The sequence below is a fragment of the Castor canadensis genome, chromosome 2 (genome assembly GCF_047511655.1).
Source record: "Castor canadensis chromosome 2, mCasCan1.hap1v2, whole genome shotgun sequence".
In the NCBI taxonomy this organism is placed as follows: domain Eukaryota; kingdom Metazoa; phylum Chordata; class Mammalia; order Rodentia; family Castoridae; genus Castor; species Castor canadensis.
The window spans coordinates 36,612,152-36,756,330 of record NC_133387.1 but is presented as its reverse complement, the minus strand read 5'-3'; the positions used below and the strand labels follow the sequence as shown (position 1 = coordinate 36,756,330).

Genomic DNA, 144,179 nt, shown 5'->3' with positions numbered 1-144,179 from the left:
ATAAAATGCGTTCCACAAACATGGAAGGTCTATTATAGGCATTACTTTCCCTCTCTCCATATTCCAATCTTGGTTATCAAATAATTTGGGGAGATGCAAAGCTTCCTTATAGCTTTTCTTTCTACAAATCATCTTGCTAATTTTCATGTTAATTGCCTATGAATCTCCAAGAATGGAATATATCACATAGCATTTCTTAACATGTTTGACTATAAAACCCCTTGTTCACAGAACATCTTGGAAGATTCAAGTTCCACAGAAATCATTTGGGGACTTTTGAATCAGAAACAAGAAATTCTTGCCATAAATATATTTGTTGGCTTCTTTGCAAAGATGCCTCCAAATTCTTTGGGCTCTCTTCTCTCATAGATTTCCACTTGGTGCTCAGCAACATAAAAATAGAGACAGTGTCTTCATATTTGGGTCCTCAGCCCAAGCACTGCTTGATACATATTAAGGACTAAATAAATGTTTTCTGAACTTTTCTATTTGAGATTTTGCTGTTAAGTTTCTGTCTTTTCTTCTTTTTCCTTTTTTCCTTCTGTTTAGCTCCTTCATGCTACATCTACTAATTGATTATTTAAGTCTAGACCTTTCTAGTTCCTGATTCAATGTCCTCAACCAAAATCTGATTAGTGGCCCACAAACAACTGCTTGCTATTCAAAATGTGCTTGATAGACAACCAGACCTGTGTGTCAGGAGCCAGAATGAGTTACATATGAGGACATCATTTATACCCTCTCAGTCCCCTTCCATACTGGCCCAGTCCAGATATCTGGTCTTCTTCCTTGAATTTTCTTTCTTTCTTTTACATAAAGTGTTGTAAATATTTTTGAAAATTTAAGAGAAAGACTTTTAAATGTACTCAATTCATTCAAAAATGTTAACATTGTGCCATATTGCACAAAACACTGCAAATATACCTGAAGCTCTATTTGTATCCCACAAGTGTCCATACATATTCCTTCATTCTAAAAAGTAATTACTATCCTAATGAAGTCAGTATAAATCCACATTTTAATGTCTTAACTTCATAATATGGAGTTAAGTGTTATCCTGGTGGTGACACTGTCCTACCCCAAAAACCTACACCGCAGGTCACTTAGGATCAGACCTGAATGAAGAGAACAGCAACCATGTGATTGGTTGCTTCTCATGGATCCGTCCAAACCTAGATTTCTTTGCCAAAGACCCCATCCTCACCCAGAATTTCTCCATCCTGATCTGCTTTCCTCTGCAGAATCCTTACAAGGTTCTCCTGAAAAGCACGTCCTCAATAAATGGTATACACCATAATCCCTGCGTCAGACTCTGCTCCTGAGGAACTTTACCTAAGAAAGTGTCATTACTGCATGACTTTTATCATATGGTGATTTGCCAGAGGGTTGCTTGAGTATGTACAAAAGTTGCTGCCTAGTAAGAGAGGATTATCCTCAACTCAGCTAGATGCTACTGAAGTGCTGGAGAAAGTAGCGTGAATTTGCACAGCTCTTCCCCTGTAAGAGAGTTACCATTTCCCAACAATCCCTCCATCACTTGTCAGACATTTTCAGTTTTACTGAGAGATTGAGAACAAAATGATTAATCTACCCCACCCTTTATCCTGGATTATCTCCTTTTTATTTTGTCAACTAAATATATTGGAATGAAATTTTAAAGTAATACACATAAATATATTATAATTCAATAGAAATACAAAAATGAAATAAAGTAAATATAACATTATTAAAATAGATTCATCATTTTTAATATAGGTCTAATTTTGTGCCTTTAAAAGTGATCTAAAAACTTTACTAATTTTAATTGATTTAATCCTCATAAGAAGCATATTAGGCAGCTACTATTAAGGTATACCCATTTTATAGGTAAGGAAACTGGGTCACAGAGACATAAATAACTTGATCAATGTCACACGAAAAGAAAACAGCAGAGCTTGTATTTTAACCAAGGCCAGCAAGATGAAAAAAATCTATGTACTTATTCACTCTACTAATGTATATTAACTACATCCTTGGGTAGTCTTTTCAGCATTGATCTGCTCCTCTTAAGACTCTTATACTTTGATTTTCTTGTTTAAAAAATCATTTTCTTAAATAAATAAATAAAACCCTATACAACAACTGTAGTCAGCTAAATAATGCCTGCTTCCCAACACTGTCTACATTCTAATCCCCAGAACCTTGAATGCTTAATTTATAGACAAAAGGAACTTTGCAGGTACGATGGAGCTAATGGTCTTGGGGTGGAGAGATTATCCTGAACCATTCAGGTAGGTCTTAAATGTATTCACAAGTGTCCTTATAAGAGGCAGGTAGAAAGGATCGACTACAGAAGTAAGAGCTGTGACAATAGCAGCAAAAAACTACAGTGATAAGAGGAAGGGTTCCAGAGTCAAGGCATGTGGACAAGCCCTGAACTAGAATAATCAAGGAAACAAATTCTCCCCTAGAGCCTCCAGAAAAAAAAAAAACAGCCCTGCCAACACCTTATTTTAGCTCTGTATTATTGATTTCTAACTTTTGATCTCCAAAATGGTGAGAATATATTTGTGTTGTTTTAAACTCCAAGTTATTATATTAGTAATAGGAAACAAAACAGCAATCCACCCCAAAACTCGGTGTTTAGTCTGACGAACCTGTGGGTCTCCACATTCAGCTCAGGGTGACCCTATTCATGTCTCTCACCAGTCTCTTGAGACCAGTAAGGCCCAGGCATGTTCTTCCCACAGTGGTGGCATCAATGCAAATTCTCTGCTATTCAATATGTTTTTTGAGTTTTCATTTCTCTTACTATATGTGCTTTATGATCATGCCTTGTCTTTTTCCATACTACCCTGTTTGTTTTTATTATTTTTTTCTTTTTATCTCCTTAAGCTTTTTAATGTGCGTATTATATTTCAGATTATCCTCTGATCTCCAGGTCTTGGGGTACAAATTCTCCTGGTTGCTGCAGCTGCTTTTTCTCCCTGGTGGAGTTTTGTTTTCTATCTTGTTGTTAAATTCCATTGTGCTCCGTCTTGTGGTGTAATCTTTTCAGAGCTGTTCCACTCTTATTTCTTCCAGAACCCTGGGAGGTTCATGAATTCTAGTATAGTACTGGTGTTAATTTCTCAGTGTGGGATTCCTGCACCCCAGGAGTGGAGCAAATTCAGGACTCACACCTGCTTTGTGACAACTTAGGTTTCCAATTCCTTGCAGATTTCTTTAACCGACCTACCCCAGGCCTGCCTCAGAGGGTAGAGTTTCTGTAGTCCCATTCACAAAAGATCCTGTTTATGTGGCAGACTTTGTCCCAGTGTCTGCCTCACATTGGCTTCCTCTTCTGTCTCTGATTGGAAGTCTTGTACTGTACTGGCCCTAAAAGTTCAGTTTTACTGGGAAACCCTTCTGAGTCCCTATAGCTTCCCCTGCTTCTTGCAGATCTGACCTCATATTCCCTCCTCAATTTTGGTGCAAGAGGTTTTTGTTTCCTCTTTCAGGCTTGGCTACCTGTTTTTAAAAAAGGACATATTTGCTAATATTTCTATATTGGAACAAATGATAGAATGCTTCTCCTATATCTCTTTTCATCATGTTAACATAAGTCTGTGCCTTGATTCTACTGTGTAGTTAGTATCTTACTCAGGGATCTCATTTAGGTTATCCCTCCCTCTTTAGGGCTGGAACCATACTCTAAATCCAGTCTATGAGCCCTAATGTTTTTCTAGTCTTCCTCTGCTAGGTTGAATCCTACAATCACAAGCAACCCTGAACAAAATTCTTCTAAAACCAACCAATCTCTCTTCACCTGGCTAGATTCTAACAGCCCCCACCATATTTGAATTCCTACTTCCAAAGTCAAGCCAGGCTCTGATGGTGTTTGGATGCTAAATAGACTAGCCTCACTCAAGAGCATCTCTATGTCCAAGTTACCTCCTTCTATTCCTTCCCCAACCATGAGCTACACTCTGGGAAGCTAATCACTGCCAGCGAATGGACCAGGCCTAGGCAGTCCATCTCCTACTCTCACTAAAAACCCATCAAGATCTTATTTTAACAAATCTAGCCAATGAGAGTCCCTGAATAAACATTTCCAATCCCAAGCAAATGCTAGAACTCTATTTTGAGAGCAAGGAAAAAGAAGCACACCAAAGGAAGCTTCTATCAAGGATTTATTCCGATAATGAATTTCCTAGTTATGTGCTAAAGTCATACACATTCATCCCAATCTCTGACTGCACAGTGAATATTGACATTCAGAAAGATCAATCGCTCAGACACTGGAAATATTCATTGGCCAAGGAAAGATTAATGTACTTTTTGTATTTGCTGTGACAGTAAAGACTCTGAATACATTCTTTAAAGATTTTCAGTAAGGATTGAAAATGAAATGTCTTATTTTAAGTTTAAAAGGAGAAAAAAATTAAACCAAAATATAGCACATTGCTCAAATATTTACATCAATTGAGGCATCTCTGGATAATAGCTCTATTAACGTGCAGTACCATTTAATAAATTTTTTCAGTTTCCTGAAATTGCTTCCCCTAGATGAATGCTTTGAAGGTAGATTTATAAATCTAATTCACCTTGTGAAAACTCATAGTAAATATTGTCTTTTGACATGGTAAAAAAGATCAATAATGCAATTTTTAAGTTGACTTTTTAAGAATATTGTGGCCTATATCAAGATATGTACTACTGATAAAGATTTTATTTTGAGATATAAGAAAAAAAGAAATGTTAATTATAATATTCTTCTTATTTGCTCACTAAAAAAATTACATACACAATTAATACACGTGAAGAACCACCCTCTAGCTCTTTTCCCTAAACTTTTGCTTACTTACATGTTTTACTAATCATTTCAGTCGTCTCCCTTCTGGGAATTTTTTAAAAGAAAATCCCCTAAAAAACTTGCTAACAAAGAAGTCCTTTATAGAAGTTATGTCATGTTTATATTTTTATAACTTTTTAAGTTACTCCATAAAAATTCTAACAATATTTTCTGGGAAATTTTTCCATGATTAGAACCAAAAGAGTTCCAATATTAAATATAAATTCCTCTGTATTTCTTGTAGCTGATTTGTGTAATATTAAGTATTTATATGCATAATTTAAGGTGGTTGGAGGGCTTGATACATGACACACTAACCCATGAAACAAGTTTATGCAAAATATAGTGGCTTATCTTTCTCCTAAAGATATAGAACAGAGAATGTTCTCTGAATATGAGTAATTAATGAGGCACCTGTTATAATATGCCTAACTTCATCAAAATTCAGCTACGTATCCTTTGTTCTTCTGGTATGATATACTACTATAATATATTTGCAAATCATTGACATAAATGGACCAGAAAGAATGCTGCAAAAGTATCTACACAGGCTTCACTCTTGGCTGGGGCATTTCTAATACTCAAATAAGATTAGATTTGTTTAGGAAGCTCAGGAGGCTGATTGGTCTTCCCTTTGAGGGCAGTTTATTATGAGAGCTTCCGTTAATTATAGTGCTTACTTGTGATTAAATTTCCAAGAGTTTAAGTTGCTTGCAGCAATAGTACAGTCTCTCAGACTTTTCAGGCCAGTGATTATCAAAAATTCATCATTCTTTCCTTAAAATGGACATAAATCTCCCTTGTTCTTTTTCCTATTCTAAAGAATGTTCCCACTAGATAAAGACATTTCTTTAGCTAGACTACATTTCAAAATCTGACTTCTGTTAAAACCAAATATCTTTCAAAGAGATATTTGTTTTCAAAGAGATGGTACTAAATGATTTTCAAATATCTCACTGATATTGCCAGTTTAATTTCTCAGTGTTTTCTGGACAACCAAGTCAAGTGTACTATAAAAGTGTAATTTTATAATGAGAAAGGTGGGTTTCTTAAAAAAGATAACTCCAGGGAGGCTCTCTTGTCACTTGTGAGTGGACAGTCTATAAAACTAATCAAGGAGTTTGATAAAGCGATACAGCACAGACTTTGAAGCCAGAAAGATCTGGCTTCAAATCCATACTTACTATCTCTGTGGGTTGCTTAATTTTCTAAGACTTATTTTCCTCATCTATCAAATAGGGACAGTAATTATGAGCTCTTACAATTAAGGGAGACAAGATCAAGTCACGATGGTCATTAGTTCTTTATTAAGATCTGAGAATGGCCATACTTTTTACTTCTGACAAGAAAAATACTTGAACCACTATATATGATCAGTCTGTCTTCTAAAACAGTAGCATACTTCCCAGTTAGTCTGGCTAGTTACTTCCTAGCAACAGGAGTTGTTAGGAGCAGATGGAAACGGTTTGTAACATAAACCAAGAAAAAAGCAGATCTTCATCAGCCTTACCTTAAATAAGTTCATTTCAGTTCATAAATACTGAGCAAGCATCCTAACCTAAGCCTTTACTGCTACCCCAAACCCAATGCATTTATATACTTCTGACTTTTAATCCCTGCCTGCCTTCCACGAGTTTCCTGACCCCTGACTGCTGGTCTTACCTCAGGGAATCTGTTATATTATCACCCAAAGTTTCTATGATTTCTTAATTCTGATCATTCCCTTAAACTCCATTCTTATTCTTGCTTTAGTAAACCCAATCCAGAATTCCATCCTTGCTATTCCAACCTACTGTCATTATGGGCTCCAATGTGAGGCCTCTAAGAAAAAAGTAATAAAAATGCTGCCCCAGAACAGCCTGCCTTCTAGGGATCTCAGAGAATTTTAGAAATTCCGAGAGTACTTTTTCCATGGAATTTATTATTATTATTATTATTATTGTATCAGGAGTACTTTTCAAACACCCATTAACAACCAAAGTTGTTAGAAAACTGTTATGGGCTAGAAGTGTAGGTGAGTGATAGAATGCTTGCCTGGTAAATGCAAGACTCTGGGTTCAATTCCCAGCACCAGAAAAAAGAAAAACTAACTTAAATAAATTATCAAAAGAATCAAGCTTTAGAACTTTCAAAGCTCTGTAAGACAATCCTCACTGATATAATCCTGTGGGTCAATGATTCTAAGAAAATGGTGGTGACCACTGGTAGGCAAGCAACAATTCTCGTCATGGATCAAGAAACAAAAAAAATCTTTCCTTAGTCTCTTACAAGGACATATGTGAGCATTCATAGATTTTCACTCGTATATGTAACTAAGTACTACTATCTTCACCATTCTGCAGTAAACAGAGGCAAAAGATGATGTTTTACAATACAGAGCAAGAGACTAACAGCAAGAAAATTAGTGAAATTAACCAAGGTCATATTAGATATTCATCATGTCATCTTCCTATGCCTACTATACATTCTAGATTCTTTCATGCTTGGATAACACTTTGACTGATCTGGTTTTCTTGCCTAGTGAGTGACCCAGACCTCTATCTCTGAGGACCAAGAAATATCCTAGCAAATCTAGTTTCCAAATATATTCCTTCCTCCTCCTACTGAATAATAGCAGTACCTTGAGATCCTCATGATAATCAAGGATGACTATCTTTGTCAACACATTTCTTTCATTTCTTTGCCTAAGGTGATGGTTTGGTTGCATCTTCCAATTACGTATTATCTGAGGCAAGAACTTCCCCTTAGGAACCTGGACTTCTAACCAACAAGAGCCTAAGCTATGGAGTCAGAGGTGAAAATTCCAGGGTATTGCTGGAAATGATAGTAAGAGAAGTTAACCCTATTCCTTGGTCCCTGCCTCTGTATACTGTGGCTATTGAGGGCATGCATGATGCATCAGTCATTGGTTTGGCACATATGCCACAACTTAATGGACTCAACTTAAAGGACGGTGTTATAACCCATAGAATGCTATTGAGGATCAGCCCCTTAGCTGAGCTTCTAACTATTTCTGGGCAATGAGGGCTCTTGTAATACTAGTGGGTTCCATTACTATGTGGCCATCATTGTAACTCCTTTGCTATAAAATTAAAACTTTCGTGTTAGATAACGTTGTAATGGGATTTGTATTAGTTGCCTAGGGTTGTCCTAACAAAGTACCACAAACCAGGTGGCTTTAAAGGACATAAATGTATTGTTTCACAATACTGGAGGCCAGAAGTGTGAAATAGAGGTATTGGTAGGGCCATGGTACCCCTGAAACTAGTAGGTGAGTCTTTCCTTGCCTCTTACTCACTTCTTGTGTTTGCCACAATCCTTTGCATTCCTTGGCTTGGAGATGCATCACTCTATCAGTTAAATGTCTGCCTTTGTCATTACATGACATTCCCCTTTTTGTGTTTATATTTTTGTCCCTTCTCTCTTTATAAGGATTAGAGGGCTACCCTACTACTGTATGATCTTGACTAACTTTACCTGTAATGAACTTCTTTCCAAATAAAATAACATTCTGAGGTACCAGGGGTTAGGAATTTAACTTGTTTTTGCAGGGAGACAATTCCACCAAAACAGATATCATGCCAAGAGATTAGATACTCAAAATCAGATCCTCTTCTTTATTTTTGATATAGTCTACATTGTAATTACAGAAAATGACAATACTTAAAAGCTGCTGGCCTTCATATCACATCTTAAGTTGGCTAGGATGAGCCTATAAGTGTTTTTAATAAGCTTTCAATGCTTTTAGTAAAAGCTAACCTACTGCACAATCCTTAGCATTATTATTGCTTCACCACTGAAACCACATCCTTTTCACAACCCAATACCTCACCTGCAACCTGTACTGCATCCCAATTAGCCATAGGTGAATGTCACAGCAATTGTGCTGTCCTGAATGTCAAGTATTATCACCATCCACTCCCTACCAGAAATGGGGTCCCCATTGCTTTCAAACAGGAATTATCAGCTCCAAAATCCTATCTTGTGTTCTATTTTCTAGGCCACCCATGTCACTAGCCTAGGTTCTCAAGCAGAACCTGAGATAAAAGCTTGTTTGCTTCTCCTTCATAAGAAAATAAATCCTAGGAGAATAAAAGAAATAATAAAAGAGGCCATGAAAATAGGAAAGTCAAAATAAGGGCATGTGACTAAGCTGGCCACCACTGGCCATCAGGTACAACTGATTACTCTATCTTATAAAACCATCTTCCAAGAGTCCACATAAATTATTGTATCTCAGGACAGGAACGCAGACCTTCAGGGTAAGGATGGGGAGAGATATTTTATCTGCTGCCTTCCATCTCTCCTTAGTCAAAGTAGCTCCTCCTTCATTCTACATCACAAATGGATAGATGCCAAGTGAATCCCATGATATCTCCCATCCTCATCATCAAGAAGTCACAGGGTGACAGTGGGTAGTGAATGGGGCAACATAAGGAGATATGATGTCATGTCAAGTCCAGCTCTCTTGAAATCAGATGAAGCCCTCACCAGTTTGGTCACTATAGTGGCAGATGGAGTGAAACAAGTGACCAAAGACTCTTGGATTCAAGTGAAGAAATCCAAATGGTATCAAAATCCATCTGGTAAGAGCTAATTTTTTTTAAATTTCCATTCTTAATCTAAAAGTAGCAGTGTTCAGAGCTGGAAGCTTAGCTTAGAAGTAGAGGCTCTTACCAAGCATGCACAAGGCCCTTGATTCAATCCCCAGTACTGTAACAAAATAAAATTTAAAAAAAATTAGAATATTTTCTGAGTTGTTTTTGCCTTGGAATATGAGAATCAGCAGAGTAAATGGTCCACTGGGTCTTATGCCTTATCTAAATAGCTGTCAGAGAGAGTCAAAAATACTGCATACTGTATGCAGTTTCGGTGATCTCTAACCTGCTCATTTTATTTACTTAATAATTTCCTTTTGCCTTTTTTTTTTTTTTTTTTTTTGAGATAGAGTCTCACTATGTTGCCCAGGCTGGCTTTGAACTCCTGGGCTCAAGTGGTCCTTCTGCCCTAGCCTCTCAAGTATCTGGGACTATAAGTATGCACAGCTGTACCCAGATACCTTGACTCTTTTAAAAAAGAATTTGGAAGAGCAACATGATAGACATATAAAATGGGGAAAATACTAGCATGCTAATGGTATGTTTAACATAATCGCAGTGACAGAACTGCAAATGTGACTCTGAGTTACACAGTTCAGAAAGCATGAGAAATTATACAGCTCTTGTTATCAGAAGGGAGGAAGCTTTAGGAGAAGCAAAGTTTTTTCTGGCACTGAAATCTAAAAGAACTTTCTGATCTGGAGCTTTATAGAGAGGAAATTGAGTGATGTAATGGACAATGTCCTCAACAACAGTTTTACAACAAATGCAGGAGTTGATTTCATTTTATAATGAGGTGGGGACATTTATTATTTCAACAGCTGGCACTGAAATTCCTATTAGGGAGTAAACAACTTTTTCTGAGAATAACACTTGGGGTAGAAGCAGAATCTTGTAAGGATCTGGTGGGATTGCAAAAGCTTGAGAGGAATAGGAAAACAGGTCTGCCCAGTGGAGAAAAAAGGAGTCTGGAGGTTCACAGGGCATCTTGGATATGAGTGGATAAAGAGCTGAGATGGGAAGGGAGACAAGGGAGAGTTGAAGCCACTGAGAAAGATCCCTTGTCACCTACTACCACTCTCAGTCTTTAGTAAAGTTTGCTAGTTCATGATTGCTTTGGGAATTTCAATATCTATATTGAAAGCTATGAACTGTCAGTCAAGATGGCAATGAGATGAAATAATGACAGACCATGAGAACTAGAAGCCTAGAAAAACACAAAGTCAGGAGACTGGAAGCCAGCTGGTATAAAGGAGAGCTGCAGAGCAAAAGCCATTGCCAATTGAGGGCAGGTTCACAAACTTGCAGTGCTAGAGGAATGAATGCTCATTTTGACATCCCCTTCTAAGAGCCAAGGAAACTAACATTGCTAACATGCCAGACAGTTTCTCCTCTGAAGCTAAGTGAGATTCTCATTGTGGGAAAATGCAGCCAATTGTTACCCACTATCCATTTCCCCTTCTTTTTTAGTGGTAGAAATTCTCTATCTTCAGCAGGTGACATAGGGTCCCAACTAGAGCCATTTCCTAACCAACAATTCAACTGGTTGTGGCTTGTTACCAAATGGTTGATGAGATGTAAGCCAAAAGTATATGGACAATTTCTGGACCACATTCTTACAGGACCCTATTGCCCTCTGACTATTTCCACACTTGTGAAGTCTAAGATGGGGACATGGTGCTAGTGACCCATCTTTAACCATGTAGATGAGGACAACACCCTAGTCTAAGAAATAAACTAACAATTATATAGAAGGAACCTGGATTTCCTAGTAAACTACAGCTTCCTATTTGCCTATCCACCTACCCATCATACCCCAACCTCAAGCCAACCAAATACTCTTTACCAAGTTAAAGCCACTATTATGTTGTCTCTGATAAAGCATCCAAATCCACAGCCTTTATTAGAATATATGCCCATTTTTTTATTTGACTTTTCTGTTTGGGTACAGCCCTTAAGATTATGTGGCTCATGCCTGCAATCCTAGCTACTAAGGAGGCAGAGATCAGGAGGATCACAGTTCGAAGCCAGCCATGGGCAAATAGTTCATGAGACCCTATCTTGAAAATACTCAACACAAAACAGGGCTGACAGAATGGATCACGTGGTAGAGCACCTGCCTAGCAAGCTCTAGGCTTTGATTTCAAGAACTCAGTATCACACACAAAAAAAGAAAATGTAGTATAACGTACCTTCAAAATAGTCAAAATTATACCTCATGGAAGATAACAATGGTCCATCACTGATTTACTGCAAGCACTTCATTGATAAACTGCACAATTTTTATTCATTTTTCCAATAACAAATAGCTAAATGCCCATTACAGAGCAGGGCTCAATATACTGCATGTAAGAGGTAAGAAGCATGCTGTAATTTCATGCCGGCATCAAAAGCTTACACTTATTGAACATGTCAAAGTTTTGCCTCATGAATGTCAGAAAGAGGGCATTCAGAGAAATACCAGCTCTGTTCTTACAGAAACAGTGAACAGAGAAAAGTCTGCTGCTGTTTTTACAAATACTATGATATATTGTTATCTCTAGCAATGACTTTTTAGGGTACTAATTCAGTTAGGAATTGGATTTGACGTTATGTGACAGAAACATAACTATTGTGGTTTAACCACATGAGGAATTATTATATCATATTTTAAGAAATTCAGAGTAGACAGTACACTGCTATGGTGATTCCACAAGGTCATCAACAACCCTGCCTTCCATCTTTCCTCTTATTGGTCCTTGACATGTTACATTTTTCCTTGTGATCACCCTTTGATCAAAGGCTGTTACACCATAGTCTTTATAATCACAATCCAGGCTGGAAGAGGGGGGAATAAAGAATTTTTTTAAAATCAAGAATTTAAAAAAGAGCTGTCTTCTTAAAGCATCTTCCTGGGATTGCAATGAATTAGCCAGAAGGCTGCTATTAAACTGGATATCATGAGACTCAAAAGATTAGAACCACAGGAGTACAAGATTCCATATATTTGTAAAGCATTAATCAGTCAATTTGATTAATTCTTTGGAGAGTTTTTCTATCACTTTTTCATAGGAAAAGCAACTGCTGCTGATTTTCTTAACTACTTTTTTTCCATTATTGTGTATATTTGTTGGAAAGTGTTTAATACTGAAGTAGATTTTAAAACACTACAATTTTTTTTTACATTTCTCCAATCAAGAGGGAATTTTATGCCCACTTTCTTGTGTCTTGATGGACTCTGAGTGTTTGACCAATGAAACATGGCAGAAATAATGCTCTGCCAGTTTGCAAAACCAAACCTTAAGAGACTGGCAGCTTATTTTTCCTTACTTTTCACATACAGGTGCTTAGAAACTACCACCATGTTGGGAGGAAGTTCAAGCAGCATGGTGGAAAAGGCAACAAGGAAAAGAACCAATGTCGCAGCTACAGCCTTGGGTGACCTGGCATCTCAGAGCTGCCACAAAATTGCAAACCACTGTAGTGATCCATTTTAGAAGTAGGTCCTTCAGCCCAGTTGAGCTGTCCTAACCAATGCCTTATGGAACAGAAATGAGCTCCCCTTTCCAAACATTAACCAAATTTCAGATTTGTGAGCAAAATAAATTATTGTTATGGTTTAAATCCATTATGCGTTGAGGTGAATGGTTTCACAGCAATAGATCTCCAGCACAACTACTTTCAGTGGACGAAGTTAATAATGTCGTAATTAAATGTAACTCTAGATAAACTTCAAAATTGTAAAAATGTAAATATCATCATGAATATGCCACTTATCCTTAGTTAATGCAAAAATCCAGAAATGTATTTATTATACATATTCAATTTTTTTATCTAGCTATATGCTCAGCACCGTTGACAAAAATATTTGATCAAAACTTGCAGTGTGCATTCCACAAAAAATATTTAAGAAGCAAGTACGAGCTATATCTAAAAAGTACCTATTACAGTAGTATGTCCTTTATGAGCTGTGAATAATTTGTGAATGCTTAAGTAATTTAGAATAATGAACACCTTTAACAACAAAACAAAAGGGAGAAAAGGGGAGAGGGCTGGGGAGGGGGGCAGGGGGAGAAATGACCCAAACAATGTACACACATGTGAATAAATCAATAATAAAAATTTTTTTCAAAAAATCTATAATTAGCATAGAGACATGAGTTACTACCACTAAACCTCTCAGCTGATAAGCACAAGAATGAGTTAGAGGAGGGAATGAAACAATGGCTAGACAGTAATCTGTCTAATATATTAGAATTTTATAATTTTAATTAAAATATTGTCTTTGCATGTTAAAACTTTTATAAAGATTGAGGACTGTCAGAAGATAAAGTTATTTCAAAGAACTCTCTAACCTGTTTAAAGGTGCAACTAAAGAAATTTTTCCTTATCCATTTTAGGAAGAGGAATCACACTTCCAAACTTAAAAGGTTTCGATGTACCCAGCATAAAATTAAAACTTACAGCAGATTTTCAATGAGACTTAGTCCAGGAGTAGGTAATTTGTTGTAAGATCTGAAAATTGAATTACCCCCCTCCCTTGCTTTCTGAAGAGACAGGCATAAGTTAAAACATAGTCGATTGTTTATAACCAAGACTCAAAATATCGTGTCCTAAACACATTCACAGTCAGGCAAGGGTAGTTCCGTTCTGTGAGTTGTTGGAGGCATAAACTCCTTTTGTCTTGTTGTTCCTCCATCTTTAGGTTGTTTTCTTGACCCACATGGCTCATCACATCTGTATCACGAGCAGAAAGATGAAAGAAGGGAGAAAAGGGGCACACCCTCCCTATAAGGATGGCACCTGGAAGTTTCACAAATAGATTCTGTTGGCCAGAACTTTGTAACCACAGGTCACACCCAGCTGTAAGAAAGGTGGACAATGTAGAATTTGGCCATGTGCCCAGCAAAAAAAAAACATATATACATGCCATAAGAAAACATATATATTGCTGTAAGGCAGAAACGGAGATTAATATTGGGGAACTAGAGAGTCTGCCACAAGGCATATTCACTAAGGAGCAAGAATTAATCTTCCAACTAATTTTATATTTTTTTATAAGATCCTTGATTTGAATGTTCTGCCTGAATGAACATCAGACAAATGCTTTATGTAAACCCCTCTGACCACAATCTCATAAAGACTTCTGCACTATGAAAAGATAAGATGCGCCTTTAAGTCATCTTTATGCAATATCCATAAAATACCATAATAAATTAAAGGAACCAGAAGTCGGTGATTCAGACACAGCTAATAGATAGTCAGAGCATTTTTATCTTTTCTAAGCAACAATTTCTAGAGTACTCTACATACTTGCTTTTTATATAATTTTTACTCATGCAATATCTTTCAGCAATCTCAAGAAGCTTTTATAAACATTAATTAACTAAACTTCACAGCACTCTTGAGAAGTGTGTATTAATACATCCATTTACATGGCAGGAAGCCAGATGAACATTACAATCAAGCAAGATGGAGCTTACTTGGTTTCAAATATGTAAGGACATCAAACAGTTCTGGAAACTCAGTGTTAGCCTGAAAAATCAGGTATAAAGCCTGTCTTAAACTGGTAAATTATTATTATCCTATGTCCACTATGAGCATACTCAAGTTACTAAAACAAAAAAAAAGCCTTTATTTTGAAATGCCATTTCAACTTAAAAATGACTGCTGTGGAATCTATGTATAAATCCAACGTCAATAATAAAATTGGAAACATTTTCATCTGATAGACTTTTTAGCACCAGGCTTGATGCAATTTGTTCCTAGATTAAATTTGTAAAAGCCACTGCTAAATAAGAGTTATTCAATTCATGCGGCAGGAAAGGATAGCACATATCAGATTTTTGAATAAAATAATAAACTCTGTATGAATGTATGTTATGTGTATTTTCTGAACCTAACAGTGTTTTTGTGATGAATAAATAAAAAAAGATTATCTGTGAATACAATGTCCTTGTATGACATGAAACATATCATTGTTTTGTATTTTTATTAGCATATACTAGTTGTACAAGGAGATTCTACTGTGACATTTACATATATGATTTTAATATAACTTGATGATATCTACCCCTCCATTATTCCTCCTCCCCCCTTTCCCCACTTCTTACAACAATTTCAACAGATTTCATTGTTCTATTTTCATACACATGTATTGTACTTACCCTCCTTCACCTTCTCCATTTACTCTCCTCCCTCCCACTGGTATCTACCCCCCAGACAGGTCCTGTTTTACCTTGCTGTCCTTCAGTTTTTTTAATTGTAACATTGATTGTTCAAGGGGTTCACCCTGACATTTCAGACATGTATGTATTGTACTTTAATCAGTTTAACCCCCTTTGTTACTTACCCTTTCTCTATGGTCTTGCCCCTCTATTATTTAACAGCTTTCAGTGCATGTCATTGTACTATCTTTATACACACTTGCAATGTATTTTGCTTTTACTCACTCTATTACTTTCTTTTCCTCTCCTGCCTCCCTGTGCCATAGCCCCTCAACAAACCCATTATTACAATCTTGTTCGCTCTTTCTCTCCATAGATACATAAATAGATGTAGATAGATAGATACAGCATAATATATAAATCCATATGTGTGGGTATATATATCTATATATGTGTATTATTTAAGATGTATTTAAGATTATATATATTTATGTATACATTTATCTTTTAGGTCTAGTTTCCACATGTGAGGAAAAATTTGTGACTTTTGTCCTTCTGAACCTGGCTTACTTCATTTAACATGATGCTCTTCAATTCCATCTACTTACCTGCAAGCAACATAATTTTATTCCCTCTATGGCCAAATAATATTCCATTATGTTTACGTGCCACATTTTCTTAACCCATTCATCAGTTGTGGGGCACTGGGCTCTTTCCAAAGCTTGGCTGTTGTGAATAGTGTTACAATAGACACGGGTATGCGAGTATCTCTGTTGTATCCTGGCTGACATTTCTTTGGGCATATGCCCAGGAGTGGTATGGCTGGATAGTATGCTAGGTCTATTTTTTATTTTTTGAAAAATCTCCACACTGCTTTCCATAGTGGTGGTACTAATTTATATTCTTACCAACAGTAGACAAAGGTTGACATGAAACATATCTTGATAGTATTTAAAATCAGGCTGGGGAGATAGTTAGTACAGTGGTAGAGTTTTTGCCTAGCATGAGCAAGGCCCTAGGTTTGATCCCCAGTACTGAAAAAAAACGATGTAAAATCCTAAGTCTTTTGTGTTGTTATTATTCCTTGGAGAAACTCATTGTATACATTTCATGCGTTCAAAGGAATTTTTCAAATACACAAAAGATATAACCATGACTCCTTATACAGTCAGATAAACCTATTTCAGTTGCTAAGGGAGAATTTAAACATTACACTTATTTCTGTTAAGCTGATCTGTCTAAAAGACTGAGGTCTAAGCTTCAGTTTAATGGAAGCTTAAAAATGTAAATAAAAGCAAGAGTGTTATTTTCATAGGAATGGGCAAATGTCTAATGCAAGATTTACTGGTGACAAGCAGCATGAGGACCAATGAAATATGAACCACTGATTTTCAGCTCAGATTTCCCTCAGAAGTAGTTCCCAAAAGTTCCTCAAATAAACTTTCAAAAAAAAAACTTTAAGTAAGGACATTCTAAAATTTAGACATAGGGCAATAGCCTAAAAGCACTTTCAAAGCTGCTGGTTTTTCAAGTATCAAGAAACAATCAATTTTTGGAACATTTCTTCTAGGACATTTTTTCTGGCTAGGCACCTAGAAAGGGGAAACAATGCTTCCCAAACACCTGGCTCACCCTTTCTTGTGGACTGACCCCCTCAAAACATTAGAGAGCATTTTAAGCCAGATAACTGATCAAGGGCATTTCAAAGCTAATAGTCTAACCTTATGGGTTATTTTGTTTGGTTGCAGGAACTCTAAGGGGTACTTTTCCAAAAGGATATCAAATTTAACTTTAATGACTTCATGACTTACTCCCCCATCCCATTTCTGCTCATCAAAACTGATAAACATGGAAAGTCTCTTTGCTAAATAACAAAGGTGGAATAGAAAAAAAATGATAGTACCTTCTGGTAGCACAGAAAAAGGCTCATTCCAGGGCTGTGACTCTTTTCAAGAAAGACACATATACATGCTTTCCTAGATACATTAGGTAGGTTTCGTTTTTTAATAAGACTGGACTTTTGCCTCCAGATTTATTACATAAACTTCATTTTAACATTGAAAGTCAGGGGAAGGGTGCGGGGCGGGGCAGGGTGGAGAAATGACCCAAACAATGTATGCACATGTGAATAAATGAACAACAAAAAAATTGAAAGTCTACTGGATATAGTAGGAAGTTTGCAGATGGACAAGTCATGGTTCCTGCCCTCAAGACATTTGCAATGTAAAAGGAAGAGAGGACATTCCAAAGACAATAAAACAGACATTATTAGAAAGATACAAGTAATGTGTTGTGAGTTTTTTGTTTTGTTTTCATTTGGTCTTCTGTTTTTGCTCTGTGTGATGCTGGGGATTGAACCTAGGTCCTCATGCATGTTAGGCAAGCATTCCAACCCCAAGCCAAGTCTCCAGCCTGGGTTGTGAATTTTTTTGTTGTTGTTCAGTTGGTTGGACTTTTTAAATTAGTTTGACATAGGATCTTTCTCAGACAGGATGTAGCCTAAGCTGGCCTTGAACTCCTGCCTTAGCCCTCCAAGTGCTAAATTAGGTGAACATCATCATGCCCAGTTGCTGTTATGAATTTTGAGTTCCTTGGGAGGAGCAAGAAAGTCCACTTTGAACAAATAATATTTGATTTGGACCTTAATGGATAGGTAAGATTTTGGTGATTGGGGTCCAGTAACACAGGAGGGAGGGGTGTAACAGAAATATGAGACAGTGCAGAGTAAGTAGTACAATGGGAAAGCAGAGTACCAAGTAATAAGAGATAAGGTTGGACAAACAGATCAGACTAAATATTATTCTGGTGTTTCAGTTTGCAATCTATGCATTAAAAGTGTTGAGTACAAACTCCTGGGAGTGGATTTAAATTTAAGAACTTGTTAAAGCCAGTCACTAGTGGCTCACACCTGTAATCCTAGCTACTTGGGAGGCTAAGATTCAGAGAATCATTGTCCCAGGTCAGTCTGGAACCGTAAAAGTTCACAAAGTTCATGAGACCTCACCTCAGTGGAAAAACACTGGGTGTGGTGGTATATGCCTGACATTCCAGCTACTGCAGGAAGCATAGAACAGGAGTCAAGGTTGGCCTGGGCAAAAAGTGAAACCCTATCTCCAAAATAACCAGAGTGAAAAGGCTGGAGGCATGGCTCAAGTGGTATGTCTGCCTAGACGCTCATAGTCCTGAGTTCAAACCCCCATACTGCCAGAAAACAACAACAAACAAACTAGTTCCAAACATTCTTTGTTACTAAGAGTGTTCATTCAATGCTCAGAACTGTGAGCTATATCATGCAATTGTACATTGTTTTATTGTGTATTTGAAACGATCACAGTTATATTAAAACCTCACTTACACTCATCAGATGATAACCACATCGGCTGGCTCGGCTCTGTGATCTCTGAATATAATAAACATAGGAGAATTTTAGAATGTATAAATGAGTCTAAGCAATACCCAATGAGCATTGGTGTTAACTGATTTAAGTTTCACTTTCTCTCTGTGTTCCAGGCCTTCTTCAACAGCACACAAATTGGTATTAAGATGACTCAATGAAAGACCAATTTTTAGAGTCAAATGTGATAGGAAATATTACATGCTCCCAATTTTTGGTTTAAGCCCAGGAAATAAAAGTTTGTAGCTTAAATAATTTGCTCAAAGTTACTCAGTAAACTATTCAGCAAATTGTCAGAGAGAAAGATAAAATAGAGTATATTCAGGGCAAGAGAGAAAAATTATCGAATTTACAAAACTGGATTTTCTTTCTACTTTTACTGTCAAAGGTATTTGAGATAGTTAATCTTGATTGTCAAATGATTGGATTGAGAAGCACCTAGGCAGTTAGTACAGCACATCTTTTGGCATTTCTGGGAGATATTTCCAGAAAGGATTAACTAAAGGGGGAGATATATCCTGAATGTGGGCAGCACCATTCAATAGGCTGGGGGCCAGGGTGGACTTAAAGGGGGAAAAGGAGAAAGACCAAGAGCACAGGCATTCTCTCTCTCTCTCTCTCTCTCTCTCTCTCCCCCCTTCCTCTCCTTCTCCCTTCCTTTCACCCTTTTCCTCTCCCTCTTTCTGTCTGTTTCCTGGCTGCCATGAGGTGAGCTGTGGCTCTACTCCACCTTGCCCTCCCTGTCATGATGGACTGAACCGCTGACATTATGAGCCAAAATAAAACCTTTATCCTTTAAATTGGTTCTATCAGGTATTTGGTTACAGCAAAGAAAAAGCTAACCTACACAATAATTTGCTAAATTAAGATGTCCTGATTTGTTTAGAACAATTAGGACAGATGTATTTGAGAGTGGTTCTCTAATTTTTCTTTGATCATTCTTTTAACTGTCAAAGATGTCAGGCATTGTCCTATCTCAAAGCCTTTGTACTTACTGTCCCATTGCCTGCAGTGCTCTTCCCTCAGGTATTTTTATAAATCTTTCATTTCTACCATTAAGTCCTTGATCAAAAAATCACCTTCTGAATAAAGCTTCCCTGAGCACCTATGTCTAATTACATTCCCCAAAACCTGCATCAATTCTTATGCCATTCTCCATGGCATGTGTCATTATTCAGCAAATGCATATTTTATTTGTTTGTTTATTTTCTGTCACCTTCAAGTAGACTGTAAGTTTCATGAAGACAGAGATTTTGTTGTTGTTGTTTACTTCAGGGTCCCCAAGACCTGGAAATGTTAAATGATGAATGATGTGAAAGTAAGACTTGTGATATTTAAATGAGCTCATAATGTCAAAATTGGTTGTTGTCAAAAGCCAAGGAAGTACCTCTTATTCAGGTCAAGAGAACTTGAAGTACAAGTGCAAAGAGAATAGTATTTCATGTATTTGTTTTGTCAGTCAGTGAACTGGTATGAAACAAATGACACATTCAAAGGAAAGTTGAGAAAGCTCAATTAAGGGACTGTATTCATTTTCAATTGTTGTAAAACAAATTATAGCCAACTTAGCAATTTAAAGCAACATTCATTAGTTCACAGTTCTGTAGGATTTAGACGTCTGGCACGGCGTGACAGAGTTCTCTGTTTAAGGTATCACAGGCTGAAATCCAGGTATTGTTCAAACTGAATTCTCACTTGTAGCTCTCTCAGGTTATGATACAGTCAGTTCCCTGCAATTCTAAGACTGAGGTCCTTAAAAGCCTTATATACATTAAGCTTTCAAATAGCATCAATCTTTTCTGGAACAAGAGTGAGGAGAGAAGATAATGGATCTTTGTCTTTCAATCTAGAATTCTACATCCACCTAAACACTTAACTGAATAAAAATGGTAAAATAAAAACATTTTCACATTTATAATGTCTCAAAAAGTTCCTGTCATGCTGGCAGAGCAGCTCAAGTGGTAGAGAGTCTGCTTAGCAAGTATGAGGCCAAGTTCAACCCCCGGTACAACCAAAATAAATAAATAAACAAATATTCCTATCACATATACTCTTAAAAAACAAAAAGCTACAGGAGTTGTTCCATCAACAAAAACCAAAAAAGAGTAACCAAGAAATAAATCAGGGACCTGTACAGATATGGAAATGCCATCCATCCTGCTTCTGGCCTCTTGGTTCACACTTTGGATACAGCCTGTATCATCTCCAAACCCTTGCACAAAGTTTTACTCCTTGATTCTGACCTTTGTCTCCCCTTTTCAACCTTAATTCAGATATTCTGGCTATGTTTCTGTGGCTATTGTGGCTAAATAAATAAATTTTCCTTGACCTTTAGTCCTTCGCTGAACCCACAATTCGCCCTGTGAGTGAATCTCTGTTAGAATTACTGTGGTCTAGATAAGGCCTATGAAATTTTAAGATATTGCTAGAATTGGAGATCTTTACTAGTTCTGTTTACTGTGGTGGGAAAGGAATCACAAAACCCTGAGAGACAAACACAGGCTGATGTCAAGTTTTGTCTCCCTGAGCCGTCCAGGAGCCATAATGGGTATGGCCAACTTGGTCTTAAGATAGTAAGATTCTTCCCATCCTCCAACAGAGCAGCAAGTGCTCCAAGGGGAGAGGTGTTCTTGAGTGCTGGGTGACATCAGGCACAACAGTCTACCCTCAGACCATGAGATGGTTTTACTGGAACTCTCCAATCACACACTTGACCTCATTTGTGACAGATTTAATGGACTTCTTGCCTCATTTGAGGCACTAAGAAGTGACTACTTTTCAATGATCTAATAGACAATAGCTAGCAATTGTGTTATCTGTACAAAGAGAAATTTGTCACGAGAATTTTGCACACATTGCATGACTCTCCCTTTGTGTAATACGTGTAATATATCCTTTGGAAAGCAGACACCAATTTCAGCGTGACTTCCTTAAGAATAATAGACACTGTCACAGTTTGTTAATCCCATTTGTCTCCCAAGAGAAAGGGAAGATTATTAATTACCCAGAGCAGGTCAGAGGGTCATCAGGCCCATAAAGGGGTTTACCCAAGACTACTTCAAGACATGAACCAGTTGGAAGCTGGGCAGAACTATGGATCCTGAACATGCAGACTCCCGAGGTGCAGACTCCAACTCCTGACATGCCTGCAGAGCATCTGTAGAGAGTACACCCAATTTCCAGACTTGTTAGTGAGTATAAAGACTTTGTATATACATAGATAAGAATTTTAGGTAAACTGATTGAAAGGGTGTTATTTCTGGTGCCTTGCTAACCAAGCAAATATAGGGCTGGGTCAGACTGTTATCTTCAGCAAGCCAGCTTCTCAAAATACACAACACACAAAAGAAATGTAAGACCATCTATTTCAACCCTTACCCTAGTGACAGATTTTCTCATTTTCTGTGCCTTAACACTTTCTGAGCCACAAAGCAGAAGTCATTAAAAATATGTACAAACTAATATATCACTGGTTTATGCTGTCACAAAAATGGCTAATTGTAATACAGTGTGAGATATGCTAAATTAAGAGTATGAAATGCCACTGGAAGAGATGAAGCCAGCTGTCAGCCTACCCAAGGAGAGGAGAAGACATGGATGCCTTCCAACCTTGAGTAATGACCTTGAAGGATGAGTCATAAATATAAGAAGGAAGGCCATTCTCATGGAAGGAAATAAGACCAATGCCACTACAGCAAGTCTGGTATACTACCTCTGTTCTGGTATAGGAGACAATCATGCTGTCTTTTGCTGGCTTTGGAAGAGTGGCAAAAAACAAAAACAAACAAACAATAAAATATTCTAAGCCAAACTTCACTTTCCAACACTAACTACAGGGTTGATACCTTTTCTGTTTAGCCTTAGACTAAAACTTCATGCTCCCCAGAACAAGAGCAGAATGAGTGTGTTAGTCAGCTTTCTGTTGCTATAACAAATACCTGAGGGAAATCAACTTAAACTTACAAAGAAAAAAGGTTTGCTTTGGCTGACAGTTTTAGAGATTTCAGTCTAGGATTGATTGGTCCCATTGCTTTTGGGCCTGTGGCAAGGCAGCACATCAGGGCAGAGAGTATGTGGCAGACTAAAACTGCTTGCCTCATGGCTTGGAGGCAAAGTAAGAGAAGAGAAAGGATTAGGTCCTACTGTTCCTTCAAGGGCACATCCCCAATGACTTCAGATCTTAGATCTCCTGTGATATCCCACCTGCTAAAATCCCCATCACTCCCAATAGCACCAAGGCAGGGGACCAAGCTTTTACTACACGGACCTTTAGGGGATGCTTATTAAAACACAGCAGTGAACAATCACTCACTTATTCTAGAATTTGTACAGTACCTCCTGCTGGCTTCTGTGCTCGACCTGCTCATGAGGGATCCTCCCCAAGTCAGCGGCATCAGGACATTTGCTCCACAGTTGTTCTTTCAGCAAAACTCCAAATCCCATGCTCTCCAACCGAAGAATGGCTCTATCTGTCCCCAGAGGGAAAAATCTCTTTTCTCAAATCTGCCCATGTCTTCTCCCTCATCTCCAAGGCACCTGAGATTTTTCATGACTGGCTCCCTATGGCTCAAAAGGTTTGAGGTACTAGATCACATTAAAATGCTCACATAGACGCACACTATTAAATGTTTGTTTTGTTTTTTTTTCAACAGCACAAGAATCTAATGCTGAGCTGGGAGCTGGGAGCTGGGAGCTCACACCTGTAATCCTAGCTACTCAGAAGGCAGAGATCAGGATTGCAGTTCAAAGCCAGCCCAGGCAAATGGTTCCGTGAGACCCTATCTTGAAAAACCTTTCACATAAATAGGGCTGGTGGAGTGGCTCAAAGTGAAAGCCCTGAGTTCAAGCCCCGGAACTGCAAAAAAAAAAAAGAAAGAAAGAAACTAATGCTGAATTTTCTTGAAATTCCTAACCGTCCTTACAATGTCTTCTATTTGAACATATTGAGATCACCATTCTACTGGAAAGTCAGGGAAAATCAGACTCACAAAATGCAATTTCAAATGACAAAAGTTATGAGTTTAAAATGTCATGTTTTTGAGGGTGTTTGTTTGAAAAGTCAATTGAGTTGTGTCCATCAAACCACTCAGGCTAGTTTGTACTAGTAGAGTTTTGTTTCTATTTTTATTTTTATTAATTTTATTTTTTTTAATACAGATTTTCAGTGAGGGGCTTTTTCAACCCCATTGGTTCTATTTTCTTGTATTTTTCCATTTTAATTTGCTTCATAACTTAAACCAAGTCTCTTCTAGTCTTAGGTATTATTTCTCAGTTTTGTGCTGATAGGCATGTTTATAAGAACTGGAGAGGTAATTTATTGGAATGAACTAATCAATTCCCCTCAACCCCCTTTCCTTTTTTGACATGAATTTTACGACTTCACAAATGAAGAATGACGTTGCGAGGTTATCAAGGCGAAGTTGACAAATGCCAGTAAAATGATTATGATTTAGAAGTAACTTTCTCTTGCTGCTCTAATCTAATAAATGGTTGCTATCTGATGTTTCCTGACATGGTTTTGGGTTTTGGGTATCTGTTACTTTGGCACTATTCTTGTTTGCCTCTTACTATTTTTGCCAGTGTACTATACCTCAGCCTTATTTGAAATACAGAAATCTGATTGAAGAAAAGTCATAGAAACAATAAGAAAAATTATTTGTTTTATGATTTATCCTCCATGTCCAGTTTGGTTAGCTTGTTATGCAATATAAGTGAAGTATCAGGTTTTTACTCTTGTGCCCTTTTATCATTAAAATTAACACAAAATATGAAAAAAAAATAAAAAATGAAAAAAATAAAAAGATTCAGTCACAGGAGCAAAACCACAATGAGTGATAAAGAAGAAAGAATTACAGGAATTGGAACTTACACAATTGTGGGAAGAGCCCAAAGGCTAGGATCTGAAAGATGGAGCTGAAGGAACAAAAAAAGTCACAGACAATTGAGAACTCACAGCACTGAAAACCAGCCTTTACTGCCATCAGTGGAACCTCAAAACCCATGGAAGGTGTTGACTTGTTGCATTGACAACCTCTGAGTTCTCAGCATGACATTTGGTGGAGATCAGGGAGGCTTTTTTTGAGGACAAAGCCTGAATCAGAAAGGAGGGAAGGATAAGGACAAATTGGAACATGCTAACATCTCTGGGTATATCTTTTACCACCAACAGGTGACAATAACCTTCAGAATCTACGACATCAGCTTCTCTCCTACCTCTCAGAAGTTTCGTCTTCTCTTTTGGTCAACTCCAATCTGGAATTATATGGAAATGGAAAGAGGAAAAAACAAGATCCTAACATAAGCAAGTAGACCAAAGAACAGTGTGGTATATTAGTATTTTGACTAAACCCCAAGATTTCCAATAATTCATTGCACCAGTACACGTAGATACTTTACCTCAAACAGCAATTCCAAAATGAATGCATCATTGTGTCCTAGGCTTCTTTTAAAGACAAAACAACAAGTAAAACAGTGAGCATTATCCCCCACTAACTGACACATGAAAATCTATGTATTTATGGCATACGATACGATGTTTTGACACACGTATATAGAGAGAGACTTATCTGGGTACTGCTTAGTGTGTTATATCCAAGTAGCCCTGAGTATTCCATACTCGTAAGTGTCTATGCACCTTTATCTTTCTTCTCAGTCCTGCATCCTGGCAGTCACTACCTCACAGACGCCCTTGTCTCTGCTCCACTGCATTCAAGAAATCCCCTTCTCTCTTGCTACTTGCCACAACTGCACCATTGAAATGTAAATTTTTTTTTTTTTTTTGGCAACTCTGGGGTTTGAACTCAGGGCCTCATGCTTGCTAAGCAGGTGCTCTTACCTCTTGAGCCACTCCGCCAACCCTTGAAGTGTAAAACTAATCACAAGTCCCTGGATATCCACCACCACGGATTAGGTTCCCTGACCTGCCTTCCCATACCAAAATCCACGAGACTCCAATCCCTTACATAGAGTAAAATCGGATTTTTGTGTAACTGAGTCACATTGTCCTCTACACTTTAAATCAGTTCTAGAGTACTTAACTATTCTTGGCCTACAGTATTGCTTAGAGAATAATGACAAGGAGAAAAATCTGTACATATACAGTTCAAATGCAATTTCTTTAATGTTTTCAATCTGTGCTTTGTTGAATCTGAGGACATAGAAGCAGCAGATGTAGAGTGTCAGTGGATGTCACTTATATTATTTTACTGATGCCCTGTCACCTACCCTATAGATGTTCTTCTTTATTGGCTGGGTATACAGGATCTCTCATGTATGGTCTGACCCACACCTATTTTTTAACCCTCCTTTCCTGCTCTAATTGCAAACACACTAAGTCTCAACAGCGTCTCATGCTTTAGCCCAGGGCTGGCCTCAGACCATGATCCTCTTACCTCTGCTTCCTGCACAACTGGATTACTGGAGTGTAATGCCATGATTGGCTTGTTCTTTTAAGATAGGGCCTCACTAACTTTTTTCCCAGGCTGGTCTCCAACTTTGATCTTCTTATCTCCTACCTCCCAATTAACTGAGATGATATGTGTGGGCCACTTCACCCAGCCCATCTTAATAGTGATGAACTCTTGTCACATAGTATCACGTATGCTAATTTATATGTGGCTCCTCTATCCTAGACTGTAAGGTTCTCGTTGTTATAGACCACAGTTTATTCATCTTTGTAGCTCCAGACACTAACATACAGCCCCTACACATGGAAGGGACTCAATGTACATTTAGTTAAAGATTTATTAATGAATTATAAGATCTGATATGTTTAAGTATTTTATTCCACATTTATAGCTACTTCTATACCAATTATGATTCCCATAAAATATTGTTTTATAGTACCAAATATTGATCAGTTGGGGGGTATTCTGGTAAGTGTAGATGGTCAATTATTGAAATTCAGTCAGTTATTGAAATGACTCTAAATCATGTGACCTCATTGATCAGATTATTTCTACATCTCAATTTCACTGGTGCTATTTACACATGCTTTTGTTCTGTTGTCAAAATTGGAAACAATGAAGGAAATATGGTTTTTCTTAACTTTGGGGCTGACAGATTCATTTGTTAACAGTAGCAATGGAAGAAGCAACAGTACTCCGTAATAGCTCTAGGGTGGGGAGCTCAGACCACAACAGATGGACCCAACACTTCCCAGAAAGCTTTCAAAAGATGTCTTTTCTAATTCAGATTACATACACTCCTTGAAAGGTCCTTCAACATAAGCAGGAAGGTTTGCAGCTGATTTTATTGGATCTGACAGTTTTGTCTTGAGTTTAAGTTTGCCATTGCCTCTTGGGGGTAGTTTGGTTAGATTTTGCTGGATTTTGTACATAAAGGCATGAATGTTTACAATAGGCCAGTGAACAAGAAGTCCTAAGCAGTTTGCATCACTGCCAAATGTCTGTGCCTGACCCTTGACTGGTCAGTTTGTGCTCTTTTTTTTTAATTCATCTTTGGCAAGCCATGTTAATCCAGAGTTACTGCCATTTTTCCTATGTGTTTGAACATATATTAATAGTAATTATGTTTTGAATCTAAGGTTGTTTTGAGCAAAGGCCAAACTCTGGCCAATGCAAAAGTGTTGGAATGCGCTTTAATTATAGCCATGTTTATTGTATTTCAGAATATGTTAATCATGTGTAATAGTTACAGTGATCCTAATCAAACCCTTCAAACAGTCTATCATTTTTCAATGACATTAAGAACTATTTATTTCCTCTGAAATGGTTACATTTTGTAACCATTTTTAAATTGCCTAATTTACTTTTGGACTTAGCAAATACACTATTTCTAAACTGATTATTAAATTATTCGCATTGGAATAGAGAAAAGGATTTTATCATATTTGGACCCAGGCAGTAGTTAATAAGAACCACACATTGAAGTACTTTCCTTTTAATGTAACGTTCCCTTGCATCCAATAGAATTAGTAAATTATTTGGTGTATGTGCTCCAAGTAGGCAGATTTCTAAAATTTTGCTTGGTACTTAATATTTTAAGTATCATTTTCAGCAGACTTTAGGGCTGCTTTTATAGCTGAAGAAACTGACCTCAAAGATGAAGTGCCAAAGCATTCACCAAGTTAGCGATAAAACCTGGAATTGTAGTAATTACACAAATCACACAAATGCACGTATCATGGGCGAGGTTTCAAAGGCTATCCATAAAGAAGTGCTGATCGGCAAAGGAAGCACATTTCTTTCTGTTTGTGCATTATTTCCTAAGCTCAGCTAATCCACTTGTATGAGTGCCAGGGTTTAAATCAACGGATGGAATGGAGAAGTTAATTAGGAGATAATGCTGTATAAAGAGGAAAATTGTCTTTCTCCAATTACTTTTACCAATTTGCCACATGGTAAAAATCAGAAAAAGAAATGAATATGGCTTTGGGGAAGAAGGTGTTGATAGGAGAAAGACTTATTGAGAGCAGCCTTCGGGGCCATTGGCAAGTCTTGGTCTGCATTTCTCATCTCCTTAAGGGACAGAGACTTCCTGAACACCCTCTCTTTGGACTCCAGACCTGTCAACTAGAGCTGCTTCTTCTCTCCCACATTTCCAGGGTCTCTGCTGTTCCTCAGCATGTGGTGTTCTACTGGTGGAACCTTTAAGAAGTGGGATCCAGTGTAAGGTAATTCGGTCATTGGGGTGCTACCCTCAGAAGAAATTAATGCTGGTCTCACGGAGTGAGTTGTCTCATGAGAGTGGATTGTTACAAAGCAAGGACACACCATACACTTAGCCCCTTCTGCTTGATGGTTGCTCTCTTTAATTTCTCTGCCATATTGTAACACAGCTGGGGGCCCTTGCCAGGGGCTAGACAGAGGACACCCAATCTTTTTTTTTTTTTTTTTTTTTGGTAGTATTGGAGTTTGAACTCAGGACCTGGAGCTTGTTAGGCCCCACGTCTTGAGCCACACCCCCTGCCCCTTCCCAGTGTTTTGCTGTAGTTATTTTTCAGATAGGGCTGCCCTCTGATTGGGATCCTCCTTCCTGTGCCTTCATGGGAACATGAAAGTAGGATTACAAATCCGCACCACAACCTATTTATTGGTTGAGAAGAAGGTCTCACTAACTGTTTTCCTGGGCTGGCCTTGAACCACAATCTCTCTGATCTCTATCTCCCATGTAATTGGTATTACAGGCACATACAGCCATGCCCTGCCCCAATCCTGGAACTCCAAAATTATGAACGAAATAACCCTCTCTTCTTATAAAGTACCCAGTCACAGATATTTGGATGCAGAACAAAAATTGTACGGATACAGTTCTCAAAAGAGAACTCAGACGGTGTGAAAACAAAGTGAGGGAGGGAAACAAATTCCTGTTTTGTCTGTTCTCTACACCTACACCCCACAACCTAGTCCTCTCTGACTGCCCAGGACCCTTGTTCCAACCTGTGTTTTACAGATAGACAGAATAGGGTGCACAGCACCTTTATTCTTCACTGCAACATCCATCCTCTAATATCAGCCAAGAAGGAGTGTGGCTGTGCTTTAAGTTGGGGCCGACTTTGTGAACAGAGAAGAAAGGAAAATAACAGGCAACTGTATATTGTACTGCTTCCAGTTAACTGAGTGCATTATTTGCCATAGACTCAAACACAGTTTACAGCATTGTGTTGGAAGACAAGTTGTTTTTGGAAAGAGACAGCCTGAGGCCACTTGCGTAACCCCGGACAAGCTACGTGATCTCTCTGAGGCTAATTTCCCTCAATGTAAAACAAGACCTAGTCTGGAGTTTTGTTATGAGGACATAAGGACTTCAAAACATATGACAGATACGTTGTAGACATTTGACAAATGACAGTGAAGTGCATTCTACCTTTGCAGGTTCTCGGACAGAGGCTATATGCTGTCTGTGAAAATAAGTAAGCTTGATCATGAACAAATGGCAGCATCCTGTTGGAGACAGTAATTTATTTTTAACTTTTCTACCTACAGCTTGCTAGGTCTTCTGATTAAAATTGTGATACTTCGAGCTTGTGGCCAAGCTGTCTTATGCTTGTCCTCAGGATTGGATATGCTCAGTCATATTTTTAGATAACTTAGCATTGCATATTTATTTTTAGAGAGCCCAGCCACCAGTAAATGACCGATACAAACAGACATAAAAGCAGTTCATATTGAAAGTGCCCAGTTCTTTTTTTCCCCCTTTGACAGTACTGGAGTTCAAACTCAGGGCCTCATGCTTGCTCGACAGGCATCCCACCATTTGAGTCATGCCCCCAGTCCTTTTTGCTTTTGTTACTTTTAGAATAGGGTCTCACACTTATGCCCAGACTGGCCTGGATCTTGATCCTCATTTCCTGTGTAGCAGGGATGACAGGCACCTGCCAGCATGCTCAGCTTTTTGCTGGTTGAGATGGGGTCTCACTAAGATTTTTTTCTGGTTGACCTCAAGCCATGATCCGCCCAATCTTTGCTTCCTGAGTAGCTAGGAGTCTAGGTGTAAGCCACCTTGCCCAGCTGAAAGTGTCCAGTTCTAATCCTCTGTACCAGGCATTGCCATTCTTTAAAGTAAGTTTTCCCAAAATGTGTTATCTATAAAACTAATTTTACAGAAAATTAGCACTGAAGATCTTAAGGAAGGGAGTATTCTATGGTGAATTAAGTTTGGGAGATGGTAGAGTAAGTGATATCAGAAAGGGTTTTCACCAGGCATGGTGGTGCATACCTGTAATCCCAGCATTCTGGAGTCCAAGGCAGGAAAAGCACAAGTTCCAGGCCAGTCTGAACTTCATGGCAAGACCCTGTCTCAAAAATCCAAAGGAAAAAGTAAAGAAGGGTGTTGTTCTACTTTATTTTTCTACATGAATTTTCAGAACCTTCAGTCTTCTAAAGTACATGATGTCATGCCAAAAAAGACAATAGGAGTCCTACATTTCCAAGTTTTATTTGCTCACAGAAATAAAAAGAGGAACCATAATATGAGTGTTCTCTTGTTTTTGGGTGAAAACATTTTCCTAGACACAACAATAGAGGTGATAGGGTAGGGGAGGTAGTCAGCAGAGAGAGGGAAAGAATCAAAAACAAACCTACTAAGGCAGGAATCACAAATCCTAATGCCTTAGGAGACAGCAACATCAAGAGCAGGTGGCTGAGGCTAGGGCATGGCTCCCAGAGTGCTTGCCTAGCAAACCCAAAGCCCTGAATTCAATCCCAGTACTGCCAAAAACAAAACAAAACAAAAAGCAGGTGGCTGGATGCAGTGCAAGGGACGATGGTAGGTCACTGGTAAGCTGCAGAACTCTTATTTTGCCTACCATGATACAAACTTGTCAAAACGTTCTGTGAGCCTATGGATGTCTGAAGGCACTCTTCACCAGAAATTGCAAGCATGAAGCCCTTATTGTAAGGAATAGCTGTCATTTCTATTTCAAAAAAAAAAAAAGAGCACCATGTAAATGAGTGTAACACAGATCTTCAGAAATCCAAATTTTAATGTGTGAAAAGAGACCAGATAGAATGTGGTATATTATAACAGGAGGTGACTGTTCTGTGTCTCTTGACCAGCTCTACCTTTAGGCCATCTCATGGTTAACTGATGAGATTCAATAGTCTGTCACTGTATGTTAGCCTCGAGTATGTGCACAAGCACAGCTCATGCCTTTCAAAGACTAACCATTCTTTAGTGGTGCTGGAGTTTGTAGGTAACCACTCTACCACGTGAGCCCCACCTCTAGCTCAGTTCATGCCTTTCAACCACTTACATTGTACCAGACACTATTCCATGTGCTTTACTCACAGCTCCACATTTAATCCTTCTAACAGCTCCATTCTTATCCTCATTTTGCAGATGAGGCACAGAGAGTTTAATCCACTGGCCCATGATCCACTCGTAAGAAGCAGAGAGTAGCTTAATTCCAGGTTGTCTGGCTCTAAAACTCAAATTCTTAGTAACTAGGCAAACTCAGTCTTGGAGAGGTCTTGTTCCCCTTTGGAGGGGCATATCCACTTGCAATGTTTTTCTGGGTGACAGAGACCCTAGATAACAAAAATACTTATGTATTTTTCCACAAAGCATGAAATATGGAAGCAGGTATCTACTGGCATTGATGCACTGCAACTCAGCATTATTAATGTCAACTTTTCCCTTCACAATGGCAAAATGACTAGCTCTCTACTGGACATCATATATGAGGTGGAGAAGCAAGGAGAAAGGTGTGGCATCAGTTTCTTAAGTCCCTTTAATAAGGAACCTACACCCTTTCTAAAATGTTCCCTCAGATTTCACCTTCCACCTTGTTGCCAGAATGACATCATATGGCCATGTCTGGCTACAAAGGAGTCTGGGAAAGAAAATACTATTTTTTCCACCTCGTAGAAGGAAGGGAAAATGTGGTTGGGAACAGGTGCTGGCTTAGCTAGCCAAGAGTATCAGTCACAAGTGGTTTGGTTTGGTTAGGAAAATACCAACAGAACTTCATCATGGTGTGTCGTGTCGCCCATGCCATGGGTCCTAGGAAAAATTAAACAGCAACAGTTAAAATTCGCTGCACAACCAGAAATAAGTTGTAGAGCTATAATTACTTAAAAGTGTCTGCTACCACCCATTTTCAAAACCATGAAATTATCACCAGTGCTTTTCCTGATCAAACAAACGGATTTAGTAGTATTTAAAAATTAACCATTGACGTTCACACACTCAGATTCTTTCAGCTATACCCATTCTCGGTTATTTTTATAACTGTTATCTCTTTATTTACAGTTAATAAGTCAAAATGACAATTTTCAATCCAGTTTTAAAACTGTATCAAAATTTGTTAGCAACTAGAAATTAAGAAAGTTCAGTGCTAAAAATATATCATAAATAGTCAGCATTTATAATCTACTTTATTTTCCAGTTTGCACTGGCTTTTCTGGATCTTTCTACAACTTTAGTTGTATTTTTTCCTTTTATATTTTTATCATGGCACTCAAACTCAGAAAACCTGTTAAGGCAACTACATAATGCAATGTAAAAATTCAGTTAACATATTGCTATGGAAACCAGGAAATAGAAACAGCACTCTAATCATTCACTTAGACAACTATGGCTAAGAGTGTGTGTACGTGTACATGTGTACGTGTATTGTGTGTGAATAAACTCATTTATTCACCTATTATTGAAACTTGTTACAGAACTCAAAACCAACTGATCTGTCTATAGATAGATCTAGTACCATCTAACCAGTAAATTAGTGTCTTAGTGTAAACTGAATTTCTTAAATTGTGACACTTGGTATCAGGAAATCTTCAGTAGGGCTGTGTTGTTTAGGCCTGCCTAGGTGAGGTGGCTTGGCATATTGTGAGGACACCTCACTGACACTGACAGCTTCCCTCTCTCAGTATACACTGTGTGATTCTCCTAGGAACTCTTAGGGTCTGCTCCTTCATCTGCAAAATGGTCAGTGCAGGACTCCAAAAATGTGACGGGGACCTTCCTTGTCCATAAAATTGGGGAATGGTGAGGTAATTTCAGAATTGAAATTATTCTGTAAGGTAAGGGGTGTGGCTCAAGTGGTAGAGTGCCTGCCCCTAGCAAGTGTGAGGCCCTGGAGTTTGAACCCAGTTGTCATAAAAAGACAGCAGGGGAAAGAAAGAGGGAGAGAGGAAGAAAGGGAGAGAGAGACAGGGGGAGAGAAAGAGAGAGAGAGAGAGAGAAAAGAAAGAAATCCTCTGTATAGTTTCTGGTGATGTGCCTAGCATATTGTAAGTTCTTACAGTATTTTCCTTTTCCCTCTAGTAAACAGTACGTGAACCTGCCTGTTAGCTGGGGTGATAATAATCAATCCTCATACCCCCATTCTTTGGCTTTATTAAATATGCCCTTATAAGAGTTGGAAAAACTCAAGTTCTAACAGGCAATGTTCTTCCTTAGATCTTATTACCTTTCAGTATTTTCTGTTGTAGATCAATTCTGATATGTGAAATTAAATAAATAAATAATCCTAACAAATGAATCCTAATTCAATTCACCAAGGCCCGAACCCATTGTTTTAAATTCATAACATTTCAGCATTCAAGAATTAAACTTTTGGGAGTGGGGGATGAGGAAGAGAGGTGGAGGGGGGCGTGATTTCAAGTATGATATATATGATACATTGTAAGATGTAAATGTTACAATGTACCCACATCCAGCACAACAATAAAAATAAAGAATTAAACTGTGCAGTTAAGAGTAAGAAGCTCTGGTGTAGTATTGCACAAGAGGGTGACTACGGAGAACAGTAATATATTGTAATCTCAAAAGTTAGATGAAATGATACTGCATGGTTTCACCATGAAGAAATAAATGGTAGATGATTGAGGAAATAGCGTCACCTGATTTAAACCTTATGCAATGCATACATACGCTGGAACAAAACAGGGTATCCTGTTAGTGTAATTTTTATGTTTTAGGTATCAGTTTAAAATTACAAATATAAATAAATAACAACAAAAAAAGAAACTTTTATTCAGGTTTGTTTGTTCATTGCTATTTGCTTACCTAATCAGCCTGTTTCCGGCTATGAAAAAAAAAAAAGTTAGAGAAAGTGAAGCCTGCTCGGGGCTCAATCCAGTTATTACAGTAGGGGATAATGGTTGCATAATGAAATCACTGGGACAATTCGCCCATCCACTCCCACCACGTCTCTGACAATGAGCTCCTTGTTTCGAAGGTGCCCAAATCTCTCTCCACCGAGGTGAGTGCCCGGCGGCTACCGAGGCGCGGGAGAGCCGGGGCCGCGCCTGGCGCCCTGTCCGCGGCCTGCGCTGGGGACGCGGGGGGCGCCTTTGCGCTCTGCGCACCGTGCGGGTGGCCCTGTCCGCGCCCGCACCAGGAGGGGGAGACTCGGTCCCACTGATCTCGGCTTTGCTAACTTCAGACTGCCGGAGCCGGGAAGGAGAGTGCGCTGCCGGGGCGAGAAAACTTCTCCACCTAGAAAGTTTCACCTTGTCGCGGGCGGGGGAGGGGCGGGAGGAAACGCGACCCCCGCGGGGCCAGTGGCGCGGACGGCAGGAAGGGCGGGGGCTGGTTTCCCCCTCTGGGTGGTGCCAAGTCCCCACCTTAGCTCTCCACGGCCCGGCGGCCGGGGCGGACGGACAGCGCGTGAGACAGACCGACAGACACGTGCTGGGGCGGCGGGCGCCGCGGTCCGGTGGCCTGGACGCGCCCGGGCCGCGCGCGCTGATGCCCGGCTGAGTCACCGCCGACCAGCGCACGGGTGGGAGGGGGAGGAGGGAGCGCGGCCCGCTGCAGGGCGGGCGGGGCGCTGGGCTCGGCCCGGCCACAGGTGACCCGGAGAGCCTCCGCCAGCGACGTCCCCGAGCACTGTGCGACCAGATGCGGAGCGGGGAGGAGGGCACGAGCCAGATGCCGGGCGACAGCTGACTCGCGGCTAGGAGGCGGGAGGCGCGGAGTGCGCGGGTGGTCCCCACGCCGCGGACTTTACCGCCCGGTCCTGGACACAGCAACATAAAACTACAGCCGCCTCCCCATCCTGCACCCCAGCCTCTCCCAGCGCTGCTGCCTCCTTTGTTCCCCTAAGAGACCTGGCTGCTGTTCCAGAGGTGGGTGCGAGTTTGGGGGCTTCGAAACTGAAGGGATTGGGGGGGGGTGGAAGCTAGCATTCGGCTTGTCGCTTTAGGGCGTTGTTTCCGACGGCCACCTGTGTGACTCGGGGAGAGGCACGCTGGGGCAGTGTATATTCCAGCAAGTTTCAGGGCTGCGATCTGACTCAGCCCTTACAAAAGGGATCCATCACCCTGTCCAGGGTGATGCGCCTGCCAGGTTTGAGCCAGCGAGCCATTTCCTTGTTCCCAGCCCTGCTTTATCTGTACTGTGTGGGGGTCTTTCCAAGGGGCAGGTGTTTGGTATGAATCCTTTATTTCTGGCAAACGCACAGGGCTTGTGATCCATCATTTTCAATCGGATCTTATCTCTTTGCTGGGGCTCTGTGGAGGTGAACTAGATTACAACCAGAGGTCAACAGGCAGGCTACTAAGGGGGCTGATCCAATAATTAAACCACCAATGAAAGTACAATGCAGCCTTTACCCCAAAGTGTGGATTCCCATTTCCTACCTCTTATGTTTTAAAAGAGCAGTTATGTTTTAATTTGGCAGTTGGGGAGGGTTCCTGGGGCTCACGCATGAATAGTTGCCCACTGGATTTTTCCTTATCACAGGTTTACGTTCAAAGGAGCTCTTGGGCAGAATGAAATATTGTCAACTCCCTTAGGCAAAATAATCAGGATACTTTAATTGCCAAGTTAAAATGGTCCGTAAATATGAGAAGATTGTAAAAACTGACACTGGCGAGCATATAGACTGAATTTTAAGAAGACTGTTCACATTTTGTAATGTTGGGTGGAGGTTTATTCTGTCGCTTCCATCAGCCAGACACATGCACATTGCTATGCAAATGGATTCAGAAAAACAATATTTTCCTGTACAGCTAAACTATTATAGCTGACTAATGAATTTTTTCTGCATGAAGATGATCTGAAAATGTTGTAGATCACGTTTTTCTTTGCTACTGGGACATAAATTGTGCTTTTATGTGAACAGTGTAAATGGTGCTTGGATTATTTACAGGTATATAGCTTTCCTTTCCAGCTGGAAGCTCTTTGGGCTTTGTTTTGAACGTGTAAACTTCCATATTGGAACAGAAACCAGGGGCTTCGGTCCCAATCTTTGCAAGCCTGCGGTGTATTCAATGTTTATTCTTTTGGAACTGATTAATAACACAAGTTAAATTTACATCATTCAGAAGAAATTTTCATAGTACCAAAAGTGTGTCTGATTGCCTATAAAATATACCAGTGTTTAAAAATTTGTGTTTAGTTTTCAAACTTAACAGTTCATTAGCCAATAGTATTAGCTTAAACATGTTTTGCTTTTAACATGATGAGATTTATGTATGGCATAGAGAGGATAAGATGCCAACTATTGCTTTTCTACAGATTGCTTTGTTCTTGATAATTTGCAATAGGAGTTTACTGTAGATGTACACTACATGCTTTAGGAGTGAGAGGATGAGGTTTTATTTGACTGATATAAACATACCAGATTAACCATAGCCAATAGATGAAAGCTCTTAACTAATACTTTCACTACTTTTAAACCTACAATAAGAGAAAAATATCAATTTACTAAGCAGGAGAAATACCTGCAATTTATAAGTTCCTTTTAAGACTGTATAAGCATATGCCCCACATTAATCTTAATTTTTTTAAAAAAATTGTTTTCATGAAGGTTAGATTAAGAAACACATTTCAAAAATCAGTTTCTAAAACTGTTGATAAAAATAAATGGTTCTAAATAGAATTAGTCTAATTTCTCCTTTGAAAATTTATATGATAGCCTCAAACTTTTTCTCAAATATGATCGTCTCAAAAAAAAGTATATAACTCAGAAAGGCTGACATCCTCTCTTGTGGTGGTCACCAATTGCTACCATATGGTGACACACTCATGATGAGGCTCCGCTCCTCACACATTCACATTGCTTCCAGTCTCTGAGTCTTATTCCTCATCCCTTGCCCTTGGCTTGCTCACACCTGCTTCCAACCCCTGTGTCCCTATATCTCCATGCTGGTTTATAGTTTCTTCTTCACTGTCATTAAGCTTAGTAGTTCTCATCAGAGCTGTCTTTGTCTCTTTTCCCTGACCCTAGGATTTCCATTGGTCACTGAGTTTGTTTATGGGACACCTGATTTCCTTCTTTCACTCCCTTAGGGGAAGAAAATACATGCAGAAACTCCCATGCCAGGGAATTAACTTCCTTGTCCTGGTGGGTGGATGTTGAAACTCCTGTCTTTGCCATGGAGCCCTCAGGGCAGAGTTTCTTCATGGGCTTTTCTCAGTGGAAAACAGTCACCTCTTAGTAGTAAGCCATACGTACAGTGACTAATATCAATTCAGGATCACTTTGACTCTGTGTTCTTAACAGACACTGAGCTGCTGCCAGGCCCGCATTTGCCTCACTCAGAACAGAAAAGGACTGTACTTTGAGGATCATATGTGCTGGGTGCTAGAATAATATTTTTTTTAAAGAAAGAAACAAGATTTCTGGCTTTGAACACTTAACAATCCACTTATGCAGGCAGATGTCACACATATGAAATGGAACCCAGATCCATAATTATTAAAGGAATATTATATGAGAAGGATGTTAGAAATCATCCCATGTGCTGTTAAATAATAGAATTTTTTGAAAATCAAAAGATTGGAACCTAAAGACCTGAAAATGTTCAAGCTGCTGTGCATATTTCATCTTTCTGATATACAAGCTGGGTGTATTTAATATTGATGTCTTAACCCGTCCCATGTTATAGACAAGGAAACTGAGCTTCAGCCTAGACCTCTGCAGTTTACTGTCCTCCTAGCCATCAACCAAGGAAGTTCTTGGAAGAGTCTCCCACTGATGTGTAGGTTGTAACAAGTGAGAAAGGTTACAGTTCTAGTCCCTAGAGTTGCGCGCTCTCTCTCTCTCTCTCTCTCTTTCTTTCTCATCCTACATGATCTTTCTCTTTCTGTAGTAAAACATACAAAACAAACAACAACAACAAAAAACAAGACACAGGCTTCATTTATACGTGTGGGGTGTTCTGCCCCTGGTGTCAGATTAGGAGCTGTGAGTAATTTTGTAATCTGCCCTTCCATCAGAAAGCCCATTCTCAGATCTCTCTTCAACTGTGTTAAACAGTTTAATATATTCCCCCTTGGGTTTTGTTTCAATAAAAACATCCAGTAAAATCCAACCACTTTGCTTTATAAGGGACAAAATGAAGAAAGTGTTTTTATAAGCTGTAAAACATAATTGAGAGAAAAATCACACATGTGGCACTTATAGCAGGAGGTATGAGCACCAAAATGAAGAACAGTTAGCTCTGTCATCACACATGCAAGCACACATATTTCCTTCTGTGGTCCTGTAAACGTGTGCAAGTATGTTTATGCAGATTACTCCTGTTCATTTTAATTACTATAGTAAATTATGTAGTGATAAGGCTCACAGGAATTACGTAAAGACCTATGGCCCATATAAATTATGCAATGAATGATATAGAACTTGAAAATACACTCCTACTAGTATAATGAAGGATAGCAATTATGAAATGTGACTCGAGAACCACAGGTCCTGCTGAAAGCCAGGACCCTGTACTCTAAGAATAGGACTGAGAGTTTAGTCATTTGTTGGGGATAATTTGAGTACCTACTAAGAAAATTTCTAGACTGCTCTGTTCTATTGAGGGAGGCAAACAAAGAAATGCAAGTAAAATGTGTTGTATGTTATGCAGTGATAAGAGCCACAGGGAAGAATGAAATGGTGAAGGAGAATGGAGACTGTCAAAGATAAGAAAATTTAGGGTGGGACTGAAAAGTCAGTAGTGAGGTCGGGAAAGTTTTCACATCAAAGTTGGCCTTTGAACTAGAACCTGAAGGAAACTAGGGAACCACTCATGTGGATATAGGGAGCACTCCTCGAGAAAGACCTTGGGTATTTTTTTTTTCCTTTTTTTTTTTTCTGGAATTATGCAATGCACAACTAGCAAAGCTTTTTTTTGGCGGGGAGGGGGTTGGAACAATATGTCCCATGATTAACCAGAATCTCAAAAAAGAAGATACAGGGTTGCCCACCCCTTGGTTTATGGGAAATGGAAGAAAACCTCACAGCATTTTCCTTAATTCAACTAAACCAACCTTGATCAGAGACATTGGTCCATTTAGAGAATTTTCCTTCTTATTTTCATATTGAGCCAACCTAGTGGGGTTTGTTGAGTAATGTGAATAGCTTTTTTGCTGATTCTCTGCTAGGATGTCACCCTGGAGACAGCAAAGAAGGATTCCTAATGGGTGTGCAGCTGTCTGGTATGCACTTCTTTCTTCTCTTCTCTCCCTTTCCTTCCTTTTTCCTCTCCAGTGCTAAGGCACTGTGATAAATTTCTTCCTTCCTCTATTATGACCTACCTATGTTCTATATGACAATCAGATAGATAAGTGTCTATTTCACCGATAGACTGTTAGGGAAATCCCTACCCAGTGGGACAGTAACCACTTGGCATCACCAGAGTTAACATGAGCTCATATGATAGTAACTTTCATATTTTCAAGAGACGCCAGACATCTCCTAATTGTGAAATGCTGACTTAGTATCTTTAAAACACTGTGTAGCCTAGAGAGACAAAAAGTCCACCATCTGACTGGGTCCCATTCATACTCCAAGTGTCTGCTGAGGAACCTTCAGGAACTGTCAAATTCAGCAGCAGGCATGGCCAAAGAGCCTCAGGACTATTTCTAGAAAACACTTTATTTTCTAGAATTCTTCAAAATTTCCCCCCCTCTGTAAAATCACCATTTCAAAACAGAATTATACAATCTATCACCTGTTAGAACATACTTATTTTTCTTTGGGGGGATTAAACCCAGGGCCTTTCACTTTCTAGGCATGTGTTCTGCTCTGGAGCCACACCCCAGCCCTTTTGTTTGTATTTTATCTTTTAGATAGAGTCTAACTTTCCTCACACTGACTTTAAACTCAAGATCTCTTACCTCTGCCCCTCAAGTAGCTGGGATTACAGGTGTGTACCACCATGTTTGGCACTTATTTTTTTTCTAAACTTATCAGCTCACATATTTTGTACCAAGCTATATATGTATAGATATATATATCTATACATATATAGATACATATATAGCTTTACTAAACTAAAGGACAATCTAGTTATTTCATTCTTTCACTGAAGCACTCATTCTCTGAAACCTGAATCCATTCTAACTTTAGGTATAAACTTCATTTCCAAGTTCTCTCATTTAGGATAAACTCTTCCTCTGGACTATGGGCTCGCTCACTCTCTCTCTCTCTCTCTCTCTCTCTCTCTCTCTCTCTCTGAGATCTAATTGTTATTTCCCTGCCACTGAAATTCAAAACATACACTGCCTTGCTAGTTTGAGTGCTGTTTAAAAGCAATCGGATCAGTGTTGCAATCTATTTTTCCTAAGGAATAAAATCTCACAGGTTATGTGCTAACTTGTTTTCTTTAATCCTAAAAACTCAGTGAAATGCCCAGGCTAGTGGCCTTCCGGAAGACCATTGTGTTAGAAAGGAAGATTATGTACTGTATTTCTTCCTACTATTTTAAATGTAAATATAATAATATATCATGAAACTGCACATATTGAGATCAGTGCCCTTTTCCTGTTTTGAAGTGATCCAGTACTTAAAAATTCTGAGACAGCACCTAAAATCTCAGGTCCAATTTTGAAGTTTGTATGTTAAAAAAAGAAAAATGATTTGTGGATTCAAAGATTCTCAACTGTTGAATAAGATCATAGAAGATTTCTAACTTTGAATATTGCATTGAAAATATCAAGAAGAGTAGTTAATACTAGAGACCTTTGAAATAAAGTGGTCTTTGCAAGTCTGAGGTGGAGTAAATTTGCCTAGCAGAGCCAGGTCATCTCCTTTGGAGCCTACTCAGTAGGAGGAAGAGAAAAAAGAAAAAAAAAAAAAAAAGCCAAGTTTTAGGTCCATAAGACAACTCAAACTAGCTTTAAAATAAGTTTTGTCTTTGCTTGGAATCAGAAAGCCTTTTCCCTCTTAAGTTTTAAACCTAGAGGTCTTTTAAAGGAAATTTAATCCATGTGTTTTTGATTCACTGAGTCTTAAACTATTACCCATAAACTGTATGTCCCTTTAAGCCCTTTGATGTCTAAGAAATCTTTGAAACCATGTAAGGCCCCTTTTGTTCCAGAAAAATAGGAAGTTGGTCTTTGCTGAGGGTCAATGAACAGCATCTTCAAAACTCTGAGTTGGGTGCAAAATCCTGCAACCATAACAGAATGGATGTTAATACATTTTCTGATGCAATATGAAAAAACATAAGTACCTGTAAAAGCCTGTTTGCCAAGGTATTCAGTTGAAATCCTTACTAACCCCAAGGAAGTGATTTGGACCCACTTCCTCTTTCTAGTGCAATGTAAATATAAAGCCCAAATATTTATCTTTTTTTCTCAGTACATAGTAGATACTCAGTAAGTATGTGGTTGAGTGATACGTGAATGACTTTTCTTCTTTACACAGAGCCCTCCAGCTAAGGTCAATGTTTCTATTCAATATCAGTATGCATCTGTCATATCTTGGATTGAGATCTATTCTGAGTTGGTGACCTGCTTCAACAAATTTTAAAAATAAGCTATCTAACTAAATATATGACATTTATTGAAATTCATTTTGTACCATGAAGCAACTGCCTTGCAAAGAGTGCTGAAAATAGGAAGGAATTTCTAGACTAATTTGATTAAATATTCAGTTGTAACCATATGCTTTCAGAAAATTTTTTTTTCCTCTCCCTTTTTCTATTCCTGTCATTCTTCCTCCCACCTGGATATCCCTACTGATTGAAAACTATGCACTGAAAAGGGAAGGTCACGTATATCTACAAGCTAGAGCAGCAAGTTCCAACAGGCTTAAAAAATGTAATGCTATAATCACAAGTTGCCATAATATTGAAGGAGGCGAGAGGGGCACTCAACAGTGATACTGGTGTTGGGTTTTGCTCCAAATTACGTGAATGACACACCTTTGAATTCCACTGTATGGAGAAAAACACCTTCTTACTTAGGTTTCTGTTTGTGAGTATATATTTTCTGGCAAGTGGACTTCCCATATGGACTCAGCACAAAAATGTAGCTATATAAGCTGTTGAAATCCACACAATTAGAAAACAAGGCTCATTTAGAGACAGAGGTAATGAGCGGTACTGACGCATAGAGGTTGAGATCTTTCTTGATATTGCATTGTGGATTTCTAACCTCCTATCACAAATTATCCTCAGAAGAGTCTTTCCTGGTCAAAAATGTATTGTTTTAGTGTGATGTGAGTTTGGCACTGTCTTATATTTTGTGAGGGAAGGAAAGAAAGGGGAAAATTATGTTATTATGGTCTTGAAACAGAGTTTTCTTAGTTGACCCTAAAATTTATACATATATCACCATTAAAGCTTGTTTTGGCATTTCATTACAGACAGACAGTGCTGTATAAGGAGTAGTTATATAGCTTAGACATGTGTAATTTTTATTCCTGTGGTTTTCCAGACCATCAGTAACCATCATATATCTATGTGTTTGTACACATTCATGCTTAGTGCTTAGATTTTTTTTAAACTCCAATTAAAAAGACTCACTCCTTGATAAACAAACAAATGCCTCTTTATTGTACATTTGGGAAAATAGATAAATTTAAGGAAATTTTTCATGATAATTCTCATACCATTGATATAGAAAATAGATAATAAATGAGAAGACCTAGAAGATTTGATGAGATATTGGAATGGTGAAGTAAAGGGAGGAGAGTGGTGGGTGAATACACAAAAGGTCAAGGGTCTGGGCACACTGTAAGTCCTAAAGAGAGTGTCCCATGAGGAATCAGCCTGCCTGCCTTCTAAATGGGAGACAGGTCAAAGTGCACAATAAAGAAAAGTTCACAGAAAAATGGTAAGTCACATGGTAAGCAGAGTCTAGATTTCCCTTCTACTTCTGTCATACGTGGCTTAATTCTGAGACAAGACAGACTCATCTATGCTATGGTTTGAGTATAGTTTGTGTCCCCCCAAAAAGTTCATGAATGGGGAACTTGGTCCTCAGCTTGATGAAACTGGGAAATGGTGTGGGCTTTTAAGAGTGGGTCTTAATAGGAAGTTCATTGGTCATTGGGGTTGACCCTCAGAAGGCATTGTGGGGCACGAGGATCTCTCTGGCTCTTGGATGGAGTTGTGAGCACTCACTCCAATGTATGTTGTTGCTATTGTCATCTGTCATTCACCAGGAAGTCCTCATCAAAATTGAGCCAACGTGGGCACCATGCTTGTGAGATTCCAAAACTGAACTAAATAAACCTTTTCTCTTTAAAGTTAACTACTTCAGGTATTTCATTGTAATAATGCAAAACTGACTAATATAATTTATCCAAGCCTCTTAATCTGTCCAGCCCTTAACTACCAGTAAGTATAACAAGAATATGAAACATAAAGATAGCTTTTATTGTGAGTGTCAGTGGCATGTCCTAAGCATTCTTATCTGTTCCTTCTTTTCAGAGGAAGTCATAATATTAAAGGAAATAAACAGACACATTTAAAAATATTTTACACCATTGTTATGACTAAAATATCTGCTCATAGTAATATATAAATTATTGTTGGGAACAAGAGTTACGGCCCTAAAAACTATGCCCATAATATTTTTCCATTGAAATACCGTCTGCTTGTGGAAGTGAGTTAGTTTTCCTTGAGGATATTACCTTGAAACCATTTCTTTGGACCTTGACTATATTGAGTTCATGCTAGCATATGAATAGAAATTACATTTTTACATTTTAAACACAAACTCAGACAGTAATCTGAAGATTTGAGGACAGCTTGTAGCACTTCCTCCAAGAATCTGAGGTGAGCATCTGTCATCTGACATTGGTCTCATGTTTGGGCGTGAACCTCTCCCACTCCACCTAGAGGCCATGCTGTCCAAAGGGAGCCTGCAGTCTGAGCACAATCTAGTTAACACAAAGACAGCAAATAGAGTCATTTAAGACTTAAGTAAACCTTTGGGTTTAAAACATTGCCATAGCTTTTGTTGTTTTAATGAGTATTGAATATTATAATATTTTTAATTCTATTGAATAAAGAAGCAACCAAAGCGAAGATTGTTGATAGTAAAAAGTTCCGTCAAACAGAAATGAATATGCATTTTGGACTTTTTAGAAATTCCCTTTCTGTCTTGTCAAAATTAAGAGATTTCTAAATTTTATTTCAGTTTCACTATCACATAGTTGGATTGTCCCTTGAAATCTGTATGTCATGGCCCAGTGATTTTAAACATTCTCTGATCTTCAAAGAGCTTATAAAAATTGTTCTTTAAATCACCATAAAAGTGCAAATAAAACCCCAGACAGTTTCATTAATGACAATGAAAAGTGACAGCCCTTGAATCTATGTCATAAGTTGATTAATTACTTTCCAAATGTTATTAAAGATTCTAAATGAATAACTAGACTGGTATTCATCTCTCTCACAATTCCTAAATGGGTTTTAATTTTCAGAATTAGATGATCATTATATCTGATTCATTTCTTTAACATCTTTAGACTGTTGGCTTTATTGAAAAGAGAGCTGAGTATCTGTTTCAATATGTTTTCTTTTCCCTGAAGTTATTCCTTACAGATTTCAATAACACTGGTTTTGAAAGAAAAATAATCAAATGCTGGCATTTCCCCTTAATAAAGTCCCATAGATCTGATGAATTATATAAACATTACAAGGAATTTGCTACAGAGGTCATAGTCATGTAACTATTTAATTTCCAAGTCTGCCTGCTGACTTTGTAGACACTCAATGTGAATGGGCTTTGTGTATTGAGGTAAGGATTACCTTAAACAAATTTGTGTTCTTGTTTTGGTCATTTCCAATTTTGGCCAGTCCATAGTACATACTTCTCTTGTGGGAAGATCTGTTTGCTTGTCTCTGATCCTATATATTCCCATGCCCATTGCAGTGACTGCAAACTCTTGCCAATCCCTCAAGCTTTTGGCTCCTCTATTCTAGTGTAAGATCTCTTATATTTTGAGAGTAACAGAAGCTCAATTGGTTTCCATGTCACCCTTTATTACCTACTTTTTTGCTTAAGAAACAAATCTTCGTTTCACCCTATGGTCCTAATCCTATTCTTTGTACATCTTTGTCTTGCTCCATCTAACCTGCCCTCCCTACTCACCTCTCCATCTTTAAAGTCTCTGCCATTTCTCATTCAGCCCTTACTCAGTTTGCTGCTGCTTCAAGAGAGAAAGAAAACATGGATGTGTAGCATGCTGATTAGATCTTCTCTTTTAAATAAAGAATTCTTGAAGATAAATTTTTAACCTGTTCCCCACTTTCTTTACTCCTTTTCATTCCTTGATAACTCAACTCAAACAGTCTCTTCCATTCACTCAAGAAATTCTCCCCACTCTAGTCACCATCTATTCATTGCCAAAGCTAGTGGATATTTGTTTTTATCCCACTTGTCTCCTCTGTGGGATACACTATATTGCATACTATATATCTTTTCCCTCTTCTTAAAAGTCCTCTTTTAGCTTTTGAAAATTCACACACACTTTTCATCATAGCACATACACACACACACACACACACACACACACACATTTTCTTTGCTTACAATTTTTCTTTTTAACATCTAGAATACAGGTTGAGTGCTCCTGATCCAAAATGCATGGGATCAGACATATTGATGATTTCAGAGAGTTTCATATTTTGGAATAATTGCATAGACTCTACTGATTCAGCATCCCTAATCCAAAAATCCAAAATGCTCCAAAATTTGAAATTTTTTGAGTGGTTGGTACTGAAAAAGTTTCAAATTTTTGAGCATTTTGGATTTTCAAATTAGTATGCTCAACCTGTATAAAGTTTAGATTCTGATCTTTTTTTCTAGTTTTTAATTTAATTCATTTGTTTTGTGCATGTTCAATGAATATCATAATGACCTTTTCTCAAATTCTGGTCTTCTTAGGGTTCCATCTGAAATTCTCCTTTCTATTTATTGAGCATATAGATGATTGATCCACTTAAATGACTTCAAATACACCCATGGACCACTGGATCACAAATTGCTATGTTTTACTTCCTCTACTCCCAACACCACCATCCTCTAGTTGCTATTTACCTTGTAACCACTACTATTTGAATGACCAACTGATACCTCAGAGTTACTAACTAAATGATTTTTTGCTCACAAACAAATGCTCCTCTTCATATTTTCTGTACCTTGGTTTATGACACCCAAGGTAGACCTATTGTAGCCATTCTTGACTTTTCTGTCTCTCCTGTTATCAAAATCCATGTTGAATCATTACCACAAAAATTTTCTCTCTCTAACATCTTCCTAATCTAGTCATCTCTTTCTATCTATATTGCCAAAATCTTCCTTCAGGGTCACTTTTTTCATGTATTGGTTCATTCTGTTATCTAGTCACTTGACCAATACTTTCCAAACACTACATAATAGCAATAATCCAGGGACTAAAATTAGTGCTTGGGGTCTAGTGGGAAACACAGATAAGATAATTACAGCACAGTGTGATGAAGGCCAAATAAGGGGAAGGATAGGCTTGATGTACATGGAAGAATTCCTGTTCCCCTCCTCAAAGATGAAAGAGTCATCAGAGAAGGGTTCCCATGTGGTTTATCTAAGGCAGGACTTGAAAAAAGAGTGAGGGTTACCTAGGTGAGGTGAGGGCAAGTGTGTTTCAGAAAACGAGATACACATGTGCTGACGCTCACTGTGGGAGAACACGTGACTTGCTTCAGGAACTTGAAGAGGGAGGGGTAGCTAGTAAGGCAATGGCAAGAGTAAGTCTGCAGAACCAGACAGAAGCAGAATCGTGCTAGACTTTTAAGCTCTGCTGAGGAGATAATCTTTTGCAGATTTTCAGTTTAGAAAAATATCTCTGGAACATGGAGGAGCAGATTACCATGGTGAGGGTAGGAACTGTGGTAATCCAGACAAGAAATGGCACTGCCATGGCAGTTGAACAGATGGACATATTTAATACACCTACAGGTGTTTCTAAGGCAGTACCCCAGAGCGTGGGAAATGTCAGGCTCTTACATAGATTCAGAGCTCAGGTTTCATGAAAGTAAATGGAGATGCCCCTTCTTTGTCTGTCTTGTTCATTCTCTTCTCCCAGCCTGTTAGCGTTGGTCATCCCAGCACTCAGTCCTCTCCTCATCCTCTTCCACTCTTTTCCTCAGTGGTCTCATCCTCTCCTGACTTTTCACACCATCTGCACTACTGACAGCTGACTAATTTAAGTCTCTAGCTCAGACCTTGCTCCTCAACTCTAGAATCCGAACATTCTACTGCAAGCCCATCTCCACTTGGATGCTTAAACAATATGCCAACCATGAACAAAATGAAACTGATCTACCCACATCCCCATTAAAATCCTGCTCTTCCTTAATCCAACTGGTTGTTCTCCCCACCAGCATCTCCATGTCAGTAACTAGCAAAGCTTTCTCCCTGTTTCAAATCCAAACTCCTTGGGAGTAGTCTTGACTCCCTTCCTTTTTCCCTCACACACCTTATATCCAAATCCTGTCTTCAAAATATAACCAGAATTCAGCCACTTCTTGTCATTCACCCCAGACCACTCCCATCACTCACCTGGTCTGCAGCAGTAGCCTACCAGCTGATCTTACTGCTCCATGTTTGCCCTATACTACCCGCTGCGAGCCATCTTCTCACTCAAGGTGATACCTCCCAACATAATCACTCCTTCTCTCAAAACCATGCATTGACTTCCCATTCTACTCCAATAAAAGAAAAAATCTTTCAGTGGCCTATGAAGCCCTACAAACTCTGATTCTTTGTCTTCTCCGACTCATCTGTCAGTCACCAAGGTCCAAGCTGACCAGCCCTTTCTTGTGCCTCAAATGCTCCAGGCACTTGGAGGACAAAATCCTCCTTCTTGCCTCTGCCTAGAAATCTCTTTTCACATTTCAGATGGCTGAGACCCCCCCACACCCCACTCTTATTTCAGAAGTTACCTTTGCAGCTACAGACCTCTCCCTCCACCCTCAGGCAGTCATGCTTCCACAGCCTTTCTCTTCCCCACCCCGCACCCTCAGCACTTACCAACTTCTAAGACACTACATGACCAACTTACGTATGTGCATTGTCATCTGGATCCCCTGCCTGCAAGTACTTTCCACAAAGCAGCAGTGTTTACCTTGTTTACTGACGTACCCCAAGCAGCTGGCATGTAGTAGTAGTACCGTGATAAACATTTATTGAATTTAATCTTAAGTAACTATTGGATTGACAAAACTGATACCAGAGAGATGGATTTCAGGACACTCTGGAGATAAAAGATATGAAAATTCCTATCTGGGAGTCTTCACTTTGCAGTTAATCATCATCCTCCTGCCTGGACAGGTACAGTGACCTTCTGTAGTACCTTCCAGCTGCTAGCTTCTTCCTACTCCAATCCATTCCCCACACAGTCACCCAAATGGGGTCTATATGCTCACTTTCATTTCCTTTTTAAAAGCCCCCAGTGATTCCTCACCCCCATGCAGAGCCTTCAATGGGACTTGCAAGGTTTTCTGTGCTTCTGTGATGTGGGCCAAACCTAATCTTGCAGCTTCTTCCCTTCCAGCCCAGCCAACACAGCCTCTGTACTCAGTACAGCTTCCTCAGTACGGCCTTGCACAGTCCCGAGATACCTGTGCTTAGCTGTGCCTAAGTAACTCCAGTTGATCAACAAGACTCAGTGCCAGCCATATCTCCTGAAATACTCCCCAGGCTCTCTCTCTGTGCAGCTAGCTCCCGTACCTCTGTGTTCCTCTCATGACACATTTATGGCCTCACAGCCCAGCCTTGGAAGGTGGTGCCCAGGCAGTAGAGTCCCAGTCAAAGGACATACCTATATGGTTGAAAAGGGTATTTTTTAAGTGACTTCCCTTTCTGTTCTTCCTGTTTCACACACTCCCTCAAATATGCACATCCATGTGCGTGCACACACACACACAGAGTGCCCTGCATTATTTTTCCTTGAATTGATCAGTTATATAAACGAAATGCTGAGCTCAGTGGTTTTTAAGTTGTCCTAACCTTTTGGTTTATTGATTTTTCAAGGATCCACAATGTTTACTGAGTTTTAGAAATTGGATCCTGTATTCGTTTTTCTCTGCTGTCCTATTCTCACAGGATTAGATTGCTTGGCATTCTCTATTCATTTAAAAGTAGTTAAAATGTTTGTAGAAGGTTGTTTTGTTTAGGTCCTTATTTTCTGATGACATACTGATCTCAACATAGTTGTTGCTTATATGCTTTTAATTTTTCTTTCAACAAAATTACATTGTGTTCACCCAAGAAATCTTCTATAGACAGTGCAGCCAGTGATGGCAACTCCTGCCATGCACAAAATCCTCACCATTTCTTTGCTTTAGTCATTTTTGTTTGTTTGTTGAGGCAGGGTCTCACTAGATAGCCCAGTTTGACCTCGAACTCATAATCTTCCTTCCTCAGCAACCACGTGCTAGGATTACGTGCTCTAGCCACCTGTCCAGCTCTTCTCATGATTTTTAACAGTTTTATTCTGTTTTGCCTAAAAAAGTAAATGTTGTGTGCACTGCCAGATTTCACCTTCAAAAGTGAAGGTGAATTCCAGTGCCAAAGAGTGCTGGCTAATGTTTACTTCCGGGAAACCTTCTCAGATGTGAGCAAAATAAAATTCAAAACGACTTGAAAATAGTGTTATGAGGAAACACCCACATCTTTTAACCACTCCAGGTTTCAGAGCCAGAGCAGGGCCTGTGGCTCCCTCATGCCTCTCCCCTTATTCTCTCTTCCCTGGATGCCAGTTTATCTGTCTTTATATGATAGCCACCATGACAAGAATGAGATCTGCTCACTGCCCACATTCCTGCACAGCCATTTGATTTCTGCATTAGGAAACTCCAGAGGAAAAGGATCAATATGGAGCTGGGTATGGTAGGGCACACCTGTAGTCTTAGCACTTGGGAGACAGAAGCTAGGAAAATTGTAAGTTCCAGACAAGCCTGGACAACCTAGCCAAGTGTTTCAAAACACCAGAAATGAAAGAGAAGGAAAGAAGGAGGAAAGGAAAAGGAGGGAGGAAGGGAAGGAAGGAGGGAGGAAGGGAAGGAAGGAGTTCAATCCTGAGCGCGCGCACACACACACACACACGCACACACACACACACACCATTGGGATTGGAGCATACCCATGCAAAGGGCATTTTCAGCCCTGAGGAGGGAATGTCTGATTCATTAATGAGCAACATGTCAGCTTCCTCTCCAACTTGTCTCCTTCAGTGGCCCACATTCTGACTGTTCTGTCAGGTTTATCCTCTACAAACCCTGTATTTGAATGCAAAGGAAAAGGTTGTTAGGCTTACTGTAACGTACATAAACAGAAAGGTGTTTCTCAAACGTGATTTGTGGATTTATTGCTCCTGGCTTTAATTGAACAAAATCTGGTAGCACTTCTACACACTCTGAATTATAAACTGACATCTATCCATTAGGCTGAAAAACCACTTTTGATACCAAGCATTTTAGCACTTTCTTAGCAATACGGGAGTTCAGCTTTCACATTTTCAAGGGTAAGGAACACTCTTCTTTGACCTACAATTTATTAATGGAGCAAATGCCTGTCCATCAATCACTGTTCTGACAGTTCAATGAATTTTCTGTATGGTATTTTTTACAATATGCACAGTGGTAAAACAAACCTACATTTATTCTTCTTTCCCAAAAGTTCAGTATTTCAATCATTCTAAAAGGACAAAGATGTTTGCTAACGGATTATGAATTTACCAGATACATCTTCAGAATATAAAGGCATCATATTCTCTTTATCTTTTCTTTGCTATATCAGGATAGTACAGTGATCTTAATCATGTATGACAACTAGAAAATGCACAATTGGCTTTTTCTTCTGTTAAGATTCAATCATTTTCAACTTTTAAAGTGATTCAGAAAAGAGCTGCAATGCTGGGTGAGAATCTGAATAGAAACACTAACACGGGGTTGGGCAGAGTGGAGTATGTCTGCAATCCCAGCTATGCCAAAGGTGGAGATGAGAGGATTAAGTTGGAGACAGGTTCTGGGTAAAGTTAGTACAAGACCCTATCTGAAAAACAAGCTAAAAGCGAAAGGACTGTGGACCCAGCTCAAGTGATAGAGTGCTTGCACGTATAAGACCCTGAGTTTAATCCCCAGTACATTGCAGGGCAGGGGAGTACTAGCACTCCTTCAAAGAAGCAACTTTTGCATTTAGCCAGGCAACTGTGGCTTACTCCTGTAATCCTAGCTACTTGGGAGGCTGAGATTGTGTGGATCTTGGTGTGAGGCCAACTGCAGGCAAAAAGTTCATGAGACCCCCACCTCCAAAATAACCAGAGCAAAATGGACTGGAGGCGTGGCTCAAGCAGTGTAGCACCTGCTTTGCAAGTGTGAAGCACTGAGTTCAAACCCCAGTCCCACCAAAAAAAAAAAAAAGAAAGAAAAATAGTTAGAGCTTCCCCAGAAACATTCATTATAACACATGCAAATTATTCTAGCACGAAGTTTAACATATTTTCTTCTATAGTCACCTATATCTGAATTGTTTAATAAGTAAATATGCAAACCTAGAAAAACTTGTGCTTATAAATGAAATATGAAAATCTTAGGAATACCTTTTCTGTTTTAGAAATCTCATGTGTAGGCTGCTGTCTACAGTACAACTTTTGATTTAAAAAATGAATCTTAAGCTGGGTATGGTGGGTCATGCCTGTAATCTCAGCACTACAGAGGCTGGGTAAGGAGGATCACAAGTTCAAGGAGAGCCTGGGATACATAGTGAGACCATGTCTCAAAAAAAAAAAAAAATAGAAAAGCCACACCTGTAATCCTAGCTTCTTGGGAGGCTGGGAATTGGGAGCATCAGTTCAAGGCCAGCCGAAGCAAAATGTTTGAGAGACCCCATCTCAACTAATAGCTGGGCACGGTGCCATATGCCTGTCATCCCAGCTAGATGGGAAGCAAAAATAGGAGGGTGTCAGTCCAGGCTGACTGGGCATAAAAGACTTATTTGAAAAATAAAGCCAAAAGGGCTGACAGAGTGGCTCAAGTGATAGAGCACCTGACTAGCAAGTACAAAGCCCTGAGTTCAAACACCAGTAGTGCCAAAAAGAAAAGTCCCTTTCACATAGTTTTATCTTCACATGATATTCTAAACCACCTGTCAGGAAGGAGCAGGTTGCCTTACTAATCACTTTTAAAAGAGCATGTTTTAGATGCACAGTGGAAAACCAAACGTTAAAAAATTATATGAAATATGTGTGTGCTACAGAAACCATAAGAAATCTGTTTTGACCCCAAATATAAAGAGGTTCCATCCAAATCTTTTCAATCTGAGTTCTGCTGATTATATATTCCTTATTATTCTCCACTTACTTAGAACTAGGATTGCCATTTTAATACATTATTAAATATATTAAATTTACTTATGCTAAAAAATATTCAGTGTTTGAAAGTGAAGTGTCACTGGGCCTCCTGCACTTTTTCTTCTTTAAGTATCCATAGGTACATGGGCTTACCTTTTGTAAAGAGGAGAACTCATGGTTGCTGATTGGTTTTATTCCTTAGTATGGTAGGCTTTTACTGGAGGAAAACTAGTGGAGCGGTGCAAGAACTTGGACCAGGATTAGAGGAAAACTGCAGATGACCACGGTGTGGGGCAGTAGTAAACAGCACCATTTAAACTGTAGATAAGAGGAATAGAGTGAGGAAGCAGTCACCAGGTGTTCGGAGTAGGCTCACCCAGGGCACTAGGCAACTTCCTCATTTTTTTTCTTGAGAGCAGACAAAAACTGGCTAACACACAGCTTTCGGTAATAAGCACAGTAGCTGTGTCCATTGGATGCCAGCATGATTAGCGTGATTGAATGCTAACATCGCTCCTAATCTACCTCTAAATGTCATGGCCAACCCACAAGGTGTGAGTGAGAGACCGACTTTCAGACTCAGGAGGTGTGAAAATGGTAAAACCCGGGTCACATCACATCGAAGTCAACTCTCTTACCACATCACCACTCTTCCATAAGCTTTTGGAAAGAATATTATAAAATGTGCTGTTGAGCAAGCTATTCTATAAATATTAAAAATAAGAGCTTTTCATGACGGTTTTTGGACCATTTAAATGTGGTTTACAGAAGAGCAGCGAGATGGGCCAAAAAATCCTGACGATTCCTTCTGATCCTTTAACTCACTGTTAGAAATCACTGTCAGGAAATACCTTGGAGGTGAGAACCCTGGCACAGGCTTGTAATCCTAGCTACTGCAGATGCTGGGATTAGGACTGCAGCTCAAGGCCAGCCCAGGCAAAAGTTAGCAAGTACCCACCCATCTCAACAGAAAAGGGTAGGCATGGTGGTGTGTGCGTGTCATCTCAGCTTCACAGGAAGTGTAGATAGGAGGATGGCAGTCCAGGCTGCCTTAGGCAAAAAGCAAGACTTTGTCTCAAAAATAAATAAAGCAAAAAGGGCTGAAGGAATGGCTCAAGTGATAGACCATCTGCCTAGCAAGAGCAAGGCCCTAAACAACCTAAACAGGAAATAAAAATAGGAAAGGAAAGTATCTTGGGCTGAGTGTATAGCTCATTGGTGTATCACTTGCCCAGCATGTGTGAAGCCCTGAATTCAATACCTAGTATCGCCAAGAAAGAAGGAAAGAGACTATCTGGCTGCATTAGAAAAGATTTTTGAGATGATCTATTATTGTTTATCTATCTAAAAATCAACTTAGAGTCTTATGATAATCATAATAGTGTTAAATTGTTCGGCATGTGAGTCAAACATTCAGCAAAGCATATTTTAAAGTTGCTTTTTCAACAGCCTGATGGATCCATTCACTTTTCGGTTTTGGCTACAAATTTATGTAATTTATCCCAATGTCTTACACTCTGGGGTAGAAATTCTGTCTCTAGAAAGGTGCATGCATGTTATGGGTGCTCACAGGTATTTGATGGATATTTTGTATTATACTGCAACTCGAGCCTTCAGAAGTAGCATTTATAAATACAGTATATTCAATGCCATCCGGAATCTCCTGTTGGAATCTTCCTTCTATTGCTTTGATTTTATGGTCCTGCTTAAAGCTAATGGAAATAATATAAATGTGGAGAGGGCTGGAAATTTTCCTTAGGATTCCACTCTGGCAAGTCTTCCTGTAGATTTAGATCTGACTTTTTATGGTTTGATTTCTTAATATGCTCCATCATCATAAATCCCTTTTATACACTTAGAAGTAGTATTAAAATATTTTCCAGTTTTTATATCTTGACTTTTCATTTAGATACATTTTTTTAATCTGGAGATTATGTTATATAAATATTATAAAAGATTTCAGAATTATATAGTAGGGAAAAAACCAATAGGTCACTTCAGAAATCTCAACTAATAAATATGTTCCCAAGGACAAAGTGAAGTATTTAATTATTCAAGTAAAGAAAACATTTTTGTCCCAATTACTTGAATATTTTATGTAAAGTTGCTTTTATGCACTTGACTTTTTGTTTGAACTCACAAATTTATAGTAGTTTCTGCTAGACATTGTTTGCTCAGGACTTTTTGAAGAACAAAAGATAAAAAAAAAAATCATTATAAAACCAGGCACCAGTGGCTGAGGCCTGTAATTCCTAGCTACTTGGGAGGCTGAGATCAGGAGGATCACAGCTCAAGGCCAGAGCAGAAAAATAGTACATAAGCCCCCCATCTCCAAAATAACCAGCCCTGATGGACTAGATCTGTGGCACAAGTGGTTGAGCACCTGCTTTGCAACGTGAAACTCTGAGTTCAAACTCCAGTCCCACCAAAAGAAAGAAAGAAAGAAAAAAATCATGATGAAAAAGAAGGAAGGAAAGAAAAAATTTTACTGGTTTCTGTTAGCTTGAGTGGTGATGGGATAGTGGTACTCAGACAATAGCTGTCCAGAACCTCTCTGTCTCCCCATGCCTGGCCCCTCCTGCCCCTGGCATCCGTTTCTGCACAGGAAGGCTTTCTCCACATAGCGACAAGGATGGTCTTCAGACACTCCTAGTGGACATCATCTTTAGTGTTTATGATCTCTGAGAAGAAAGGGCCTCTCTCTTCCTCATCCACATTAAATCACCAAAAGACTGATTATCTTTGCTTTAGTCAGTAGTCATCCCTGACCAAGGGCTGGAGCTAGGGAATAGAGCTCATTGGAGGCCCAGCCTGGTGAACATGTGCTCCTTGAAGCTGGAGTCCAGTCCTGTGCCTAATGATTGGCAGTTGCAGATAGAAGAAATAGTGGGGGCTGGGCAGATAAAGACAGATGTTCACTAACATCCTGTGCCTTTTGAATAAAAACTGTTTCCAAGAAATGCACATGATTTGAAACAGTTCAAATAAGATCATATACTTAAAAAAAATCAGAAATATTGAGAAGACCCAGATATCATGCTAGGTACATTTTAGATAAAATATTTTATATTATTTGAACTCAGTTTTGTTATCTGAAAAAAAATGAGAATAATGCTTACCTTATAATCATAATTAGAAGAGATGGTATCATTGACTGTATTTTATAAACTATAAGATGCTTTCTACATAGTTATATATTATTATTATTTCAAGAAAACTGATTTCTAAAGAAAGCATTACTTATCAAAGTTTAGGAAGTATCCTTCTCAAAAATTTTATTTCACGATACCTGCTGGTTTTCCCCAAGGAATCAGTACTTGAGTACAGCATACATATGCTTTGCATCATGTTTTTGCTGCTATGAGGACGAGAATCATGAAGGTATTGATAGGCACAGGTAGCTACTTAATGAAAACTTAGAGAATTAAATGCATTGCTAAATTTCTGAAGAATGAAAGACCAATGTAAGCTAGTTCAATGAGAAAATTAGGAGTAGATAGATGGCAGACAACAGTTGAGTGACTATGTGAAGATTAGCCTAAGCCAAGTTCATAGCTAACAGGGCAGTCTTTTTTTTAGAGGAAATACTCCTAAATGCCAAAAGTTTAATGGCCAAAGTGCCATTAAGATGATCACTCCCAGGAAATGTTTGGGCAGTGAGATGATCTTTACTATCAACTGAAAAGAAATAAAGAAATGTTTAATGGGTGATTCAGTTTCACCTGATATGTGCACATTTCAAGAGAATGAATTAGTCAGTCTGTTTGAATCATCTTTACATGCTCCATTTAGTAAAAAATCCAGAGTTGGCTAAATGGCTAGCTGTATTTCAGAAAGGGAGGAAAAAAAAAAAGCAGAAGTAGTAAAAAGACATTCTGTGTTGAGAGCCTGATTGAGGTACATCACAGGAATAAATGTATGAAGACAAAAATATATGAAAAGTGAAAATATTTTTGGAGTCACTACCAATATAAATATCAAAATTGCTAACACAGCCAGATCTGCATATAGATAGGGAAGTGAAAGGAAAGTTTGCCAAGTTGATGCCTTTGGAGTAACATGTAATCATAAAAATTTTCTAAGTTATTCAACTTAGAAAATACTTTGTAGTTCATTAGTTTAACCCAGGAATGCTGGTACATATTTAAAAATCATTCCTTTTTTTATTAGGATATATTCAACATACGGGGGGATTCATCGTGACAATTCTGAATAGGCTTATATCGCACGTTGGTTCAATCACTTCCACTATCTCCCCCTCCCCCTCCCCCTCCCAACAACCCTCCCCTTGCCCAACTTAAAGCAATTACAGGAGGTTTTATTTTTCTATTTCAAGTGTGTATACGAAGCTCATCAACCCACTAACTTGATGTGTTTGCCAATTTCTATAGCGTCAGTACTCCCCTCAGACTAACAAGATGAGGTCAATGACATACGAGTTGGAAAGAGATGCACAAAATAGGTTTTCATGAGTAATGCCAGAGAACTTCAAGATGAGGGGTTCAACACCCATTTTACAAAGTAGAAAGCAATTGAGGCCAAAGAAATCAGGTGGCTTGTTTTGGGTCATAAAACTAATGAGCTTCACTGCCACAACTTGAACTAGGTTCTGTCCGACGCTTTGAAAACATTGCCTCAATATTGTGAATGCATTATGAGAAAAGAACCATAATTGATTGATTAGTAAGCTCACCTAACTCTTATGGCCTGGGTAAGGCCCTTCGCAGGCCTTCCCCACATGGAGTTTAAACTGTGCTGTGCGTGTATTTCTTCCCTACTTGTCTGAGATCTCACTGGCAATTGAAAAGATACATCTGTGAAGACACATTTTTGTGTCTTCATTCCTCTGCCTGGTATCTGGCACATTATAGACACTCACCAGTGTTTGTTGAAAGTATGAATAAATAATAATAACATAGAACATTGATTGACCTACTGTGTGCTAGGCCTTGCTTAGTACCTTAAATGCATTGACTTGTTGAATCCACAGATTAACTCACAAGAACTGAGGGAGGTACTAGGATCACTCCTATATTTTAGGTGAGCATATACAGAGGCTCAGAGTTATTTTTCCAAGGCCACTCAATGAATGATGGATTCAAACACAGCACCCTGATTACAGAGTCTGTGCACTTGACCATTTGTCTGTCACAGAGTTAACTGTCAGTGTCATTACAATTCCCAGCTTAGCAACAAATACTAGTAAAAGGCCTCACACCATTTTCCTGAAGAACACAGATCTACCAACACACACCTTTATAAATGGGGAAGGACCATACTAACTGGAATGGTCAAGAACATGGAGTGTTTTAGGTGATTAAAATTTCTCAATTTCGGAAGCTTGAACAGAAACCGTGTTTTAAATTAAAATCCTGTTGTTGATAGTGGTCCCTAGTCCCACTTTTTTCTTTAATATAAGAAAATAAACTTAACCTTTCTTTGATTTCTCAATCTGAAAAAATGGCATTTCTGTTTGCTATCAGAATGAAAGGAAGATATAAGAGATAAGAATGCAAACTTCAGTGTGTTCTAAGAGGATTTTCCTTAAATAGAAAAAATGTCCTTTCCTACTGGTTTTCTTATGATTCTCTGGCCCATCAAGTGAGATAAGGAAAGACCCATTTCTACATTTGTACATTTCCTAGATTTTAGCTAATTAAGGTTTAGTACAGTGAGTGACTTACGTAGGAATCTTAAGATATAAATCTTATTTTTAAAACATAGTTTAATACCTCAGGTTTTTTTTTTTAATTTTATTTTGAAGCTTCCTTAAAAACACCTAAAAGAGAAAAATAAGTCTTTCACATTCTGTACTGTATTAATGGGCATTCGACTAAGATGCAAATTGGTTGCAATGTGTTGTTTTTACTTCCTTTTGGCAGTAATGGCCCATTTATTTCCTCTTTATTATATTTTCTAGAGAAAACACAGCAATAAATTATTTATTAGGCTAATGTTCCCAATTTGGAAGATATACTGATATATACCATATTGAGAAGAACATTTAATTTTTTGTATAATATAATCTAATAGGACAGCTTGTCCCTAATCCTTCTTTTCTTTTATTCCTTATTTCCTCTGCCAGAAACCAAAAAATTTCTAGTACATTTCAAAACAATAAGAATTATATATGAAAATAACAAGAACAGATCCCTGCATTTCTGTACACTCGGAAATAGTCAAAGTACTTTCAAAGATGAGATCTGTTTAATGCTTAAAAGCAATCATTTGAGACTGGCCAGAAGTCACATAGCTAGAGAGGGAGGAAGAGCCAGTGTCAGAGGGCTGATTGGTAGAACTTCTGCCCCAGAACTCAGGAAGCTGCTACAGTATTAGTGAAGTATTTAAGAGCATGGATGGATTCCTGTTTGTTAGACATGGAATTGAGTCCTGGTTCTAACTGTGTGACTTCTGCCAAGTTTGCTCATCCAGAAGAGAGGCTAATAATACCCCCTTCTTCACAGGGTGTTTGTGAGGACAAATCAGAGGGCTTAGCAGAATGCCTGGCATGTGGTGAGCACTCACTACATGCTATTGTTATTTTTATTATTTTATGGTGTATACCTCTTCAAATTCTTTTCCTTACTAAAACTTTGCCCTCTGGTCTCACTGCAGTTTTCTAGCTTTGTTTATTCGTCACTTCAAAGCCTGCCTCCTCAACCAATGCCTTCCCACGGATCCTGAAGATCATTGTGTCCTTGACTGTCTGCCCTGTGTTTCTTCTATCGTTTGTGAAGGTGAAGATGAAGTCCCAACACATTGTGTCTTATCTTAAGGGAGCCACGGAGCTTAAAGGATCCCTTAGAGGGTCCTTTCATTCCTGCTGACTTCTATTTGCATTCCCTACTATAGTCATCCTTAAACCTCTTCCTCCACCTGAAGTCACTAGTTCCTCCTTCATATCCATTGCTTTCAGCAGAAGATCACATACCCTGATTTATGCTTAGAACACTGAAGTCATATGCTCTGAACTCCTTCAATGCCCCTGTTTTCATCCGACTTCTCCTTGTCTCCATCGTTTTCAAAGAGCAAGACCTCTCTTCTGTTGCAGCCATCTTGGAAATAATGTTTTTCTCCTTTGGAATATTGTTTCAACTATTTTATGTCTCATTTGCATTTGTTTTCCCCAGTTCCTCTCAATTTGTCCCCTTCTGCATTTGCAGAAACTGCTCTGCCTGCTAGGAATTTTCGTTCTTTATCCCCCCCTTGAAGATTGAGTTCTGTTTTGGTTAGTTGCCCTTCCTCTGCACTCCCATAGCTGCCTATTGCCTCCACCAAGTATCTGAGTTTCCCAGGGAAGAGCACCAGGTCTTTGTAGACACAAAATCAATACTAGTTGAAGAAGGGGAGGTCGTACAACTAAACATACGTCTTTCCTACAATTTAAGAATAGACTCTGCTTGACCCTGCTATTGCCTTCTGCTTGCTCTTCCTTTGACAAACATTCTACTTCCTGATAACACATTCCATTGCACTTTAACATCTGACAACACTATTAAATCCATTGGAGCTGCTCTTGAAGGTCAACAAAGAGCTTCGACGAGGACCACATTCTCCTTTTTGATGCCCTTTCCTGGTTTTTATGACACTGTAATATTGACTGTCAATGTTTCAATGACCTTAACCTTCCTTGTCTCTTTCTCGTTCTCTACTGTGTGTATTCACCAACATTTAGTGCATTCACTGCCTCTTCTTTCACCTGTCCTCCACGAACATACCTACTCTTGGCTTTAGCCATCGCATCTATGCAGATATAGGCAATGTTTATTTCTATTCCAACTAGTGTCCCAATTACCAAGATCAACTTCTGGATTTTCATTCTTTCTAGTGCCACAGGGCAAATACCTGGCACTCACCCAAACAGATGTTGTCTCACTGAGGACAAGTCATGCCACTTTCCTAGGAAGGACAGTTCCTTCTCAGAGTCCTCATTATTCACTTCTACTCCTTGGCACAAATTGTTCCACGTGCCCAGAATTTTCATTCTTCACTTACTCCAAGCACCTTCTTCCTGGAGAATGGTGTGAATCCTACTAGTCATTCCTGTGATAGAACATTCACTCATTTTTTACCAGCATATCAAACTCAGCATGTTTAAAAGCCTTAGCTTTAGCCTAACACCTACTGCTGCCCAGGCTAGTTTTGTGTCTTGCTCCACTTTTGCTCAGATGACTGGAAATCATCCTTGCCTCTTATATTCTACCCACTTAGGTGGCAAATCTTATTTATTCAGCTATTTCTCTCATGCATTGTTTCCTTTCTATTCTTTGGGTTACCATTTCAGTTCTCTTTTATTATACATTATGGGCTATAATAATAGCTGGTCAACTGGTGTTCTAATTGCGAGGTTCTCCCTGTGCTAAGCCACCTTCCCTCCAGATCAATCTTTCTAGACTAAAACTTTGGTTATATGACTCTCCAGCTCAGACCGGTTCAGTGGCTTCCCATTACTAGGTGCCTGATTCTGAGAAATTTAGTAGAGTAAAAGTATCTTTGATTTTTGGATTCAGAAAGATACGGATTCAAGTTCTGGCTACTACACTTAACTATCATGTGACTTTGAACTTATTGCTTAATTTTTATTTACTTGCTATTCAAAATATATTTGTTTAATACCAGCTGTGTTCCAGACTTTGTGCCAGGTACTTGGGATACAGTAATGAGGCAAATAGATATTTTCCTTGCTATTCTGGACCTCACAACATAATGGACTTGTTCCTATTTCTCACAGTCATGATGCTGTATGTAGGCTTTGGTCTGTGCTACATGGGGTAGTGTAGTGCCATGTAGCATAGTTACCAGATATGTGTGCTCCTGCTTAGCCATGTTTTGGGTTCACTGAAGATCAGAGGCCATGTCCCACTCCCCACAGTGCAAGCACAGAGCTTTGCACATACCAGTTGCCTAATGACTCTCTTGTGGTTTTGTGGACCCATGGTTAGTCTTTCGCATAGATAATACTGCCTAATATGTTTTGAAAGGCTCCCTTTGTCCTATAAAATGAGTCTCTCTTTTAAAAAAGAAAAGTAATAGCTACTGAAGTTTCTTTCATTCTAAGGCCTCCCCTTTCCAACATACTATCTTGCCTAAAGCTATTATAAGTAGAACTCACGTGCTTAAAACTTGTGTACCTTACATTTTTAAAAGCTGAATAACAAATCCAGTCATGCCTCCTGGTAGAAATATTGTCCATGTGCATACAAATGGAATGTTAAAATAATGTTCTTTTCTAATAGCTTTTTGACTTGGTAATGAACAATATGTTGTTTTTCCCTGAGAAATACTTCTAGGACTTCAGTTCTGAAGATTATATTTTATTTTATCCATTTTCAGCCTACTGTTTTCAGGTCCCAGTAATCTTACATTAAGCATTTGTCTGTCTGAAACAATAGGTTAACTATAGCCAAATTATAACTGTACCTTTCCTCTGCACACAAAATCCTCTAAACAGCATGTGATCATATTGCTCCTAGAATTTATGATTGTTTTCTTCCAAAAGGAAGCTAATTTTAGCCTAGTAATTCTACATACTCCCAAGGAAACAATACCTGCTGTAATTTCTAGAATAAATTAATCTGAACCACAGTTCCTTTACTTGACTAACCAAGAAAGATTAAATATCAACCTAGTCATTAGTCACAGATATGAAACCACATTAAACAACCAGCAATGAGTTAAGAAAGAAATGTGCTATGCTTCTTATTTCACTGCTGAATGAGTCTCACATAGTTACTTCATGGATCTTAATACAGGACATTGTTTGCATCTCGTACTGGTTCTCTAAAATTACTCGTTCATGGCTTGACTTCTAAAATTAAACTATGTGGAGTCATGTCCAGTCACACAATGCATCTTTATGTGAAGCTAGTCAGAGATCTTTGTTTTCATTCTATGTAAAAATTCCAGTTAGGAAGCCTCCAATAATTTAACTGGGATAGTTGTTGCCATTTAATTTTTTTTCTTTACTTCTAATGACAATTAAACTGCCCTCATCTTGTACATGTTTTGACAGGTCAACTTCTCACAATGAAGGCTTCTGCTGTGCTTGCACCTGGAATCCTCATGCTGCTGCTTACCTTGGTGCAGAGGAGCAATGGGGAGTGTAAAGAGGCCCTGGTGAAGTCCGAGATGAATGTAAATATGAAGTACCAGCTTCCCAACTTCACTGCCGAAACGCCTATCCAGAATGTGGTTCTACATGGGCATCATATTTACCTTGGGGCCACTAACTACATTTATGTTTTAAACGACAAAGACCTTCAGAAGGTGGCTGAGTACAAGACTGGGCCAGTGTTGGAACACCCAGATTGTTCTCCATGTCAGGACTGCAGCAGCAAAGCCAATTCATCAGGGGGAGTTTGGAAAGACAACATCAATGTAGCTCTGCTCGTTGACACATACTATGATGATCAACTCATTAGCTGTGGCAGCATCAACAGAGGGACCTGCCGGCGACATGTCTTTCCACCTGATAATACTGCTGACATACAGTCAGACGTTCATTGCATGTTCTCCCCACGGGAAGATGAAGAGCCCAGCCAATGTCCTGACTGTGTGGTGAGTGCCCTGGGAGCCAAAGTTCTCCTGACCGAAAAGGACCGGTTCATCAACTTCTTTGTGGGCAATACTATAAATTCTTCTTATCTTCCAGATCATTCATTACATTCAATATCAGTGAGAAGGCTAAAGGAAACGCAAGATGGTTTTAAGTTTTTGACAGACCAGTCCTATATTGATGTTTTACCTGAGTTCCGAGATTCTTACCCCATTAAGTATATACATGCCTTTGAAAGCAACCATTTTATTTACTTTCTGACAGTCCAAAAGGAAACCCTGGATGCTCAGACTTTTCACACAAGAATAATCCGGTTCTGTTCTGCAGACTCTGGATTGCATTCCTACATGGAAATGCCTCTGGAATGCATTCTCACGGAAAAGAGAAGAAAGAGATCCACAAGGGAGGAAGTGTTTAATATCCTTCAAGCTGCATATGTCAGTAAGCCTGGAGCCAATCTTGCTAAGCAGATAGGAGCTAGCCTGAATGACGACATTCTCTATGGGGTGTTTGCACAAAGCAAGCCAGATTCTGCAGAGCCAATGAATCGATCTGCCGTCTGTGCATTCCCTATCAAATATGTCAATGAATTCTTCAACAAGATCGTCAACAAAAACAATGTGAGATGTCTCCAGCATTTTTATGGGCCCAACCATGAGCACTGTTTTAATAGGGTAAGTCACATGGATTCCCCATTTAAAAATTGTGAAGTACAAAGTGTAAATATCAGTCTAGAAAGGAAACCAAGGGCAAGAAAATTAAGAAATTGGATTCTCATCTGCAACTAAAATCATATCCTCAGAAGTTAATGTGGTAACTAAAAGAATATTTTAACAATTTGGATTTGCATATCTATAACACTTTTTTTTCTTTTAGATTGGCAATGATTGTACTAAGATGAAATGTTGAAGTGTTAGGAAAATTCTTAGTGCTTTGATTTAAATATAGAAAAATCTACCATCTATAACCAGAGGATTTCCTGCTAGTCATTTGATCATTTGGTGCCAAAAGAAAAGAACCACTCTGAGATTCCATTATGACCTTGAGTGTTACTGTATTGAACCCAGATTTGTGCATTTGGGTCTGGCTGTGCTTCCTAACATGACAGGTAGTAATCATAACTGAACAAACAGTATAGCTTTTATAGCTTTTCTGAAGATGGTTTGACTTTGGAAACATGCGGCTCACTCTAGCAGTTTTCAGTCTAAGAAATAAAAGTTATTGCTACAAGTAGGAAGATCATTAAATATGTCCTTTATTGTTGTTTTTTTAAAACAATCTCACTCACTAACTTTGCCTGAGCTGTCATTGAACTCTTGCCTCTGCTTCCCATGTACTTGAGATTACAGGCAAACAATACATGTCCAGTTTTAGCTATGTTCTTGAGACAAGAAAGTATATAATTTTATAGAGGTGTTTCAAGGGCGTACAAATTCAGAAACATTTGGTTGAAATTTGATGAAATGTCTGTTTCCTTCCCTAGAAGGAAACTCCAGTTAACTTTTTATGATGCTAGGACAATACTGAGAAAGTCAGCTCATCTTATGGAGAAATAAAGATAAAATTTCTCCCTTTTCCTTCAAAGTCCATGAACGTGCATAACATCCATACACATACATGCCAACTAAGGCTTATTTTCCCTGCCTATGTTTAATATGTGTTGCAAACTATGTAAGAAGCGATGGAATTTTTCATGAGGCTGCCCTTTTTTCACTAGAAAATAGAAAAGAATGAAAAGAAGCAAAAGGGCTTTCAGAACCTGAGATCAGGAAATAATCCTAATTTCACATCCAACAAACAGTTTCAGAAACAAAAATTTAAAAAGAGCCTATTGGAAGCTCCCCAGGGTTTCTAGAGCATATAACACTGCTACTTAAATCTTGTTCTACTAAAACTTAGAAAGAGACTTGTCTCCTCTAGGGTATATTGATATCTCACTGGGTTATTTTGTACATTTCAACCCCTAGATATAAAAGTTCTTATTGATTCTAGAAATTCTCAAGACCCATCTGAACTTTATTTTACCCCTTTGACTATTTTAGTGTTCCAAGGGGAACAAAGAGGCATGATTGTCCAGTAAAATTTGGGCCAGTTTTATCAAGCAGGAAAAATGCCCAAAATGCCACACCTGAAACCATTATCACTCCCATCACAGAAATTCTTGTGGGAAACAAGATGGAACTTGCCAACATAGTCTTCTTACAAAAGAAGCCAAGTTTTGCATTGGCCAGATTCCATAAAGACAAATACCTCCGAATCTCCTTTCCAATTTGTCTGTTTGCCTTCTCTGGTTACTGAAGATCAAAATACTTCTGAGACCAAGGCACACATTCTCCTTTTTCATATACCAGGTCCACAGAAAGACCTTGAAGTATTTCGAATAATCATTTCCCAGCTTTGTCTTAAAGTCAACAAGAACATTCATCACACAAAAACAAAATGATTTACAAGATTGAACCTGTTAGAAAGTCTCTAAGCAATAAGATGACTCCATTTTGTCTTGGCTGATAAACTTGGCTGCATATGACATGACCCTTCTATTAATATTTTGGAACTGAGTTTTTATTTTGGCCTGAAGTTTAGGGACTAGACATACATACTAGTTTTGTTCTTAACTGCTCTAATTCGTGGATGGCCATACTCTGATGGGCTCCTTGGACAACCTTAATGAACCTAATGAAAGAAGACTAAAGGTAGAGGCCTGGATTCAAGTCTGCACCCCTCTATTCTCTATGTAGATGGCTCTGAGAACATTATTTATATTCTGTGAACCCATCTTACTCCATGCAGGATTTATTAGGTGGACAAAGATGATAATATCCATAAGAAGCCCAACTTTGTCCTTGGCACATAAAAAATTACAGCTATTATAAGGAATATCTGTGTAAAGAAAGGGAAATGCACATGATTGGATGTTTTCTGCAAGAGGCATATATTCTAGTTCCATTGCTCATGAGGTTCTTCCACTTCCCTTCCTGCCTGTCTTGAGTGACCCACCTCCACAAAGCTTAATTTGTTAGTGCCTCTTAATGTTTAATATTTAAAAAAACAATGTGGTGAAGGGTGTTGGTAGTTTAGGTGGACAGAGAATGGTGAGCAAAAAAACAATTGAAACAAAATTATACTCTAGTCAAGAAGGAAGTTTTGCTTCTTTCCTTGACTTAAAATTGTAACTACCTGGGGCACTGTAGAGATATTCTCTAGTTCAAACTTTGCATTAAGAATTTACAGATAATGCAGCCTTAGAAAAGGTCTTCCTCATGGGCTGTTTATATCAAGCTTCCTTGTTTTTAAATGTCATTTATACTCAAATCAAAGTAACCAACTACTTCCCAAAATAAAGGAAACTTAAGGTGGCAATTTTCCATCTGTGTTTCAGAGTGCCAAAGTTAAAGGGTCATCACTCAGAGCCATCAAAGGAAGAAAGCAAAGTGATTAGAACAATTTTCAATAGAACAAAGATCCAAACAAGATGTAAACAAGGAATAATAGTAATAGGCAGAAAAATAAACATAGAGTGATGTTTCTTTATTACTACTATAAAGATGATAGATGAGTAAAATTGAATTACATTTAAGTTGTAATGGAAGAAAATAATTGCAGCCTTCCATCAGGAAACCACAAGGACCATTATTGATCTGTCATCCTCAGGGCATGTCTTGTAATATTTAATAAAATAAACAAAGATTTATAACTCTTTATAGGCTGTATATCTATAATCTCCCACACTATTTGAACTGCAAATGTGGAGTCGATGTAACATCTATGTCATTGGGCTGGTTTGGCATGTCTTATTTAAACATCTAGCTCTCTCAAGAGAATGTATTTTGTATTAGGGATGAAAAATGTGAAGTCAGATTACAAAGTCTATTTTTTTTTTTTACATCCCATGCTCAGAAATGAGAGAATGTTATTCTATATGAAAAGTTTTATTGAGGATTCTTCATTCTTGATACTAGACAGTCCTCCAAACCTAAACACTAAATATCTTGGCCATGCGCCAAATATAATTGCTAGCTAAGCAAAATCTTGCATGAAAGAAAGTGCTAGAGGTGTAAGAATTTGATACACTTTACTCCAAAAACATCTCTAACTAGAAATTTATTAATTTTTCTTGTGTAGACTCTAGTCTCTCCTAGGTTCAGAGAGTCATTTTGTTTCTTAACTTACTTGAATTCCCCATGCTATCCATACCACACAGAGTAGTATATTGTATTTATTTTATTGTACAAAATTTGAAATGAGTTCCTTTCCAGAATTTTGTAACACTCTCTGAGCTCACTAGACACACCCTGGGTAGTAGAAAGCACATTACACAATGTGCCATTTGTGCCTCTTGCCTTGTTCCCTTGCTCCTGCTACCCTTTAAACCATCACTTAGCTCATTCATAGGTCCACCCCAGGATAGATGAAAATGCAAAGGCATGATGGATGTTTTTATAAGCTAAAAGCAAGAGAACATAGTTAAAGCTGAAATTCAACCAAAATGTAGGTAGGCTTTACCTGTGGGTTATGTTAACTCCTGACATGATTGATAGTATCACCCACTTGTGTGGTTAATTAAGAGTGACATTTTAGATTAATTCTTCATTCTTCTTAATGACTTTTAATGCAGACAGTGTGATGTGTGTTTTATTTAAGTTGTTGATTTCTACTTGGAGATTCATTTGCTTAAATTGAGGTAGCAAACAATAAACAGTTCATGTGAGAAAAAATAAATCTTAAAGCTGACTTTTGAAAAGCCCAAATGTTAATAAAACTTCGAAGCCACTGCACAGATACATATTTTCATGGCCATACTCCATGATTAGAAATATCTGAAAATATGTGGAATCCTCATTTTGGTAAGGATTTTTACTTGCTTGAGTAATAATGTATTTTTTACTCAGAATAATATTTCAAATTTGGGGTGTTACACCCTCCCTTCAGATTTCAGTCTTATCAGTGGCCTTCTCTCCCTGTGTTCTTATCTCCTCATTCCAACAAGAAAAACGAGAATCTGTCAGAATTTGGATAGAAAGCCCACTGGGAATTTCTGCCATTGCTTATTCATGAATTGGCACAGATACTGATTCAGTGGGTACATGGAGTCCAGAATGACTAAGTGCCCAGACATGTGCCATAAGTCACATCTCCAGTGTCCAAGGAGGGCTGTGAAGACTCAGATACTCTTGAAGTCATTAAAACTCCCTTGATTTTTTTTTTAAATAGTTAATGTGGTTAAGTGATTCTAGGATCCTGGATAAATTCTAGTCTGCTAATTATCTACATATTTTTCTAATGAAAATGTTCCAGGCAGGCTTATTTGCATATGAATTACTGGCTGAGCATTGTTGACTTCCTATTTTAAAAGCCAAGCTCTCTGCTTGGAGAAGCAGTTTACTATACCTCAGCCCAGACCAATACTAATGTTAGTGCAGATGAAGTGTGGCTATCCATAGACACTTCAAAATATTCTGCAGTCCTTCAACAAGAGGAAAGAAAATGCATGCTGATGTAGGATAAGGGCTTGTTTTAGGCATTCTTGGTGTTCACACATGGAGGGAAATGGTTATGAATAGTATAATTACAAAACCAAATGATACTTTTGAATTCAGATAATGTCTGCCTTCAGTTTCCTTGATTGGGTAAATCACCAAAATGTTCATCAGTCTAAGGACATAAAATGTGCCCTAGGTAAAAGGGGTGAATTAAGGTCAGTTTGGATTTGGAAAGCATTCTTTTCTACTGATTTTATGAAAATTAAGTTTGTTGAGTTGTCTCCTCAAAATACACAGATTATTCATGATTAGCTAGAATTTATGTCTGTGTACCAGAAAAGTAAAAATCTGTATCTTAATTTCTCTGATGACAGATTAAATGTAAAATACCTGATTAATACTTGGCATCTAGCAAGCAGCCTGCTAACAAAACTATAGGTGAAGGGGTGGTCAGGAAATAGGGAAATGCAAAGATTAAATTGGTCTGTTACCTCTGAGCAAATCGATAGTATTTAGTGCTAATGCACCAAGCAGATTACGAGCACTAATGCAGTAGCAGTCAATAGCAAAAATGAATATCTCTAAAAATTACCTTGACAGTAAAATGTGCAATATTTTCCATTTATTTTCAGCTAATTACATCACAGGCTTGTTCTTTCATCTTATTAGTTTAAGCTAAGCACTAGAAGCCTAACCATTTTATTTAGTGCATAAAATAACCAACTATTATAATCATTGTTTTCAGCAAGAGACAGAGGAAAGAATTTATTCATGTAACCAAGATTCAACAAGAAAAATCCTATTTCTGAGCCCTAAGCCTGCTGGTATGGCAATGGGAAACCATTTACAAAGCAGGTAGACTAGTGGAGATGACAATAAACCATCAGTCACATCACTTAACAAATCCATTGTGATGATTTATGAAATATGCTATGAGGGAAAGAAGCATCTGTGAATACAAATGAGAAGCAATATCTAAATTTGGAAGTGTAATCACAAAAGACTGGCCTGAGGAGGTGAACAGTAACTTTACTATGAAGCTTAAAATTTTAGAGGAAGCAATCTGTATTTAGTGCAGAGGCAAATATGTAACAAGTATTTGATACACTAACAGACATTACCTGTTTCATAAACTTTACATATTATGTACAAGCTGCTGCATTTAACTTTAGTTCTTTTAAGTGGATTGTGGCAATTAAAACATATTATTTTAAACTTAGAAAAACATTACAAGAAGTAGTATTATGCTGGATAATTGAAAAAGAGTTCTCAATGTGTCTAAACTTAACCGATTTCTATTATTATTATTATTATTATTATTATTATTATTATTATTATTATTATTTTGGCAGCACTGTGATTTGAATCCAGTCTGTTCTTGCTAGGAGCTTTTCTTGTTTCTGAATGAATTAATTTTCATTAATGATATTTAGTATGAAGAAGATAAAGCTAGGGCATCATTTAGGACATATTTACTCTCCCTGTGTCTCATAGCCTATCACCTTTATCAGCCTCTTTGAAAATAGATATTTCTTCTATTAGGCCAAGTTTTTGCTCCTTGTCTCCTTCTCCTTTCTTCTATGTCAACATCAGGACCTCTTTGTCAGAACATATTTCCTTTGGGTGTGGAGGGATTGTCCTGTTACCCACAAGTCCTATGACAAAGAATCATACAAATCTGAGAATACACACAATAAGCTGTTTTGAAATTATGAGCATCATAAATGTCAATAGGTTTCAAGGAAATGTGATGCTGAGGTGGCTCCTAGTCACATCGTCACTCTATATCTGCACAATTGTATCCATTTTTAGTCCATTTCCTTCTCATGAGAATCATGTGGCTTAGAGGCCAAATGAGAGGCAAGAGTTCTTGGGGCTCACGAGGATCTCATGAGCACCTACTGAATGTACAGTGTGTTCTCTCCAGCTAGTGCCATCTTTATATTGTTGCAAATTCCTTTATCTTTAGCTGCACACACATTTGGCCTTTCTCATTCTTGTTAATCATGTTCATCTACATATATTTCGTCATGCAAATATCTAAATAATTGTAAGGTGTCACAGGGCAGACATTTTACCATGTTTCTTTTGTACCTTGGTAAATGCTTTGCAGATCATAGACAATAAATAATGTTTATTTTATTTGATTAAAAAATGTTGTCTCCAAAAGAAATCTATATATTTATATAAGAAGCAGAGACCATCTGAGTTGCTGAGGAGTTTGGATAAAAATTCTTGGTAAAATTTACAAATATATTTTTGAAAGGATCATAGACAGTATTGCTTTTGTCATTCCACAAGCCATGAAGATTTGAAATGCAGGTGTAAAAATATGCCTGAGGAATACAAAGAAATATTCACCTTTTTCTGTGTTACTTTGTTCACTTTAGTTTGGCCAAGAAAGAAGTGGTGTTTGCCAAGGGGATAGGAGGTACTTAATCTTTAGAGCTTGTTCCTGTGCCTACAAGTCAGAGAGGTCATTGGCTTGCCCCTTCCTGAAGACTATAATTACAGGCAGAGAACTATTTATTTTCCAGTAAAGCAACCAGAATCGTGAGGGCAGCAGATTGTTTATAAGAGTACAGTGTGTGTAGGAGATATATAAAACCTCAGGAAAGATCGCAGAAAAACAAGACTATTTTTCTTCATATTTTCAAAATATAAGGTGGTCTTACCGTGCAATGATAGAGGTGAATATGAGGTCAAATTAGGTGATCCTGGGGCTTAAGGAACTGTATTAGGCAAAGGAGAATTTATAATAGGATATAATATGTCTGATGATTGATTAAATATCAACTTACTTGTGGCTCCAACATCATGGTAAACAAGAATTAGTAACTGTATTAGTAAGAGTAATCGAGATATATTTCTACTTTGAAAAACACCACTTATGTTGGATTTATCTAGAACTAATGTGGAAAAAAATGAACAACGTTATTACTCTCACTTAAACTCATTTTCATTTTCAGAATAGTTTTTACAAAAGTATTGGTTCTAAGAAAAGTTAGGCATATAACCTGTAAGATCAACTCTGCTACTGGCCTCATATGAAGAATATCCATCGCTGTTTACAAAGTGTTGAGTGGCAGGTTAACAATAGTAGATAAAGCTTATAATTAATATTGAAAGTTCAAATTATAGATTTTTGACATGTACAAGGAGCACTAAAATATGTGTCTGATTTAAAAATATTACATTATGATAAATTGTGACAATAATTTTAATATTTTCTCTTTTCTACACTTTTTAGAATCAAATGCTTTTGAAAATGTGAGCATCAATTACTCATTTTTAGGTGGAGAATGTGACATGATGGTATAAGTGTGCCATGCCACCTCTCTTGACTCCACTTATTTTTAGTAGATTCTGCACAGGAAAACATGCTCACCTCAGAATTAAAAATTTAGAGTTCAGTATTTAAGCACAATTACAGATCACAGGAAAAAAATGTACACCAGGACATCACCACACCCTAACAAAGAAAGTTCCTTATTAAGAAAAAATGAACAAAATAACTGAAAATTCTATGGAATTTGTGGTAACCACAGAGTAAACTATATGCTAGTGGCTATTTTATGGTTCTGGTGATAAGACAACCATCCAATTGAATGCAGATTGACTCCCGAAGAGAAGGAACTATTTGGAAAGTGAACACCTAAATTTTCATAAGTAAATATTAACTCAGTACTAAAGTTTTCCCTGCATTTTTTTGGTCCTTAGCTAGCTGCTGTAATTCCCAGAGTCTTATTTAATGCTTTGTATGCTAGATGTTCAAGAACTAGTTAAGAAACAAATTTTTTATTTTCTCTGCCAATATGTAATAAAATCTCTATTTCAGTGAGTGGACAGACAATTATTTCTAATAATGGTGAACCATAGATTCGTGTTACCTTTCTTGCTTTTAGCCAGGCTTTTATTTTTAATTCTGAACTGCAAGCAGATCACAAACTAAGTTGAACTATTGTTTGCTTAATGCTCTGTTTCCTTCTAACCTTATTCTTGTCTATCAACCTCAACCCAGTTCCCCAGTGGCTCACGAAACCCTTAGCTGGGATTAAGCAAGTTTACACAACCTCTCTTATTCATTAACCTATATTGACATTCTCATTCCGAGCTCCAGTCTTACTTAAGACTTTCTCAAGCACCTTATCTAGCTGCTGGTGTGGATTCAAACAACATAGCCTGTTTAATCATTTAATATTCCCAAGGAATCATTTGACTTGTCTCAGCCTTCCTCATTAGCACAATCTCTTCTATCCCTTCTTCAAAATGAAATCTGTTTCATTCTCGATAAACACGAAGTTTAGAAATCTTTAATTCTTCTTTCCTTCTATGTTTACATAAAGCCTAAACCTAAAATGGTATTATTCCAATCAAGGTTTTTTTTAGCATATTAAAATAATGCATGTAAAAGCCAGATCACCCTGGCTCCATTCTCATCTCCACCCAATCTATTTGTCTCCAGAATGCTGCGGGAATGAGTAATCTCTCTCAAAGCAAACTGATTTGTGTAACTGCAGCCCTTAAAATAATCTGAGGACTCTCCAGTGATTTCGGAGTAAAATCCATACTTCTTGGTTTCTTACTGTAGCCTGGCTATTTCCTGGTCTCCTCTCCCACCCAGTGGCATGCTAGTAAATGTTTAACTCGGGGCAGAGAATAATAAAAGCCCCTGATTTGTAGTGTTTGCCAATTTCTGATGTATAAATACCTCTACCAAGGCAATGTTAAGTTGTCACTGAAATGGGTTTTATCACTGAACAGAAACTCAAAGAGATGACAGCCCCACCTTCCAACACCTTTGTTGGTTGGCCTTAGAGTTCCTTCAACACTAATTTTGTCAAGTTCACACTTTTTCCCTGTTCTTTAAAACTTTATTGAGCTATTTCGTTCCCCAGGAAATATATTCTCTAGCTTCCCCCTTCCCCCATCTCCCCACCCCTATATTCTGGATTTTGCTGAGTACTCCAGTAGCATTCTTCACTCATATCTACATATCATTATCACACTCAGTGGTAGTGATGCTCACCACTCCCATTCTTTTATTGTTAGCCTTTCAAAGATATGGCTATGAATTTTAGCACCATATTCCCAATACATAACCCCATAAATATAGATATAGATATTCCAGATTTTGTCAGGACCTAGCTCAATTTTCACCTCTGCCATATAGATTAGATGAATAAATAATAGCCCATATTTCAAATAATATGGTAAAAAAGATAAATAGTGTAATAAATAGATGAATAAGCAAATGCACAATATTTCAAATAGTGTAATAAAATCTGAATAGTAAAAATATGCTAGATAAGCCAATTTTCATCTGTCTTCCAAATCTCTGAAAACTAATTTACAGAATTGGGGTATTTCCAAGATTTAAATTAACTGGAGGAAAAACTGGAACATTCCATTCCCAATTGCTTATGCCTCCTCCTTACACACACGTGCACACACACACACCCTCCTCCATCCATCAATTTGGAATTAAAATCAATCAAAAAACAAAGGAGACAAATGAAAGAAGATAAGGTGAAGACAGGGAGAGCAGATAGATAGGAATTCCAAAGCCTTGTACTTTACTGAAAGTAGGAAAACAGAATTAAAGTAATTAAAAGGCTTTAGAGATGCTCTAAGGCTTTCCTGAGCTTTTCCGTAGAACTCACACTTTGAGTGGTTGATACTACCTATAAGAGGGATATCAGACAACCCCTTCTAGTCAACATCATCCAAACAATGACAGCAGCAAAAGTGGCTTCCCTTGATGTTTGCATTTAAAATCCACAGATTTTCAGTATTGTTTCAAATAGAAAATGAGGCATGGATTAAGTAAAAGAAGTTGACACTTGCACCTTTAACAGTACCACCCTTCCTGTGCACGTAGGACCGTCTACCACAGTGGCATCACTTCTTAGATGCCAAGTACGTGCTTGGTATACAGAGAATTCTCCCTGAGCTTGGCCTAGATGCAGTGATAGGAGAAGAGAACTAAGTAGGTGACTCTGATCACTAGCCCAGAGGGGGAGGGATCTATCTAGTCTAAGCAGTTCTGGTCAGAAACAAGGGAAGAAGAAAAGAATTCACTCCACAATGGTGAGGTGGAGAGGAAGGATAAGAACACATGACATTTTGGATTAATGGCGGGCTAGAATATAGTCATGGGCTCTGAACAGTGTACTGGAAAACAGTTGAAGGACTTTTATTTCATCGTCTTTCACATCCCCTAGCACTCCACTACTAAGACATTTATCAGCTTGTCCCTATCAAGCATGACACTGTTAGTCCCATGAAACAGACCATGGCTCTTACCACCTTGAACTACTTCCCTTTGTTTGGTTAGTGCAGTATAATTTGTGTTGTGTCTTCTGAATACCTCATACTTATATGAGTAAGTGCATGAAAATTCAGATTCTGTTAACTGAGTAGAGAAAGGCAGAAAACCTCTTTGCACTCAGCTTTAAAATTTCCCTCACTTGGAACAATTTTCTTTATGAATCACTGTCACTTCTAGCTGTGACTGAAGTGCAATATGAAGGCTGTTAACCGAAACCACATGGACTCAGCCTGTTTTGCATCTGATTCACCTTGGGAAATGACGATAAAAAGCAAAAGTTTTAACACTTAGAATTCTAAAACCATATCATTTAGAACTCTGAGTCTTTTGAATCCTGGTGATACCTTGAGAAGAGAATAGATATATTTACTTATTTATGTACACATGCATTTGTACACTTGTGTATGCATGTGAATGCATAAAATATATTCTACTCCAAATATTTTTCTCTTCACTAATCCAACTTTTATCAAGACCTGGCTCAACTTCCATCTTTGCCATGAGCCTGCTCCAGTTGTTTAAGCTCACGTTTAGCTCATGTTTTTGCTCAGAGTATTTCATTTATAGCTTGAACAGTGTATTCAGAATGTCCCTGTCAGCTGGGCATTGTACTTTGTATCATTAGGCATTTTGTGTGTTGGTCTCTTAGCTCCCTTTGTTCATAGTGCCTTCAGGCTGAACCAGAGGTAGAAGTATTTCTATGATTGGCAAACTGTGGTCTTGTTTTATACAGCCAGCAAGTTAAGACTGGTTTTTACATTTTTAAAGAGTTTGTACACAGACAAACTAAAATATGCCACAAGAAGAACCCCATGGCCCTCAAAAACTACCTTATTTTCTATCTTAAAAAAAAAAGTGTGCCAATCCCTACTTTAGAGGATAACGTAATAGTAAGACTGGGGATGTAGCTCAGTGACAGAGCACTTGCTTAGCATGTGCAAGGTCCTAGCACCACAAAAAAAAAGACAAAAAAGGAAAAGAGGGAGGAATAGTTGATAGACAAATAACAGGTCCACAAATTTTGGAGAGCCATTAATGACCTCCCTTACAAGTTGTAATTCTGTTCTGTAGGTATAGAGTTTTAGATAAAGCATTTTATAGATGAAGAAAATAAGATGTGTTAATCTAAGTAATTAGAATTTTGGACTTTGTCTTTATAAGCATTGTGAGGAGTCACTAGACCAGTAACAGTAATAGTAATGACAATAATAATAGCAACTTTAAATTTCACAAGGACAGTAGCTTCTCTTTTTGTTTGGGGCCATATCCTTCTAGCACCTAGAGCAGTGTCAGTCACATAGAATGGTTTTGCATTAGTTTCTTACCGCAAACTTAGACATAGCCTGCAGGCAGTTGTGGAGACAGGCTTGGCCTCGGCAGCATGGTCCCTAGTGGGTGTGTAAAGGTAGGTCATCATCGTGAGGTTGCACGGGCAGAGCAGCTGCCCTGTCCTTCATCTGGTGAATCACTAGTACTGAGCAGCAGCTGGTCAGTCAGGGGCCTGGCTGTACTGCGTTCATGGCTGTCCAGGCTGTGCACACAACCTTGTCTTCCTGCCTAGAGGTGAACCAACCTTTCTCTAACTCTACTCCCCACCTTTTCTTTCTTACTGGAACTCCAGTTGAGTCATCAGGAGGCCATAAACCAGGGCTGTTGAAGCCATAAACCAGGATTATTCACCAGGGAAGTCAATGGAAGCAGAAGTACTGAGAAGTACCTTTCTTAGCACATCAGAATGAGTGCTCTTCATAGCACAGAACAACCGGTCAGATTCTTAAGGTTGGACCATCCCACCCTTTAACAGTCTGGCCTGTTAAAGACCCCAAAGAGAAGGGCTTGCTCTTCCTGAGAACTGACTCCTCTCCACTGTACAAAGATTCCAGGCTTCAGTGTCAACTGCTAAAATGTTGAAGTGACTTAGAAGAATTTAAAGATGTCTACAGGAAACACAACCAGACACTGAAGTCCACAGCTCTGTGCCTCTGCCTACATCTGTTCTGCTCCATAATCCCTGATCCCCTACTAAATAAAGTAAAGAGGGCACAGGAATGACATTTAGGGAAGAAAACTAAGTGAGACTCCTGATATTAAAGCAGTTGAATTTTTAACCAACTATAAGAAAAGCTCTAGGCAAAGAGCTCTGTATTTTGAAATATGTATCCTCCCAGAAAACCATTACTAGAATTTGTACAAAGTCTGGCTATGAATAAAGTTTATATTAAAATATTTCTGGTTGGCCTGGAGGCATGGCTTAAATGATAAAACGCCTACCTAGCAAGCATAAGGCCCTGAGTTCAGACCCCATCACACCAAAATAAATAAATAAAATGTTTCTGATAATTCAGTTATGATGGAGATGGAAAGAATAGTCAGGCTGTCTGGAGTGAACTGGCAATGAGTTTTGCAAAATAGTACATTTAAAAATAGATTACCTGCAAAGTTGAACATAGTGATACATGCCTGTAATCCTCACTCGAGAGGTTTAGGTAGGAGGATTGCAAGTTTGAAGCCAGCCTGGGCTACACAGTGAGTTTCAGATCAGCCTGAACTGCATAGCACTTGTTCTGTCTCAAGCACACACACACACACACAAATTTATGTGTAAGACTGATTCAAATTATCTGTATATGAGCTAAATCCATCCTATAGATCAATTAAAAGAATCACTGTTTTAAATACATCACATCCATAATTATGCTGAATTAAATGTAATTGCATATTCACTGCACATATCATAGTGTTAATTAAGGGAAACATTTTGAGTCAAAAATATTGAGGTATATAGTACTTCTATTTTCTTCTTATAAAAAAAAGCTGTATGTCTGAGTCAGGTAAAAAAATATTTGGCAAGTACACCTGAAAAGGTAAAGAAAGATGATCTAATTAATTAAACTATTACATCAGGGCTCACAAATTGTAGAGTAATTCCCATTATTAACTCTATGATAGCATATAAGACTGCATTAAGGAAAGAAGTTTATAGCAAATTTTTTAAAAAATAAACAGGGCATTTAACTTTGGTTCTCAGAATCATATAATAATTTTAGAGGCTAGACCTTGAAAACCTAGATGTTTTTAAAAAACTTAATGTAGAATCCAGAGTCTGGTTAGATTGGGGATAGCCTATAGTAGTTGGAGGACAGTGATTATTTACTCATTTGGTGACCTTAACATCTCACGTAATGATTTAGTCTGACAGTGAGCTAGTGGCAGTTTGGTGACTCCAAAGAGCAAGATTTAGGAAGCTACCCAGAGAGCTAGAAGAGAACTTTGAAATCTGTTTACTCGGCCAGCTTACAAATAAGGAACCTTCAGGCTAGGTTGCAGGAAGACCCTGGGCCATCATTACATGGCCCTGTGCCCTTCTAGGCTTGTTATGAGATTTGGTGAATTAATATTTGTAAAGTGCTTAGAGCACATTGTAAACACTAGGAACAAATGTTTATTGTTATTGAAGTAAATGTTTATTAAATCAGTAAAATAAAACTAAGACTCAGAGGAATCAAGTAAATTGCCTGTGTTCATGTACTTCAGCAAACTCTCCTGGGTAGATCCAGTCCTGTCCCTGAGCATTCTTCTCCATCCCTAGAGTGTGGGTGTGCCTCGGGTACTGCAGGAGCCTATGAATAAGAAGTGTGATGTGACCTAAGGGATACAGGATGTGAAATCAACAATTAGGATGCAAGCTCTAGGATTTGCTGATTTAATACTCCCAACTTCCCTTTCTTCATCTGTAGAATTATGATGACCCTATAAACTCACGTCCTAGGCTTGTTGAGAGAATCAAGTGAAATGGTGTGCTGTGAAAACTATATGCCCCTACACAGATGTCAGTTAACATGACTATTGTCGAGTAAGAAAAGCTGTGACAGTGTTTCAAAACTGCTTAGCACATCAAGAAGTTGGGAGGGGAAAGTTCTTGATAGGCATTCTCCACCTTCTCATTTCTCATTTATTCATTGTTTTCTTTTCAAATGTACTCCATGGTGATATACTCAATGTATGCAAAAGAATTATAGACTATATACACACATATATGCATGTTTGTATGTGTGCATATATATGTACATGTACACAAAATTAGTTGTATGTGTGCATATGTGTATGTGTGTGTACAACCGATACTCATGTATTTGCCACCAGCTTGAGAAAGAGAACATTACCAATGCCTTTGAAGACCCTTGTATCTGTCACAGCAATATCTCTCTCCCTCTCAGGAAAGAGGCCAAATGTTACACTATGTGTGAGTGTGCCCACACAATGTATTGTACTAAGTGAATGTATTTTGTTCTCTTATTTCTTTTATCTTCATGACTCAGCTATCTTAAGGTACATGGTGTCATCCTGTACCCTTTCATTGTCCACTTTATTCTTTGTCACAATCTTCTCTTCCCCCATCAAAAAAAACATATTATCTCTGTCATTCAAAAGGCCTTGAAAAGAGAGATTTTAGAAGAGCATGGGCTTCAGGTTTACGTGAGCAAGGAATAGGTGTCAAGGACAAGTGGGAAATGGAGTATCAGCCATAAAACAGTGCAAGAATCAAGAATGGAAGGGTCTTGATCAGGATAACCACTCAGGTGGTTATCTTGATCACCTGTGCCTTATACATTAATGGAAAAAAGGCAAATGGAAGCAGAGTTGAATGCTGTACTAAGAAGGATGGGTCAGGTGTGCTGGTACACAGACACTCAGGAGGTAGAGGCAGAAGGAGCTCAAGTTGAGCTCCTTGCTACTTAGCAAGACCCTGTCTCAGAAACTTAACAACAACAACAAAAAGGTTAGTCTTTTCCTGAAGGCCTTTAGGAAGCAATTAAGGTCTTGAAAAGATGAGATTCAGAAGTACTAGTGAGGAAACCCCTAGCGGTACACAGGTGTGGCTGCAAGGGCAGGGGATACCACGGGACAGCACTGGACAGAAGCAAGAATTTGCAACTGATTGGAGTGGAAAATGTTAGAGGAAGAGGTGTTGGTGATAAATAAAATTTCAAAGTTGCCTGAATGCATGCACGGACATGGTCATTAACTAAAACAGGCAATAAGAAGAGCTAAACTTAAGAGCTGAGCTGATCAGTACAGTCCAAAATGCCTGTGTTTATCTCTCTTCTGTTATCCAGAAAATAATTACTGATTCCAGCCTTAAAATGAGGAACTGATTTTTTTTTAAGTACTAGGGATTGAACCTAGGGCCTTGTGCATGCTAGGTAAGTGCCCTTCCACTAAGCTACACCCACAACCCCTACTATAAGATAATCTTGCAAGTATTTGTAGTTGTACAATTTCAAAAAACTGCTTAGAATAATAAAAATAGTAACCCATAACAAAAGAAGTTCACAAGCTTGAGAATCAGAGAGAACTGCATTCTGAGGCCTGGTCTACTAAAAATGGGTGCTGTGACTCAGCCCTTGGCTGCCCTGAGTGTGACAAACCTCAGGCTGCTGTGAGTCTTGTATGTGAAAATGCCAGCTCAATGCCTGGCACATTGTGGGTACAGGGTAAAGACTGATTTCCTCCCTCTCTTCCTTCCTTCTTCCTCTCTTTGTTCCTATAGTTATTCTGGCTCCCTCCTCCTGCTACTTCTTCTCTGTAGACTGCTGCAGTTCCCCAAAGTAGCTACTATCCCAAAGAACTGATTTCTGCCAGCTATGTTCAGTTGTACTCAAGGTACAGGAACTTTTGGCTTTGAAAGATGCATAAAAGAAACCCCTGGGAGCAAGTGAGAGAACCTCTAGCTGGGCCCCAGGAACAGTGTTTAAAGTACTAAAATTAAACCACCCATCTTCCCCTGCACTGATGAGCAGTAAAAATCTTCACTTGGTATCTTTCAGGGATATGGTGAATCAGACTGAGAGACAGCCATATTGACACATGGCTTTTCCTTTGCAAGGCAGAGAGAGTTAAACCAAGGCTCCTAAGAAGGTTCCATAGTTAAAGCTCAAAAGCAGCATAAAGCTCTGTAAACCAGTTCCTGCCATTCTGGCCCCAGTCATTGAGTTGATCAGGATTCTCAGTGAGAAGAGATAAGCAAATGCTGGATTATTACTTCTTCCTGAAGCCAGTGCTCCTCCCTTCTCTGCTGATCTCTGCTAGAGAGAAAAATGAAAAAGAAAAAGGTCTGGATTCCCTGTTTTATGAATGCCCCTTGAACCTGACATGATGTTAGGTTTTTAGCTCCAAATTATGTAAACTTTCAAGATCTGTAGATCCTGCTCCAACATTGTACAATGCAGTTGTGTTGGGGAACAGTAGAGACATAGCTCAATCCCATTAGTCCTTCAAGAGGTGCTGTTTGGGGACCTCTCTATTCCCCAATGCAAAAGCCAGGAAGTATAAAATATAAATATTACATTAACGCTATATGTGTAGAAACAGGTGCATATAGGTAAAAGCCCTAGTTGTATCACTGTCTCCACTTAAAACAGATCAGTGAGTTCCTGCAGCCTTGTGGGCACTATGAGGAACACTTAGAGATCATCTCACCTCTACTTCCCTGCTGACTCCACTCACCAAGGCAGACCACAAAGCAAAGTGGGGAAGAGCTGGCCTTTATATCTGGTAGCTTTGCAGAAACATTAGTTATTCCACAAGTGTTCTATTAAATACCTGCTGTGTACCAGGCCTTGGGGATAAAAGATAATAAGATGGTTCCTGACCTCTTGATAGATGACTAGCAGTAGTTTATAATCAAAGACAGCTTCACACACAGCAAATTGTTTATATATCCAAGTGAATTCAACAGTAATACTGTATCCTATGTCAAGATATAGTCATTACAATTTCCAGTATGCCACCTAGATGTAAAGAAAAAGAGTAGGCACTAGCAAAAGAAGGAATAAGACAGCTACAGAAGTCTGGTCCTGAAGAGCAGCCACTTCTGGAATGGAGCACTTTAGGTGGCCTTAGATTTAAAATTTGTCTTTGCTCCTTTAAGCAGCTTCCCTTGGCTCTGATTATCTGCAAAGTGGATCATTGATCACCAATAGAAACTTAATTATCAATTAATCGATTCCTGCAGAGTTACTGGTACATCTCAGTTATCTGCTATTCCTCAGAATAAGCTATAATACTTTAGTGAAGGAAAGCTTTTAATTAAATAGTGAACTAGCTTTCATGAATACATCAAAATAAATATCTAGGACTAAAACATGAATTACAAGAGTCATGTTCAGCATCTCCAACACTCTTAGTTTGCTAATTTATTGCCATTTAAAATAAATAAATAGTTTTACAGGCAGGCAGAGTGGCTCAAGTGGTATAGCACCTGCCTAGCATGCTTGAAGCCCTGAATTCAAACCCTAGTACCACAAAAGATATAGTTGTTAATGTATGGAACAGAACTTTTTAACCGTAAAAGTCAGTAGAAGAACTTTGCATTTCATGTGACAGATGGTTGACCTTAAGGAGTCAGGATAACTGAATTTGTTCTTAAGTTGCTTTGAAATATTCTAATAATTTCTAACTTTCCAAAACATTTTTCTGGACTTGTAGCTATATACAAAGATGTGGGAAAATGAACTTTTTCTCTCATTTTCTTTCTTAATACACCCTCCTGTCCCCAATATCTGCACCAGACTTACCAGTTCCCAGCTATCCTCAGGACAGTCGGGACCCAATCACTCTATTCGCCTTTCATTAACGCTTGTCTACCTTATTCCTGAAAAAAAAAACTTAAATAGTATTGGTTCATATCTCCACACACATCACTATCTACCTGTGATTAATTCACTTATTTGTTCTTTCATTCAATTAATACTTATTAGCTATCTACTGTGTGTAATATTTAGTCTAATACTAGCCATAACGTGGTGAAAGAGCAGGGTCCTGACCCTGGTGGAGAGCCCATTGCAACAGAAGTGTCATGTTATCTTATAATTGCAAAAGCAAATGTTAAGTTGGAGCTATAACTATGTTATACCTGTTATGCTCTGTGTGATACATAGGTAAAAGTTATCATGAGACTCTATTGAAGGAGCATTTGACCTTGATTTTAGGGCAGGCCTCCTGACGGAATGGTGATAAGCTAAAGTTTAAAGGGTATAGGAGTTAACAAGGTAAGTGGAAGTAGGGGGAGCAGCCTAGGAAAAGAAGAGCATATGTCAAGGCTTTTAATGGGAGGGCACTTGGCATATGTGGAGAACTGAAAGTAGACCTAGTGAGCAGAAGTTGGAAAGAGGTCAGTTAAGGCAAAGTCCATTGCTCTTTGTCCTCAGAGCAATGGGGAAGCATTCAGTGTTTTAGATAGAGGCACATGATCAATTTGGATCATGTGCATCCATGGGGCATGCTAGGCAAACACTCAACCACTGAGCTACATCCCCAGCTGGATTTGGATTTAAGAAAAAGGTTCTGCTGCAGTGTAGAGAACAGATCACCTGACAATGGGTAGATATAGTGGGTCATCAAGGATGCCACTTAAGTTTCTGACTCGTGCAGCTGGAGAGATGGTAGAGCCACTCACTGGGGTGTCTAATGTCTGAGATCAGGCAGGGGGTGATTGGTCATGTCAGGTCTGAGATCTCTGAGACACGTGAATGGAGATACAGACTATGTGCCATCTAAATAGTAGACGGCCTGGGAGAAACACTGCCAGAGGAGGGTATGAGGAGCATATGGAGGAGTGGTCCCCAGATGCATCCTTGAGAAGGTCCTGACATTGATAGCCATGCCCGGGCGGTCCTGCAAAGGAGACATAAATGCTGTGGTCTGAGGGGTAGAAGGAAAACCAGGAGACTGAAGCACCAAGTAGAAGGGAGGGATTCTCCATGTTTGTCATGTATTATTGAGCAATATTTTAAAACTTCTTCCACTTGAAGTTGAATTTAAAGGTTACCAGATTGATGATTGTCTTACCAGAAGCTGGTTACTAGATAGGGTTTTTTTAGACTTTCGCCCAATTATGACAAATACAGAAGTAGTGTTCTCCATGTGATTCTTTCTGTTGTAAGAGATTTATATTAAAAGCTCAGTTAATCTTTGCAACAACTCTGTAAGGTAGAGATTTTTCTGTAATACTCTCTACAGATAGAGGAAATGATACAAAGATTATGTGAATTTCTAAACACAGAAATTCTGTAGGAATTACACAAAGCTGGTAAGCATTTGGGACTAGGATTTGATGCAGGCACTTGCATCTATGTTCTGCTTTCTGCCAATGAATTATCCACTAACCACTATTCCCCATTGCCACTCTGCCCAAAAATGTAAAAATGCACAAATTTTAAAAGATAGACATAGTGTGATTCTAGTGTTTATTGTTCTAGCTGAAATTCATCTCATAAGACTTGCCTGCTAGAAGCATTTATGTCAATGAATGAGACAAAGTTTTCTTTTCCTTTTAATAGCACCTGCTGATTTCCATCTTTATGTATGCACATATTTGAACTACAGTGCAAGTTGTTTTAGTAGTGTTTGCCACATGTATTGCAGTGTATGCATATCCAGCAGTGCCCAGTAAAACTCGAGCCTTTTCAGTTACTAGAAATTATGTCTATCTGGGACTATTTGTCTGTTCGCACAGTTATCTTTGCCATTCACCTCCAAACTCTGAAAAGACACACTGAAAAGTTTCTTACCAGCTTGTTTGCATCTGGGCTCACATTAACTCTATGCCCATATTTTATTCCAGACACTTCTGAGAAATTCGTCAGGCTGTGAAGTGCGCAATGATGAATATCGAACAGAGTTTACCACGGCTTTGCAGCGCGTTGACTTATTCATGGGTCAATTCAACCAAGTGCTCTTAACATCTATATCTACTTTCATTAAAGGAGACCTCACCATTGCTAATCTTGGAACATCAGAGGGTCGCTTCATGCAGGTAGGTGGTTTCTGAGAGTGTCTCTATCTGCTTTATCTCCTGTTATGCAGATTGTTTTTGTTTTTGCAATAATGTATTTGCAAACACTATAAAATGCAAATCACAGTAGAAACTGGAGATACAGACTAAAAGCCAAACAGTGGAGCCTGGTTCACTTTTTATGAAGCATATGGCCTATTTTTGTTAGTTTTTTTTTTTTTTAATTTTCGGTTTGAATGTAGTTGCTTTAATTTTCTTGTCTGGAATGGTTTGGTTGTTGGGTTTTTTTTTTCCATTCATAACTTCTATCACATGATTGGAAAGTAAAAATGAAACAATTAAAGCACTTCCAGGCGATGTTTTCCTATTCCAAGGGAAGCTGAGGATCAAAGAAGAGCTATTGTGTAAACCGTGTGTCTCCATGAGAAGAAACATTCACATCATTGAGAAGTATTGGCAGGAGTTAGCACGGGACGTTATCATCAAAATCCCATTGTAACTTAGGCTCTCCTGATTCTGAAGAATTCTGGGGCAGATATAAAGAAGCTCAAATACTTATAGTAGCATATTTTATCAAGAAATGCCTTTAATGGCTAGCAACAATATTCCTCACAATAAAAGTTCACATTTCAGACTCTATTAAAGTCACCATGTTTCCTAGCTACAAGAATCATAGCACTTTGCAGAAATTAAAATGCTCTAGTGTTGGGTTTATTTTACTGCTTTAATAGTTATTGGTGCTTTCAACATGAATTCACTAACAGATTCTTGATTAATGTGAATGACAGTGATGCCTACGGAAGTATTGAGCCTCTAGGAATAGTAGAAATTTCTTGTAAAGAGAGATGGTTATGTCATAGTTGTCTAAGGTAGTTAATGTCCTGATCAAGCAATCATTTGTGGTAAACCGGCTGAGGGTGATGAGCCTTCCCTCTGATTTGCCCCTCTGTACGTCCTATCTCTATATTCTTTTATAAAACATACTTTTAGAAATTAGCACGATCTTTAAAGCAGTCTGGATACTGGTCATTGCTATAGTTTAAGAACTGTGACTCACATTCTTTTTTGTACTAATGGGCACAGTAGGATTTTTTTTCAGTCACGTAAATAAAACCTAGAAAGCTCAAAACTGATGATAGAAGGGCTGGGGGCATGGCTTAAGTGATAAAGCGCCTACTGGCAAGTACAAGCCCTTGAGTTCAAACATCAGTATCCCCCCAAAAAAAGATAAAACCAATGATACTGTCACCTAAATGTTCCCACACAAGTCTCCCCTACTCCTATTGCCTCATGGCTATGTTCTCCCAGCCTCTCGTCCCCATCTTGCAGTCTAGTGTGCTACGTACTCACCTCACCTGTCTTTATCCTTAACTTCTTAAACTCTGAAGGTGGGAAGCCCAGTCCTGTAATGACATGCCCTCTAATGTATTTGAACATGCTTGTATCTATATCCTTGTAAAATATGTAGTATTACTTGTGTTTATACATAGTCTTAATTTACATTAATGGTATTGCATAAAATTTCAAAGAATTTGAAGGAGCATGACAGAAGCTAGCCTCTGTTGAATTCCTAATGTGCTTGTAATAATGGCTTGCTTCCCAGTGTCTTTATTTCTGCTTTTCTTTTTTCTAAATTGTCCATTATCTCTCCAATCCAGGTCATACCAGTGCACTTTCTACAATCACTTTAGATCTCTTGGTTTATTTTAGCATCCAAAAGTTCCTCATCTATTTCCAGATGCTGAAGTTCTAATGAAATACCATTTTTAATTAAGTTGCTTTAATAAGAGTCCACAGCATTCAAAGGATAGATCATGTATCAGTCATTATAACAGAAATGCTATAGCAAATGTATTCTTGTCTCCTACCAGGTGTAGAAAAGAAACTGTCTAGTGCCATTAAGTGTGCATCCTAAATCAAAGGTGAAAATAGACACTTATTTCATGAAAAGTCCTGTTGTTACTGATTTTCTTAAATCAGATGGCTTTTAAGTCATCAAGTATGTATCGAGACCCTATTAACAATTGCTCTAGTAGGCAAATGAGTTAAGCAAAGGAAACACAGAACCTGTCATTAAGGAAATAAAATTTTGTCAGAGGAGATGAAAACATTTACCTGGCAACGATAGTGCATACAGACAAAGAGCTATAATTTCTGTGACACTTGCATGAGAATCCCATTCCATTAAATTTTGTATAAAAAAAAACCTAAAGCATTTGAAGAATCAGTCAACTCCACTGAAATCCAGTTGGTTTACAGCTAATAATGGTGGCGGAAGGAGGAGTAGTTAGGAGTAGGGGCAAGATAGGGTTCCTTCCAGCTAGATCCGCGAGAGCAGTGACTTCCTACCAAGTTCTGTAAATATTTTGACTGGACCTTATGCTAAATCTGTGGCCAGCCTACATTTGTACAACTCACATTTTAATAAATACTATAGCGTTTCTGTTACAAAATAGAATGGACATATTTTTTTTACCAAAGACAGCTGCCACACATGAAAAGGAACAGAAAAATGATTTTACTTCCTTCCTACCCTGAAGCCTAATGGCAAAGTTGCTTTGCAAATTTTTTTCTCCCAAGAGTTTGCAGCTGTTTCTGCCCTTCCTATTGTGCTTGAGTTCAGCTCTGACTGGGAACACAAGCTACAGCCCAGCTGTTGGGTGCAAAGTGAATCAGGTATTTCACAGTGGTTATTTGATTAGAAAGAATTATATTGTTTAGCTAACAACAGTATGTGGATGGCAAGGAAGACATTTTTGACTTATTCCTAACATTTAAACAAGTGTAAGTTATCTCATACAGGTGCAGCTATGTCTTAATACACTGATGTGGCCATGTATTTGAGTCTATATCTGTAGAGCTGTGTCAATATAGATTACAAAAGGAGTTTAGATTTGTATGATCACTCTCTTGGGATGCTTTGAAGTAAAATAAAATGATAAATGATGTTTGAGATAGTATAAGTAAACAGTGAGAATGAGCCTTCTTACAAATCGGGGAAGGGAGTAGAGAAATGAACAAGACTGGGCAAGATAGCACAGTGAGCAGGGCTATGTGGAAGAGGGAAGAGAATTTCTCAAGACTAATCACAGGGATTGCCCACGTCTCCCCTCCTGAGCTCCTTGGCTAATGTACATCCAAACAATGCTTGCTTGATTTTTTTTTCTTTTTACAGCACTTGTATAAGTCCTTTAATCTCTAAATGCAAAGCATTGCTATTAAAATATTTGTGCATGACTGTCAGGCCAGGGAAAGTGAATGGATCAGGGATGGGGTGGGGGTGGGGAAGGCCCTTCTAAGGCTTGTTTCAAGTTCAGCTTCCACAAATACTCACTAGACAACTGCATCGTGCCTACTAACAGTGCCCACTGTATGGGCACAACCACAGCTGCCATTAGGTTCTCTGGTATATTCTTGGTTCTTCCTTCATCTGTCCTTTTTCCCCTTCCCCAGTTACGTTACCTCTATTGCTGTTAACACTCATCACTCTCTTTTCTGCTCCTAACTGAATGAGTTGGGTCCAGAAAGAAAAAGAGGTAAGAATCATCTAAGAAGTCTTTTTCTCAGGGTCATTACCTATGACCATTACTGGAAGGAACTTGAGAATAATTACTCCCTACCAGTAAGACAAATCAACTCATCTTCTGACCTCCTACCTTTAAATTCCTTGGGCCCCTGTGCCATTATCACAAGATGTCAATGCTTTTCAATGGAAATCTGTGTCATATATCACATCCAGAATTACTGTTATTTTACAATATGTAGACACAGATCATCAGTTCAGCAGTACTGCCAGCATTAAGCAGCACATAAACAGATGAAATTTAAACACTGTTTCTCTCTAGAGGTTGTTAATTTATCTATCTCTTTTATAAAATGTTGAGATAAAAATATCATTTGCCCTCTAAATGTGCACATCATTGACTTAGTTATATCCCTAAGGAATATTAATATTGGTGTAGGTCTTTAGAAGAAAATAAGTTTATGAATTCTGAAATTTCCTTTGTGCAAAAGAAAAAAACTTATTGTAAACAATAATTTCAGAGTTATGCCCGTAACTAAAAAGTTAAGCCTAGTTCATGTATAGTCTCCTAAAATGAGTTAATGTGTGCTCTTGAAGTGCATATAGTTTATACACTCTCACATACACAGACATTTAAAGCATCATAAACATTTGAAACCATGGGAAAATGTGAAGTTTTTGTTTTGGTTTTGGATAACAAGAAGTAACTGCAGTTTCTTGTACGGGTGCATTTTGGAAAAAAAAACAAACCCAGAAAGACATTTTAAGAAATGAAGTATATATGTATGTGTGTGTATGTATTTACATATATATGAGTAGTTTTTTAACTTTTGTCACTTAAATTGCAGCAACAGATATATTCTGCATGTAGATTAGCTGTCCTCCAGTCAGTATATTTGTAAAACTGATTTGAAAATAATGGTTATTTTAAAATACTTTACAAAAAATTTTTTTTAATTTTTTAGAAATGTCCTAGCTTATTTGGTTTTCAGAGGTTCAAATTTTCTTTGACTCATTTTTTAACTCATTTTAAAACTTAATGTTCAATTGAAACAAAGAGCTGCTCTTTATATTCTGATTTCTTTCCACATGAATACCAATTTCTGTCACGAACTGAAGAAGATAGCAAACACAAGCAAGCCAGAAGAAACATGAGGCATCAGAAGCTATATCTTGAAAATGCAGATTAAACTCTCAAAGGTTATCTAAATTCTGAAACAGTTAAAAACCTCATGCCTTCATCAGGGCTTAAGTGGGCTTCAGATTTCGATCTGCTCATACATTTATGCAGTACATATGCCTTGAGAACCTACTGTGTGCCTTAGTGTGGTCTGTTCTAGGTGCCACTGGGAAGCAGGCATGCTTCCTGAAGCTGTTAGGTCACATTCACATATAACCCAGTCCGTTTATTAATAATGTCATCGTCTTCACTAACATTTTTCCTCTTTGAGTCTCAAATTCCAATGATTTTCTTAATCTTTCATTAAGAATGAGGTTTTCCTTATTTCTTAACAGAAATCCTCTTTCTCCTAACTGTTAAACTAGCAATCAAACTAGATGATATCAAAGCACCCCTTCAGTTTTATTTGCCTTGAAATAGAACTGTATATTTTCTGTTCATATGAAAGGAAAATTCACTTTGCTCTTCAAAAGATTTTATGCAGGCATATTGGTTGCATTTTAATCTACATTTCTATATGACTGAACCATTTACCTCAAGGTCTCCTATGTTACTTGATCCTAGGATAACCATGTGAAGAAGAACTGAATTTTCAAGAAGTCAGCCAGTCAGATCAAGTAAACAAAGTGTCACTGAGAGCATCACATGTGCAGTTGGTGCCCTGGAGTTGAATCCCAGACCAGTGTGTTGTTTAAATACAGTGCCACTGGGCATGATGACACACAATTATAATCCCAGCACTGCAGAGGCTGAGGCAGGAAAATTGACAGTTTGAGAAAGGAAGGAAGAAAAGAAGGAAGAGAGAGAGAGAAAGAGGGATGGAGGGAGAGAGGGAGGGAGGGCAGGGGAGAGGAAGATAAGAGAAAGAAAAGAAATGAAAAAAGAAAAGAAAAAAAAAGTGCAGTGCCAACAGGAGTTCCAGTGGTCATTCAGATCTCCAAGAATATTAAAGGATATAAAATATTCTTAGTCCACAGCAAGTCTGCTTAAACCCTGTCTGGTTATTGTGTGACAACATCCGGTGACACTTCCCTCTCCTTCATGAGCCACATATTCTGCGACCTCCCCCTCCTGCTCCGAAGCCTACCATGTGATATCCTTCACCCTTCACTACCTCTGTCAAGCTTAGGTGCCTGGGAGCATGTTTAATCTCCTCTCTTGACTTTCTTCCAATTCCTTCTACCCCTGCCTGGCCACCAGTTGACTGGGGTGCTCAGACATTCTCAAGGAGAAGACTTTGAAGTTCCAGAAGTAAACTTTCCTCTTGATTTCAGAAAACATTTGGCAGAGAAATACAGACCAAAACCAAACAAAGTACCATTTCATACCCACCAGAGTGGCTGTAATCAAGAAAATAGAAAGTAACAAAGTGTTGAGGAGGATGTGGAAAAATTGGAACCCTCAAACACCACTGGGGGGGAATGTAGAGAAGTACATACATTGTAGGAAATAGTTTGGCAGTACCTTAAAAGGTCACATAGAGTTACCATAAGGCTCACCAATTCTACTCCTAGACATATATACCCAAATGAAATGAAAATGTGTGTTCACACAAAAAGTTAGACATGAGAGATGGGTGTGGTGGTACACACCTGCAATCCCAGCTACTCAGGAGATAGACAGGACAATCTCAGACCAAGGCTGACCTAGGAAAAAGCATAAGACCCCATCTAAAAGGAACTAAAGCAAAAAAGAGGTGGTGGCATGGATCAAGGGTAGAGTGCCTACCCAGCAAGTGCAAGGACCCAAGTTCAAAACCCAGTACCACCAGAAAAAAAGTTATACATGAATGCTCATAGCAGCATTGTTACAATAGCCCAAAAGTGAAAGCAACCATAATATCTATCATCATTTATCATCATAATATCATCATTTGATGAATAGATAGATAAAATGTAGTATATCCCTAGAGTGGAATATTATTTAGCAATAAAAAAGAAGCATAAATAGAAAATGCCATACACAAAAGACTGCATGTTATAGTATTCCAAATTTATGATTCAGAATAGGAAAATACTATACAGAGCTAGAAAGTAAACTAGTGGTTGCCAGGGGTAGGGAGTCTGGCAAGATTGGGGAATAATGACTAAAGAGTGTGGGATTTCTTTGGGGGTACTACAAGTGTTCCAAGTTGGTTAAGGTGATGATTGCACAAATCTGTAAATATACTAAAAACCATTGAATTGTCTGCTTTTAAAAAGCAAGAAAGAGACATTTAAGGGAATGGACAGCCACATACAAGTATCTTTGTTGAATTGTGTTCATCATTCTTTAAAAAATTAAGTTCTGAACTGGGAGTATGGCTCAAGTGAGTAAAGCACAGGTCTAGCAATGTGATATCAAGGAGAAGCCCCTGAGTTCAAACCCTAGTACCACCAATTTAAAAAAAGTTAAATGAAAAATTAAGTTCTAAAACAGTTTAATTAAAGTCTATATGTATGGTAAGGAGATGTGAACTTTATGTATTTGTAGAATCACACAAAATCATTTTGTTCAGGTTCACAAATTTTGAGACCAAACCACTACAGTTTCATTGATATGTACACATATTTCTTCACTGTGTTCTCTCCCTGTTTTTCAATTTTTTTTTGGCAGGAGGTTGGGACTGGGGTTTGAATTCAGGGCTTCCCACTTGCAAAGTAGGTGCTCTACAGCTCCATCCCTCCAGTACATTTCGGCCTGGTTATTTTGGAGATGGGGTCTTGAGAACTATTTGCCCAGTTTGCCTTGAACTGAGATCCTCCTGATCTCAGCCTTTAAGTAGCTAGGATTACAGACATGAGCCACGAGTGCTGGCTTATTAGGAGAGGCTATGTGAGATGATAACCACAATAATCAAGTAAATTCAGGTTCCTTCCTCTCCCCCAAAACAATATTAGTTCTGTATTTCCAAGAACATTATTGGTCATGGACACAGTAGAAACTCAAAAGATAATTGCCAGATCTCTGTTTCACACTAATTGTTCTAAGATTTCCAAGTGATTTATCATAAGAATTAAATTTCCATGTCAAATTCTGTTCTATCCCTAGAAATATCTCCACAGCAACAAAAAAGCAACTCCTAATTCATGCAAGCATTGCTTCAGGGGGATTTTGAGAGTTGAACTAGTTATTCTTCAATAATTTAGAATTCAGTTCAATTATTAGAATTCTGGCAATAAGGAAAAGGAGGAATGGATGAGAGAAGAGCAGTAGATCCCTACAGAGAAAGGGGCTAATGATCAATTGAAAAGGAATTTGCATCTTTGGTACAATCTCTGGTGAACATTCCCAAGGTTCATTCCTCATTTCCACATGGCCTTCTTGCATTCTCTTCCTGTCCAAGCAACACTCATCCTAGCTCATGATAAAAAGTAGAGATTCACTAGCTAAGCTTGTTATATTTCCTCTGTGCCATCAAAAACCATTTAGATGTGGAGGCTTTTTCCTTTGGCACACTTAACTTCTGCAGCCAAGATTACTGAAACAACAATAAATGGCAAAGCAAAGATATTGAGAAAGTTGTTTTAGTGCTTCAACTCGCCAGTGCTCTTGGGATCTTAGAGTTGAAGTTTTTATTGGTATTTACTCTGGTGCTCCAACAGTCTAGTGGTTGAGTGTTTAAGAGGTCAAGCATACAGATTCTGGCAAGTAGATAAACTCCTTGATTCTGATTTTTGTACTTTCTACCTAAATTTCTCTGTTGTGTTGTCTTTAAGGCAAAAAAGAGACCTGTCTTACAGGATAATTGTGAGGAGTCAATGAAATTTCTATTTAAGCACTCAGCATAGTGACTGACTGGATTAGATTACCTATTATGAAAGTGCTATATATATAATGTCTTCAGACAGAATGTCTTGACAGGGAGAAAACAAATCAATCAATCCAAGTCCAGAGCTTCTTTATGAAAAGAAAGGGAAAGGTTAATCCTTTCTGGGAAATGAATATTTGGATGGGCTTCAGATATTTGATGAAGTCAAAGATGGTGACCTAGTAATTAAGAGGGGATTGGCTATGGGAAATGATTTTAAACAGTAAGATGGTAGGAGCAGGAAGGTTAAATATAGAGTTACCATAAGGCTCAACAATTATACTCCTAAAATATCATGTGACAGTGGATAAAAAGTATAGGGCATCATTTCAAAGGGCTCTGGGAAATCTGAATATCATGGAAGAAACCAGGAAACAGATGAAAATGCATATATTCATAGGACTGAGAGTTCATAGTGATGAATAATCTCCAATGAAGTGGAAATCACAAAATGAGATGGAGAACAGTATCAGGGTATTAATACAGGCTGTATCTTTTGTGTTGGTTTTGACTTATGTACGAGAAAAGATTTTTTTCTCACCTTTGCAGTTTATAGTAATTGGCAGTGATCAGGGAAATATGGGGGCCAGTGAGGAAGAGTAGAAAAATGAGAGGTAGTGAACACCAGAGGTGAGTTAAGGTTACATAACTGGACAAGTGAAATCTGGGTAATTGAGGAGAGAGGCTTGAGAACTCTGATATCTGATATATAACCAGCACCCAGACAGAGGTAGGGCTGGTAATTGAACTCTTTTATACTTTGCCTGAAAAGGTCACAAATACCTATTGGACCTTAAATTTAGGAAATAACAGTAGTTTCCATCCTGACCACATGACCTGTGAGCCATCATTTAACTTCTATGCAAATACAGACACCCTGCTTAATGGAGATGTTTGGAAGTTTGAGCGTTTGAGGTAGAACAAATGTTAGAGCAAAAATGTCATGATGTTAAAACTTTATGGTTTAACATGAACTTGGTTAGGTTCTCTATTAACAGGTCGCTCTAAGAGAACAAATTAGGTACTTTGGAAATCTTCCTAAATTGTTTCAGGCTACTTGCTTCCATTACTGTGCTGAATAAAAAAATTTTCTGCTGCTTCCCCAGAACATTTGTATTTGTGTATTTTTGTCAGAGTACAAAACAGTTATTCATCTACTTTGCATTCCCATTTTATGTATGAGAAAGCTATGATAGATGCCCAAGTTTGTCCCATGATTTCATACCCATGGCAAACAAATGCACTTTCAACACAACATGAAAGATTATTAGAGCTGTCAGGCAATTTCACACAGCAGATTTCAAGCCCAGAGATGTCTCTGCCTCCTACACTTACATATATGCAAACTGATGCCCTACTTAAGAGTGACAGTCTCTCTGAGCACTCCTAAACCCTCCTAAAATCTGAGTTCAGCTAAAATAATCATCCTGATCTTATCTCAGTTGCTCATCACAAAAGCCAAACTTCATTATCACTGGAGTCTAGGAACAAGGCAGAGGGAAATTATATAGCTGGGAAACATCCTAAATTAGAAATACCGGAAGGCAACAAGGAAACCAATTACCAGACCTCATTTTCCAGGCATTGCTAAAACCATCAGGCCTTATTTTAAAGCTGGGACAAGAAGTAGAACTTTATTTATAATGCAAGTAATAGGATATCATGGGACAGTAGTATATGCAAAACCTATAGCACATTATTTCAAAGTGGCAGGGGCCTATGTTGAGCTCAAAAGATCTATAAATATGACTTAAGAGTAGCAAAGTCAGAACCAGCTCCAAGTTTCCAGACTCCCCATCCACCACTCTTACTATTACGTCAAGGAAAATGGTCCTGTGGAGAGGATTGAGGGGATAAATTAAAAACTAATCCAGGATCCTTGGAGCCTATGTGGTGTCTTCTTTCTAGGGAGAGTTTTGGCTCCTCCAGTTCCCCATACAATTGTGAGGATTTGTCTTCATGTGCTGGCTCCCTGGGTACCATTAAAAGATCATAGGCAAAAGTCTGTCTTGGGGCTCAGATAAATTTGCTTCAGGGCAAGAGATTAGAAGATGTCATATCGATTTACAGCAAAATGAGCTGTTGGGTCTTTAGTTTAAACACCCACCAGCTCTCCTTATCTGTTATTACCATTATCATCCACATTTCCACTCATATTTAAACAGTTCTTGCTGGAATAAGAATGTTTCCTGTTTCTCAGGTTGTGGTTTCTCGAACAGTATCCTTAACTCCACACGTGAATTTTCACCTGGACTCTCACCCTGTATCTCCAGAAGTGATTGTGGAGCATCCATTAAACCAAAATGGCTACACACTGGTTACCACTGGGAAGAAAGTAAGCCCTGTTTACACAGGGAGTTTCCATCGTTATGGTTCTTCCTGAATGAATGTGTTGTGTTTTTCCTCCTCCTCCTACTCCTCCTCCTCCTCCTCCTCCTCCTCCTCCTTCTTCTTCTTCTTCGTTTTACTCTTCCTCTTCCTCTTCCTCCTCCTCCTCCTCTCCTCCTCCTCCTCTTCCTCTTCCTCTTCTTTTTCTTCTTCTTCTTCTAACTTCTCTTTTCATCTTAGATTCACATCTACATTAGGTTCTTTCTTGAGTATTCCAGAGCTCTTCTGAAATAGAGTTAATTTTTTCCTCATGGAAGATTAGGCCCAAGGGAGGTCTTCATAATGTGCACTTCTACTTTAGTACTGTGTTTCTCAATGAGAAAAACAAACACAGAGAATGAGAATTACAGTCCTCACAACTGAACTTGAGTGCAGGCAGATAAATCCTATAAATATATATTGGAATCTGACTCCATGCAGTAATCCCTTTTCCCTCAGAGAAAGAGATGCATCTTGATACCAGAATAGTATCAACATTCCTGAGAAAGTTCCAGGGATTCAAGTGTATTTTCCAACGACTTAAATTATACTCTGTTGCTTTAAAATCACTTCAGAAAGAGGCAAATGTCCCTACTCAATAGACCTTCCAAAATTTCATGACAGTGCTTATGTACCTGAACAGTAATGTTAACTTTTTTTGAGACAGCATCTCTCTATGCTGCCTCCAACTTACGATCCTCTTGCCTCAGCCTCCTTAGTTTCTGGGATAACAGACCACATGGCACTGTCCCTGGCTACTGATAACTTTTATCACATCTGTTCCAACAATAGGGGAAAGGAAGGAATCTTATTTTTTATTTTAATCACAACTATTTTTCACATATTTGCTATCTCTAGTAGACTCCGTAAAATGATATTTGTATATAGCTTTTGCATATTCTTTTTTTTTACTTAAACAAACCAAAACCCCTGTGGAGCTCTTCTATCCCTTTTTCTTCACAGATCACCAAGATCCCATTGAACGGCTTAGGCTGTGCACATTTCCAGTCCTGCAGCCAATGTCTCTCTGCCCCTTCCTTTGTGCAGTGTGGCTGGTGCCACAATCAATGTGTGCGATCAGACGAATGCCCCAGCGGGACATGGACTCAAGAGATCTGTCTGCCTGCAGTCTACAAGGTTGGAATCTCTGTCAGCTGTCATGCATGGTTTTTTTTTTTTTTTTTTTTTTTTGGTAAAAATCTCTGTAATGAAAAAAAATTTCAAGAATCTGTTTACTCATTAAGTGGTAAATAAGAAAACTCAGCCAAAGAACCCTCTTCCTCCTAGCTTTAATCCTCTCATGGTGTTGGGGCACTCTTGACCTGCACCTGAAGTACTTGCTTCATATTCACTAGATCCTCTCTTGAGCAGCTCTCTCTTAGTGCTGTGTGCATAAAAAAGCAGAATTTCTCCCCATTTCCTCACACTGGGACCTGTTCCCTCCTCCCCAACTCATTCTAATACCTTATCACCTGTTTTATGCCAGGTGCCGGGACATCAGCCTTCACTACCACAAAGACAGATCTGCTCCTGGCTTACCCCAAACCCCTAAGCTGAACCATGAAAGCGACAATCCAGCCATGCAAGGGCAAACAGGACACAAGGCATCAATGACAGCCTTGGGTCATCATAGATGAGACTAGAGTTGTTTCCTAGGGCAATGTGAAAGGCAAGTGTAAGGTGAGCCCCCTCGGTGGCTATGAGTCTTATCTCAATGTACCTGAGAGAGAGAGAAGTAAAGGCTTAACTGATGACTATACTAACATCTGGCCTTCTGAAAGCCATTTTATTCTTTAATCCACTCCAAAAATATTTACAGAATGCATATCACATGGCAGGCCCTCTTCTGAATACTGGAGACAACAGTCCAGAAAAAGACAAATATGCCTTCTGCTGTTAGAGAACCCAGCTTTTGCTGTGGATGTCAGCCTTAACATTGCAGCCACACTCTAACTCTTGCCTTATTTGCTTAAGCATATATTTGGTACTATGAAAATCTCTGTGGAATTGTTTTTAATTTCTTGGTCCAAGTATGTTTTTCTTAAAAACATTTCCTAGATGAGGACCCAGTATCTATTTTTTCAGCCTGCATGTAGAACAGTTGGACTTCAGTAAATGATTCTTGTGAAAGATTCAAGTTAAAGATCTTGGTCACCTGGTTTGTGTCCAAGTAAACAAAGTGCACAAGGCAGAACAAGAACCGCCCCCAGCACATGGCTGTTTTCGTTTAGTTATGGTTTAGGGCAAGATTTGCAGTGGGTGACTGGGTTTTAAACCAATTCATTTTCTGTTAAGGTGTGACACAATTATCAGGCTTCAGCTTGACTGGTCAAAGAATAAACTAAAAGAGTGTAAGCAAAGAAATTTAAACTATACTATGACATACATGTACTTTTTGTTGTTCAATTTACTTATAAAACCCATATGCAATTTTATACTTCTGTAAACACCCAGCCTTGGCAATTTGAGACACTAGAAATTTGAACTCTTCATATTCCATAAAAGATATATGGAGTTATACACACACACACACACACACACACACACACACACAGAAATCACAACAATCCATTTCAAAAATAGCTAAATTGGTATTTTAAATAAAGAAAGCAGGTTGGTAACCAGCACAAATAAAACATTTAGTTTTGGCCCAGTCTTTCCTTTTACTAATTGTGAAAGCCACATTAAAGTGATTGAAAAGAGAGCAAATATTTTAGAACTTTCTGGAACCAGGCAATCTCTCATATGTCTGAATCTCCCTCTTCTCTCACTTTCCCTAAGTCCAGCACCATACATTTCGTGATTGTGAAGGGTTGCATTGTATCGTGCACAAGCCCATGAGGCGTGGGCTCACGGTTAGAAGGAAAGTAGTGCAGCTGAGTCCATAAATCCCTCTTGGTTCACACTTGTTAGGAAGATTTCATACTGCGCTAGACCGTGACATTTAGCATTCTTACTGAAAAAAAAAAAAAGACAGACTATTCATCTTTTTCTTATCTGTCTTAAACTCTACACGTCCCAAATTCAGCTAATGTCTAGAGTTTCTCTTTCCAATACGTCCATGTTAACCTGCTTTTCAAGGTACATGGTGATCAGTGGCTGAAATTCTTTACAGCTCCAGATAGGAGAGATTTCAGGATTATAAACCCATTATTTTGTTTCAAATGTGTCATCTGATCTCATAGTTAAAGAGCACTGAGAAATGCTTCAGAAAAGGAAGAGCTCTTCACCAGTGTACTCTGAATTTATCAGGATAAAATTGTCATAGCTTATAGGGTTTCAGTCAATTTCAGGGAGACAATAAAACTGCTTTATTAATTGATCAGAAGACTTAGATAAGAAAGAGCAGCAATATCTCCTTGGGGGTAGGGAGTGGGCAGGCAATACACTGCCACCAGTGTATTTGTGACTTTTTTTCCTGCTAAAGCAGAAAGGAGGCTTCCACTGTGAATTTCAATTTTCAAGTTTTTTAAGGTGTCTCATTTTTTTCTTAGTGAGTTTAAAAAATATGATCTTAAAATACTGTTGGGAATGGCCCATCCATGATGGTAGGATGAGAGCTACTTTTGTGGCTGTATCTGCCCTATCCAGACAGGTGGGAGACCAAGCCTCTGTGGCTTTCTGCCGGACACTCATTTCCTGTCCACAGAGTTTCTCTGAGCTTAAGGGTAGCTCAAAGTTTGCCAGCCCATTGTTGGGGCTCTCAAGGGTGTGTGGTCCATGACCGCTTCCTTCCTTTTCCCATGGAAGGGTGAAGGTTACCCCATCAGCTAAGGGGACAATACTCAGCCCAGACAGAAAAACCAAGCAAAGCTGTCCTTTTAAATCCTGAGTGCCTAGTGGAGGTTTGTAATATCCATTCCTATTGCCAGTGCACCAATTGAACAACTCACAGTGTCTCTTCTCAAATAATCAGCCAGTCCCTTTGCCTTTCATAGAAATTGATGGTGTGTGTCAAGTGACAAACGTCAATTTTTACATAGGACAGGGGTATTTAGGCAGAGGGATCAGGCTCACATCAGCCTCGGGCAGCTGTTTTGGATAGGGGAGACTCCTCATTAAAACAGGGGAAAGCAGCTGTGCATTGGCCTCATGCTGAAGAAAGTCCTGGGAGGGTTGGATGTCTTGTTCTCTCCTACTGGATTTCTAGTATAATAATAAACGGATTTTTTTCTAGCAGTTCTCATTTGGCTAGACATGGACAAGGTAAGCATTCATGAAAGGCCTAACTGTGTAATGGATTTTTATGGGTAAAATGGCTGTCATAAAAGCATTAAGCTAAGACTTTAAAGGGGTTTGTGTAACAAGGATAAGTTAAAACTTTTGGTTTGCGATTATTTACTCAGGAAGAATGGAAATGTTTGCAAATGTGAATTTTGCTGAAAGCTCTTCTTAATTGTAAGACTTGCACAAACTGGGCTTTAGCAAATACCTTTTCTGTTTTTGAGTTGCCTCTATACTCATGCTGTGTTTTCCCACCATTGTACTTTACAGCACAATTTACAATATGCCCCCCTAAAGAAGCATTTCCTTTCTCAATTGTCACACAGCTCCCTAGGAGAAGCTTATTTTTAACTTTTAAATGTGCTTTGCTTAAATAGTTTTAGCCTAAGAACAGTTGTCTTACAGATTTCATAAGTGCCTGATGCTATCTTATAGCATGTTCACCTATGATTTATTAATAATCTCAGATTTCACTTTTACCCCATCAAAGCATGCCTGCAATAATACAAAGAACCTATTATTTATTGAACATGAGGCAAAAAAAAATTTTTTTAAATGAGATGCAAAGTAATGCCAATGAAGATAATTAGAAAAATTACTATAATATTGATTTGGGGCTCTCTCCTATTTCTGGATTTTTGTATGTATTAAATATTGTACATCATGTACATTATGCATCAAATGGTGACCATATTTAAAGAACAATGAAAAATCCTAAGTCAATAAAAAATCTTAGTAGTTGTAAAGAAGTAGATCCAGGTATAAGTATAAAAAAGTACATTTATCTATGTATTTGTCAGTGCCTTGCACATAAGACATGGTTTGTAAGTGATAATGTATCAATGAGTGACAAGTATGTATTGATGACAATCTCTGTGTCTGGTATAATAGCTGATACAACAGTGCAAAAACTGGACACCAAAAGAGGTATTTTATTTTGTGATTTTTTTTTCTACTCTGGGTGGGGAGTAACACAGCAACAAGCATGTGCACACAGAGCTGGGATAGAAAGCAAGCCATATATGGGACTTTGACTTACTGAGCCTATGAAGGAGTTTGGATCAGAGTTTGATGTGGATGCTTATGAAGAAGTTATATTCAGTCACAAGCCAGTAAGAATCTGGGCCCAAAGCACTCCTGCCCAAAAGAGCCCTGGAAAGTGAGCTCACTCACTTCTGAATGCCCAGAAGGCCTGCAGCCCCATCGAGGCTGACTGCTCTTGGTCCCATCTCTGCATCTCCTAAAAATAGCTGCTTCATCAGCATGTCAGGTAGTTTCAGTGCTTGTTCTAGGTGCTCTGGAATTTGTGACCCTTTCTTTTAGTGAAAATTCAGATCATGGGAGAATGGAAGAGTTTCTGACTATTTAAGAATAAATACTTTGTTTTGTTTGTTTTCCATACATACAAAAAATAATAGTTATATTGAATTTTTTTTTAAGTTCTATGTTGTCCTTGCAGGTTTTCCCAACTAGTGCACCCCTTGAAGGAGGGACAATGCTGACCATATGTGGCTGGGACTTTGGATTCAAGAGGAATAATAAATTTGATTTAAGGAAAACCAAAGTTCTCCTTGGCAATGAGAGCTGCACCTTGACCTTAAGTGAAAGCACAACAAATACGTAAGGATCTTAAAATGCTTTGCTGGGCTGGGCTTAGAAGACAGGTTTTGTTTTTGAATGAATGTTGGTTTTAAAGACGTTGCTCAAAATTCTCATTCTTGACTTAATGAGGGTCTTGGTTTGTCATGGAATTTGTAGATTTGTTTTGTTTTGTTCTTTTAATCCTCTATACTTATAGGGATAGGAAAAGAGATAGGTGACTTACCCTAGGTGAAGAAAACAAGAATCCAGCATCTGGGAGTTTTGCATCCATTATAATTCCTCAGAAATTGGGTAGATTTGAAAGAGTGGCACTCCATCCTTATAGTCTGCCCATATCATTTGCAAAGGCTTTTTTTATAAAAATCAGTAAGTCTCCCAATCCAGATCCTCTCTTCTAAATCTACATATGAGTCCTTGGAAGTGTAGAGAAACCCCTCAGTCATATTTTTGAGACTCTTTTTAGGTAAACTTAAATTTATATCCAGCTGATAGTGATCAACACCACATTCATTGTTTCTCATTGCACCATCTCTGATGTCCTTCCAAAGCAGGGACCTGAAGTTCAGAGAGGTGGAGTGCAGCTTAGCAATCAGGTGAAGAAGAGCTGAACAGGCTTTGAAACAACAATTCTGATTGAAGACCTGTGCTTATTGTACTGTATTCTCTACATACCTTCCAAAAGCTGAATTCCATAATGAACAGAGAATCCACAAAATATTCGTTATCATGTAGTAGCAACAACCAAAGTTTTCTTGGTTGAATCTTTATGGCTGAACTTATTCTTGCAAGTGATTTGTCATATCTACTAGACTTTATTCCAGGGTTGTAAAAGATCTTAATTCATTTTACTGATACCAAAGAATCAATTAATGTTATACTTGTTAGTTAATGACAAAACAAATTAATTTTAGAACTCTCTCATAAGTTCTCCAAAACTCTTGATTATTGCATTATAAATTAAGATCTGTAAATATGAAACATAATTCATTCTTTTCTCTTAAAAGTTATTTAACAAAACAAATTAAATTCAAACTTTTTTATAAATATAAGATTATTGATTAAAACTAGTTCTATGAAAAGTCTATCATAATTGCATTTCCTTCAAGTAATTTAAATAACCATAAAAATGTGCCTGTTGACATGTTTTGATTAAGAAATTTGGCTTATTTAATCATCAAAAACACCACTAACAACAGGTATTGGCGAGGATGTGGAGAAAAAGGAACCCTCATACACTGCTGGTGGGAATGTAAGCTAGTGCAACCACTCTGGAAAAGAATTTGAAGGCTTCTTAAAAATCTAAACAGATCTGCCATATGATCCAGCAATCCCACTCCTGGGGATATAACCAAAGGAATGCGACACAGGTTACTCCAGAGGCACCTGCACACCCATGTTTATTGCAGCGCTATTCACAATAGCCAAGTTATAGAAACAGCCAAGATGCCCCACTACTGATGAATGAATTAAAAAAATGTATTTCTACACAATGGAATTTTACTCAGCCATGAAGAAGAATGAAATCTTATCATTCACAAGTAAATAGATGGATCTGGAGAACATCATTTTGAGCAAGGTTAGCCAGGCTCAGAAGACCAAAAATCGTATGTTCTCCCTCATATGCGGACTTTAGATCTAGGGAAAAATACAGCAATGTGGTTGGACTTGGGTCACATGCTAAGGGGAGAGCACACACAGGAGGAATGGGGATAGGTAAGAAACCCAAAACATGATAGTATTTGATGTCCCCACTGCAGAGGAACTAATGCAGAAACCTAAAAGTGACAAAAGTCAATATGAGAAGGGGATCAGGAACTAGTGAAAAGGTCAGTTAGAGATGAATCAACTTGGGATGTAACACATTTTTACATGGAAGCAATGCTGGGAAACTCTCTGTATAGCTATCCTTATCTCAACTAGCAAAAATGCTTTGTCTTTCTTATTATTGCTTATACTTTCTCTTCAACAAAATTAGAGATAAGGGCAGAACAGATTCTGCCTGGAAGCGAGAAGGTGTGGGGTAGAGGGAGAGGGCGGGGAGAGGGTAGGGAAGAGAAATAGCCCAAACAATGTATGCACATATGAATAAACAAATAAAAAAAGAGAGAGAGAGATTTGGCTTATTTATAGATAGCCCATTATTTCATATGCTACTGAAATACCTTTTCTTTATCTTAGACATTTTAAACATACTTTTGATTTTATGGGCTTAGATTATTGTGCACTTTTTAATAGGTGAAGTTTGCACTGATGAAATTTAAAGTTTCCTATTTGGCCTATGCAAATACTGTATTATAATCAATATAAAGTTTGTCATAACAGTACAAAACAATTTTCAGCCTTAATGCTTACCATGAAACTTTACTTGCTATTCAGTCATCAGCTCATAATTTGGAGTTAATGTGCCATCATAAAAAAAAAAACAGCCAAACCAGAAAATGCCTGTGGATTTGTAACATATTAAACTCTGCTTTTTTTCAGGTTGAAATGCACAGTTGGTCCTACAATGCATGAGCATTTCAATATGTCCATAATTATTTCAAACAGTCGAGGGGAAACACAGTATAGTACATTTTCCTATGTAGTAAGTTCAAACATTACTTTTCGCATGAACTAGGATGTTTGATTTTTACTTAATGTATTTAGAGTGATAAAATTAACACGTTGCTTTGTTTTTATCTCCTATTCAGGATCCTGTAATAACAAGCATTTCTCCAAGTTATGGTCCCAAGGCTGGTGGCACTTTGCTTACTTTAACTGGAAAATATCTCAACAGTGGGAATTCTAGACACATTTCAATTGGTGGAAAAACATGTACTTTAAAAAGGTGTTATAAATTTATTTTTTGTTCCATTTGCCAAGTTGTATTAATATCTATACCTAGTAACTTTTTTCCTCATGAAGAAAAATCGAGGTGTTTATTATTTACTCTCCTGCTGATAAAATTCTCTCCTTCCCAAATCCATCTGTTTCCTTTTGCTGATTTTTCTGCTCTTCCCTTATTTGTTAACTCCCCTGTTGAGTTTTGTCTTCCTGTCCACCGCCTTTATTGTAATAGCTTAGTATCCTCGTTATACTATGAATTTGATGATCTGGTCATTGACAATAAGTTAAAATAAACTTTTCCATCAAGATTTAAAATTAGAATAAGTCACTGGAAAAAGAAGAAATGGCAGAGATTGGGTTTGGGAGAAAGTTATGTTTTTGCTTTTAGAGTTGAAAGAGCTCAGTTTACTCAAGTACCAAGAGTACTTTAAAAGTTGCTTAAAATGTCAAATGTTTTGAAGTCAAGGTTGGCCTTTCAACAACAAGGCTGTTTCAGATCCAGTCAAATGTAAACAGCCTGCACTAGAAAGGGCTTTTTTTGTGGACCATCTCAGGAAATTCCCATTTAGGAGTCATTGAGTTATACGCTTTGATTTATGGATGTAACTCTAAAGTATGTGTATCGCTAATAGCTAAGGTCCATTTTTTTTCTTTTTTTTTCCTTTGGTTCAGTGTGTCAAATAGTATTCTTGAATGTTATACCCCAACCCAAACCATTTCAGCTGAGTTCCCTGTTAAGCTGAAAATTGACTTAGCAAACCGAGAGATGGGCAGCTTCAGTTACCAAGAAGACCCTGTTGTCTATGAAATTCACCCTACCAAATCTTTCATTAGGTAAGTAAAAACTTCTGATAAGAATAAAAATAACATAATGATCATATCACTGTAGAATAGTTAAGAAGAATTGCATTTTTACCCCTAGCTTTGATGTTGTTGCATTTCTTTTGAAAGTTGCCTTTCCAATTCAGTGGAGAAAACTATAATTAGAGACTGGGTACAATCTAACTTAATTTATGCTAGTTAATGCCAAGAAGCATTTAATTCTATTTTGTTATGTTTTAAATGTATTACAATGAAATAGTTCAATGTGACACCATAATATGTACACATTTATATTATGTATGTCAATTCTATACCATGTATAGTGCCCAAAAAGGGGAATCATTTGTTCTATTCCATTCTTAGTGTATCTTTTTGTCCAGCCTGCTTTGTGCACAACTTTTCCTTATACCAGATTCCCTTTGAGTTACTATCTCATGGGACCCAGATCAATCTGCCCTGTTTCTATTAATTGTATCCATCCAGCAACAGTAGTTATATGTGGTTTTCTTTTTTGTTCCCCAAGAACAGCCCCTGACCTTCCATTTGATTTTGGTTGTTCCTCTAACATATAATCATTGCATATAATAAAATAGAACCTCTGTCTAAAATACTTACTGGAAAAAACTTCTCACTATTGCCATTTTTCTACTTTTTTTTTTGCCAGCGGTGGGAGCACAATAACGGGCATTGGAATAAATTTGAATTCAGTTAGTATTCCAAAGCTGGTAATAAATGTTCAAGAAGCAGGAAGGAACTATACAGTGGTAAGTCCTTGGAATGGTGGTTCTCAGAGCTTCTGCCACCTGGCTTTCAGGGCACATGGAACATTTTGGTTTTGCCTTTAATGTTTGGTAGTTACTTTCTTTTCAGCATAGGCCAAATATTGTTTTTTTATTCAACAAACTTAAAATTATCTAGTCTTGGGCTGACATTGTAAACACATACACATATATGTTTAGATACAATGAAGATCATCAACTCAAAGGCAATGTTTTTAAAGACAATGAGTAAAAACAGAAATCATTGCACTCCTCTGTATTCCCTTGGTAATGCATCATAGACTATGGACTCTTTTGTTCTAATAAATCACTTGAATAAAGCCTGGGATCTTCCAGTAGCATCCTTGTCTTTCTAAAGCAGCAGACATACAGTGTTTTCTTACTCCCCCATTCTTCTTACCATTCTTTTTGTCCCTTTGTTAGCACATTATCAATTAACAAGAGAGAGCATTAGGCTGTTTATGTATGTCCCAGGTGTGGTTGGTGTTTGTTCTTTCTCCATCTGTCCTTATTTTATTTGTAAGGTCAATTGGACCTTTAATGGATTGTGTTCTTAAAAATGACCCATTTTGTACTCTTAACAATTTCACTAGTCCACTCATTTTTGTTTAGACATCAGGAAGCTTGACATTATTTCCAAAGATTTCACATTTTTCATTGATGCTTTTCTCTATTATAAAAATAACATAATCTAGTTGGACATGTGCACTCAACTTAGAATGGAAGTTCTAAGTGCTCCTGTTCAAGCAGGGTCTTGATTGGGCAGGTGATAGATTAAATTACAGCACTTTCTTTGAGATTCCCCATCCAATATTTCTTGAAGACTAAAGCCACAGTGTTCTTTAATTACAAAAACCAATTTGGGGCTAAAAATGTCAAGCTAAATCACCAAACAATAAGGTCATCTCAAATGAGATTTTTCTTGACCTTCTCAATCAGCCACATTGCATCACCTCTACCAAGTATTATTAGATTTTTATCATATTTCTGAGAGATGGTACTCCTGGGAGACCCTGCATGAAGTAAAGGGCTTTGAAGCCAGTCCCCACACATGGCCACAAACAAAGTTAGAATACCACTGCTGTTAATTTGTAGAACATCAGTTCTCCACAACCAAGATAAGGTTTTTCATTAGCCAAATAAAAATAACACTAACTCTCTTTGGTGTTTGCATATGACTTTTTAAAGTAGAAATCTGAGAAATTATTAGTTTCATTAACATCAAGACTCTATTGTTAAAATTAATGACTATATTTGCTTTCATCTCCCTTACCATCAAGATGACTCATAGAATAGCTCTTAAACTTTAGCTTCATTCATTTATTTGTAATCAACTATTTATTAGAAACCTTCCAGGTATTAGATATAAGAGATGCATTTCCCAAGAAAGAGTCAAACAATGGTTAAGGATAAAATCTTATCTGTGTACATATCTGAAAATGTAGACACCTATTGTTTTAACTACAAACATGTTGGTACAATAGAACTACACATGGGAATTGGATGGGAGTGAAACAGTCAGTGGATCTATTTTACTATTTACTATGTCACTATTTACTGTTTTACTATTGTTTGTGAAAACTACCTCACAAAGAGATATGTGTTCCTTTAACATTCCCTATGGCTTATAGAATTTGAAATTGACTATGATGAATTAAACCCATTTATTATTTAACAAGTTAAAAATTATGGTCAGTTCTGATTTAGACACATAAATCAAGCCACAGTAACTTTAAGTCCAATAAACTGGAATCTTTTAAAATAGAAATAATTACCTTAACAAAATATGTATTAATTTGTTAATGCATATTGCATCTAGAATCCTGCAGTTTATTGGGCAGTTTCAAAGTGGTTGTTATGTAGAGAACTTTTGAGATGGCAGCAAAATTGTTCACTTCCATTTTTAAAGATGATAGAAATAAATAGTTTTTAACATTATAATATTTTGATATAAAATTAAATAATATTTTATTCATATTGTATCTGTTTTGTTTGCTTACAACATTCATTTTTAAATGTAGGATAATTTTTAGTGATTTTTAAAAATATCAAACACCAAATTCTGTTTGTGCTTTTTATGTATATCCTGAGGCATTTTGCTATTGTGGGCATAAAGAATTGTTTTATCTCCAACTATACTTGTCAAAGAAAAGGAAATCTAAGGGATGTTGTTGCTTGTTTGTCTTTTCCTTGGGGGAAAAAAACGCAACCATTTAACCTTAACTATACCACTTTGTTGCTGGTTTTAGTCGAAGTACAATCAAGAGGAAGCCACATTTTCCAAAATTCCATAAATCATAATTTCAAAGGGGAAGATTTGAAATGAGAGATAAAAGGGCATGAAATAATAATAGCAGAGCCTTTGTAAAATGAGAACATAGGAGATTTACCAATATAGAACATATAATGAAAACAAATGTAGCATGGGAGTTAAGACAGTGAGTGTTGATGTTAATGGCCTAAGATGCATGTACCCTACTCTGCCCCTCAGAGCTGTGACCTGGTTTCAGTTAATATGTTTACAAAGCTCAGTTTCTTCATCTGTAAACTGGATAATCATGGTACCTCCCTATAGGATTAGCAGGAGAATTGAATGAGACCAATCATGTATTTTACACAGAAACTGGCACCTTCTAGAAACTTAACAGTTTAAAACACACTAATAAAATAATCTAACTATGCAGTCAGTTATAATGTTAACTATATATGGTGCCTTGTGGTACACAAAACACCATGTAGTATGCTACATTCTGAATAACATTTTAATCTTAATTCCTAAATGAGGAAATTGAGTTTATGAGTAAGGGCTGTGCCTGAGTTCCCACAGCTTGAGGTAAAGCTAGGATCTGAAACAGGAACTTCCAACCCCACAAAATCCACCTCCCACTTAGACATAGCTGCTTCAAAAGACCAGGCTGCAGTCCCTTCAGGTGACTGTCATGTTTTCTTAAGGAAAATAAAACAATGGAGTGAAGGCCAGCTGCAGATAAATCACCGTAGCTTTTTCTGGGCCAGTGAAGCTCTGTGTTCCTTCGAAGACTGCATTGTTGGGAAATCTTAGCATCTATCATATTTCCAGAAATGTACTCTTCAACATTAAAAAATTAAATGTAGATTTTTTTTCCCAAGATTATGTATTGTCAGTTGCTTGCCTGAAGTTGTAAAATGAGAAAGTTGCTATGGATGTTGTCAGGCAATGTCCTGTTGACAGTGGATAATTGCATTCTCCTATAGGCGTGTGGACATCGCTCTAATTCTGAGATCATCTGCTGTGCCACTCCTTCACTGCAACAGCTGAATCTGCAACTCCCCCTGGAGACCAAAGCCTTTTTCATGTTAGATGGGATCCTTTCCAAAAACTTTGATCTCATTTATGTACATAATCCTGTGTTTAAGCCTTTTGAAAAGCCAGTGTTGATCTCAATGGGCAATGAAAATGTACTAGAAATTAAGGTAAGAATTGCTTAAAATGCTCTCCTAAGTTAACTTGAACTTCATAGCAATGTGAATAGAATCATTGTATTTCATCAGTGTATCTTCTGTTACATCAGCAAATATCTAAACTCTGAAAAACATCTTTTTGGCATATGACTAAAAGATAAGTATAATTGTGAACTGTTTTTTAATGAAGCATTTTAAAACTCTTTCTTGTGTATATATTTAAAAATAGTAAATGCTGGACACAAATTTATTAAGTAGGTTTCCTGTGATGTTTTATTCTGATGTGCTATACGTTCCCTGTACACTTCACCTAACTGTGCTCATTAAAGGGATAAACAGTAAAGGCCAAGAGAGTAAATGCGTTGTACTTCTATACTTTCTTGTAATACGTGGAGTTTTGTATCTGGGCATGGTGATCCCTAAGATGATAAGGGAACCTGATTTCCACCCCTTAGGGCATATTAGCCTCTAAAAATAATTTAATGAGGAATGACAAATCACCTTTTCTAAAGCAGCCTGTTGCAAGCAAACAGTAAAGCCCAGAGAGGCTGTCCTTGCACAAGTGATGGAGTTCCAGAACACAGGAGTGGCAGAACAAAGCTTTCTGATGTTGCTTCAGTCATTTTGACTTCAAATAATAAAGCAGTCAAAATTATAAAGACTAATTATCCTTTGCCCCAGTCATTAGAAAAAGCAAAGTATTTCTCTTCCAAAATGTTGTTTAGACATTCAGAATTTTATCCTGAAAGCTCCTCTGACTGTAAATACAAACGCAAAGCAACAGGCTAATCCTTATGTAGATGTGACGTAGTTGTCTTAGGTCCTCTCCATCCACATAATGTGTTTCCGCTGAAATTTTCTGTTTTTTCAATAAGAATTTACCTATAAACCAACCCATGCATATGTTCATACTTACTCAAGTTTACTAACCTCACAATTGTGTTTTGTACAATAATTAAGCAAACCCAGCATGAAATTAAATGGAGGCCTGCTTCAGTGAACAGCATGTCTACCACAGCAAAGTTCTTTCATCTGCTTCTTTAATTAGTTTTAGATAAAGAGAAAGAGCTTTTATCACTTCTTTCTTTTTTCCAATCAAACTAATCTAGTGTGACCTTTTGCTTTCAACAATTACTGTGTTTGCTGTTTGAAAGACTCCAGTTGATTTGTCTTGCTGAAAACAAAGGTTTATGTGTAAATAGTTTTATGCCCAAAGGAATTCTTTTTCTGCTCCTGTATCTATGATGGACAGATTAGAGATAAATGGTTCTTTATCTACTCTTCTAGGCACATTGTTGTACTGAAAACTTATTTTTCTATAAATTAAATAGTTACTATTCAACATCCTACAAAATTGTTGAACCAAGAAAAACATGATTTGACATCATCCTCAGCCTATAAAGGGTACTTCCAACATGGCTTGAGGGGTCTTTGGAGACAGGCACAGAGCAACTCCTCTCTCTTTTTCTCTGGCGTCTGCTGTAACCTAGTAATCTAGTGGGGCAGTTTAGGGAGATAGTTTTGGTATCATGATTTGTTTTTGTACCATACACCATTTTCTGTAAGTATAAGAGGAAAGCTAAGGAATATGAGTGTATCTGTTGTGATAACAACTTAACTCGTTAGCAGTTTCTAAAGTTGATCACGTATGAAACCTGTGCCCTATTAGAAACAGAAAGCATGAAAAGAGAAGGCCTCTCCTGGAAGGCAGGATTTTTGTTTATTTGTTTTGGTTGTTTGGTGGGATTGTTTGTTTTGGTTTGGTATTTTGGTGGTACTACGGTTTTTCTTGTGGCAGTACTAGAATTTGAACTCAGGGCCCTGTGCTTGCTAAGCAGACAGTCTACCACACAGGTGATCCAGGCCGCCAGCCCTTTTTGCTTTAGTTATTTTTCAGAATAGTGTCTCACCTTCCCCCCTCCTCTCTCACCACTCCCAGCCAACCCGGACCATAATCCTCCTATCTATACTTCCCGGATAGCTAGGATGGTAGGTGCATACCACCACGCCCAGCTTTATTGGTTGAGATGGGGTTTCACTAGCTTTTACCCAGGTTGTCCTCCAACCTTGGTCCTCCCCATCTCTGCCACCCAATTAACTGGGATTTCAGTAGTGAGTCACTAAACCTGTAAGAATTCCTTGACTAAAAAAGGGATTGTGATCATTTCCAGCCACAGTTCTGAGAGCTGTCTCAGTGATCACTTGGCCCAATCACTATACCATGGGCAAAGGGGCCAGGCAAGTTAGGGAGAACATAAAAGGGACCAAAGATCAGCCATTCCTCAGAATGAATCAGAAATCCTGTGGATATAGGAGGCAGTTCATGACCAAGGCTTTGAGGTCACCAAACCCAGTTGTGGACAGTGGTCATCAGAAGTAGACACCTCTTTGAGAATACACAGTAGGACAAAGGCTCCTATCAATGACAGCTTACATAATGAATTCATAAGGAATTTTACAAGTACTTTGATGCCTGTTATTTCATTTGAGTCTTACTTGGACCTATGAGGTTGAAAGGTCAGTAATGATCTCCATTTATAGATAAAATAAACAGGTTTAGAAAGATTAGATACTTGTCTTGGAGGTCCCCCAGGGAGGAAACAACCCAACTAGGGCTCACATTCAAGCTTGTTGAGTCCAAATTCCACTGAATTATAATGCTTCTCATACTAACTTTCATTTAATAAATACCAAAATACTTAACTTTTCTGTCATGTGGTATGTAAATATCTGTACAATTCTTTAAGTGAAATAGCTTTAAACTTTTAGAGACATCTGAAACTTGATTTTGTTTAAAGAAACTTTATATTTTCCCTCAATTATCTTATTATCTGACTTTCTGTGCATGACTATGTTCTGTGGAAAGTAGAGAAGTATAGCGGTTAGTACTGGAATGACTTCCTGACACTGTCCTGGGGGTTGTCTTATCCTGGAGCACATAGGCATTTGTGGTAACAGACATGGTTCCAAAGTCCTGTCCAGAAAAAGGGGACAGGGAGATGAGCTAAAGGAGAGAGCACAGAGCCAGGACTCAGGTGTGACACTGAACACAAGAACAAATGTTGGGAGCTCAGGGAGAGGCCAGGCATCAATGACTGGACACTAAAAACATCCAGAAGGAAGTGTCATTCTGGGCCAGCCCAATCTACCTGTTGTCCAGAGCTAGCTAAAGGATGTCTTCTTCCCTCCTCTAATTTACCTGTGCCTGTAGGTCCTATCCCAGTTACAGCTACCCTGAGGCCAGTTCCCACCCCAAACAGAAGGGAAGGGAAAGGTTCTTTCCTCAGAGGTGATTTGGCTAGCATCAAGACTTATTCTTGTTGAATGGTGCACACTCTTAAATAGTATTTCCCGGTGCTGCACACATTAACAGGTATTCTATGAAAAAAAAAAAACAAAAACCCCAAGGTAGGCAGACAGTATTTTTGGTTCCATAGGGCCTAATAGTATGGTCTTCTAAGTAAGAAAATGGCAAAGATCTCCAGGTAGCCAGTGAAGACCATTTGGTCTGCCCAACTTTTCTCAAATGTCCAGGAAAATTGCCCATTTACATCTTTTTGAAGTCTGTTTTGAAGCTTTCTGAGACAGTTCTTTGGCCTGGATTCTAAGCAAAAGGGCTCATATTAGGTGAAGTGTAAACCTCATTCTTCCACACACACATACACAATAACTCACTGATTCTCTGCTGCCAGCTTCCCTGGATTGGAACACTGCTTGACAGGGTCCAACCTATATCTCACTGCTTTTGCTGACTTTCTTAAATTGGCTTTGTTGCCACCTCACTATGAAAACTTGCATAATCCTTTTTATTTCAATGCTGTTTTCCAAATCCTACCCACTTCTATTCCCATCTGCTCTATTCTGTTGTCATTTCAAACATGTTGCATCCCCAGGCATGAATCCTGGCTAGAAACCCTGTGGGACACCTGGCCAGAGTTAGAGAAGAAAAGGACAAGGCACACCTTAATGTGACATACTAGGAGTCTTTGGTTCCCACTCTGGAAATGCATCCATTTTAACATTACAGTGAGAGGAAGACACTCTTATTCATCTGTGTGTTCTCAGTGACTAAAACTGGGTCTAACACATAGTAGATGATGAGGAGATTTTGTATCAAACAAAATTTGATTTACTTAAGACCTACTCCTTTCTTGAACCTTAGTTCTCTGTATATAAAGCAGGACTAACAGTATTACTGCAGGGGGCTGTCTTTGCAGGATAAAGTGAGATAATTATAACTCTAAATTGTTTTATGTATATAAAGGATTAAAGATCAGAAAGTTCCCTCTTACGCTGCTTTATTTAAATGCCAATATTTTATGATTTTAACGACTGAAGAACTGAGCTGACCTTGTAAATGTGTTCTTCTATTTTATAATAATTGATAATCAGTAATAAATAGTAAAATGTAATAATAAAAGTTCTAAACATATTTTTCCACAGCTCAACAAAACTACAGTTACTTTAAAAGACAAAAATTAGCCTATACCTATTTTTATTTTTCCTGATTTGAAATCAGTTTCCTCTCATATAGTCCTGGGCTGCCAGTACCACTTTTGTGATATCTATACTTTTCGACCTTTAAAACAATTACATATACAAAGCTGGTCGTAATTTATTCTAAAAGTCAGTGCTCATCATGTATTCCTTGGTGAGTGGATGTGAAAGGGACTCAGTCCTTCAGCTGTACAATCTGCTTTTGTTTTAGGATCCAAGGAGATCCTAAGCCTAAAAGAATGAATATTGGAAATATAAAAGCAGTGTGACCATCCCTTCCCCCACCCTTAGTTATTATCTAAGCAAGCAAGATACATTTTAGTCCTCCTCTCATAAATCAAGCCCTCCAGCTCTTTAATCTCCTTTCTCTGTCATTCTCTGAATTCCCTCCAATTTGTGAGTAAGGGCCTTAGCCCTCCTCAAACCTAACCAACAAGTTGTCATTTGAAGCCCCAAAGTGACCTGCTAGATTTATGTGCTTCTATGTAGAATTGCCCTGTGTGATGACCTGGATCAATGGATTGCTCATACCACCTCTAGAAATATCATGAGTATAAAGGTTATCTGTGTTCATTTTTTCTCAGATTGCAGCTTCATGGTAGAAAGCAGTCTCTTCTTCCAGCTTCTTTTCCTAGAATAATATCTGATCTACCAATCTGTTGAGATCCATATGAGACATTTATGGGAAAGCAGCTTGCTAACTATTAGAGGGTATAGAACAGAGTAGCAATGCTATAGTTATTACTAGCTGTGCTTTGTCCATAAGAAAAATAGCAATAGGCTTTGACAGATCTTTAAAAAATCTCAAAGTAATGGCTTGTATAATAAATAACTACTCATTAAGTCTTGATATGAGAACTTGGCTTTTTTGCACTTTGTTCCCACAGATAGTGATTGATTCCTTGACAAAACATTGATGTTTTAAAAATTCCTGATGGTAACTTCAGTTAAGTAAATATGTCAAATTGAGTAATTTTTAAAATCTTCATGTAACAATATAACTGTTCAAAATAATGTAATCGTGCTCTCAAATCCTAATGAAGGTCATATGACATCCTTGGGGAATTTCTTTGAAAATTAATTCATATATGTATAGGATGCAAATATGCAAGAAGGATGAAAAGAACCTGCCCAATTCAAATAGAATAGGAATGTATTGACATAGAGAAGGACACCACATCTCTAGAGATTGGGCTTAGGCATTAGTTATTTGCTAGAGCTTTCAGTATGATTCTAAAAGTAAAGCTGAGGTTGAGAATCATGTATTAGGCAGTGTTCTCAACCTAACTGAGTTGTCGCAAAAACCGAATATCTAAACTGCTTTCTTCTTGCCAAACATCAATACCCCCTCAAAACAATAAGGTGATTATGGATAAGATGCTATTCAATGTAAGGATATAAAATAACATTCTGTTTCCTTTTCTCTAAAATCTAATTTGCTGGAAAAGCTTTATCCTAATTCCTGACTAATTGATGCTCTGAAATAGTTCTGCCCCCTTTCAGCCATCCCAATTCTCATGAAAATGAGTGTCATAAAATCACACGCTTTGACAAATGATGTGGTCTGTATTTATAGTGTATTCATATTCCTTCTCAAATGTTAACATTCCTTCAGAACCGTGCAGTGTTAACAATCTCTCTCTCTCTCTCTTTCTTTTTTTTCCTTCAGGGAAATGATATTGACCCTGAAGCAGTTAAAGGTGAAGTGTTAAAAGTTGGAAATAAGAGCTGTGAGAATATATACTCACATTCTGAAGCCGTTTTATGTAGGGTCCCCAATGACCTGCTGAAATTGAACAGCGAGCTAAATATAGAGGTGGGGTTCCTACATTCCTCTCATGATGTAAATAAGGATGCCAGTGTAATTATGTCACTCGTAGGCTTAAAATAAATCATTAAAGCTCATTTGTGTGTTGGCTTTGGCTCATCAGCTCAGCCTCAATTCCTACTTGTTATTTTAGAAATAGTGAGTTTGTTTTGAAGCACTATCTCCTTCTCCAGGCTAAGGAGGATAGTCTCAAAAGTCCTTTCTCCCCACACTACCCCTCCATCATGCCAAAATTTGTTGTAATTCTCAGAAGGAATAAGGACACATCTAAGAGTGTCCCTTCCCCTGCCTCTCACCAGTCTAAGAGGCCAGAGCCAGTGTCTCACTGCCCAGTACAGTGATCACAAATGTAAATAAAAGAAGAAATATCTGCTGGACAGAGTAAAGTAAGGATTATACCATTTTGTAGTAACTTCTCTCATGTAGACAGCTAAACCAAATAACCTAGAACCAGAATGATTTTTTCAATATTTTTAACAGCTTTATCGCAATAGAACTCATACACCATGCAATTCACCCATTTAAAGTATGTAGTTTGATGAGTTTGGTACAATATTGCATCATTAATTTCTTTAAATTGTGATAAAATACATATAACATAAAATTTGCAAGTTTAGACATGTTTGAATATATAATTCAGTGGCATGAATTGGATTCCTAATGTTGTGTAACCATCACCACTGTCTAACTCCGAAACTTTCTCATTGCCCCAAGAAAAGCCATGTAACCACTAAGCAATAACTCCATAACCCCTTCTCTCCCCCAGCCCCTGGTAATCTACTTTCTGCCTCTATGATATTCCATATAAGTGCAATCATATAATATTTCTTATTTTGCAGCTGGCTCATTTTACTTAGCAAAATGTTTTCAGGGTTCATTTTGTTGTGACCATATATCAATAACTTCATTCCTTTTTATAACCAAGTAATATTTCATTATGTATATTTTGTTTATCCAAGAATAAATGGTCTTTAAAGGGTTCTTGAAGTCTTCTAAAAATTATGAAATGGAAATGTACAAAAATTTAGATTACTGGAGACTGAATTATGAGATCAGAATTGGAATTTCAGAATGACCATGAATCTTAAAAATCACAGAACATTAGAGGTAGAAGAGACCTCAAAGATTTCTTTATGTATCAAAACAAATGAAAATATTCTGAGACTTGTCAAATAATAATATGATTATTTACCTCTTATGAAAAGTCTTCTCTGCTATCCATTCTTCCCTCCTTCATGGGGCAGAATTAGTTTCTTACTATTTATTCATATTTCTCTGGTACATTTCACATTATATTACTTTTATATTACTTATGTACTAATATACCTCAGTTCCTCAAGATCAGAGACTGGTTTTTATTCTCTTTGCTCCTAATACCTAACTAGAAGCATAAACATATCATAGAAGTACTTTGAGATCAGTACTGAAGCAGAATTTCAGAAATCCCTTACTACTATAAAAGTGGTTATTGCCACTTCCATAGGGGTGATGACCAGGTGGTGTCTTGGGGCCCAGAGAAATTGTGATTCCCCCTGCATAGTATATCTTCTATCTATCATAGCCAAATTGTGACTTTTCTTTATTTGTTATTTCTAGTGGAAGCAAGCAGTCTCTTCAACTGTCCTTGGAAAAGTAATAGTTCAACCAGATCAAAATTTCACAGGATTGATTGTTGGTGTTGTCTCAATATCAACAATACTCTTATTATTACTCGGGCTTTTCCTGTGGCTGAAAAAGAGAAAGCAAATTAAAGGTGCATTTTTTTGTTACTGTTTGTTTGAAGAAGTTACCTTAAGGATACAGTCATTGCAGTTTAACATTGTCATAGACGCATATGTGCTGTCTTATATGCAATTATAAAAGCTGTGAGTTCTGGGCACTGGGTCAAAGCCTACTGGAACCCAAGGTAGCCAAATCTTTAACAAGCTTTTTCTTTCTCTCTGTTTTAAGATCTGGGCAGTGACTTAGTTCACTATGATGCAAGAGTACACACACCTCATTTGGATAGGCTTGTAAGTGCCCGAAGTGTAAGTCCAACTACAGAAATGGTTTCAAATGAATCTGTAGACTACCGTGCTACTTTTCCTGAAGGTATATTTCAGTTTATTGTTCTGAGAAATACCTATTTATACACTACCATGGGTTATGGCCATGTTATTTCATTTTGGTTTTCCATTGATACTTTTATAAAAATAGAAAATCATTTACCTCTCCCAAAGAAGCAATTATTTGACACAGAATTACATATCTCTTATTTTTAAATGAACTCATGTATATATTGTAACTTTAGTGTCTGTAAGCTCTCTTCTCACAAAAAAAATTAATTTTAAAATCCTTTTTGTCAAAGTAGCTTGTTTATTATCTGAATGCAATGCTGAGAACTTAGGGAGCTTTCTTTAGCATCTCAGGAAGAGTTAAGTTACAAAATATGTTTTTACTTAAATATGGAAATGCTACATGTTTTACCTGTTGAATCCCAAATATTTTTGAAGCATTCTCAATGAACATAGCCTTTTACCTAAAACATTCCAGGACCTGAATATATTTTGAGTCTTATCCCAATATGCTATTAAATCTCATCTGCTTTGCAAAACAGTAGGACTAATAATATTGGCCAGGTTCACCCAAGGCTTGCATTGTTTTATTTAAAAATCTACTGGTCAAAGCAAAATGTCTGTGTTGTATCAGCTCCATTATCTTTAGAACTTACAGGACGTGAGTCAAGTACAAGCATTTCCCTGGTTGAATATTTACCATTGGACAAATAAAGTGAGTCACAGACACTTGTGGATACTGGAAAGTTAGAAGTTGCTCCTCCAAACAAGCACAAGAGCAATGAGGCACCGTGCATTTTAACTTTTTCAACACTTGTTGAGATTATTGTCTTTGTTCATATGATTCTGTTTGCCTTTAGAAATCCATTCTTTTAATAATACGGAAAAATCAAACCTAGTTTATAGTTTTGAAATTCAGATCTAATTTCAGTATTTTATGTTCATATTTAATAGCTCTAACCTGAGATAAATAAATAAAAACTATAATAATTTTTTAAAGGCTTTCCTAATCTTTCAAATTCCTTACTCAGCAAATCTGTTATTCTGGCTAAGAAAGCTTAGCTTCTTCCTTCTGCTTATTTTTAGTGTGGAAAGGTGAAACAGGCAACAGTGGGTCATGCAGAGGGAAGAATAAGGGAATGCACAGCCCAACCAAGAGGCAACTGCAGAGCTTTTCTCTCTATAGGTAGTGGGTCAGACTTTTCCATGAGACCCAGAATTCTCTGTGGTGTTACATCTGGGTCATGTACAGATGGTCTAAATTAGCATCTGTAAAGTAGGTCAGAAGAATTTCCCTTCCAGAGGACTTTTGTCCTGTATATTACAAAGGATTTCCCTTAATCTTTGCCCGTCTGACAATTTATAACTCTGATCTCTGGGTACAAAGGTTTGGAAAGTGAAGATGAAGGTTTTGAGCTCAGAGAGGCTCGTTTACATTTTTGATTCCCCAGGGAAGGTTTGGAAAACCTGATTCCTTAGGATTAAAGGAGCAGGCACCAAAGTAGGCTTCCTCCTTTCTTTACCCACCCAACATTTCAGGTACTTCCTGAATGTTTCAGATCCTTCCTGTAAAGTTACATCTGTCTTATTTTCAGCTACTGATTATAATGATTGTTAGTGGCCCCCACTGCTTTTCTGGAACCATGTTTGAGATTTACTGCTTTGACCAGGTATATATTATTAACCACACTATCCACTGTAGAAAATACTAAAAATGCTTAGGTGGAATTAGAAATAGTCAAGATACCATCAGTTTTCTTCTCTTAAATTCTGATTCTCTTGCTGATTTGCAAACAATTATCTGTTGTTGCCAGTAGAAACGCCCACATATCCCTCTTCTCATGTTATAATTATGCTTCAATATCTGCCACTATGTTTATCTTCCAGTCAGGTGCTGTGATTATGGGGACCCTGCTTGATGTGTATAGATTCCAGAGGAAAGAACAAAGCAGCTGATGGCTTTTCTGCCTCATTTGGCATTAAGAAACACTCTCAGCACCATAATTCCTTAACCTTGAAATGAAAATGAAAACAAACAAAAACCTTCTCCTTGCAAAAGGGAAGTGGACTAAAGCTCTTATAGAACTTTGATTGTAAAAATTGGCTTACAAGGAACACTGACTTCTGTCCAAGTGCTCTCCTGTCCAAGTGGGGGAGGCATGCTAACCCAGGTGCAAACTGCCTGCTCTAAGCAATAATAACCCTCAATCTGTGGCCAGCACCACAAGGTGGAGAATTTCCCAGTGAAGTGAAAAGTTTTCAGTTCTGAAAAATGTAGCCATTATGTAGTTCTAATGATTATATATTATCATATGTTTCTATGATTATGTATAGGGGTTGAGCATCCCTGACCCAAAAAATAGGAAACCAAAAATACTTCAAAATCCAAAAACCTGTTGAGCATCATGTCAGCACTCAAAAAACTTTGGACTTTGGAGCATTTCAGATTTCATATTTTCTGATCAGGAATGCTCAACCAGTAAAATCTATGCAAAAATTCTAAAAGGCTGAAACAATTCAAAATCTGAAACACTTTCAGTCACAATCATTTTAAATAAAGGTTACTCAACCTGTGTATATTTATATATATTTAACTATATGTATTTTGCTTGTCCTGGAATCAATATAGGTTTTTCCTAATGCTAATTATTTCCATTAATAAACACAAATCTCTCAAAACGCATCTTTTTCCATTTTCTAATATTTGAGCAGATTTTTATAAAATCAGAAATTTGCTTAGTCTCTGTGTTTGCTGCTTCCCATTCTTAAGGATATAATATATTCAAAAATAAACTTCAAGCTTGGCATTTTGCTATTAATGAAACCTGAAATACATAAGGAAGTGAAAAGTGTAGACAAGTTTTCAAAGTTAACACTTTACTTAAAATTTGTGAACATTTTATAAAACACTTATATGGTAAGCCACTATCTTTCCCCAATTTATTACCATTTTTTGCAAACCCGTTACTGTGTAATGGCTATTCCCAGCCTCATTCAGTGGTGTAACCATAATTTCTTTAATGTTAAAATCCAAGCTTCCCTAGTAATTCAGTTTTCTGCCCTATGTGGTCCCCATTAAGTGACGTTCCACTCTTGTTCTCTCTTTGCTTTATCTTGCAGACCAGTTTCCTAATGCCTCTCAGAATGGCTCGTGCAGACAAGTGCAGTATCCTCTGACAGACCTGTCCCCCATCCTAAATAGTGGGGACTCTGATATATCTAGTCCATTACTGCAAAATACTGTCCACATTGACCTCAGCGCTCTAAATCCAGAGCTGGTCCAAGCAGTCCAGCACGTAGTGATTGGGCCCAGTAGCCTTATTGTGCATTTCAATGAAGTCATAGGAAGAGGTAAGTGTTTCCACTCAGCTTTCTGTTAAATTTCATTTTTCCAGTAAGCATTTTATCTTCTGCCTTTGAAGATTAGGAACTTAGACAATGGTAAAGGCAACTGACCTGACTGAACACTGATAATGAGTAGGCTTGATTTCTGTTCTGCAGAAATGCAAATCATATCCATGGGGACTTGCCCTCATGAATGCAGGCAACTGGATACCTTCTCAAACACTCTAGAAATAAATCACATTCCTTCTTTGTCTTCCTCACACTGGCATCTGTCTCTCTTTGGAAGGTGCCATTTACTTCCTCTAAAGTTCAGTATTTTCGCTTATGTCCTCCTTCAGTCTTTATCCTGAGAACAGTGATGAACTCTACAAAGCCCTGGTTTATAAGGCAGTTTGGTGCTCTCTGGGCAGCATCTGAAGACAGGGAATTTATAGCATTTCCCTGATCTGAAACAACATACATCATCTCTACAATGCACTCCAATTTTGTTATACAAAGAGGAATGAATATTTGCAATAAGCTAGCCAGGGCAGCAGTAACAGCTAGCATAAACAGTATTTGAGGAAATATTTGACAAAAAAAAAAAAAAAAAAGGAAACCAACCAGAAGCCAAAAAATGAACTCCACTCTTTGTTGTGGTGGTTGTTTCCTAAAATCATTTTACCCTTCATAATGCACGGTCTTGGTTCCCTTTTAGTCTATGTATGCTGCAAGAGTTGTGCAGGCATCTGGCAGCGCGAGGCAGGAGAAATGGACGAGATTGTTGCCTTATATGAACACGAAGCCTTCTCATCGTTCTGTGACAATATCCACACATGCCTCTATCACACCCTCCACAGTTTAACCTTCAGCACACTGCTCCTTTTCTAAGAGCAGCTTCACTGCTCACAAACATGTTTCCATGTCTTACATCACAGTAATATATAGTTATATTATCAATCTATAAAATCCAGTAATTGTACCAACTTTTGAGTGGGTAGCCACGATAATTATGTTCTAATTCTACCCCTGCTGTAAAATTAGAACTTTTTTTTTTAATCACCAGAGGTGCTAAAATGGCAGTTTTTTCTCTGTTGAAATAACAATCATTAATAGTCTAGAAACTATTTGTGTGTGTTTCTCCTGGAGAGTGTGAGCACTCATAGCATGGGTTTTATTTTATTCACTGTTGGGTTACAAAAAGGCAGCCTAATGCCTGACCCTCACATACTAGGCAGCCAGGACATTTTGGCTCACTGGGTGAATTAATTAAATGACTTACACAGCTATCAGACATTTGGCACCTCTGGGAAAAATTACTGCCCTGGATGAAAGGCTACCATTGGGAAAATGATGTGGTTAAAGCCAGAGGGAAATGCATGAAATGAGTCAGAGTGAATGTGCTTCATTTAGGCAACTAACTGCCTTTTAATTTCTGCCAACCTGGCTTATATATTAACCAGTGACTAATGGGGAAAATCCTTATTCTATAAGGATTCTATAATCCTTATTCTTATTTCTAATGGTAACATTATTTTTTGTGTGTGATAACAGATCAATTTTAATTCTAGCACCTGAAGCTATACAAGGATATACTTATAAACTTCATGGGACTGTTGTACACATTCAGTAAAGTGACAACTGTGCAATACCACTTAATATCTCAAAATCAGAAACATACTTTTCCATTGCTTAAACACATTCCACAGAACTAAAAGCAAAATCAGAAGCTATCCACAGTTATACTAATTGTGAATTAAAAGTTTTACACTTAATACTTGATAAAACAGTCAGTATCTAGCAGGGGATACTGAAAGTGATTTCTGATTTGGTGACATTATTTCACTTCAGTTTACCGAAGTATAGGGACTTATTTTACTACATTTGTTCATGTGGATTAAACTTATATTTTCATATTTTTAAATATAATTAAACCATTAAAAATAAATTTATTTTGTACAGATGCTATTCCTGTTTTCAGTAGTTTTGCTATGATTTATTGTTTTATTAAATTAGCCTTTAATAGCAGCCATATCACCTACAGCTTTGCCATTTATTAGATATATTGATTATGTTCTGAAGAAAAATGTACTACACACACACACACACATATACACACCATACATTTAATGGTATTGCTAATCAAAATCAGTTCACCTTTTTGGCCACATTGAAAAAGAGGAGCTTAATAAGTAATTACTGCATATTAAACATTATACATCCCTAACCAAGTTCCTTCTTTCACACAGGACATTTTGGTTGTGTCTATCACGGGACTTTGTTGGACAATGATGGCAAGAAAATTCACTGTGCTGTGAAATCCTTGAATAGTAAGTTACATTTTACTCAAGAGTGAAGGACAACTATTGTGGTTTGCAAACTAATAGATATCTAACAAAATACTGGTTTACACTTTTCCTTGTGGAAAAAAAATTGGGCTACTGCTGAAATTATGACTATAATCCTGACAATTTGTTTGGTCTAAACTCTTATTGACATAGTCCCTCTGAAATTATCTCAGAGACCTCATAAGTAAGAGTGTAGGAGAAATAAGGTTCTTGGATGAACTCTGTATCATTTAACTATGTTGGACTTATAATATTTGTTTTGCAAATGACATTTATGGAAACTATTGGAAGCATGCTGGCACATTCAGTAGTAATGACTCATTTTACCCAGAGGCATTACTGTAATTATTTTTTAACCACAACTTCCATTAACACGATCAAAAAAATGATATAGATAAACAGGAGAGAAATATGCTGGCAGAAAATTGAAAAGTCATAAGCATGGTAATACCTCATTTATCCCATGTTTGGGGAATGAGGTGTTCCATATAAATGAACTTCCTAAAGAAGTGAAACTTACCCCCTTTTCATGCTAGAATATTTCTTAAAATTTCAGCTGCTATTGAGAAAATCTTTTTTAAGATTAAATGCATCCTCTGTTTATGAAACAGGGATTGCTTCTAAATATAAACTCAATCTTTATTGTGACCCAGATGATAATTATGGCTATAAATTATGATCATGTACAACTCAGTGTATGCTACATACTAAAGTATTACTGGCTTCATCTTTACTGACAGATCTCACATGACATGCCTGCTTTTTCCACTCCCACTTCTAATTTTCTACCTAAAAGTTGCAGCTGCTTGAAAAATGTTAGTCAGCTATATTACAGATTTATATTAGAATTAATAAGCTTCAAATGCACAAATGGAAGGTTTTTCTAAAAGATACACTATTACCACTACTATTTCAGCCTTTTCAAATATAAATCTTCATGCTGAGCACCATCCTATATGTTGGCAATCTAACCACAAAAGGAACAGTCTACATAAAACCTAACAACAAACTGTATGGATTAAGTATGATGGTCAGTAAATTTGCCTCACAAGAGAGCAGTACAGCCAATTGTACCCCAAACAATCCTGACACCAAGAAATCTTTCTGTTCTTTGTGTGTGCTGATTGCTATTCAATTTATATTGACTTCCATCTTCTTTTCCAGGTCTCAGAATGCATTGCATTTGTAAAAGAATACCAGTACTGTGGTCAACTAATAAATTACTATTGTTAATGCTTCATTAATGCTAACTAATATCAAGCCCTCAGTATCCCTCTCTGGAAATTATTAGAAACTACCACACTAAAATAAATAAATAAATAAATAATTACCTCCTTAGCTGGGGGTGTACCTCAGTGATAGAGTGCTTGTTTAGCATATGCGAGGCCCTGGGTTCAATCACACACACACACACACACACACACAAAAGCAAGTGTGTTCCTCTCCATTCATTGCCTTTAAGTCATATGCTGTAGCACATTTCTACACAGCTGTCCTTTTTTCATTAAATTCAAGCATTAAAAAAAGACAGGTTTCCCAGGTGCTTAGGTCTTCATTTTTGAAGGCTCCCACGTCTTATAAAACTTTGCTTAAGTAAGTGTTAGGCTTTTCTGTTGTTAACCTATCTTTAGTTATAAGACTCTGTGTTGCTGACCCTCATGAATCATAAGGATGATCACATCTTTCTGCCCCAGGACACCATTCATTCAAAAAGAATACTCTGAGGTTGAGGCCTCAGGACAAAGTGTAACCCTCCAATTTTTATTTCATTGCTCTTCCTATCTGAATTTGACAGTGTATTCATTGTTCCGTAATGAAGTTAATGCCTCCACCACTGACTTTCTTAGGAATCACTGACATAGGAGAAGTTTCCCAGTTTCTGACAGAAGGAATCATTATGAAGGATTTTAGTCATCCTAACGTTCTCTCACTCTTGGGAATCTGCCTTCGGAGTGAAGGATCTCCACTAGTGGTCCTACCATACATGAAGCATGGAGATCTTCGAAATTTCATTCGAAATGAGACTCATGTAAGTGGAATACCAAGCTTACTGCCTGGTGAACTAGCTTTAAGGCCACTGTCCCTTCAAAATATACCTGCTTCAATCTTTTAAAAAACTATTACCTAAACATGCACAGGTAAAATGTTGGCTACATTCACATGGACTTCAAAGTCTTTTATCCTGGACTGGGGGGTGTAACTTAGCAGTAGAGGGCCTCCATGGCATGTGGGGAGGCCCTGGTTTCCATCACCACCACTATAAACAACAAATAAACAAAAAATAAAAGCAAAAGTGCTATCCCTGTAGGAAGCTAGTGTTACTTGGAAGGGCACCCTGGGGAAATGAGCCTTAATTACCAGAAGCTTTGCTCTACCATCCCTCCGAGTGGTACATTAAAATCATTAAAATCAGGGTCAAGTTCTCAAATGAAATAAGCTCCTAGAGACAGTCAAAAACTGCCATCAAAGCTCACCTTTCATATGCAAACCAACCAATCCTGAGCCCACTCCCCAGCCACCTTCCTTATCAGGCTTTCACACTCTGGGCCACAACCACCTACACTAATCACCCAAGGCCAGGTATCAGACAGTTAGGACAGCTCTATACCCAGGAGCCTGCCGAAATTATTTGAAGAAGCCAATCCTAAACCTACTTACCCTGCCTCAACTTTTCTTCCCATATAACCACGATTAAGACTCTTGCCCATGTTTTCCCCTCACTCCCTCTGCCTCAGCATCCAGACCTTCTCTGTGTAACCCTGCATGGCATGGAATGCCACTTCCTCTTGGAGACTATAACAGACTACCTTTTCAATGGCAATTGTCTTCTGATCTGTTGACCTATCACACTTGAAGGATAATAAAGCCTACATTTTATAACACCTCCATTTCCCCACCTAGAAAATGGAGCTTATAACATGTGCCTTACAGAAATGTGTAAGAATTAGCCCTAATTCATAAGAACATCTAGCCTGACACTTTGTATATAAAATCAATACCTAACAAATTCTTCCCCAGGTGTGATGATATATGCTTGTAATGTCAGCACTTAAGAAGCAGAGGCAGAAGGATCAAGCAAGACCCTGTCTACAAAAAAAAAAACCAAAAACCCACACACAATTCTTATAAACATTTTAGGACTTTGAGATCAGCATTATAACAGTTCATGCCTTTCCAACTCTTTTTAATTGCAGAACCCAACTGTAAAAGACCTTATAGGCTTTGGTCTTCAAGTGGCCAAAGGCATGAAATATCTTGCAAGCAAAAAGTTTGTCCACAGAGACTTGGCTGCAAGAAACTGTATGTAAGTATAAGAATCTCTGTGAGTTTCTCACTATTCATTGCTAATGAGGATGTTTTCTGTTCTTATGCAAAACTCCTTTATTTCCTTTAGTGTTTTAAATAGTTGAGTGTAAGCCCCAGGGATGTGGGCAGGGCTTTCAGGCTTTCTGGATCAAAGAATTTAAAAGGTTGCTCTATTGGGGTCTTAAACAGCTGTTGAGTACTTTTGCTTTTCTTGGTCATTCCCACCCATAGCCCTCAATATTATGGTTTCATACTATATTAGTATTTGGGAGGGAGAATTTGATCTTTAGCATTTTATAGAGAAAAGGAGAGGGCTGGTCACACAAATAACAATGTGTGTAATTTTCCAAGAGTCGATTTGAAATCAGCTTGCAGAAGCCCTACCAAAAATGGTAATTGAGAATGAATATACAAAGAACTTTTATTTGTGTCTGGCTGCCTGGCTATATAACACAACAGTCAACAGTTTGTAATTGATTCACTGCTTTTGCTTGCATAGCACTGATTCATGACTTATGATATGTGTGAATGAAAGAGCTGATGATATTAATTTTCTACCTTGGTTTTGGTCATTGTTTAAGCTAGCTTAAACAAAGGATGCATAGCTTTACTTAGCTGAAAATGATTTTTTGAACCAGACTTTTCTTGTTTAGATGCTTGACTATATCCTACTACCCTCAGTGGCAGGATAGATGAGTTTTATGTACTGACCTAACCTATTTGAAAATGAAAAAGTACAATAGCTGTCCCATGTCATGTCACTCTCATGGAACTGACTTCTGCTAATGGCGATGGAGATTGGGGATTGCCTCGGGCAGTCAGTGTACATGCTCTATTTTGCAACCAAAGGGTTTTCATATGCCATATCATTCATGATGTCTCTCCTCAGCCTGTTGAATTTGTAATGTAAATGTCAAGCATTTTTATTCAAGAATTCCACTGTAATTTAGTGTTAGTCAATAAGCCAGGGAAAGCACTGGCTTCAGAAGTTACGGATTTCAAACACTGAAGACACTTGTTCTGATTTGTCAATACAAACCGTTATAAATTACTCTTTCAGTCACCAATAATAATTTTTGTCCTTTCTGTAGGTTGGATGAAAAATTCACTGTCAAGGTTGCTGATTTTGGTCTTGCTAGAGATATGTATGATAAAGAGTACTATAGTGTACATAATAAGACAGGTGCAAAGCTGCCAGTGAAGTGGATGGCTTTGGAAAGCTTGCAAACTCAAAAATTTACCACCAAATCAGATGTGGTAATGTATCAATCAAACTTCAAATTCTCCTTCTTTTCTTTTATACCTACAGTTGTATGACAATGTAATTTTTAAAAAATATTCAACACCACTAATGTCATTTATCTTCGTATGTAAAACTGTAACTGATTGTCATAGGTACCCATGGTGTATTTTCATAAATTCACTTGTTATTCAAAAACATTTGTAGACTGAAGCATATGCTGAAAACTACATTCCCAACCACTAATTACCTCTTAAAGGCCCCATCACCAAATACTATCACATAGCAGAGGTCAAGCCTGGGAATATGCTTTTAAGAGTCTAAAAGCAATTATTCGGAAGAACCTACACCTATTAAGTGAAGGAGAAGAACAGAGAGGCTGGAGACCCAAGAGAAGAGACTACCATGAAAACCAGGGGTAGAAAAAGTTTCAAGAAGAAAATGGGACAGTGAACAGGTCCACTGCTTCTCACTGTACTGAGGCTCTTGGAAGCTGAGGACTGGAGTGATTTGAAGGTTGAGAGTGTGCTAAGGGGCCTGCATATTGATTGGAAGGGAGTGTGTATTTATTCTACTCACATGTAATAAGCCAAGGCAACTGTGATGTCTGGAGGTTGAGAAACATTTGGTGTTTCCATCCTTCAAGGTAGCAACTGAAAGGAAAAAGTGTAAATCTGTGGTATGAGCACTCCAAGTGGGAAGAAATGATGTTTATAGAGGGTATGAAGTTCAGAAAAGAAGGGTTGGCAGTTGTTGAGAGATGACAAGGCTAGGGAACTGACTGGGATACTGGGAAGGGAGAAGTCATCTCACTCTCCTCCTTATGAGTCAGCAAGAGAAAAAGGTGTGGCCTCAATTGGTGAGTCAAAGAAATTGTGGTCTTCCAGTGAAAAGCAAGTTTCTGTTCCAATCAAAAGGTGGAGGAAACATCAGAGAGTAAGTTGAGGTGACTAGCAATTTGTTTTCAGTAAATAAGTGTGTCAAAGGTCATAGAGCAGTAATGGCACTTCTGGATATATAAGATTGAGAAGACCTAGCAAGTACAAGTTCATGAGTTCAAACCCCAATACTAAAAAAAAAGAAGAAGGAAAAAATGATTGAGAAGAGAAAGTGACATGCATGGTAGAGGTTAATAACTGGAATTTTGATGGTGAAGGATTCTGGAAGAAATAAAATAGTGAGTGCTAGAGAGGGAAACTAGGGACATGTTGACAAAGGCGGCAGGTTAATGCTTAAGGTAGAGAGAATTAACCAATCTTCAAAGAATACACTACTCATTCAGGCTTGATTTCCAGTCTGTGGATAAGAACTGGAGCCAGATCTTATAACTCAATAACAAGACGACAAAAAAAGCTCAATTGTTAAAAAGAGGCAAAAGATTTGAATAGACATTTTACCAAAGAGATATGTGAGTTGCTAGTTAATAAGCACATGAAATGAAAACATGCCCATGAAGACTTCCATGTGAACAACCACAGTAGTAATATTAACAGCCAAAACCCAGAAGCAGTCCTACTGTCCATCAAGTGGTGAATGGATGGACAAAATATGATTTATCTACATAATGAAATAATGTCATTTGACAAGGTAAAGGAACCACAACATGGAAAAACTTCACAAACATGTTAAGCAAAAGAAGACAAACACAAAGATTATGTATTGAATGACTCCATTTATATGAAATTTCTAGAAAGAGATAGAACTATAGAGACAGAGAACAGATCAGTGGTTGCCTGGAGCTAAGGACAGGAGTAAGGACTGACTACAAATGGTTATGAAGGAATTGTCTGGAGTTTCAATGGTGAACTAAAATTGTATTGCAATTGTAGCTATAAACTATGTAAATTTATTCAACATCATTAACTATATACTTAAAACCAGTGAATTTTATGATCTATAAATTATATACCAGCAAAGAGAGCCATTCTCTAGCACGAAAATAAAGTTGTAAATAGAAGAACCTACTGAAAATTTGGATGTTTGAGGCAGTAGTTGGGATCCTGAGCTTTTTGGCAATACGACGTACATACCACTGCTACCATCTCCTCAACAAACACACACAACCGTGGTGACAATCACTTCTCACATAGCAACAGTCACTCAGATACTTGACTGGAAACTTCTCTTCTGCAGATATAACAGTGCTATTTCTCCCTCCCTTTCACTGAAAGATGCTATATTGTACTACATAAAGGTTGAACCTGAGTATTTCACACACAATGCTCCTTTGGCAAATGGTTTTTGATAACATGGATAAGTTTACACAAAATTTCATTTCAAAGACAGTACAGTCTTTTGAATGTTGACACAGAATATTTCCAAAAGCATGTAATAAGTTCTATGTATGCTGAGACCTACAAGTAAAGCTTGTCTGTTTATAGAAAGATTGTCTTTCTAGCAAATACCCAAGTGGAGTTCAGATATACTCAGTATCTTTAAGACCATTCCAAACAAAATTAGGTATGATTGTAATCACTCATACGCAGCATTGTGCAGTATATCATACTTAGCATCAGTTCTTTCATTAAAGTCTATATTGACTCCTCACTTGCTCAATCTATCTGTCTTTTCTCAGCCTCCATCCTGCCTCATCTTTCAGAAGCATTTAGCACTATCCAACATCCCTTCCTTCTTGAAATTTCCTCTTCTTTCAGTTTCTGGACACTGCACCGTCTGTTTTTTCTCCATCTTCTTCTTCTCCATCTGCATTTTCTTTATCCTTTTCTCATCCTCTGGATGAAGCTTTCCCTCAGGACTTTTGTCTTCAGTGGCCAAATTCACTCAATAATTATAGCCGTTCCCATCAACAATCACCTTTGACCCTCTCTCTCTGGATGTCATCATCAGCATCATGAGTTTATTATGTTCAAAATCAAATTCTTTCCCACCATCTGGCAATTCCTCACTTCCTGGGTTTTATTAATGCCATCATCATTGTGCCATTTACCTACTGCTCACCCTTTTTAGTGTATAGTTCAAGTTTTAACAAATGCAAGCAATTTGTCATCACAGTCACCAAAATCAGAATATAGAACAATTCTATCACCCCCAAATTTTCTTTGTCTCCTTTTATAGTCAGTTTTACCCTGTACCTGGGACCTGGAAATCGCTGATTTGTTTTCTGTCTCTATAGTTTGGGTTTGATTTTTTTTCTGCCCTGGAATGGCATATAAATGGAATGATACAGTCAGTAGCCTTGTGATTCTTCCCTTTCACTTAACATAATGCATTTGGGAGGCACCCGTGTTGCTCTACAGCAGTATTAATGTATCAGCAGTTCAGTCTTTTTTATATTGGGTTAAAAACATGTAAAATGTATCATCTTATCCATTTTTAAGTATATAGTATTGTAGTGAGAACTATATATATCTGTGGTGCCAGATCTCTAGAACTTTTTCTTCTTGCAAAACTGAAGTTCAATATCCATTGAACAACAACTTTCCTTTCTTCTTTCCTCCTTCCCTTGGCAAACACCATCCTACTTTCTGTCTTTAAGAGTTCAACTTCTTTAGGGCTGCCTCCCACGATAGTACATACATGCCTGTAATCGCCATCATATCAGTGGAATTATGCAATTTGGCGTGTGTGTGTGTGTGTTTGTGTGACTAGCTTCTTTAACTTAGCCTAATGTTCTCAAGGTTACCCATGTTATAGCATATGACAGATAATATTCCCTTCCTTCTAAGACTGAATAGTGTGTTATCGTATGCATATGCATACGATAACAAAGAAAAGTAACATTTTCTTTGTCCATTCATCTGTTGAAGAACATTTAGCTATCTTCCACTTCTTGGCTTTTGTGAATAGTGCTGCAATGAACATGAATGAGCAAATTCTTTTTGAATTCTGTTTTCAATTCTTTTGGATGCAGAATTGAAGTGGGACTGCTGGATTATATAGGAGTACTTTTATTCTCAATTTTCTGAGGAACTTCTGTACTGTTTTCCATATCAAAGTGGCTCATTCCTTTTTATTTCTGAGAAGCAGTCCATTGTACATATATACAACATTTGATTTATCCATTCACTGGCTAAAGGACAGTTAGGGTCTTTCCATTTTTAGGCAATTACTTCCACATAGTTGTAACTACCAAGACAATGGGGTCAATACTTTAGGAGGCCTGTTAGGTACATGTTTAACCTTTGAGAAATTGCCAAATGTTTTCCAAAGTGGCTGTATCATTTCCTATTCTTTCCAACAATCTATAAGAGTTTCCCTCATTCGGCATCCTCAACATTGTCAGATTTGCGTGTTTCAATCATCACAATAAAGTTGTAGTATTTTCTCGTTTTCTTTTAAATCTGTATTTCCCTAGTGACTTATGATGATAAGCATCTTTTTATGTGCATTTTTACATCTTTATATCTCTTGTAGTTAAGTTTCTACTCAGAACTTTTGTTTTTATTTTTTCATATATTTTTTACTGATTTGATAGGGCCCTTTATTATTCTAAGTACAGTTGTGCTATCAGACATGTGTTTTTGTTAATATATTGTTCTAGTCTAGCGTAGTGGTTTTCAGCAAGCAGATACCCAAGCATTGCACAAATCCTATAATTTTTCAAGAATTTACCCAACTCTGCCCTTTTTAAAATGAATTTGTCTCAGATAAACTTGTATACTTCCTGGGCTATTAAAGTTCAGTTTCTTAAGTTCTTTTCGACAGTTATCTGCACAATACTCTTAAATGTTTGATCAGCCTGAGACCTATACAGTAACTTGGACAGTAACCTGTACATGATCTAAAGTCAATAATACTTGATAAGTTATTGTAAACTTTAAAAAAAATTCTGGAATTTGAAAATTTTTCAAGTTCCAGTTTATTGTGATAACACAATAAAGTTATCAGAATGACATAAGATTTTCAGGCTATGAAAATTTTAATTTTGAAAAACCAAGTTACACAGCAAAGTTATCTGACTCCCACCTGGGAAGGGATTTGTGTTTTCTATTTGGACCAAGGCATTCAGTGTTCTTAAAGGGATCTTGCGTTTGGGCCAAGGGAAAGAGCTGTGCGTGAAGATTTGTATTAGCAACTGTAGAATCTACCCGGTTTCTTTCTTTCAGTCCCAGTGTTTAAAGGCATGCATTATTTTTGCTGAGTATTATGAGCTATTTTTGCTTCTCAGTTTTTCATTTTTCCTATTCCATGCGTCTGGTCTAGATTTTCTTTCCCCTCCTAGTTTCCTTTTGTCACGGCTTCATGTCCTCTCCATATGTTTCTCAGACTAGAAGTGGCCTGGAGGTGCTGCCTAGCAAGAACTGACTTCCTGGGTACTCTGCACAGGGTGACTTGCAGACGCTGACTTCCTCTCCTTTTCATGCTCACTTTGGCATATGTCCAGAGAGAGATAATATGTGTGACCTGATCTATTCTGAGGAGAGTGCTCTAAATCAAGAAAATGCATACTTAGTGAAGTTCGGTAGACCTAGCAAAACCCAAGGGTCAAGAACACTTAAATGTTTATCCCACTGTGAATTCAGATATATTGGGGAATTTCAGCAAGTCACTTAACCTCTCCATGTCTCTCTGAGCTTCCTATAAAGTACTGATACAACTATTTCATACTACTCTAGTACTTTATTATTTTTGAATCGCAGTTTTATTGAAAGTAGTTTTCAATAGAGGACCTTGTTTCCTAGCAGCTTTATTATTTCTGCTTTTAATGTGGATTTTTACTTATACTGATTTCTATCTTTTAACGTTAACATTTAGTAGATACGATTACATTTCTTAAAGAGTATTTATGTCCATGCTGAAATCCACAAATTTAAATTCTGGAAGGCTTTCTTTATCTTCCTCTTCTATGAGTAATCTAAAATTGTAGCAAAGCTATTGAGAGAGAAGATAGAAACATGTTGCTACTTTGACCCTACAAGAGAGAACTTGGAAAATGTACTCCACTAACCACTGATGAAATCTTAATCACCATGTAGACTTCACATATTCTTTTTAAAAACTACACTTATTTGCAATCCAAATCTCATCTGATTCTGGCTTAAATAGGCTGTGAGACATATAGCTTAATGATTGGGATTTTTTTTTTTTTTTTTGCTCCAAAATAGCAATAGTGTTGAATATGTTAAGCCAAGTTTAGTTACCCAGACCTCCTGATGTCCTTCCATGTGTGTATGGCCACACTTCTCTCACCTGTATTCTCCTCTCTTTCATTTTACTAGTGGTCTTTTGGTGTGCTCCTCTGGGAGTTGATGACACGAGGAGCTCCGCCTTACCCTGACGTGAACACTTTTGATATCACTGTTTACTTGTTACAAGGCAGAAGGCTCTTACAACCCGAATACTGCCCAGACTCCTTGTAAGTAGGAAGCCCAACAGGATCTTCTGTATATTTTATACCCAGTACTTTTACAGAAATACTCGCCTTTAGGAGATCTTTCATTGCATTTTTTTTTTTTCTGAAACAGGTATGAAGTGATGCTGAAATGCTGGCACCCCAAAGCTGAAATGCGCCCATCCTTCTCTGAGCTGGTGTCCAGGATATCAGCAATCTTCTCCACTTTCATTGGGGAGCACTACGTCCATGTGAACACTACTTATGTAAATGTAAAATGTGTTGCTCCATATCCTTCTCTGTTGTCATCGCAAGATAACATTGATGGTGATGTGGGCACATGATGGCTGGGCGTCCCACCAGCCGCCTTCTGGGAACACGATAGTACTAGCTGGAACAATGTTCTGTGTTTCTCCAACAGTTTTCACTGCCAGGCCTTCAAAAGGTCATCTGATATGTTTTGCTTTTGCCAAAATTGCAACAGTGTGGGACTCTATTGTTATTTAAATTGCTGTATTCTAAGGAATATCTCATCTGACAAAACATCAGAACCAGAAGCTTGGAGCCACAGGCCAGTGACCAAGGCAAACCTTGCAGCAAGGACAACACTCCTATTGCATTGGAGTCTGAAACCTGGATTCTGGGTTGAGATTTTTAAAATTAGAGTCCCATTTGATTTCATATGAAGAACTGGTACAATGAATTTTGAGGGCTTTTTAATCACAGAAAACACCCAAGAGATGGTCTCTTTCAGGACAGATGTGACAGCCCCAAGACCAGGCACTCATTCAGAATTTTAGAGTTTCAAAGAATTTTTGTGGATTGTGTGGTCATGAACACCTTTCCCTACTGATGTTGTCATTCACCCATTTGTCAAACATTCCCTTTTTTATTTCGTATACACATTCCATTGGTTGGAGGAATATCCATAGACAATGCACTGAAAGTTTCAAAATAACATAACACAAGGTGTGTTTGTAGATTATTGTGCATAGATGACATTACGATTCTCATAAAATAACTTGGTCACAATGATATATTCAGTTATCATTGAAAAATCAACCGCTTGAGATGATACTGTTCTGATGAGTGAATGTGGACATTTGGACATTTTATCTGTTTTTGAATGACAACCCTGAAAATAAACAGGTAATTTGTGATGATAAATATTTGTAAACGTTACTCAGCATGTTTTTAAAGCAGAGTACAAGTGACTAAAAGGTTCATTGGTTCCAGACACAGCTTGTATGTAGATCGAGCAAAGGTCAATGGACTGAAAATATTAACTCTCAGGTGATATGGCTTCCCAACTCACAAACAATTGAAGACAAAACTTTAGGGGAGTTCCATTTTGCATTAGAACATGTTTTATGTTAAACTAAACATATTTCAGAAACAAAAAAATTGGAAATCCTGTTTCACCTGGATTTATAGTTTCTCTGGCCAAGACTTTTGTGATATTTTATTCTGTGGAACTTTGTGCTTACTACTGTATAGTGCATGTGTTGTAGGTTATTCTAACTGGTTTTGTCAGTGCAAACATTGAAAGTATTATATTTTTATAGAAATGTTTATTTTTAATGATAGGAGAAAAATTTTGTTAGGCCACAAAAAAAAAACAACCCTGCACTGTGAACATTTGAGAAAAGATATGTCAGACCGGGATTAATAGGATTAATAGTGGCATGATTTTAAATGACTGTAAATAGTGATAAGGAAATGTACTAATTGCCAACCCACCCCACCCTCATTACATCAGCGGGACTGGAAGCCAAGGGTTAATAGAGCAAGCTACAATAAGCCTGGGTTACATCGAAACCCAATAGTTGAATTTGGCTGTTGGTGCAGGAAAATTACTCCCACCAAAGCTCTTTGACAATGGTGGGACTTACCAGAAGACACAGGAATTGCACTGCAGAGATATTTCAATTCAAATGTGACTGCTTCATAACTGTGAAGAGTAGTACTGATTCATAGAGTATTGTAAATGGTGGATGACAAAAAAAAGTCCTCTGTGCAGGAAAAAATAACTATCTCTACAAAATCAAGAAGATGAATGCATCGAAAATAAAAAAAAGTCTGGGTATTGTGATGCATACCTATAATCTTAGTATTTGGGAGGCAGAGGCAAGAGCCAATTCTAGGCTAGCCTGGGCTACATAGTCCCTGTCTCAAAAGCCAAAAAATAAAAAATTAAATTAAAAGATGGCACACCTGTACATACATGCTCAAGAAAACTGCAATGTGAAAGTCATGTTTTCTATTTATGAACTTTTCTAGGTTTATGTGTCTAGACAGATTGTGGGAGTAATTCTTCTAAGAATTAGACACTCGTCACTGCCTATACCTGCAGTTGAACTGAATGGTACTTTGTATGTTAATAGCTGTTGTTCTGATAAATCATACAGATAAAATAAAGTAATGCAACATCTTGTATACTGAGAGTTGGTTATTGCTAGTTATGCTTGATTACCTACTCATTTACATAATAACACAGGAAGCCTAAGATTAATTTCACCTGGCCCCATCTCGCTCATCCATAGATGAGAAGAGGCTTAGTCAAGTTAATGCATGGGCAGTTGCTGAAAGAATTTGCATCCTGAATCTCTGGAAGTCTCCATCTTTCTAAAGGTGGTTTGCCTTGATTTGCTGAATTATCTGCATTTTCCTGACAATCTTTCCACTACTAGAACACCTGGTGCCTTTGTTAGCTTGGTGCTGTTCTCCAGCAAGATGTATACTTGGATCAGAAGATATGACAGACATGGATTGATACCAGATGGAGGTTAAAGACAGATACCTTCTTGCCCCCTCAAAACTACTCTTTCCACCTACACACATGCCTACCCTTCTGAGCTTCACTTCACAGAGAAACTGCCTTCAGGCTATTTCCATATACATTGTTGTAATAGTAAAGAAACTCAAAGATGACATTCCAGTCATCTTAAGAATTGTGTAATACTTTGGGGAAATTTGATTTTTAAAGGATGCCAATTTTAAACTGATGCTTACAAAACACAGTAGAGGATGTCTTTATTAGAAAAGAATTCAGTCCCTGTCCACAACCAAACTCCCAGCCATGAGACGCATTTCCATAGGAAGTTCAATCACTGCTCTCTGCCCCATAAAGTCAAGTGCCTATCGTCTTTATATTCCTATCTGGCCCTTAGTAAATTCTCAATGAGTTGCTGAACTGAAACAGTTTCATCTCAGTCACTTTCAAACACAATGGAAAAAGGTATTGCCTAGGTAAGTCCCATGACATTTGGTAAACTCTGACACAGGACAGGGGGGTGTGGACCTTCTGGGGAAAGAGGGACAGAAAGGCATCCCTTTGCAAAGTTTTGTTCAATGTTCTGAATTTTTTAATTACCTTGTGGAAATTAATTTTTCATTTCATGATGTAGGTAGGCATCAGTTATATTTTTACCCTCTGTCCTATCAGGCAGATTCCATCTTTTAAGAAGGCAAGAGAGATTAAAAAATAAATTATAAAATTTAAGGATATTTCAATACTGACATGATATCTTGCATTGTTAATTGCCCAATTTCATTCAGGAAATAGTATTATATCAAAGAAATTGGTATTTTATTTAATTCAACAAATATTTATCAAACAGCTATGTATGTCAGGTACTATTTTGGATAATAAGGGCTATAAAACTGTTCTCCAAAGAATTTAATAGGAAAGACAGACAAAATTACACAATCAGTCAATATAAGAACTTTGTATTTCTTAGATCAGTGAAGCTTGAGGAAGTATCACAGTTTAAACATACAAAAAGTACAGGCTTTTTGTGTAAACAGACCAGGCCCTGACAAGCATGACCTTGGACAATGTGTTGAACCTCTCTAAACCTGCTTCCTCATTTGTCAAATAGATTAACGCTGCTCTTGCAAAGTTGTTTGAGGACTGAAAATGAGTGTGCAACACACGTAGCACACCACTGTTGCTCAATAATTGGTCAGTATTACTATCTTTAGTCTGAGAAAATAAAAACCCATGTACAGGTAGTCTGTGGTTTATTTAAAAAGGACCTAGTAGATGTTTAAATCCAAATCCTTACCTTTTCTTCACCTCACAACTGTGATTCTACCTCATCCTTGAGCATTCATTGATGAGGCTGTGAGGGTGGCTAATTGGAAGAGTGACAAGACATTTAGCACATTTCCACTGATTGCAGGACATCTGAACTGTACCTGCATCTCTTCTTTCTTTGAACTCCCTTCTATTCCTTTAATTGCTCTTCCAGTGACTGTTTTCCTTCTTCAGTCTTCAGACCTAGAATAAACAGTAGATACAGAAAAGAACAATCTTTGTAAAGTACAGGAATGTATTATGGTGAATGACAGAAATCACAGTCCTCAGCATTGTTATCACAATCTAGAGATAACTATTGTTCTCATTTTGTTCAAATAAATGGTCAATGATTATACAGGTTCAGACAAACGTAGACTAAGTTCTGCATTGTTTTAGTCACATATTGTGGGTTTGTAAGATAAGGAATAAATACGCTTTTCCATCCAGAGGACTAGACACTCACAGGTAGCTACACAGACAGGATTCTTTCTATAGCAACTCTGACAATTTCAGGACATGTAAACATTATGCTCCAAAGGAAGAAACACTGATTGCTAGTCATTCTTTTTTTTTTTTTTCACAAACTTAACCTTTTTTCTTCAGGACTATCTCAATTCCCTATCTATCAAAAAACTGGAAAGAACTTCAGTCATAAATTAGTGAAATATTTCAGTTGGTGAATTGAAGGTAATAAAAATGGAGGCCTGCCCACACGGTCCTTTGTTGTAAATTACACTAAAGGTCTAGATTACGTCAGCCAAAGGTATTGATCACAATGTTGAGAGGTTTATAACTACTATTGACTTACCATGTGACCCTAGAGTAGAAATCTAGGAAAATTGAAAAAGCATATCTATGGTGATGAAAAGTCCATCATTAATAGAACTCACTGTCTTGTCATCTAACTAGTACTATGTTGGCTACAAGGCAAATATTGAACAAATGCTGAAAACAGAAGGAATTTGCATCTTCTCCATTTCCTCCATTGGATGCTTCTGAGCTATTCTGATGAATGTGTTTTCCTTTTCATCAATAAAAAGTATAGGTTTAAAAAAGCTGATATGAATTAGTTATTAGTCCACATAAAATTAATATCCAAAAAGCTTCTAATATTATTATTATTATTTTAATAAAGAGCTAGAGTTCCCCCAATGAAACTAATTTAGAATAGATTTCAAATACTATTCTTTTGGGCAATTAAACCTACCTCATCAAGCATTGTGAAAACCAGATATCATTAGAGAAGTAATTCTACATGAAAATGGCCATATTTTGAATGTATAAGCAGAAATTTCTTATTTTAATAAATAACTAATTCAACATTATTTTGAAGCACTGGACCCATATTGCAGTGGATAATTAATTGTTATCCCTTTCTTGAAAGGAATCCCTTTGTTTTTATGCTTTCCTTTTTTTTACTGTCACAGGAGTACATTCTTTTTACCACATGAGTTCCAGGCTGGCAGAAACATCCACTAATCCTCGGACTTCTTGGCTGGAACGACAAAAATGCATAAAATCTTACCAGGCCAAAAGAGATCAGCTTTAAAAATCTTTGGCATCCAAACTTGTCAGAACTGTTTTTCTCCCAAACCATTTGTGTTCCTCATTTATGGTTTATGGTATCTGTAATATCAATTCCTATTTTTATTGGGCAGCTTGGAATTTTTAAAGCACTGTATTTCATCTACCTTTTGTGGTTGTTTGTAATTTTCACAGTGGTTTTATGAGTTTTCTTCTGTCTGTCTCTAATTTTACTTTACTCTTTTTTTTTTTTTGTGGTGTTGGAGATCAAACCCAGGGTTTGGGCACATGCTAGCAAACCCTCTACAACTGAGCTACCTCTCCAGTCCTCTGTCTCTGATACTGAGTGTTGGGAAGTGGTAATGGACTCTGCCAGCCAGAGCCTTCACTTTGATGTTGTTCTGTGACATCTGCTCTTTCCATTGTAGTCAAGCAGGGGCTTTCCTTCTGCAGAACTCTGACTAAACAACCATCATATTCATCAGTGGCAACAATTCTTGTAAACAAGAAGTGCCAAATGCACAGCCTTTGTGAAATTCTGCCCCCAGGAGACCACACTGCAGTCATATGATCCTCAGAGATCATTTCAGAAGTCCCAATTTAAAAAAAAAAAAAAAAACCTACAGAGAAATCCAAATACTCTATTGTAATACTGTTGCAAAGCTGTTTCTAATTTGTTGCCAAACTGTGAGAATTAAGCAGAGCTTCGAAATTAGCTTCAGTAGCCACAACCTGGGTGAAGAAGCAGCAAATCACTGTTCCAAACATACCAAAAACCATGTTTCAGAAAGAAACTATCCAGTGTTAAAGCTTCATAGATATTTGTTCTGAAAATGAACTTAATTAATAAAAAAATAATAATAATAAAATAATGATCTCATCCCAGGACATGTCACAGGAATTAATGACTGTCTGGAAGCTAATGGGCTAAGGTAATGCTCTCAGGGACTAGCCTGTTAATGAAATGCAGTTAGTTTAGTAAACAAATGCTTACAATGACAGAAAGTAAAAAATCAGAGCTGGTTGATTCACAGTGGGAAAAAAGCTAATGCAAAAAGGTATCCTGTGCTGCTCTTACTCGTTTTTTTTATTCATTTGTAATTCAGAAAAATATATATCACTTACAAGTTTTTCCCTTTCACACATCTGTCCCATAATTTTGCTCTTAGGATATGTTTATGTATGGATTGTTTAACTGACAGAGAATTAGCCTGTTAATACAAACACAACTCCCCCTAGTGTAAGCATATTGAATTTCCTAAAATTACACTTGCTTTGAATTATTTTATTCTAAATATTCTGGTCTGAAAAAGATGAGATCCTCCAGGTGGGCTTTGGAATATTGTGTAAACATTACTTCTCTTAGGAGCTATCATTCAACATCTCTTCCCAAAATTAGTCTAATAGCTGACCCTGCATTCTGCTTTGTGTTGCCTCATTGACCAAACTGCAGCTCACCAATCTATCTGATGGTATCACTTACCTGCCTGAAAACCTATGCCCATTCCTAAATGTTCTCTGTATCAACCCTTTCTGTCATTTTATTTTGTTTATTTTTATTATAAAATTTATACTGTGGAAAATTTTTTTAGTTGGGCAAAAGCTATAAAGTGGACAGGAAATATTCTCTGACCACTTTCTCCTTTCTGGTCTCACTCTCCATGGGAACCTCTGTTAAAACTTAACTTGTATATTATCCCAGAAATGTTTCATCCCAAAAGGGTCTAAACTAAGCCAGACACATCAGTACATCCTTTAATAGCAGTCTTGTTGACTAAACTATTAACTACTTGGCATGAGTTCTCCTGTCCGGGCATTGTCTCTTTCCCTCTGTGACTCTGACTGAAAATACTCCCCATCGGGATACAAGCTGCTTGAACAGGGGTAGGCCAAAGTATGTGAAGAAGCCTCTCCACCCCAATTGGCTTATAATTCAGTTTTCCTTCAAACCAACAGTCTTTAAATTATTTTCTCAACTTTCATTCAAGATAAGAGGTGACTTATCTTAAAAAAATTTTAAGGAGATTTACTTATTTCTATTTGCCAAGACAGAATAAATATCTTTTAAAAAATTAACAAAATATTAGACTCTCCTAAAATTCTCATTCTCTTTTGCAGTGGAAGTTTTGGAACTGCTTTGAAAGTGGTTTTAAGCTTAGCTAATAAACTGAAATCACCCCTTCTTCTAAACCGCATTCTGTGAGTGATGATTTCAGAACTTCAGCTGACAGATGACTTTTCAGTGACTGGAACTGTGTGACAAGCATTCACCACAGAGATGGGTGGTTTACTGTGACAAGTTGCTTTCCCTCCCTCCAACTGTTCTTTTGGCAGGAGCACACCTAACCTAATTTTGCCATTATATAAGGAGCCACGTGGGGAAACCTGAATCTCCTGACATCACATTACTGACTTAATCCTGCCATAAGTCAGTGCCCAGTGACCTGCCTGGTAGGCCCAGCCCTTGCTGTCATTCTGAACAGAAGTGCTAAAACAGAATTCAGGTGGACTCATTTAAAGTTAGATACGCTAGGTTTCAATCAGTTCCACCACTTCACAGTAGTGTGATTTTTAGGTCAATTGTTTAATGCTCCTAAGGCTCAGTTTCTACATCTGCAAAATGGAAACATTAATAGCAGCTTCCTCATGAGATTGTGCAGGTTGAATCAGTACACAGCAGTCATTATTTCTGCAGACCTTGAATTTTACTTTTTCCTCCCTTTATTCTTTATAACCTGCTTTGCTCCACAAAAGGACTCAGTGTGGAAGAAACTAAAATAAAATTACCTCTAAACAGGTCTAAAGTTTGGCATCATCCACAAAAGTATGAAGACAAAAAAAACTTGAAAAACAGATTATTATGATTATTAGACTTATCAAAATAAAATTTTCTACTTCAGTAGTCTCCTTGTAACTCTTCTGATTCATAAAAATTCCTCTAACCGACTCCAGACCCTCATTTGCTACCACAAAATTGCTGGAGTTGTTTACACAACTATCCTCAGAATTAAAGGGCTTGAGCTAGCAAAGGCCTCGAATCTGGCAGAGGTTTTGCATGGAGCTTCTTGTGCTCATTGCTAGCTGACTCTTAAACAGCATCTCGTCTTTGGAGTTCAAAGTTGGGGGTGAAATCATTGCCCTTTCTCAAAGATAAACACAAATGCCAATCCAAGGTGGTGTCCTGTGCTAACAGGAGGCATGCTGAGTTTGAATCTCATCAGTGCAGTGTTTTTCCAACATAACAAATTGCTCTTTGTTCAAATCAGAAACTGAATTCACTTTATTTTCCAAAATCAGTGTTGCCAGGTTTCCTTGATTTAATTGTATCTTTTTTGTCTGCTGACAATGGAAAGCAGAAGAAAATATTCTTGCTAAGGAAATGAAATATTACCAAGAAAAACAGGCATTCTCACACTGTATGAGGTGGAGTTTTTTCTTCACATTCAATTTTCTATAAGAAAAAAAGGTCTTTATGCTTTTAAACAACAGCATTATCCAGTGACTATTAGGTCATATCCACATGGGCCAACAGAAACTGTAGGAAAGAAAATTAAGTAGTTCATAAGGGTATGGGCAACATTATTTTGGAAAGGAAATGATTTTTCATACATACAAAGAATGTAAGAACTGAGGCATGACACAAGTGGTACAGAGCTTGCCTAGCAAGCACAAGGCCCTGAGTTCAAACCCCAGCACTGCCAATAAAAATGATGATGATGACAGCAAAGGAAAGTGAGGGTTGCAACAATTATTTAAATAATTCAAGTAAAATATATGATTAATTAAAGCATCTGTGGAGTTTGGGTAAAGTTTTTTATGAGGAACACAAATGCACTGAATCATTTCTGTAATTCTTCACTTTATTTAGCTAAAAAGTGCCCTTACTTTAATATCAGAGAACTATGAGTCCTGAGTCCAAGGAAGGACTTATAATGAAAGCCCAAAGGCTTGAAACTAGATAGTACCAGGTACAAATCTCAACTCTGCTACCTACTCACTATTGATCTATGGACAAATTTGGTTTTCCATTTATTTAATTTAAAAT

General features: G+C 37.8%; 1 protein-coding gene across 3 annotated transcripts; it reads left to right on the top strand.

Annotated features, from left to right (window-relative positions):
* The first annotated feature begins 34,500 nt into the window (after positions 1 to 34,500).
* Positions 34,501 to 136,965, top strand: Met (MET proto-oncogene, receptor tyrosine kinase). 3 transcript variants are annotated; one of them, XM_074064515.1, is made up of 21 exons: positions 34,501 to 34,621; positions 62,937 to 64,153; positions 84,916 to 85,107; positions 95,780 to 95,914; positions 96,910 to 97,083; positions 101,630 to 101,790; positions 104,254 to 104,356; positions 104,463 to 104,599; positions 105,271 to 105,432; positions 106,085 to 106,184; positions 109,434 to 109,652; positions 115,807 to 115,953; positions 117,562 to 117,718; positions 117,916 to 118,056; positions 121,140 to 121,370; positions 123,593 to 123,673; positions 125,539 to 125,720; positions 126,886 to 126,995; positions 128,089 to 128,254; positions 134,417 to 134,553; positions 134,663 to 136,965. In XM_074064515.1, the coding sequence occupies exons 2-21, from the start codon at positions 62,951 to 62,953 to the stop codon at positions 134,871 to 134,873; spliced, it is 4,149 nt and encodes a 1,382-aa protein (XP_073920616.1). In that variant the 5' UTR covers positions 34,501 to 34,621; positions 62,937 to 62,950; the 3' UTR covers positions 134,874 to 136,965. The 3 variants fall into 3 exon arrangements, with proteins under 3 accessions (XP_073920616.1, XP_073920627.1, XP_020024537.1); XM_020168948.2 differs by lacking the exon at positions 34,501 to 34,621 and adding an exon at positions 35,180 to 35,489; XM_074064526.1 differs by lacking the exons at positions 34,501 to 34,621; positions 117,916 to 118,056 and adding an exon at positions 35,179 to 35,489.
* The last annotated feature ends 7,214 nt before the right edge of the window (positions 136,966 to 144,179 follow it).

Bases quoted from the DNA above. Each gene is read 5' to 3' on its own strand.
- Met (XM_074064515.1), top strand. From the start codon at position 62,951: ATGAAGGCTTCTGCTGTGCTTGCACCTGGAATCCTCATGCTGCTGCTT. The intron at 126,996-128,088 runs GTAAGTATAAGA...TCCTTTCTGTAG, and splicing joins TTGGCTGCAAGAAACTGTAT to GTTGGATGAAAAATTCACTG. The intron at 128,255-134,416 runs GTAATGTATCAA...TCATTTTACTAG, and splicing joins TTACCACCAAATCAGATGTG to TGGTCTTTTGGTGTGCTCCT.